Consider the following 143,887-nt stretch of genomic DNA (forward strand, 5'->3'; position numbering starts at 1 on the left):
TGGGGTCAGCTGATCTCAGGGAGGATTACTGACCTGAGCTGTCCTTCCTTCTACCTCATGGGGAAAAGAGTCCCCCTCTCACGGACTGCAAGGAGGACTCAGTGACTTGCATATAAAATGCCCTAAACATCCCATAGCTTTCTTCCTTTGGTGGGAAAGAAGGTATCTAACGAACCAGAGCCACAGCCAGGTGCCCAAGGGGATTGCTTTATAAAAGAGCCTGGTCCCTTAGCAGAGCCCAAGAAAGGACTCTCTTAATGGTGGCATTTCAGGAAGGAGGGTAAGATCTGGAGGCAGAGACCCTGTGGCCATCATCTGACTCCAAATGGACAGACTGCTCATGGCAGAAGGAATATGACTTGCTCTCTGAGGTCATGCCATAGCAGCCAGGCCAGGGTCGTGTCAGTGAACAGGACAAACTGGGTTTATTCAACCACCCGCCACTGGGGAGGAAGTAACTTCAGATGGGTATAAACTAGGAGCCTTAAAAAGCACAGCAAGCCTCTTCAGGGATCATCAAATGCCTTTCCAGTGCCCCTGAAAACTCACCTGTCTCTGGGGTGTCCTTATAGTCTGAACTGACTTGCCCTGTCACAGTGGGGAGGTTGCCCCTGAAAACTCACCTGTCACTGGGGTGTCCTTACAGTCTGAACTGACTTGCCCTGTCACAGTGGAGAGGTTCGCTGTCCTTTATACCCCACCATCTTCTGATGAGACCCCCAGGCATCTTACTAAGGAGGAATGATGGACCTAATGCCAAGCTTGTGCCCTCCTGCCCATCTCTCAGGGCCACTGAAATCAAAAGCGGATAAATGAATGGTTATAAGAATGAAAGAACGACGCTGCCTGTAAGATGCTGACCGCTCCGCCCGACGGCTGATCTGCAGCAAGAGCCACGCTCTTCGTTCTTAGCAGAAGTCCTTTGTAAAATTGTCTTAAAGCTGGTCTATCACTCAGCCCTTGTTCATGCATAATTCTCATAAAGATAGGGTGCATCTAAGGTCTGCATGCCCATGATCCTTTTATATCTCCAATATGACAACAAAAAGCCGCTCAACAAACAACCTTGAAGCATGCGCCAACCAAGACCATGGCTGGCAGTATGGGGTGTCCTCTAGACAAGAGCTACGGAGAGGACAGGACGGGAGAGGAAAGGCAGCGGAGAGAGAAAGCGGAGAGAGTAGAGGGACTGAGAAAAAGGGAGCGAGGACAAGAACACGAAGGTAAGACTCAAGATAAGCCGAGAAGACTACAGAGGAAAGTTAAAACCAAGAAAAGCACTATGGGTCTGGAAGCGCCTCTCCAAATATTTGGTTCATGCTAAAAAATAGAACACATTTGTAAAAAATATATATTTATAAACCTTGATATGAACACATACACACATCAAGCCAATGAAAAAGGGGGAAAAAATAAGTTATCTCCCGGTATCAAATTGCTGGACACTGGATGAAGAAGATGCCGCCAGCAGCTGGCCCCAGCTCATCTCGTGAAGCGCTGGTCCTGGGAGACTCGGCTGAGCTCCGCCCGCTCCGCTCATCCTTCCCCATAGGGAGCATCGTCAGCGCTCTGGAAGGAGGAATTTCTGCACCCATCGGCTCCCCGCTGGTCAGATGGTGGGTCTCCTCGGTGGTCATCCGGGTTCCCTGCCAGACACGCTGGGTTCCTTGTGGCCTGAATGAGTGTGGTGTGTAGTCATTGTGCTTTAGAGCGTCTGCTCCTGACAGCAGGACGGGTTTTTATTTGGTGGCCTGTTGGGAAGTTCGGAGGTGCATTGATGGGGTGGGGTGTAGCACTTGAGCCTACTGGTCCTTGCGGCGATGCCACTGATGTATGGACACGCAGGACCCCTGTCTGCTGACCATCGTGAGGGCGCCAAGGCTGCCCGGGCCTGTCACAGAGTGGTGTATATGTAGACGAAGATGATGACGATGAGGTTCAGGATGGTCCCGATGATGCCCAGCATTGCCAGCACGCTCTCCTCTTTACTCTCTTTCTCTTGGCCTCCTCGGTCTTCATCATTTCCACTCGTGATGACCATCTTGGTTGCAAATGATTTTATCTTCCTCGCCAGGCTAACCTGTAAGAGACAGAAGCAGCACAAAAGATTATCACCACTTCCTAGCAGCCAGGTAGAAGTGTGTGTGTGTGTGTGTGTGTGTGTGTGTGTACGCATGTGTGTGCACATGTGTAAGGGGTCTTGGACCACAGTCAGGGGTAGTATCCACATCATGTGACCTAATCTTGCATAGCTCTCAGCACTGAGAACATGCTTATGGAATATCCTTTTCTTTTAAAGAAAGCCAGGTGTGGTGGCACACACCTTTATTTTTTATTTATTTATTTGAGAGCGATAGACGGGGGGAGGGAGAATGGGTGCGCCAGGGGCTCCAGCCACTGCAAACAAACTCCAGATGCATGTGCCCCCTTGTGCATCTGGCTTATGTGGATCCTGGGGAATTGAGCCTCAAACCAAAGTCCTTAGGATTCACAGGCAAGCGCTTAACCACTAAGCCATCTCTCCAACCCTGAAATATTGTTTTAAAATATATTTTAATCTTTATTTATTTATTTGAGAAAGAGAGATAAAAAGAAAGGGAATGGGCACACCAGAGCCTCCAGCCACTGCAAACGAACTCCGGACACACGTGCCACCTTGTGCATCTGGCTTACGTGGGCTCTGGGGAATTGAACCGAGGTCTTTTGGCTTTGCAGGCAAACGCCTTAACTACTAAGCCATCTCTCCAGCCCTTATGGGATGTCTTAATGAAAATATAAGACATAAGCCCTAGGGTCACCAACTCCAGGATGCTTATTGTCCCCTTTCTCATGAAGCGGAAATGCAGGCAGCTTCTGGCAGTCACGACACTCAAAATCTGATGAGCTTGTGCACGCCAGAGGGAAGGCCCCACACTTTCACATTGTGGGTCACATTCAAGAGCTGGCTGGCTGCGCCCTGTGTTCAAGAAGACTGCGGGGCACGCCAATCCTGCCTGTCCTGACCAAGCTGTGATATGTGCAGGAGCGGGCAGGACCCAGGGAAGGGGTCCCTGTACCCACAGCCCCTGCACATGTGGCACAGCCTGTACCCCGAGAGCCTCTCTCCGCTTCCGGTGGGAGTACACGCTAGCAGACTGTTCCGGAATGCTTCGGGCACTGGCTGGCAACGCGGGGATGCACGCTCTCTGGCTGGGCACCTGCTCGAGAGAACGCCCTGCCCTGCGCAGCTGGAGGAGGGCAGGACGCCCCTCCAGCCACAGCTGCTGCAGCTGAGGGCTGGAAGCTGCCCAGCTGTGCGCCAGGAGGCAGCAAGGAGCACGGGGCACCGGAGCCACCCGATGGAATATTCCACAGCGCCGAGCTCTGCATGGCTGCAAGCTGCCCCTGTGCCTGCACGGGCCAAGCCTCACCTGGGAGGCAGAAATCACCTCGCGGCTGAGCAGGTTCGGCCAGATTCCACTTGTGAGGTTCAACATAGGCAAAAGCAAACCACGTACTGCCTGGAGATGTCCACTTTGATTTCTGTGGCAAGCAAGTGAGAATGAAGGTGATTTCTGTGGCACACGAAGTCCAGGACAGCCCTGTCCTCCAGCCACAGGAGGGTGGAACGCCTCGGGGAAGGACCCCGGTGGCCTTCAAACAAGCCTGTTACTTTCCACCTGTTTAGTTGGGCTGAGGGCCAGTACGAACGGTAGATGTATTTCAGCTGTTGTACATCCAATGTGTTTTTCAATACACAAAATGAATGTTTGCTTTAAGTTAGTTCACATGGCCACTGCGGGCATGCTAGGCAGCTGAACCCTTTTCCATCTAGTCATGGTCCCATCATAATGTAAAATATACCAACGTGTGTGGACTTGACGGGATGCTACGGAACAGGCTGCGTTACACTTCCTCGACGAGGAAACTACATCTTTCCAGCCAGAGGCCTTTCATGCTGTGGGCAGTATTATTTTTGTTGTTGTTGTTGTTTTATTTGAGAGAAAGAGAGGGAGAGAGCATGCCAGGGACCCCAGCCACTGCAAACGAATTCCAGATGCATGCACCCCCTTGTGCATCTGGCTTATGTGGGTCCTGGGGAATCAAAGTGAGGTCCTTTGACTTTGCAGGCAGATGCCATAATCGCTAAGCCATCTCTACAGCCCCTGGGCAATGGTATTGATATAAGATTATTGTTTGGAGAATCCTGACTGGTGTAGAGGTCAAATGAGGTCTGAAGGAATATATGCAATGAAGATCACCAGTGAGAATTCAGAAAGGTGGTTGGGTAGAGAATCGTGAGTGTCTGCACACCCTACTGTGCTTGTGAACCCCTCAAAAAGCAGGGTCACACCTTCCAGATAGAGCCTTGCAGGACTCAAGCCCAGTACATGTGAACAGATGCCTGGGAGAAGGAGGGAGCGCACATCCACGCAGACTGGAGGACAAAGCCACATGCACACGTGAGAAGTGAGCGGTCGCCTGTCTCCATGGGGAGTCCCTGGGCTATGGCTTGCTTCTGGGAGATCTGCTCCCGTAGCTCAGCTAGGAAAAGCCTCTCTTTGGTCTTTTATTTCCTCCCCATGTTCTTTTTAAATTTTGTTTATTTTATTTATTTATTTATTTGAGAGCAACAGACAGAGAAAGAGAAAGAGAGAATGGGCACACCAGGGCCTCCAGCTGCTGCAAACGAACTCCAGACGCATGTGCCCCCTTGTGCATCTGGCTAACATAGGTCCTGGGGAATCGAGCCTCGAACCGGGGTCCTTAGTCTTCACAGGCCAGTGCTTAACCACTAAGCCATCTCTCCAGCCCTTTCCTTCCCATTTTAATAACATGAAGTGAGCATACAGAAAAGGTCACAACTTTAAGCATGCAGCTTGATACATCTGTTTAATCAGCTCTCGTACCGAGAAACAGCCTTCCACACCCAGGGGACTTCCACAGTGTCCCACACTCACCATCCCTTCTCCCCTCCCGTGACAGCCCTTACGTGACTTCTGACACCATAGGTTATTTTGCCTGTTCTGAATCTTTCCAAATGGAATTGTGTGGTCTTCCCTGTCCGGAATTGGACTTCTTTCCCCAGCTTTCTCTTGTGAGGCGGCCCATATGCTGTTGGGCATGGCTGTGGCTCACCCACTCACATCAGAACGGGGTTCAGTTCTACCTACACACCTGCCGTGCACGGGCCTATTCTTTGGTTGATGGGTGTTTGAGGTGCTTCTGGTTTGGGGTTACCACGCCACTGTGCACGTTTGTGCGTGTGACAGCTGGTGAATGCATGTAGGTATTTCGCCAAGAGTCTAGGGAGGTGATCAACGTTCAGCAGAGACAGGAGGATCCCACCACGAGCGTCGGCCCACCTGCCTGGCACGTGCTGCTCCACCCTCTCCACCACCCCTCCTCATCCACCCTCTGCGGCTCGCTTTAAGTGACCTGCACACGAGGTGACTCTCAAGCAAGCATGCCTTAACTAGAGGCAGACCTCTCTTTGTAGTTCTCTCTGATATGAAACTGAAATGTGTGCGATTTCCCAGTGGCCACGTGGACTCAGTAAAGGAAAGGCAGTATGTGGGCAGGCATGCGTGTGGCTCTAGTGGACACAATGCCGTGATGTTTGTTGCCAAGTGAGACTGACTCCCTTCCACTTTCTTCAGTGACTTCGTGACCCATACTTCGTATAAGACCACGAGAAGGCGTGCTCCTTAAAAACCTGCTTCCTTTTCTGCCATGGATAGAATTTTCTCTGAACACTAGTCAAGTCTTGACTGGAGTCTATTTCCCTAGAGTCTGTGAGTCCTGAGAGGGGAGCTTTCTAGCCCCTGCCTCTGAGCACAGTGCCCATCACGGAGCAGGCACCCAGGAAGGCCGTGCCGCACCAATGAACAGGTCCTGTGAGGGACCCACCACGTCCCCATCCCCGCAGCGTGGGGAAGAGATGGTCCAGGCAGGTCTGAAGAGACACGATTAGTGCTGCCCTCATGGCCGGAGACCCATCATCACAATCACTCAAGCACAACAAAGTGCCTGTCGCGGAGGCTGCCGGGTTCCAAGGCTTAATTTAGCTCTTTCCCCGAGTTAACCCCAGACAGCTCTGACTCAGGAGGAACTGGAGGGATGATCATACTGAACGCTCTGCTGCAGACCAGGGAAGCCTTCTGTGGCGGCCAGAAAGTGGCATGGCAGTCTGTCTCTGAGTTTGTGCTCCAAGCATCGGCCTGACTTTCCCCGCAGATCCTACCTTGAGTGGGGGCTGTGGCCTCACGGGAGCCTCTGAAAACAGCTTACTAGGGAGGGTACAGAGAAACTGTGTGGACAGGGGACATGAAAGGGCTGAGAGAGACAAAGAAAGAGAGAGAGAGAGATCGGCCTGGAAGCCAGATCAGTAACAGAGATGGAGCAGAAAACAAGAAAATAAACAAGCAAAGGCCAGAGCCAGAGAATGAATGACATAAAGTTTGCTGCAAAAGCAGACTCTCATTCATTCACGCTCTCATTCACTATTTCTTCCTGCCAGGGGCTAGGTAGAAGGGTAGCGACTAACAATGAGAAGCTGATTTGGGGGATGAACGGCAATGTTCTAAAGATGATTTTTCTTTTTGGTAATAGCTGCAAACTATAAAAATCACACCTTCAAAGGGGAGTGGGTGGGCTGGGGACAGCTGGATCCCTAGGGCTTGCTGGCTAGCCAGGATAGCTTATTTGTCAAGCTCCAGGCCAATGAGACATCCTGTCTCAGAGAAAGGAGGGCAGCTGGTAAGGTATGAGGGCACACATCTTTAATCCAGCACTCAAGGGGCAGTGGCAGGAGGAGCCTAGTGAGTTCAAGACCAGCCTGAGGATAGAGTGAGTCCTAGGTCAGCCTGGGCTAAAGTGAGACCCTACCTCAGGAGCATAAGAAAGGAAGGAGGCACCAGAGGACCACCCCCTGGAGTTGTCCTCTGGCCTCCTCATTCATGTGCTCCCATGGACACACACAAGTGCCCACACGCAGAGTAAGGTAGGGAGGGCTGCTCTACGAGACAGCGCGAGTGACTACACAGGCCCTAGTCAAGGGCACGGGAGCAAAGCTGCACCTACTTGACGTTACTGCCACGAGGGCACTGCACACAGCCCCGGGTAACTGCGTAGACAAGTGTGCCCACTAATCTTATTCGCCAAGCTGACTGGATTTGGAATCACTACGCGGGCACACTTCTGGGCATCTGTGTGGTAGGGTTTCCAGAGAGGACTAATGGAGGTGGGATGACCCACTCTGAAGGTGGGCAGCACCATCCATGAACTGAAATTCTTGAGTGAAGAAGAGGAAGCCAACGGAGCACCAGCTCTCATCTCTGCTTCCTGACCGAGGACAAGATGCGAGCGGTCGCCTCACGTTCCTGCCGCCACCCTTCCCTGCAGGCTGGGCAGACGCCTCAAACCCTGAGCCAAAAGAAACTCTTCTGCCTGTAAGATGCATTTCATCCTGTATGTGGTCACAACAGTGAGAAAAGCAAGCACTGCACCATATCAAAAATATAAAAATTCAGCAAGTATCTCATCACTTCCAGATGGACTCTAGAATATTGCAGGAAAAGAAAACTCATTTTGTAAGACAATGAAAATGAATTATGTTAAGACTCTGGGATAGAGAAGACTATTTTAAGCCACAAAAGCTCAAACTAGAGCATGAACTATCAATGAGTTCAGCAACATTATACACCTAACATTCCTGTTTATCAAACACTATCATAAAAAAACCATTTAAACCACAAACTGGGATATGTAAATATAGAAATGTATAGCATATGAATAATATCCAGTGATACATATGATATGCAAGATACCATACATCTTATATACACATCATATCAGAATCAAATTAGCAAGAAAGCTAGGGCCAGGGAGATGGCTCAGAGGTAAAGTGCTTGCTGCACAAGCACGGAGGGCCTGCGCTTCCGTCCTCAGCACCGACATACAGAGCCAGGCAGGACGGCATGCGCCTGTCACCCCAGCACTGGGAAAGTGGAGACAGGAGGATCCCTGGGACTTGCTGGCCAGTCAGTCTAGCAGCATCAGTGGGCTCCAGGTTCAGTGAGAAACCTTGTCTCAAAAAGATAAAGAGAGCAAATGAGGAAGATGTCAATCTGTAGCCTCTACACACATATGCACATGTGACCTGCACACGCGCGCACGCACACACACACACGTACATGAAGGAAAGAAAAGCAAGATAATAAATGAAAAAAATCCAGGGCAGTGGGTAGGATGGGGCAATAGTAAGGGAAGCTCCAAGCCCTGGAGCTACTTCCCAAGCTGGCGGTCAATGGGTACTTGGTGCTTGATCTTTGCAACCTTCCTAAATATGCTCCCTTTATCTATGTAGTAATTAATAAACCAATGAATAAATTAGTGATTATGGCTAAAAGCTGATTAGCAATCAATACTACCAATCAAACAACTACTTAATAGAATTGACTTTGCAATTAACAACAGGGTTCTAAGACTGGGCATATTTAATGTCATGTTAACAGCTAAAAAAATAAAATAAAATAAAAACGTCATTCCTCCTGCAAAAACAGACACCCCTCACAGCACACCTAAAGTGCCAAGGTGAAGGCCACTCGGTTTGGGGCACAGAGCTCATTGCTGGTCCTCTGCTGGGCTGCTCCTGATAAACACACAGGGCTTTAATCATAAACCTAACTGGAAAACGGGTCATAGGAAATAAATCACGTGAGTCCACAGCGATAAGAGTGAACCTGTGGTCTGGGCACAGAGACTGTGGGAAGGCTGAAGCAGGGAGAGCCAAGGAGTATCACGGGCTCCATGTAGCTCCTGGCATCTCAGCCAGGTCAGAGGTACTGAGGATGCTGCTAACCGGCCTGCCAAGCACCCATGCCTTCCTCTGGGTATCAGAGTCTCAATTTTCTTCTGGAAAATCACCAGTCTCAGTGGACACTGTCAATCACCTCGCCAAGGGGAGACATGGATTGGCCTAGGCTTACCAGCGCACTCTCTACATTCAGCTTGAGGTAGGGAGACAGGACGAGGTAAGGTAGATGTGCATGGGGATTTTGCAGCACCAATACACACAGGAGAGTCCATTGCTATTGCCTCCTGGGGCCAGACTGTCTTTTGCCCCTTTTAAATATTTTATTTTTATTTATTTGACAGAGAGAGAGGTGGGGGGGGGGAGAATGGGCACACCAGGACCTCCAGCCACTGCAGAGGAGCTCCAGACGCATGCGCCCCCTTATGCATCTGGCTTGCATGGGTCCTTGACCCTGTTAGCCTTCTCCTCCTGAGCATCTTTCTCCATCTTTTCTCCAAGGACATTAAAGACTCCCAGTGAGACCTACAGACCTACTATGCTAGTGAGTGTGCGGAGGCATGGCTGAGAAAGATCCAGCCTTAGCAGCCCATGTTAGCCACCTACTGAGAACTGGAGATCATCATCCCTTATCAAGTCACTCAGGATCAACAGTAAATAGGAGACTATGGACATCATGAGATTATAACTTGCTGATAGTAACAAGAGCCATGTGTCCAAAAGGAAGTTGCCCCAGGCTGTGATAAGGGGGAAAACACAGGATATTAAAGTTCAGGTCCATTGATAATTGCAAGTCATAATTTTGAAACTTTTCTTGTGTAGGAAAAAAAATATGCCTTGGGGGGTGGGAATTCAGAAATTTGCTGCAATGTGGTTGGTAATGTTAGTTTATTTTTATCACATTCAAAGCCATGGATCTATAAGTAAATTAAAACATAAAGACAGCGTTGGAGGGATGGCTGCGAGGTTAAGGCACACTTTCCTGTGAAGCCCAAGGACCCAGGTTTGATTCCTCTGTAAGATGGATAAGTGGCACATGAGTCTTAAGTTTGTTTGCAGTGGCCAGAGGCCCTGGTGCACCCATTCTCTTTCTCTGTGTATCTCTCTTTTTCTCTCTCTAGCTGCCTCTCTCAAATAAATAAATCAGATATTAAATAAAAATAAACATAAAGACTTGGAGTGGGTCTGCTTCCCGACATTCCAGGAAGAACCTCAGCGTTCAACCATCAAGAGCAAGACGTTCAAGCCAGTATGCGAGAACTGACTGACCTTTGCGTCTCCCAGTCTATGCTGCAGAGGCTGGGAGAGAACAGAAAGGGTTTGGAGCCATGTGTGAAAAGGACAAATGACAGAGATCCTGACATTCTTTCACTGGAAGTGGGAGTTAGCCTGTGTGTCATTAATTCTAGCAGAAACATCTTTTAAAAATTCCATGTCAACTGGCTGGGTGTGGTGGTGCACGCCTTTAATCCCAGCACTCGGGAGGCAGAGGCAGGATGATCACTACGAATTTGAGGCCACCCTGAGACTACATAGTGAATTCCAGGTCAGCCTGGGCTAGAGTGAAACTCTATCTTGAAAAACCAAAAAAAAAAAAAAAAAAGTCCCTGTCAGAGCCCAGTTTTGCTCCTCCCTGCGTAATAAGCAGCACGCTCCAGGAAAGCAGGGAGGAGACCCTGCAGCGCTCCTTCTGCCCCTGCCGCTCCACTGGAATCCCCTGCGCTCTCACTCCTAAGAACATTCTGGTCCTAAATACAGGAGCATCAATTTCCTGTCTGGAAATTTAGAACCTCGGGTTGACAAAACTAGCAGGTATCAAGACAGCACCAACTTTTCCCCCAAGAAGAGACCTCAGTGGTCACCCAAAACTCAGCAGCTCCCGGAGAAACTGAAGCTTGGTTTCCTAGGAATATTCTCCAAGTAATACAACGGGCCACGTCCCATAGTAAGCAATGGGCATGCACCAAAGGCAGACAGAGCCTGGGACTCAAGGAGCCCGCGGATGGGGGAGGGGGGGTCAAAACACAAACAGGTCACGATGACCACATGAACTCAGGACCCTGCAGGCAGACAGGAGGGCGTATCTGGCCACCTTGGAGGGCATGTGAGAACCTGTCCCTGAAGACGGGAGGTCTGACATGCGATGGGAAAGGAGGGTAGGACTAGCTCAGCCAGCGGAGGAGGAGGAGAAGAGCACCTCGGTGGCAGGGGAGGATGGAAAGAAAAGTTGAGGTCATTCCGCTTCCGGGGGAGGTGGCCCTGGGAGGAACGGGGCTGGAAGGGGAAGCAGGGATCAGAGCTGGGGCCCTATAAACTAAGCCACAAAAAACGCAATTTTGGAATGTCTTCAGTAGATCCGATGGGGACACCTGGGCTCACATCATGTTTCTTATTTTCTCAGTCACACACACTTTAAGTACAGAGTGCTTCATAATAAATCTTTAAAGCTCAATTAGTTCCTCCAACTGAGCCACAGGAAGCCCATGCTGCTATCTCGCTCAGTGGACGAGGCGGTGCCCGGGGCCTCTGGCTCCACCAGCCGCCCACACAGACCCCGCGTGTGGTGCTCAGGAAAGGAGCTTGGGGCCTCCGTGCAAAGTCTTCAGCAGGGGTTGGGCAAGAAGTTCCCCCAGGGACAGACTCCTCTACACAGGTCCATGCCCAGCTCATGTGGCCACAGAATGGCCTGGTGTCATTACACAGCTAACCCAAGAGAGATGGTAGCCAGGCCATCCTGTGATTGGAATCTGCTTCCCAACAGTTCCCAAGAGCCGCTGAAGAGAGAAAACATTTACGAAGTGTTTAGCCTGCTCAGCAAGCACCACAATTATTAGCATTCATTAGAATACTGTTGCTCTCTAATTGCTACCCATGGATGGATGTGGCTAGATCCCCCCTGGAGAGCTCACAGGTGAGTGGGGAAGGACTCGGGCAGGCAAAGCGATGACTGTGGGCCACAGCAGGAGATGCTCAGACACATCCCGGACGAGCTGCCTCTCGGGGTGAGCAGCAGTTATGTAAGCCAAGAAGAGTCGGGCGGACTCAGCGACGTGAGGGGTGTAGGACTGAATGCGGCTGCTTGGAGCCGTGGCAGGCAGCAGACGGGTAAGGCTGGGGAGTAATATTAGCTACTGGATTCGATTCCTGACTCAGTTTCGAAGACAAATTTTGTTTGAGTCACAGTTATATTCTTAGTACCTACCAGCAGTGCCTGGCAGGTTGTAGGTGTTTGGCACTTGTTTTCAGTCCGAATTCCTTGTTTCTAAAGTGGAAATAATATTTATTTGTCTCTATGCTTCTGCTGGTATATCCTAATGCACTGGAATAGGGCCTGGCATATAACAGTTGCTAAATAAATATTACTGAAATTGGCTTGTGGTACAATAGACAGTGTACTGGACTTCTAGTGACAAAAATTACTGGTGTAAAGTTGCACACACTATTGCTTTAAGGTTTAAAAATCTGTCCATTTCTGTGATTTATCTCTTTTCTTGTTTCTAATTCTGAAGTAATTTGAGGGACGACGGATGGATGGACAGGCACACAGAATCTGGCCCATACTCTATGCTGACTAATGAACAGCCATACTTATCACCTTATGAAATGGGAAAGCAGTTACTAGCTGCGTCATGAGTGGTACCAAGTGATGGATGGAAGGATTAAGTGGATGGTTGGCTGGCTAGATGGATGGATGAAGAATGATGAATGGGTGGGTAGATGGATGGACGGGTGGGTGGGTGGACAGACAGGTGAACGGATTATGGATTGATGGAACATGCATGGATGGATGGGCAGAAATCAAGTCAATCTGTAAGGTGAGCTTCCAGGTGATTGAGAGAGAGCACAGGAAACAGATGAAATGAGTGACAGGGACAAGTGAGCCCAGACCACACAGCCGGATGCCCTTATGCAGAGACGCCTAAGGAGGACAGCCCACGTCCAAGGAGTGGGCCCACTTCCCGAGTCACCAAGCAGGGGTCAGCCAGAGACAGTGTGTGTGAACATGAGTGTCTACATGCATGTGCGTGTGCACCCACTGCGGGTCGGCAATAAGTCCTTGGTCCCAAGGGCAACCTGAAGACACTGTCTCTTCCTGCTCCAGCACCTTTCGGTGTCTTCTTTTTCTCACTGTCTACAAACGGGGACATCTGTGAATGTCACAGTCCAAGTAAGAAACCCGGAGTTCACAACAGAGTCCTGGCTTCTTACCCTGCTGGCTCCTGGGGGAAGAGTCTGGTTAGGTCCCAGGCTGAGATCACCCATGCACAAGGAGAGCATTGAGGGCTCTTCTTAAGACCCACACGTCTTCTTTCTTACCTTGAAATCTGACTGCAAGGGAGGCCACTTTATTGTGTGGTGGGGAAGAAGAAAAGTTTACACACCGCTGTCAAGAGAGAAAGCAGCTCCCTGCACTACCACTAGTGAAGGATAAATTAATCAGCACTTCCCTTGATCAAACAAAGCACATATTTTCAGTTGTGGGGGAAAAATTAATTTGACGAAACCTCCTTAAGGAATGTAAGCTCTCAGGTATCTCTAAGGAAAGGAGATGGAAACTAAGTGGGGGAACGAGACCCAGGCCCGTGGAACCCCCCTTCTCCAGCAGCAATACCATCTACCTACCTGCCACCTCCTCGGGGACACAGGGTCCCCCTGACCAACCATCAGGAAGGAGGGGAAAGGCTGGGGACTTGTGTCCCAGGTTGACCCCAAGGCATTATGCACACCAGCCCTCTTTTTGGCACTCTAGACACCATTAACTCTTGATGAAGTCAGGCCACATAGGGGTCAAAGGCTCTCCCAGCGCCCACCATGCAACGAACGGAAAGAGGAAAAGCTCATGATCCAAGAGAAGTGAGTCCGCGGCTCTTGTGATCCTGACTATGTGGGTCAGACAGATCCCTTAACTCCTCACTTATGCAGTGAAGCCAATAGCAGACCTACGTGGCTTTTCTCTGGCTGGTAAACGGCCTAGAGAGGCAGAGCAGAGGGGCGTCAGGGAACCCAGCGCCTGTCCTCTGTGAGGCAAAAGTGGATGGGGACAAAATGCGTGGCCTGGCACATGGCTATCTGATGGGCGTGCAATGAGACTGTCAGAGCGGTAGATCACCAACTAACTGTGCCTACAGCTGACTTTCAGCAATGAACAAGCATCTCCCAGCGTCTGGGCAGGAGCTCAGTGGCACAGCACTTGCCCCAAATATCCGAGGTTTTATCCCCAGCACCACAACAAAGACAAAAGCAAAGCTGAACACGAAACCATTATTTTCCATCAACTGCAGGTAGGAAAGCTCTCTGAGGGAAACGAGCAACACCGGAAAGAACGAGAGGCGCTGACCTGCCACTCTGACGCATTAAGTGCTCAGCGAAGCACACTTCAAAATGCAGGAATGGGAGGAGCAGCCTCAGTGCCAGACAGGGAGGAGCTACGTCCACCTACGTGGGGGAGCACTCTGCGGCTGTGACAAAGGGGAGCAGGGGAGCGGGCAGTATGTATGCCCTGACACCGCTGCCTTAGAAAAGGGTGTGTGCGTGCGTTTGCGGTGCCCCGTACTTCACGTACGGAAGGAGTCAGAGGCGGAGCTTAGTGGAAGGAAGCCCTAGCTCCCATCCTCAGCACGACATAGAGAAAACCAACAAAAAGGAGGGGCTATGGGGCCATAAGAATGTGTGTATCTACTCATTAATGCCAAAGAGACATAGAAGTCGCTGTGGTGGTGTGCCTCTATGATTCCCGCACGAAGGCAGTCAGGACTGAGTTCGAGGCCAGCGTGGGCTACACAGTAAGACTCTGTCTCCCTGAAAATCAAGAAACAAGGAGCCTGGGGAGATGGCTGGGTGGGAAAAGCTCTTGTCACACAAGCGTGAGTCCCTGAGTTTGGGTCTAAGAACCCTTGTCAAGCCAGATGGTGCAGCGAGCATCGGTAATTCCAGCAAGCCCATGGCAAGAAAGGAAGCTGAGGTGGGAGAATCTCCTGGAAGCTCTCCGGGGAACACAGTGGTGAGCACAAGCAGACCCTGCCTCCAGCAAGGTGGAGGGTGAGCACTGGCAGCCAGAGTTGTCCTCTGACCTCCACATGCGCGATGTGGCATGCGTGACACACACACAACATACATACACATACATACATGCACATACATACACGTACCAGGAAAAATATAAACAATTAAACACGAGAAAAAGAAATACAGGAAGCATCAGCTAGAAACCCAAGAGGAGAAGTGAGAAAAGGTGTAAAGAGAAGAGAATGGGACAGGAGAAGCCAGGAGGAAGGAGTGAGGAGGGTGAGCCTTGTCTGAGCTTACTTTGGGATCTGGGTCTGTCTTTTGGAAGGACAGCAGTATTTGGACATCTGCCCGCCCACAAACTACGAAGAGACGTGAGCAAGTCAACCCAACAATCACCAAGAGGGAAAAGGGGTGCAGAAGGAACCAGTATCCCGGCAGGGTAGTTTAAACAGCTGCACACAGACATGTAACCAGTGGAAGTGTTTGCTGGGGTATGGCTTAATAGACCAAAAGCAACTCTTGTGTATTCCGTAATGACATGGATGCATCCCCTAGCAAGAGATGCCTCCCCCGCACCCCGCCTGCCCTTTATTTTTTTTAATTTTATTTATTTGTTTGACAGAGAAAAGAGGGAGAAAGAGAGAATGGGCACACCAGGGCCTCCAGTTACTGCAGACAAACTCCAGACATGTGCACCTCCTTGTGCATCTGGCTAACGTGGGTCCTAGGGAATCGAACCTGGGTCCTTTGGCTTTGCAGGCAAACACCCTAACCACTAAGCAATCCCTCCATCCCATCCCCCCCCTTTTTATTTTTATTTTAGAGGGAGAGAGAGAGAGGGACAGACTTTGTGCGCCTGAGCCTCAGCCACTGCAACCACAGTCCAGATGCTTGCGCCACCTAGTGGTCATATGCCGACCTTGTGCTTGCCTCACCTTTGCAAGTCTGGCCATTGTGGGATCTGGAGGGTCGAACATGGGTCCTTAGGCTTCACAGGCAAACTCCTTAACTGCTAACCATCTCTCCAGCCCCTCCCTGTTTTGAGAAGGAAGGCAGGAAAAGTTATGAGCCTGGTGCTGGCAGGCTGCAGGGAGGCACACCAATGGCAATCGTGGCCATTACTATGCATCCATGCTGGTGGGCGGATGTGGAAATACAGAGCAGAGTGAGTGCCCACCTCAGGGGCTTTGAGGAGGTGATAGCTTCTCCAGACATGTGATAAACAGGCAGGCAGAGCCTTCTGGGGAGCAGCAAAGAACAACAATTTTCTCATCTGTGAAGTAGGGAGAATAATTCCATGAGGAAGCAAATAAGACTGGCAAGCTGAAGTGCTACATTTGTGACTGTATGCAAAGTTGTTTGTCAGGGTGTGTGTGTGTGTATGTGTGTGTGTGCGCACATGCGCGCACACACGCGTGCACACACATGAGGTGACCTGAGCGGCTCATTCTGGAGCCCTTGTGCTTCATTCATGTCTGAGTTCTCACTGATCTAGAAGGTCTTAGAGGGTCTCTGGGTAAAGAGTTAGATTTTCCCTCACAAGGACAATCCCACTCTGCTATGTGACATTATCATCTGTTAACTTCCTGCTAGCCCAGAGACCTGGGACACACTTAGCACTCTTCAGAGCCCTTCCACCTGCCACCTGAATGCTTCCTGGGGACTTGGGAACATTCGAAGCACTTCCTATCCACGACAGTTTTGAGGCCAGCAGCGAGGGGGTTCACAAATGGGGAGGTGAGCCTGCCAGGAGGAAGATGGAGAAGGACTGCTCCCTGCAAGCCTCACAGCTGGTGCCACAGCTGGTGGGGCGTGCAGAGAGCCAGATCTGTACCCACGCAGTCTGAGGCAAAGCCCATAGTCTGAAATGTGTCATTTCAATGCATCTGAGCCTTAGTTTCCCTGCTACAAAATGAGATGGCACTTTCTGCCCGAAAGCTGCTGTCTTCATTAAACGAGGACACAGTTCACCATTCCACCTGTCTCCTTCCCCTTTCACTGCCACGTTGTGTGGCTCAAAGTCACAACTACATATACTTACTCAGGAAAAAAAAAATGTGTATCCTCATCCCCATCCTCCAACTCTAACAAAAGAAAGGCTAAGGCTCTTCAAGGAGGGTTGCTTGGGGTAGCTATTCTGGTCAGAAACAGTAGAAGTGGGGGCTGGGGAGATGGCTCAGTGGTTAAAGACGCTTGCTTGCAAGCCTGGTACCCAGAGTTCAATTCCCCAGCACCCATGCAAAGCCAGTGCATGCATCTGTAATCCTAACTCCCTACAGCAATGGCAGGCAGAGCCAGGGGGACCCTGAAGGGCAGACTGAAACACCCAGCGCTGAAAAACAAGGAAAACGTTGTCTCACTCAAGCAAGGTGGAAGGAGAGGACACATGCCTCAAGGTTGTCCTCAGACCTTCTCCCCATGTGTGCCATGGTGCATGTCCACCCCCCCCCCATACACACAACAGAAAGAGGAAAGAAAGAGATGGGAGAGGCTGGATGAGTGCAAAGGCACAGAGACCCCTGGCTCTTGGCAATATGGACATGCCAGACTCTGTTATTTGGGCCAGGCCCATGCCGAGAGTAACCAACAGAAGAGGAAAGGGGTGTGGACACACAGTGCTATTAAGAAGTTAGCACCTGGGCTGGAGAGATGGCTTAGCAGTTAAGCGCTTGCTCATGAAGCCTAAGAACTCTGGTTTGAGGCTCGATTCCCCAGGACCCACGTTAGCCAGATGCACAAGGGGGCGCATACATCTGGAGTTCGTTTGCAGTGGCTGGAGGCTCCGGCATGCCCATTCTCTCTCTCTGTCTGCCTCTTTCTCTCTCTGTCTGTCGCTCTCAGATAAAAAAAACAAAAAAAAATTTTAAAAAGAAGTTATCACCCCACCCCATCTCATGATCACCCAGCATGTGAGTGTCCCCGTTTCCAAATGCCCCCAGGAGACAGAGGATCTGCGAAGGGCGCAGCTCACAACAGCTCTGGAGACAGAGAGTTCCCGGTGCCTACTCTTGCCAAGCAAATGGCCAGGCCGTGCTGGCGGTGGGCTGACAGCCCACGCTTCATGAATAGTTTTCTTTGGCGAGCTGTCCCCATCAACATTTCACTTACTCAGGAGCATTTGCATTCTAATGTGATCTCTTTCGACAGGACCAGACAGCTGGGTGGGTTTCACCATCTCCCGAGATATGGATTCGTGCAATGATTTTTGTGTCCAGGCTGGGAACAGCGGCTTCTCAACTTCTGAAGAGTAACTTCTTGAAGGAACTGCTACTGACATGCTGAGAAGAGTCAGGCTTCCAGTTCTGATGCAATACTTGTCCAGAACGAGGGGAGGGATCTCTTATAAGCTGCTATCACTGGAGAAAATACACACAATGCCACTCCTGCCTACCTGTTTGGAACCCCCGCACACGCTTCTTCTGGGAAATTGTTATAATACCTCCATCTTTTGGGGAAGTAGGATGCAGGACCCTTACACTCGGCTGTTTTCTCTTCTGGTACACACTTGGCCCAGACGTTTACACTGGCTTACTCTACCATGGCATTCAGACACCACCTCCTGGGCAAACCCTCCATCCCAGGTCCCCTTACGGCTCTCACTCTCCACTGATGCCCCTCTGTTTTCCTCAAATCACCGATCCTCACTTTGGAGCAAGTTACACTTTAACTTTGTACCCCTACCTCGGAGACAAGGAGCTGTAGCCTCAGTATCCAGTCCTGTCCAAGCACAAGGAGTAGACTTGGGATCAACAGTGCACATTTTCCAGATGAGGAAGTTGTTGCTCCAGGGGGTGGTGTGACTTTCTTAGGATGGTACTGTAGTGTGCCAAGGTCCTAAATCCTGGGATTGTCAGGATCTTGGGCCCAGTGGGTTAATTCCTGTGGGCTACATTTGCAAAATTTACATGTCTCTCCTCTCTCTCTCTCAGCATCTTTATTTCCAGCATCTATTTAGAGCCTGCCTAGGGAGGGCATCAGGGTAAGAGCAGAGCCCCCTGAATCCCAGGGAAGGAACAGATATCAACCCTTTCTGGTCTGATCCCTCATGGAACCTCTCACCCTTCTTTAACAATTACCCCGTGGTGACCCAGAATTACTCTTGGAGCTACATGAGGACCTCTGTGGCTATGACTTCCTGAAGCCGTGTGGAAGCAATTGCTATCAGTCCTGGTGGCTGGAAAGCCTCCACATCCAGCCAGACAAGACCGCTTACTTGCTCCTATCTCTCTGAACGCTTATTTCCTTAGGCAAATCCCAGAATTATCTCCTATCAGCTTCAGAAATAAAGGAGGGAATCAATAAACAATTACTGGAAAGAAAAAGCAAAGAAAATACACTGCTAAAATATAGATAAAGGGCTGGAGGCATGGCTTAGCAGTTAAGACCCTTGCCTGCAAAGTCTAAAAACTCATGTTCGCATCTCCAGGTCCTATGTAAGCCCGACATACAGTGACGCAAGCGTGCAATGTTGCACATATGCCAAAAGGGGGCGCATGCATCAAGACTTCATTTGCAGCAGCAAAAGGCCCATTTTCTCTCTCTGCCTCTTTCTCTCTTTCAAAATATATAATTTTTTGGCGGGGAGAAGTGTCAAGGTAGGGTCTCACTCTAGCCCAGGCTGACCTAGAATTCACTCTGTAGTCTCAGGGTGGCCTTGAACTCATGGGGATCCTCCTACCTCTGCCTCCCGAGCGCTGGAATTAAAGGCGTGCACCACCACGCCTGGCTCAAAATAAATAAATTTTCAAAAATTAAAAAATATATAGGTAAGGAAGCTGAGAAAGGGAGAAGCAAATGGCATACATCGATTCGATGCCCTCAGACATGTCTCACCATGTACATGAATGGACTATGCTTTCCCTGTCCATCAGATGAGGGCTCACACTGGGTGGCTTTGCCCACTCATACTGATGGTATTGTGAAGTACAGTATAACTTACTAGGACGGTTCATCCCAATTGTTAACTTTACAGGCTCTAGAATCTCGTAGGAGACAAATCCCTGGGCATGTATCTGTGAGGTAGTTTCTAGATCGAGTTAGTTAAGGTGGGAGGATGCACCCTAACTGTGGGAAACACCATCCCAGGGCCCAGAGTCCCAGACTGAATAATAAGAAGAAAGCAAGCTGGTGGGGTGGAGTAATGGCTTAGTGGTTAAAGCTCTTGCCTGCAAAGCCAAAGGACCCAGGTTCAATTCCCCAAGACCCATGTAAGCCAGATGCAAGCGTCTGCATCTGGAGTTCATGTGCAGTGGCTAGAGGCCCTGGAGTGCCCATTCTTTCTCTCTCTCTCCCCCTACTCTCTTTACCTGTTTCTCTGTCTCAAATAAATAAATAATATATTTTTGTTTATTTTTATTTATTTATTTGAGAGCGACAGACAGAGAAAAAGAGGCAGATAGAGAGAGAAAGAGAGAATAGGTGCACCAGGGCCTCCAGCCACTGCAAACGAACTCCAGACGCATGCGCCCCCTTGTGCATCTGGCTAACATGGGTCCTGGGGAATTGAGCCTCGAACCGGGGTCCTTAGGCTTCACAGGCAAGCGCTTAACCACTAAGCCATCTCTCCAGTCCACTAAATAATATATTTTTTAAAAGAAAGAAAGCTGAGCACCAGCCTGTATCTCTCTCTGCTTCCTGACTGTGGAATGAATGTGGCCCATGTCTTCCCCACCACGATGGACTATATCCCCTTGACCTGTAGGCCAAAACAAACCTTTCCTCTCCTAAGTTGCTTCTTGCCAGGGACCTGTCATAGCAACACGTAAAATATCTAATGTACCTGCCCTCCAAAACTGGTCCCTCTGAGGCTGCCTGGGCTTAACAGCTACCTGGTAGCCAGGGCCAGAAGCTGCCCTACATTACGACTTCCCTGCGCCCAGCATGGAGCCCACCACCTGGCGCCAGACCAGTTCATGTGCAGTCCAGCACAGCCCTGGGCCTAAGGTAGGTACAGTGCCCTTCCCTGTCAAGAGGCCCAAACGCTAAGAGCCCAGCCTCCCACAGTGCCCTCGCTGATCCAGTCCCACTCCATTCTGGACAAGACAGTTCACTGTTCCTCCCTCTGCAACAGAACTGCCCTTCGGTGATACGTCCTGCCGGGGCTGCATTCTGCTCTGTGCACCGTCCACCTCTGCCTTGCTCCCAGCCAGGCCCCGGGGTGGGGACGGAGTCTCACTTACTTGCTGCCGCATTCCCCACCCTCCTGGGATTCGTGCACGTCCTTCTGCTTACAGGAAGATTTCGTATGCAGCTGCTGAATACATGGGAAGAGATGGAATAAATCACAGTCCCAGGAAATGGTTCCATCTCGGCTCTTTTGTTTTGCATGTACATTGGTTGCACATGCATTGCTCTCTCTTCCAGTCAGAACATTCTAGAGAATGTTACCTCAGCAGAAGGTAAACATAAAATGAGCTAAAGTGCCTGGTTGGTGCCACGTTTTCCCAATTTTGCACAGCCAGGTATTTGTGCACTTTTCATGTCTTCTAATCGTCACCCCAAGACCATGGCACTAGAAGGAGGGGGCAATGATGCCAGGAGGGTGGAACCCTCATGGATGCAGTGCCCTTCAGAAGAGGCCCCTCCTCAGTTCCATGAGGGACTATAAAGACAAAAGGTAAAAACTAAAAGCAAAATGCTCACACTTTAACAGTCTAGCCTCGATCACTTGGAGTTTGACACCCAGGTGACTTGTGATGTCTTTCATAGACATCTGGAGCCTAACTCCCAATGCTCCGTGGCACCCTGGCCACAGGACCAGTCCTGGGAGGACAGCTGGTGCTGGCACTTACTACCCAGTGAGCTAACACGATGTCGGCCTGCCCCTCAGATGTGAACCCTGCCCAAGCAGTCCACACGATAAGACCTAGTGATGTCCCCTCACTATGAGAAACAGCTTCCTCTGCTCTCAGCAGCACTTCTCCCTCCCTGGGAGCTCATCCACTTCCCTTGCAGAGGACTTCAACAACTTCTGTCTGTTCATGCCTTACTAAACTATTTTCCTGCCCATGCCACCGGCCTTCCATACACAGTTTTACTGGGCAGACACAACTAGAAGGTATACCTATGGGCCAGGAAGTGGACCTTCACTAGATACTGAATCTGTTAAAGGCTTGACCTCAACAGATCTGAAGCTGTCCGGCCTCCAGAACTGGGCTCATACATTTCCAGGAGAGCCTCCCAGTATGGTCTTTATTTTTTGGTAGCCCACAAAGACAAGGACATGACTCACCCAGAACCTCCTCCAATGCTTCCCAGTGTGGTCTAAACAAGCCCTGGGTCTCAGGCAGCCTTCCAGCTGCCCAACAGAAGCCAGAAGTCACCCTGGCACCCCCATGTGGCACACCAGAGCAGAAGGGTTCTGATATGAAAGGAAGAAGTCTGAGGTTTTAGCCTGCTATAGCTGTGGGACCCCTTGGTTGGATTCTGAGACCTTGTCTTTGGGAAAGGCGGTTGGATCAATGCAAAGAAAGCACCATGGCGTGGGGTCTGCAGACATGGCTCAGTGGGCAAAGTGCTGGCCCTGCAAGCATGAGGTCTTGAGCTTGGTTCCCAGCATCCATGTGAAACTGCTAAGTGTGGTGGCATGTGCCTGTAATCCCAGGGCTGGAGAGGCAGAGCTAGGAGGATCTCTGGTGCTCACTGGCCAGCCAGTCTAGCCAACAAGAGACCCTGTCTCAAAAAGAAAAGCTGGAGTGATGGTTTAGTGGTTAAGGCACTTGCCTGCAAAGCTTAATGACCGGAGTTCAATTCCCCAGCACCCATGTAAAGCCAGATGCAAAAAGTGGCACATGCATCTGGAGTTCTTCTGCAGTGGCTGGAGGCCCTGGTGTGCCCATTCTCTCTGTCTCTGTCTCTTCTCTTTATCTGTCCCTGCTTGCAAATAAATAAATAAAAGTATTTTTTTTTAAATTAAAAGGTGAAATTATGTTCCACAGGATATCCTCTGGCTTCCACATGCACCCCTACACACACACACACACACACACACACACGCATGCACACCCACACACACATCCACGCACTTAAAAAAAAAATAAACCAAGGGCTGGAGAGATGGCTTAGCAGTTAAGGCTCTTGCCTGTGAAGCCTGAGGACTCATGTTTGACTCTTCTGATCCCACATAAGCCAGACACACAAGGTGACCCAGGCGAGCAAGGTTGCACATGTGCACAAGGTGGCTCATGTGTCTGAAGTTCTATTATAGTGGCTAGAGGCCCTGGCACGCCAATTCTCATTCCCTCTCTCCCTTGCATTACACAAAAAAAGGCCAATGTGTTGACTTGCCTAGAAAAAAGAAAGAAGGAAGGAAAAAGAAAGAAGCACGGCAGGACGGGGCTGGACCTCCTGCTGGGCAGCAAAGAGGAAGGACTGGGAACGCCAGGCTTCCTCACAAGACCATTAGCAAATAAGACCAGCCTTCAAAGCTGGTCTGCAAAGACAGACAGAAACAACTCCAGCCTCAAGTCTACTGGACACCAATGAAGTCCTTAGAGCGAGTGGAAGCAGAGTAGGAACCTGGCCCGACTACAAGGCCCCCATTTATTTCCACCTGTGACCTTGATCAATGATTCAGTTTTTCTGAGCCTGCAGACAGGAGTCGCTGCGTAGACATGGGAGATTAGTTCTAAGGCCTCCACGGATACCAAGATCCAAGGATATTTCTCTCTCATATAACAAGGTATAATATTTGCTTATGACCTACACATATCTTCCTACATATTTTAAACCATCTCTACATTCTTTATGCTGCCTAATATGATAAGAATGCCACATAAATCACTGCATACTATATTGCTCGGTGAATAACGACAAGAAAAAAGCAAGGCAGTGCAGACACAGCCCTTTACCCAATGACACGGTGCCCTGTCTGTAGCTGGTTGACCCTGCCACGCGAAATCCTTGGGAGTCAGAAACCAACCGTTCTTATTGGTCAAAGAAGAACTTTGTTAAAAGATGGCAGGGGGCTGGAGAGATGGCTTAGCGGTTAAGGCATTTGCCTGCCAAGCCAAAGAATCTCGGTTCAATTCTCCACCCACGTAAGCCAGATGCACAGGGGGCGCATGCATCTGGAGTTTGCAGTAGCTGGAGGCTCTGGCGCACCCATTCTCTCTCTCAAATGAATAAATAAATATTAAAAAGATGGCTAGACCTTTCTCAAAGGAGGATGTCAACCTTTGAAGAGAGACAAATGTTTCCTAGACTAAGACAAAGAAACGGAGCTCTGGCTAATATCCAGAGTCCCCATCAGACAAGTACAGGAGAGTCAGGAAGATGACTCAGGGAGTCACGTTCTTGCCCCACGGGCCCGAGGACCTGTGTCCAGAGCCCCGGCCCCCACGTGAACGCAGAGCACGGTGCTACAGGACTATAAGCCTGGTGCTGCGGAGACGGAGTCGGGAGGGTCCCTGGCACTTGATAACTAGCTAGCCTCACCAGATTGAGACCATCTCAAAAAAAACCAAGAACTGATAAAGAACAACCAAGGAAGACACCTGATGTCAACTTCTGGCCTTCACATGCCTGTGCACAGCACCCACAAGCGCACAAAAGAACACGTATACACACACGCCCACCACACACAAAGAAAATGCATCCTAGGAACAGAGGGAATCAGAGCAGAAGACAAAGCTCTCAGAAAATAAAAACACCAGTGCCAACAATGTGCTAAAAAGAAAAAAAATCTGGAAAGGGACGCCAATAAAATCTAAAAGAAAAGAAAAGGTAAAAAGATTTTTTAAAAAGGGGGCAGGAGCCAGGCGTGGTGGCACACGCCTTTAATCCCAGCACTTAGGAGGCAGGGGTAGGAGGAGCGCAGTGAGTTCAAGGCCACCCTGAGAATGCAGAGTGAATTCCAGGTCAGCCTGGGCTAGAGTGAGACCCTACCTCGAAAAAAAAAAAAAAGAAAAGAAAAGAAAAGAAAAATAAAATAGTGAAGGAAACGAAAGGAAAAAGCACACAGAATAATACAGATCCATTCTGGAAGGTTTTAGAGCTGGCAAATACTTCAGAATGAAGAATAGAAAACAAGAGGTTTTTAAAAAGTCAAGTGCATGAGAGCCCCCAAAGGAAAGGAAAGAGGGGTGTGGATTACAGCAGTGAATGAGCCGAGACCCGCCGGAGGCCAGTCTCAGGTGATGTATTCATATAAGCAATGAAGAAGGATCCTTAAAACCTGCCAGGAAAGGAAAACAGAAAGCACACTGGGTACAAGTAACAAGAATCAGATTTTTCATCACCAGCAAAGACAGCTCCATGTTTTCAGAATGATTTTTGGACCTGGAAGTCTACCATCGGTGTGAGTACATAATACAGACACGCTCTCACTCCAGCTTCCTAAAACGAAGCTATAAAAGGGCAGGAGCTCACGGAGGAAGCAGAGCCCCTTGGAAGAGGAAGAGAAAGAGTCCCAAGAAGAAGAGAGAGTTCTCAAGGATTAAAAACAAACAAACAAACATGGGATGGGGCTGGGCAGAAGAGACAAGTGAGGCAAAAGGAGGAGTGTGGAAAAGACAGGTAACTAGAAGAAAACAAACAGGACAGTTAGAAATCCCAGGAAAAGGGCTGAAGAGATGGCTCGGTGGTTAAGGTGCTTGCCTCCAAAGCCTAATGACCGAGGTTCAATTCTCCAGTCCCCACATAAAGTCAGATGCACAAAGTGGTATCTTTGAAGTGGCTGGTGGCCCTAACACACCCATTCTCTCTGCCTCTCTTCTATTTCTCTCTGCTTGCAAATACATATTTTATTTTTATTTATTTAGTTAGCTGAAAGAGAGGCAGATAGAGAAAGAGAGAGTGAGAAAGAATGGGCAGGCCACGGCCTCCAGCCACTGCAAACGAACTCCAGATGCATGCATCATCATGTGCATCTGGCTTATGCGGGTACTGGGGAACCAAACTTAGGTCCTTAGGTTTCCCAGGCAAGTGCCTTAACTGCTAAGACGTTTCTACAGTTCATATATATTTTAAATATTTTTATTTATTTATTTATTTGTAAGCAGAGGGCTGGAGAGATGGCTTAGTAGTTAAGGCACTTGCCTGCAAAGCCAAAGGATCCAGGTTCAGTTTCCCCAGGTCCCATGCAAGCCAGATGCACAAGGTGGTGCATATGTCTAGAGTTTGTTTGCAGTGGCTTGAGGCCCTGGTGCGCCCATTCTCTCTATATATAATAAATATGTAAATAAAAATTAAATAGATATATACAAGTATATAAATATTTTTCTGTACACACACACAATACATGTGTATGTGCTCCAGGAAAATAACGATCCCACCCACTAACATCATAATGCAACATCGACGCAAGCTAAAATATGACAGGACGCTAAGCCCAAGAGAATGTTCCAGGCCATCCTGCTCTGAGCGGCCCAGGGATTCTGATGCTGGTTTGTCCAGAAGGACATGTCGTCCCAACGTCTGACATTCTGTTATGGCACTAACAATACCAGCGCTGATGCCAGTGCCACCCGCTACTATCAGGTTTTGAGTCAAGCTATGAACCACGCACGCGTATGGCAGAAAACAGGATGAGACGTGTCAACACTAATGCAGGTGAATCCAGAAGCAGAGAAGGCAGGCAAGAGAAAGAGCAAGACACCAGTGGTCTCATCTTGGCGAGCGAGTAGACAGAAGTCCTTGGAGAGGAAGATGGCAGAGGAAGATGTGCAACTCAAGACTAGAGTACCAGGTCTGCAGGGATGGCTTAGCGGTTAAGCCAGCAAAGCCAGAGGGTCCCGGTTCTATTCCCCAGGACCCACGTTAGCCCAATGCACAAGGGGGCGCATGCAACCGGAGTTCATTGGCAGTGGGTGGGGGCCCTGGCACGTCCATTCTCTCTCTCTCTCTCAAATAAATAAATGATAATAAAGACAGACTTGAGTAATGGTAGAAGCGCTTTTCTTTTTTTTTTTAATTTTTTTTGTTTATTTTTATTTATTTATTTGAGAGCAACAGAAAGAGGGAGAGAGAGAGTGAATGGGCACGCCAGGGCCTCCTGCCACTGCAAACGAGCTCCAGATGCGTACACCCCCTTGTGCATCTGGCTAACATGGGTCTTGGGGAATTGAGCCTCGAACTGGGGTCCTTAGGCTTCACAGGCAAGCGCTTAACCGCAAAACACAGGTAAGGCTGGCCAGCAGAGAGGCACTGCTACTGGAAAGAGAGAGGTAAATCTCCCTTTCTCCCATGCGGAAGCCTCCAGCTGGAGTGCGAAGGAGACCATCTACGATGTGGACAGGCCTCAGTGCCTGCAGAATGAGGGCAGAGCTGTGCGGAGGATAAACGCGTGTCTCTGAGAAGCAACCCCAGGACAGGGCAAGCTTCCACATATATCGGGAATGTCATTATACAGCTCCCTGTACATTTTATTTGTTTCTATGTGAATGTGTTAATTAAAAAATAATTTTTGTTTTCATGGTAGGGTCTCACTCTAGCTTGGGCTGACCTGGAATTCATTATGTAGCCTCAGGGTGGCCTTGAACTCACGGCGATCTTCCTACCTCTGCCTCCCAAGTGCTGGGAATAAAGGTGTGCGCCACCACGCCCAGCTTAAAAATAATTTTAATATTATTATTTTATTTTTTAAAAAACATGTGGGCTGGGGAGGTGGCTTACCAGTTAAGTGCTTGCCTATGAAGCCTGAGGACCCTGGTTTAAGGCTCAATTCCCCAGGACCCATGTTAGCCAGATGCACAAGGGGCCACACGTGTCTGGAGTTCGTTTGCAGTGGCTGGAGGCCCTGGGGTGCCCATTCTCTCTCACTGCCTCTTTCTCCCTCTATCTGTCACTCTCAAATAAATAAATAAAAATGAGGAAAATTAAAAAAAAAAAAAAAGCCAGGCAGAAGCTATTTGGAGAAAAAAAATGCAGTGGGAGTGTGTGTTTGTGGTCCCAGCTACTCAGGAGGTGGGTGGGAGGATCTTTTGAGCCCAAGAGTTCAAGGTCAGGCTGGACAACATAGTGAGCCTCTGTCTCAAAACAATGGCAAAACCACTGGGCCCCCATCGAGTCATAAACTACAAAACGGTCTTAGAGACAGGTGAGTGGGGCAAGGCACGTTACTGGTGAGCTGAAGAGCAGCGTGGAAAAGGCGGGAGGTTGAGGGCAGGAAGTGTCTCAGGGGGCCTGCGGGGGGGCAGTGACCCCGCACTGCTGGCCACCTGCAGCGAGCTCTGTGGGGGCATGGTCTCAGCGTAGCAAATGTCTTAGCGTTTGTGCAAACGGAAAATGATAGCACCTGACTTTGAGGGAGCCTATGAGCTATGAACTGTGTCCAAATGCGATCCACGAAGCTGGGTGCTCTACCGCTGGCAGGCAACACTGCAGGGCTGTCCACCCCTGCCGGGTGAGGGGACCTCCGAGGGCCTCTGAGGCGCGGGAAGGCCTGCCGCAGCTCCTGGGAAGCCCCAGCTCCACCCCGAGCTATCCCCAAGAAGCATGCCGTTTTCACAGATGAAGCCTCTGATGGGCAAGGACTCGGGCCTGCCCCACGCCTGACTTAGCCAGTCCCTATGACTGGACTGCTGCCTTGGTTTCCCTAGAGAGTCTGAGTTTGTGCTGCCTGGCTGAGTCTGTGCCCTCCTGCTGTTAAACACTTCTGGGCCTTGCTTTTCTTGTCACTGGCTCCGGAATTCTTCAGGTTGGCCCGAAAGACCCTGAGAGTCACAACAGCAAAGTCAACGCATCGCTGAACTTGGATTTCTGAATGATCCAATAAATTTTCTTTTATGTGTGCACACGCCTGTGTGTGCATATACACACACGGGCATGTGCGAGGAGGGCCAGATGGCCACCTCCGATGTTCTCCTCAGGAACTCTGTCCACTTCCTTTGAGACAGAGTCTCTCATCGGTGCACAGCTCACCAATTAGGCCACAGTGGCTACCCAGCGAGCCTCCGGACCCTCCTGCCTCTGCAGAGCTGGGATCCCACGCACAGCCACTACAGCCCTCTTCACGTGCAAGCTCTCTTGCCATTTCCTCCCTTCTGATGGGAAGACGGGACACTCGGCTCTCTGCTCCTGCCATGCCTTCCCCACCATGACGACACTTCCCCTTGAAATGATAAGCCAGGGGCTGGAAAGACTGCTCGGTGCTTAAGGCACTTGTCCGCAAAGCCTAAGGACCCAAGTTCAATTCCCCAGTACCCACATAAAACCGGATGTGCAACGTGGTGCATATGTTTGGAGTTCATGTGCAGTAGTTAAAGGGCCTGGCATGACCGTGTTTGCTCTCGCTGTCTACCCCTTTCTCTCTCAGAAATGAATAATTGGAACAAAAAAACCTATAAGCAGTTTCCATAAGCTGCTTCTGGTCAGGGGTTTTGTCCCAGCAACAAGAAAGATTTTCCAGGGAAGGAAACAGCACATGCCACATATCAGTGGAAGGAGGCCTCAGGCCTGAAAGAGTTCTAAACTCCAGGGCTTGGACGCTAAGAGTGAGGATGTCAGAAAACCAGAGGATCAGAGGCACACCAGGCTCCTGGTGGCATCAGAAAGGGCCTGAGAACACCTGAAAAAGTTCTACAGTAGAAAGTTGGGCAGTTTAATAATCCACAACATGCAGAGCCGCCTGAGGACCCGGTGCTGCTACAGATGGGAGCCACCTCGTAAGACTCAGGTCGGTGCGACTGGGCCACGTCTCCAACTGCGCCTCCCCTCACACCCTTGGACTCGGTATGCAGCCAGACCCAAGTCCTGACACTTCTGCCACCAAATCCAGCCTTCATGCAAATCTGTGCATCTGCCTCCAGACCTGGCCTCCAGCCTTCCCCCCAGCCTGTGCCAAGCCCAGCAGGGCTGGCCTGGTACTGTCCTCGCAGACTCAGCCAGAGGCCCTGCCCTGCTGCTGGGAACACCCTCCCTCCCCTAACTGGCTCTAGTCCCCCCTTCAGCAGCAGGGCAGGGGCTCCTCCCCAGGACGCAGGCAGATTCTGCACCACTGAGCACCGCTCCCTGTTAGTTGCCATTCTCAGGATGCCGCCTGCCTGGTCTGAGTCCTCTCTGTGCCCTGAGCGGCAGCCCAGCACTACTGCGTGCAGCAGGATGGACCCTCGTCAAGCACATTGCTCCTATGTGTCTGAGCTGGGGTAGCCCTGCCGTGGCCAAGGTTTTGGTGGCCACCCTCTGTAGCCTGTACACCCCACCCCACGCCACCGTAGCGCATCTGGCTGGCTGCCTCACGCTGCGCACAAGGAAGCAGGTCAGCCCGCGGCGTGGCTCGTTCTGCAGCTGGGCCCTGGGGACATTTTCTGTCTTATGTAGAACCTAACAATCTTTGGACCCACAGCGAGCAGCTGCAGGTCACAAGCCGGGTTCCAAGCCCCCTTTCTCAGCCGACTGCAAACAGCTTACACTAAAGGGGGGGGATGTTTTGATGAGCGCGAAGCTGCTCCTGGATCTGCATGGCCTGTCTCTCTCCTGGACCCGGAGCCGGGGTCCTCAGGGACGAGTGTGGCCTCGCCTGCCCTCCCGCTACAAGCCAGACTGCCTGGGTCAAAGCGCTAGGCAGGGGGTACGAGGTTCCTTCTCATGGCTGGGACAAAACAGCTCACAAAAACCAGTTTAAGGGGAGAAGGGTTTTTTTTCTCAGCTTAGCATTCCGGAGAAGGCATGGCAGGAGCTTGAAGCAGAGCTGCTTACCGTCCACGCACAAGTGCCCACCTTCAGCCCCCTGTCTCCTTTTATACAGCCGGGGCCCCGGTCCTTGGAGCGGTGCTGCCCACAGCTAAGAAGGGTCCACCCATCTCCACTAACCTAATGAAGATAACCTCTCAAGGGGCGTGCTCCAAGGCTAGCGAAATCTACGTGATTCCTCACAGATGGTTCTAGGTCCTGTCGAGTTGCCAGTATAAGCCAGCAGGGAGAGAGAGGACCCAGACACACGGGATTCCAACAGGGCATGACTTTGTCTAAGTGGTCGAACTCACTTAGGGTCCCGAAGCCCAGGCACGGGCAGAGAGTGTTCCATGAGAGCTCCTTACTATCAACAGCACCGCCCCTGCCCCCAAGGAGGGGAAGTGCCAGCAAAATGACACTTGCCGCTCAAGCCAGACCCAGACCAAGAAGCAGGGCTCCTTGCCCTCAGCCACTCTGATGAGCTGTTAACCTGAGCACACTGCTGTGCTTGCCGACTCAGCTGGGATGGCTTGTCTTGCCTCACTGCTCAGCTGCCCCAAGCACTGCCACCTCTCCAAGAGTCACCGCCAGCCAGGGGGTTAGGGAGACGGCTCAGTGGGGAAAGTGCTTGGCACGCAAGCTTGATGGCCTGAGCTCCAATTCTCAGCACCCAAGTGAAAGCTGGGCATGGCAACGTGTGCCCGGAATCCCAGCACTGGGGAGGTGGGAACGGTAGGATCCTGGACTTTGCTAGCTTGGGGAGCTCCGGATTCAGTAAAGGACCTTGTCTCAAAAAAATAAGATGGAAGCCGGCATGGTGGCACACACCTTCAATCCCAGCGCTCGGGAGGTTGAGGTAGGAGGATCACTGTGAGTTCAAGGCCAGTCTGAGACTACATAGTGAACTCCAGGTCAGCCTGGGCTAGAGAGTGAGACCCTACCTCAAAAAACAAATAGGGCTGGAGAGATGACTTAGCAGTTAAGTGCTTGCCTATGAAGCCTAAGGACCTTGGTTCGAGGCTTCATTCCCCAGGTCCCACATAAGCCAGATGCACAAGGAGGCACATGTGTCTGGAGCTCGTTTGCAGTGGCTGGAGTCCCTGGCACGCCCATTCTCTCTCTCTATCTGTCTCTTTCTCTCTGTCTGTCGCTCTCAAATAAATTAAAAAAATGAACAAAATCTTTAAAAAGAACAAACAAATAAATCAATAAGGTGGAGAGTGATTAAAGAATATACCCAACACAGACCACTTGTTTCTAATGCATGCACACACATCACATGTACCTGCACCCACACACGTGAATGTGAGTATGCACATTCACAGCACCCCAACACACAGGAGGAGGGGTCACTACTGAAACGAGCACCAGCACCACGCTCAGACCCGCAGCGCAGGTTTCCCTGGACCCCCTGGAGTCGCCCCCCCACCCATTCCCCCCCCCCCCCGTCATGCCATGTGCCAGTGAGGAAACGGGCCCCAGAGCGGCGCACCCATGCCCTAGACGTGGTAATGAACTTTAGCCTCGGATGCAGCGCCCGTGGGGCCAGACACCAGCACTTTCCACGGGTCTCCTGGGAGAGGCGCAGTAGGCAGCTGGGCTGAGATCTCCAGTGCCTATGCAAGCCACCTGGGCACGGAGACACCCCCTGGCACTCTGCTGGCTGCTGGGGCGAGGAGGAGGAAGAGGAGGAGGAGTCCTGCAGGCTTTCCAAAGCAGCCTCTGCCCCCAGCAGGCGTGCATAAGAGGCAAGGATAGACCAACACCTTAAGGTGCAAGCTAGCTGGGGATAGCCCCTTCTCGGCTGACCAGGGCCCTTTCAGATCCCATGCGGAACAATCCTCTCCTTGAAGGGCCAGGCAGTCAGTACTCAAAGCCAAGCGGCTCCAGGCTCCTGTCTACTACACTGAGTCCCCATCCTCCACTCCTGACTGCCCGGGCTGCCTTCTGCTCTACCTACGGGACAACTGTCGCCCAGGTCCTGTGTGCCTTCCCATCCCTTCCACCATCCCCTCTCCACTGCCCACCTCTCCTCCAGGCCTTGGCAGAAGAGCCCATAAGAAACTCTAAGAAGGTCCCTGTTCCCTGTCTCCAGTATACCCTAGTGACAAAAACCTCTCCTGCCCAAGATCCATGCACTGCAGGCAGGCTGTTTGGAGAACAGTGTCCCCCGGGCATTTACCCGTAACTATAACAAATGGTCACAATGCCGTCTCCTCCAAACCCCACATCTTTTCCTAGGGGCAATTCCCACCAAAGCTTCATGGCCACCCTTCCCTGGGGCAGACAGACGGGAGCGCCGTGTCCACTGTTTCCTAGCCGCCCCCACAGATTCTAAGGCAAGCATGGACATTGATTTTGTTGTGGTGGTTTTTGTTTTGCCTGTGCATGTATGTGTGGTATACATGTGTGCAGGCATGTTCACACGTGTGGGGGTGCACTGCATGCATGTAGGCATGTTCGTGTGTGTTGCACATGTGTGTGGTGTGCATGTGTACAGGCATGCTCACATGTGCGAGTGCACATGTGTGTGGACGTTCATGTGTCAGCGTTCTCCTCTATCATGCACCACCTTACTGACTGAGACAAATGAATCTCTCATTTGAACTGAGGCTTGCTTTTTTGGCTGGTCTAGCTAGCCAGCCTGCCCCAGGATCCTGTCTCAACCTCCCGAGCGCAGGGCTCACAAGCTGGCCCCCATGCCAGCCCGTTTACACAGGTGCTTAGGATCTGAGCTCTGCTCTCCACTCTTGTGTGGCAACGGCCTTGCACACTGGGCCATCTCCCAGCCCCTCTGGCATAGTTCTGACACGTGTTTTCTCACTGAGTGCCACAGCAAACCAGTAGAGTGCTCAGAGGGCAAAGAACCTGCCCAGGGGAGTCTCACCTGGCCCTCAGGTTGCAGCCAGGTGGCAACGAAGCTGCAGACATGTGGCAAACCTCATGTGCCTGAAACTGAGCTGAGAGAAGTACTTGTCATCTCGTGGGGAAAAGAATCTGACAAGGTCATGTCTAAGCCCCTGCCACTTCCCCAGACACAGCTGTCCCTTGGCCACACTGAGGTCCAATGACACCCTGATTAGTAATTGCCAAGGCCTGCCAGAGCCCTGAGGAAAAGGACACATGCATCTTGAGGCGGTCCTGCAGACTCACACTGTGCCCAAGCTGCCACCCACTCACTGTGCCCAGGAGCTGGCAGTGCCCCAAACAGATACCAAAGCAGAACAACCTGTCCCTACCACGGCAAGCTGGCCGCAGCAGGCTCTATACCCACCCTGACAAAGGAACCAGAGGACACGGAGTGTCGGTGGCCCAGTCACCAAGCCATCCTGAGTTGGAGACGTAAACTGCCATGGGTGGTAAAACACTGAACTCACACAACCTTCTAAGCTAGGGTTTCCCTGGCATTTTATCTGACTCAGCCTCCCCAGCACCGGGGCTACAGGAAGGCATCCCCTCTGACTAGCCTACCACATCTTTGGACTCAGGTGGGTGATGGACAGAGAGTCCCACACAGGCCCACAAAGGGCCCCAGGGGCGGGCGACATCGGCCGAGGCTTCCATACAGAATCGTGTCTTTAGAAGTCAGTTGACTGGAGTCGGCCTGCACGGGCCAGATCTTTGCTGCTTAGCAATCTCAGGGCGCAGATCCCTAACTTGCAAAGGTCAGTTCAGCTCCACATTGCCAGAGAGCTCTCTCTGTCACAGGCTAGAGGGTGGCTTGGAGCCATGAGCCCGTTCTGAGGCAGAGGGCAGGCAGTGCCACCTCAACTCCTCACCCTGCCACATGTCCTGCCTGGGGAACTTGTCCCACTTAAAGCTCCCCAAGCAAGCGGTCCCACCACCAGACCCGCCGCAGCCGCGGGGACCAGGAGCGCCTCACACACTCAACTTCTCTCCAGGGAACCCAGAGAGAATTACAAAGAGATGTACGGTGGAGGCTGTGTTCCGAGGAGAAGAAAGAGAAGACCAAAGTTGACAGAGTGACTGGCCAGGTACCAGAGCACCCTAGGCTCCCTGCTGACCTTCTGGTTCCCATTCCTTCTTCCCCTGTGCAGACACACGCACAACATACTGATTCTGGCCGGGCGTGGTGGCACACGCCTTTGATCCCAGCACTTGGGAGGCAGAGGTACGAGGATCGCCGTGAGTTCAAGGCACCCTGAGACTACACAGTGAATTCCAGGTCAGCCTGAGCTAGAGTGAGGCCCTACCTCGAAAACAAACAAACAAAGAAAACTGGCTCCCTATCAAAAACCCTCCTGCTACTGTTAAACATTTGTCTCCTGGCTGTTCTCCCAGGACAGGGAGGAGGCAGCCCTCCTAAGGCCCGCCAAGCACCGCACGGAGCAGCTCCTCAGGAAAGCTCTCTCCCTGATGGAAGAGTCAGGAATGAAACCTGGCTGGGGGGCACAGCTCTGTCCACCCCGTGCTGTTGCTGTTGTCTCTGTGCCTCTCCTGGAGCCCAGAGGGCCCCGGGTCCTGGCCCTGTGCAGGCCACATGGTCTCATCCCTGTCACCTTCACCTCCCTTCCATTCTCTGCAGCCACGGCTGTGCTTTCTTAAGTCCAGAGTACTTTTGCCTTCATGGGCACTTTTTTCTCCATCAAAAAAAAAATTATTATGTCTTGTGACACTGGAGTCGATATGAAGAGAAATATTCTAATGCAGTATATTAAAACCGTTCTTCTACCCCTACATCTCCCTTTCCTTTTGGTTTTTAAAGAAATAGTACCGTTTCCATGGGCGCTGGCCCTGGGCTGCATCAGTGGAGAAGTCGGACCAGCTTCCCTGCGTCGGCTCCTCCCCACCTCCATGCCCTCCCGGTTCTTGCAGCCGCCCAGGCTCCGCTCCTGGCCTCGAGCTCGCAGGTCTTGCTCTGCATCCAAGCCCCCGACTGCTCCGCTCCCCAAAGCCCCTGTCCTCTGGTCCTCGCTGAGGCCAGGCCTGCCGTGTAAGAAAGGACACCGTCCCTGGGGGCTCACGGGGGCCTCGCAGCCCCTCCCTCCAGCCTGGCTTCTGGCTTGTTTCTGAAAGCAAAGCCGGGCAGGCACTCTCCTGCCTGCCTGAAGGTAGTGGAGTGTGGCAGCGGAGGGAGCGGGGCTTTGCTCGCGGCCTCGGCCTGAGCTCTCCACCTTGGGAGGTTCAAGCACGGCGTTTTAGGCCGAGTATCCGTCACCCAAGTGAAGGGGAATCTGACGAGTAAAAAGAGCTAAGGAGAGACGTTCAAAATGCCTTTGTCTTTAAGATTTTATTTCATTTTTTGTTTGTTTTTGAGACAAGGTCTCACGTAGCCTAGGCTGGCCTATAATTCACTATGTAGCCAAGGAGATTTTGAACTCCTCACCTTCCTGTCTCTGCCTCCCAAAGTGCTGAGATTACAAGCCTGCAGCCCCAGACCAAGTCACAATGTCTATGCTGTGTGGCAGCCACACATCTTTCAAAACCGTCTTTTCACCCATAATTCCATTGGGTCCCCAACCCAGGAGAGAGTAGTTTTAATAGCTGTACTCTCTTTTATTTAAAATATGAATGAAGGTGCTTACTTGAAAGCCTTCCAGACTGAGTTCAAGTCCCCAGCACCCACATAAAGAAAGACACAAAGTAATATATGCATCTGTAATTCCTTAAAACATTTTTAAAATTTATTTTATTTATTTGATAGAGAGGAGGAGAAGCAGGCAGGCAGAGAGAGAATTGGCACAGCAGGGCCTCCAGCCACTGCAAATGAACTCCAGACACATCTGCCCCCTTGTGCATCTGGCTTACGCGGGTCCTGGGGAATTGAACCTGGGTCCTTTGGCTTTGCAGGTTAAGTGCCTTTACCACCCAGCCATCCCTCTAGCCCTGCATCTGTAATTCTAACACACCTATGACAATGGGAAGCAGCACTAGGAGAATCTGGAAGCTCATGGGCAGGACAGACTGGCCCATGTAGCAGCAAAACAGTGAGAGACCCTGTCTCAAAGAAAGAAGAAGAAAAACCACCACAAGGTTGTCCACAAACCAACCCGTGCACACTTATGTGCCCTGGAATGTGTGTGTCCACACACACATATGCACATACATAAAATAAGCTTTTTAAAACATGAGTAGGTAGTGGTGAAACCTATGGCATTGGGCAGCAGGCAGGTTACTTCTGTCCTGAACAGAGGTGACGGACCTACCAAGACAATGTGCCCACTGCGCCGACTGGCCACATTTGGGTGATAACCTGGGATGGTTTACAAATGCGTCTTTCATGACCCATGGCACTGGGATGGCTGGACCTGATGAGCGGGAGCCATATGAACACATGTGCCTGGCAAAAGGTCTTACAGTTTGGCTCAGCCATCAGGACTGACATCTGCTGCCCACACATTCAAGAAGGACCCGCTGGACAAAGTGCCCAACAATCTGGGGCGAGGTCACCATGACAGCCTGGCTACTCTAACCATGTAGTGTAGTACCCCCAAATCAGTCCCTATTGGGTGGGCTATAGTTACCAGGGACAAAGCAAACCTACCTCAGGTGGTGGGGGGATCCAGAGGACAGAGCTGAGAGAGGTCAGCCACTGTATGCGATGGTGAGAGGTGATCTGGGTTGACCTCGGCATGCGCGGAGGCCGAGAGCCGAGGCGCAAGGCTTTCCTGGGACCTGATATATCCACGACCTCCAGTGTCAGCACAGACTGCAAACCCATCTCTGCCCAGGCACACCCACATCCTGGCAATTACTTGGCTCTGCTTTGATAACCTGCTACCGAACTCTTCTGTCTACTTGCGGTCAACTTCCACACAAGCTTCCAAAACGAGGAGCAAAGCAAAAGGTCACAGAGCCACGAGGCTGGCATAACTCCCACAAGAGAAGAAAGATCCAGAGCCACATCCTCCGTGTCTGTTGGCAGCAGGGCCACATGAGCACCGCCGCCCATTTGCTGGTGGACACAGGCCAGCTCTGGGACCTGGCCAGCCTCAGTGATCACTGCGACTCCACAGTGACTGGATACCCCACTCGCCGCAATCCTCCTTTGTGACCTTTGGCTGGCTGCTTCTTGTGCCCGAGCCTTGGTTTGCTGACTGAATCAGCATTCCCAACCCAGCCTTACAGCTGGGGCAAGGATCCTTCAGAAGGTGGTGGCTCTCACTCTTGCCATGGTGAGACTGTCAGCCCATCTTGAAGAAGCCTCTTTGGCCAAGGCCGTACTTCCCAGAAAACAGCTAGAAATTTGCCCGATGACTTGTGAAACAAGCTCCTGTTTTTTTTTTTATTTTGTCCACCCCTTAGCATGAGATGATGGAGGTGGGTGACAAGAGACCACCCTCCTGCCCCATCCCTCCAGCTGGCTCTGCAGAAGTCACCCGCTCTGCCAAGCATGTTGCATTTCAAAGCCAGTGTTCGCCAAGTAGCGCCCAACACTGCCCCTCGTTCCCACCCATCCGGTCACTGCTGAGGGAGGCACAGGTGACGGTGGCAACAGTGCGTCCCCCCGATTGGCTCAGTTGTAGACGCGGGTCTGGGCTGCATTTTCCAGGCCAGGAGCAGCCTGAGCATGTTTACAGAGGCGCAGGGAGCCCCGTGGCTCTGTGAATCAGGCTGGGACACTGCCCGCTCCATTTCCTGTTGGCTGGCATCCACAAGGGCTGGGCAGCCAAGGCTGCAGCCAGCAGCTACCTCCTCTCTATGCAAGCTCCAGCCAGGCTGGCAGAGCCAGGGTCTGGGCGCCAGGACCTCACTGGAGGATGAGCCAGGGGCAGCACAACGCCATCAGAGGGATGACGCTGGACGTCACTGACTGGACATTTCTGTTGACTCCCTCTGCAGTATTTTTTCTTGAACATTTCACACATCTTTGCTGTTCCGTTTGATGACGGTTAAAGGGACACCAGCAATTATCTTGAAACCTATATTCTCACCTGAACACTGCCTGTAGCTGCCAGTCACCTGAAAGATGGATCACACCTTAAGCCGGCATTCGAGACCCACCGCCAGCGGAGCAGAACTGACACGGGCTCACACAACCTGGCCTGCCGGCTCGTCCCCCACCCCAGCCCTGCGCCTTTTCTCATACTTCCCCTCCAACCAGAAATGCCTTTCCCTTTCATCTCCCAAGACTCAGGCTGGACACCCTTCGTCCCCAACCCACCACCTCTGCCCTCGTTTGGCATGGCAGTCACTCTCATTAGCCACAAGTACTTATATATCAGGTTTCCCCAAAGTGCCTGAGTCTGTGAAGACAGGGGCCACCTCACACCTCATTTATCGCCCCCCCCCCACAGCACCCTACCTACAGGCATAGACAATGAGTAGCCCAGAGCAGACCAGTGTTAAAAGGCAAACAGCATCTGGCCCAGCTCTGCCCCTCACGGGTGTATCCACAAAGGAATATATGATGGCATGCCAGGGACGCCTGAGCGTCCATGCTTACAGCGGCGGTATTCACAGCAGCCAAGGTCTGGAACCAGCCTAGATGCCACCACCTAAGAAGACAAAAGCAAGTGTGGTGCCTATACATGTACAATAGAGGGCTACTCAACCACAGAGAGTGCAATGATGTGATCTGCGGGAAAAGGGGTGGAAACGGAAGCCATCGCGCAAAGTGAAATAAGCCAGGTTTGGGAAGACAAAAGATTGCGCACTTTCTATCATGTGTAGACACTAGAAATTTACATATTATTCATATATTGCATATATATGTCATGAAAGTAGAAGGGAGGTCATTTGGGGAGAACCAGGAGGCTGGTGGGAGGGAACGTAAAGAGAGATGAGGGACAATAATGGAGGTGAACACGAGCAGATAAAATGACAGCAATGTATGAAAATGTCATAATGAAACCCAGTAGTGTGTATAATGAATACATATGAATTAAAACTTCAGAAAAAGAGTCAAGGAAGAGCATCTGCAATGGGCAGAACCAAAAGGGACTGGGGTGACTTTGGCCTTTTCCAGGCTGCTGTACTGCTAGACAGTTTGTCCTTCTGACCCAAAATACTAGCTTCACGTGCTAGCCACACATCCCACCCCAGAGCCCTCACATCTTCCTGGTCGTGAAGCTTGCCCTCAGATTTCAGTCTCTAAGATGGTCACCAAGAGAGGTCAGGATTTGAATGCGGTTTGCTTCACCTGGGTCCTGACAGGGTGCCTGCTAATGAACAGGCCAGGCACCTCTTCCAGAGACGCACTTCAGCCTTGCACGAAAGCTAGAGTGAGTGCAGATTTAAACGGCAGAGCACATGGCTTGCTATGATTGTGTAGTGTACTCTGCACTGTGAGAATCGACTTCAAACCTCCCATCGAGGGTCTACAGTGGTCCCCAGATGCAGTAGGTATCTGGTGGTGGGTGCAAGGAATGGGAACAAAGGCAAGACAACTGGGGTCCGCGGCAGCTGAAGAAACAGTGTAGCCCAAGACAGGCTCAGTCCAGTTCTAGAAACCCCCTCTGAAAGACATCTCCAGGGCCATGTTGACAATCCAGCCATTGCAGCAATGACTCACCCTGTGCCATCATGCTGGGGAAGCGGGGAGTTGCTTCGAAGTCACTTCAGCGGTGACAGTGAGCCCGGAAGCTGAGGCATGTCCCGGGGGATGGATGAAAATCGGCTCTACGGATTTTCAAACTGTGGGACAGAACACACAGCTCCATGGGGACAGCGCACCCTCCCAGCAGCCCGCCCCCGCCGACGCGCAGGCCCATGGCTTACATACAGGGCCACAGCTGGCAGCTCCGGAAGGCTTTGGGCTGGCTCGGAGGCCACTGTGGCTAGAGGTGGGTAGGAGGGAAGGTGAGGCCCTGGGCCGGATGCACAGTGCAGAGGCCTCCTACAGTCCCTGGGTAGAGTGCTGAGGGACACAGGGAACATGGGTGCTCCCTGAACCAAGTGAACCTTTAAGAGGCTCCCTGGGTGCCTAGTGACAAGCTGTAGCGGGCAGAGGGGTACGTGAGGACTGCCAGGGAAGGAGCCAGAGCTTGGAGGGCAGCAGAGGGTGGCGGCGATCCCCCGCACGGGAGTGCCCTCAAAGGAGGACTTCAGAGTAGGAATGGCCATTAGCGTCACACCTGTGACAACTGGCAGTCTTGAACTCCACGGCGCCTGAGGTGAGCTGACCTGGACCATGTAAAGGGTGACACGTTTTAATTAGGGTTGCTTGCACAAGCGTGGGCGGGACGTTAGGTACTGGACTGGCAACCTTCCAGCGGCTATGCCACTGTAGAAAACGTCGCCCCTACCTAGCAGCCAGCAACTACCATTACCAAACTGAGGAAGAGCTAAATAAATCATTTTTTTTTTTTTTTGCTTGCTTTCTCTCCACTCCCTACCCCAGAGACAAACAGAGATACAGGGGGCCTGATTTGAGCTCTCCACTCTCAGAGGTTCTGACCCAACAAGGCCAGGAACCTGCACTTTAATAAGCTCCTCAGAAGTCTTTACAGACGGCCCCTGAACCCCACTTGAAAAACACCCTGCAGTGCCACCAACCCTGCCTGGATAACCAGCCAACCAATGGAAGACAAGAGCACAGCGCTGGCTGATGTGCGGGGGTCCACGTGAGGTAAGAGGCGTTGGGATATCAAACAGACCCTGGACACCCTCCTATTCCATTTCCCTGCCCCAGCCTGCCTCTAGATCCCACTGTGACAGCTAACTTGTCCAGGCTCTGAATGGACCCCTGATGAAGGGGCAGGGGTGATGTCCCAGGCCTACAGGGGCAGCAGCTATATAGGACACATCACAGATGACCCTATCCACCACAGTAGCCTCCAGGCCTAGCGGTGCCTTGCTAAGCCAGTGCGCAGAAAGTTTGCTGACAGCCAGCAGCTGTCAAAGAGGAGAATGATGTGGCAGCCCAGTCATCAGACAGGGCTGGGGAGGCGCACTGCTGACGGGGGAGGGTGGGGAGGTCTGCTCAGACGGACAGAGTAACTTGAGGTGGAGGGCGGGGGATGCTACCGAGCCGCCCTCCAGCAGGCCCAAGGGCATCTGGCCCCGGTGGAGAAGGTGGGTGTCCACAGGGACTTTTGGGATAAAGGCAACACAGACATTTTCAGCACGTGATGAGGAACAGTCTCCAGGGTTCCATTTTAGGAAGCAGGTGGATTCGTTGCACTCCCGCTTTTTGGATGGAAGACGCTGGGATGTCAGCGGTCAACTACCTCTGGATCTGAACTCTGCAGCACGTTGGGATGTCAGCGGTTAACTACCTCTGGATCTGAACTCTGCAGCGCCGAGCTTTCTGCCTTAGAAGTATCAATAAAGCTCTCTCGGCAACTTAAAGGAGACTCTGTGCATTCAATGAATCAAGTTAAGCTTGCCCATGACGCTCTCTGAGCATGCTTACTTTACTTAAAAATCTGAGCACTGTCATTTTACATCGTTAAAAGATGATGATTGTCATTACCATCCATTTTCTGAATTGAAGAGTCAAGAATCTCGGGTGGGCGGGGATGTGTCACGGCAGATGTGAACCTGGCGGTTCGCCTTGGCAGGCTAAAGCGGACGACACTGGTGAGTCCCCAGATTACACCAGCAGCAGACACTGGCTGAAGACCCGGCGATGATGGGCAAACAGCCGGGGCATTCCCCATTTGCTCTTTAGCCTCGTGATGCTAAATGAGGCGCACACAGCAGCTCATGGAAGATTATTAAAGATCAGAACCCCCAGGGATGCATGGACTCTAGTAAGCCCCCCCGCCGCCGCCCTTGTGACGCAGGTTCCCACATGCCAGCCCATCACAGCGCCACACCGAGCAAATACTGACACATGCTTCTCTTCATCCACCAGGAGGGCAGACTGTAACCCCAAAAAGCCACCTGCATTCGTCGAAAGCCATGTGCAAAGACAACATGATACACTACGTGGCTGAGGTGAGCGAATGCTGCCAGCAAGCCCCTTACATCATGCGCGCTCCCTGGGCTCCAATGACTCCACAGCAACGGCACCTCAGAGCGGGCTCGGCTGCCGTCCTGCCTCTCATCTCCGGTGCCTCGGCTTGACTGCCTTTGTCATTACCACTTTTGTGCATATGTGTTTGAGTGTTCATGGCTGGGGGGGGGCGCAGAGGACAACGTGGGGTGCCATTCCTCATGTGTCATATGCCTCCACTGAGGCAGTGACTCTCAGTGGGCCTGGAACTCAGCACGCAGGCCAGGCAGCCTACCGCAGCAATCCCCAAGCAAGCTCCTGTCTCCACGTCCCCAGCCCTGGGGTTACAAGCGCACACTACCACCATGCCTGGCTCTTTTCTTTCCTTTTTTTTTTTTTTTAATAAGATGTATTTTTAAAGGGCTGAAGAGATGGCTTAGCATTTAAGTCACTTGCCTGTGAAGCCAAAGGACCCAGGTTCAATTCCCCAGGACCCACATAAGCCAGATGCACAAGGTGGCTCATGCATCTGGAGTTCGTTTGCAGCAGCTGAAGGCTCCATCACACCCATTCTCTCCTATCTTGATCAAATGAATAAAATAAGCAAAAAAAAAAAAAAAGAAAGAAAGAAAGAAAGAACAAACAAACAAAATATATGTATTTTTTATTTGAGATGGGGAGGAATTCTAGGGCCTCCAGCTGCTGCAAACTCCAGACACATGCACCACTTTTTGCATGTGGCTTACATGGGTCCTAGGGAATCAAAGCTGGGTTCTTTGCCTTTGCAAGCAAGCGCCTTAATCGCTAAGCCATCTCTCCAACTTTTTTTTCCCCTCTCTTTACATGGGTTCTTGGATTAAACTCGGGTCCTTGTGCTTGTGAGGCAAGCATTTTACCTATTGAACATCTCCCCCACACCATTTTCCACTTTTTAATAACTACATGTATTAGAGATCTGGCCCATATCTGAAGCTACTAGGTGCCTGTCTGTTCTCTCAATGTCTGAGAGCAAAAGACACAGCCTCGGGCTGGAGAGCTGCTCGTCGGTTAAGGCGCTTGCCTGCAAAACCCAAGGACCTGAGTTTGATTCCCTAGTTCCCATGTAAAGCTAAATGCACATGGAGTTCATTCTCAGTGGCAGGAGGTCCTGGGTGCCCATTCTCTCTCTCTCTTTGCAAATAAATTTTTAAGAAAAGAAAAAAGATGTAGCCTCTCTAGGTCTCACTGGGGGCATGAATGGCGGGTATTCCTCATTTACCAGATAAGAAAATATATGCTGACTGCCCGGAGGCTGCTGGTATTCTGCAGATCACAGACAAGTCATAGTCAAGTTTTCCAACTCATTCTGTTGGCTTTTTCCCATGAATCATGAAACCTGAGATTTTTAGCATGGGAGAAGCTTAGCAGTCCAAGGGAGGCGAAGGGAGGGCTCTGTTTGTTAAGACATCCCTAGGAAGACACACGGGCAAGGCTGGCATCAGCAGCGGACGTATTTCAGCTGCTGTGAGAGTGGCCAGGCCGCCTCATTCCTAGAGTGGAAAGCCAAGCAGCGGGCTGGTGTGCGTGTCAGTGACCTCCGCCCCCCTTCTCTGACAATTGTGGTGGCAGATAGGACCCGTCTAGGGCGACCGAAGTCAAGCAGCCCCACAGATGCGACAGGAGGGGAGAAAAGCAGCTGCAAGACCTGGCTAGGCTTCGAGGGCCACCCTTGAGATCTCTCTCTCCTGGGTGGCTGGGCAAATTCTTCAAAACCCACACTTGCCAAATGTTCAGGGTCATTTGCCCCGCAGGTAGACAGGACAGGCCTTCACACATGCCTCCCTGGTCCTTCTCTGGCTTGCTGCTTGGGAGGGTTAACTCACCGACCTCCTGCACAGGAGGAAAAGCAGTCCTTTGAAGGTCTCTGTTATGTAACTTTTCTTCCATGTCCCCTGTCAGTATGTGCCGATGAGCAGCGCTTTCTAAAGGGACCAGGGCGTCAGCCTGAGATCCCTTCCCACAGAAGCACAGTCAACCTAACAGAATTATTTTAGCTTTTCCCAAAGAATGGCCAATGCCAATCCTGATAAGGTAACACTTGTCTTAGTTCCGATCCTCTTTGGAAACAAATATATTTGACATCATGTATCCAAATGAAATATATGTCAAAAAAAATTTTTTTAAACCTTAGTGAATTCAGAAGTCTGTCAATAGCCAAATCACCCCATGTGCTCCCTGCTACGTCAAATCTTCCGCATGCTATTTTTAGTGCTATAGTGTTATTTAAAAGTTCAGGGGGAAGGGCACAATTTGGTCAGTGGATACTTTGCAGTAGCAGCGGATATGGGCTACAACATGGGCGATTAATTTAACCCAGTCGTGCTGGGTCGTGACACTCAGTAATGCTGTGAGTTTGAGCAAGGCACACAGTGCCGTGAGCCCAGCTTCCCCACCCAGCACAGGAGGTGAGCAATGGCTGCTTGGCAGAGTTGCAAGGGCTGCATGGTTTTAAGGACAGCAGTTGCTGCCTCCCTGTCTGTCTGTCGATGTGACAATGACTGCACCCGGACACCTGGGCCCCAGGCAACAGGCCTACGCCGTACGAAGAAGCCTGCAGCAGACTCGCTCTGGCAGAAACACTGCGTGGCCAAATCCACGAACTTCTTACCATTTTTCAACTTCAGCTGAGTTCCAGGCTCCAATTAAAGTTCTTTCCATTTTCAAAACAAATACAAACAGTAATTACATACTTCCATTCTTCCCTTTCCAGGAAAAGCCAGAGAATGATGACATGGAATGCCTAGGTCCCTGACTTTGAAGCTGTGCAGATAGAAAGACATAGTCTTCCTACCCCACTGACCCAAATTACATAACAGGCCCCCCGCCCGCCCGCCTTTGTCTTCTGTCACATGGATCCCCAAGAGGCTCGGGGCTCATTGTAGTGCCATCTGATGTGTGTCAAGATCCCACTGTGTGAGGGAGCTCTGTGAGGGGAGCTGCATGTGGTCTTAGACATGGAAGCACCATCCTCAGGGCGCTGAGTCTTCACCTGGGCTAAGCAAATGCATCTTTTAAAGTGACCCGGTCTTTATTGCTTGTATGTGTGTCTAATTGAGAACGTTATGTAACCTCACAGCGTAGAGCATGCCGGAGCTATTAATACCCAGCTGCACCCAAATTCTAAAGAGTCTCTGAGCTTAGAGGGGACCATTCGTTCCTAACATAAACACAGATAGGATGCGTCCACCCAGGCACCTTCAGTGATGAGCACACAGCGGCACAGAGCCCACAGTGCCAAGCACAACCCACAAGCAAAGAGGCCCATGGCCAAATGCCCGAGTTGGCCATGGTCAAGCACACAAAGGGATTACCTCCCACTGGTGTTCTGTATGCGTGATGTACACTCTCCTGCTCTCCCCACAGAGATCTAGACACGTCACGCACCTTTAACAGGAGGCCACTATACGTAGGTATGGAAGGGCCTGGCTTTTGAGACTTTCCAGAAAAGAACTGGGTTTAACCAAGCAAAAGTGGAAATGAAGGATTTATTCTTAATTGCATTTTCATGCTAGGCAGGGGGAGAGGACAAAAGATGTGAGAAAACTGATGGATTAAAAATTAAATATCAGGAATGGGATGAATGGTTTATTGTGCGATCCAGCTTTCGTTACCAGCGAATGATATACGGACCTAAAATCGTTGTTTCATAATTACATTGCCATTTTCAGAAGTAACTTAATGGAGACTGTCTCTCTGCATTCATTTTTATTCAAAACCTTCCCCATTAATCACGTGAGGCTAAAACACACAATGTTGAGAGATTAATACCCCTATATAACACACTTAATTTTCCTTCACAGACCCTACCAGCTTATCAAAATCCAAAGCTTTGCTCTGGTTTCGTGTATTGCAAATAGCCACCAGATCCACTAGGAGATCAGTTTCTGGGGAAAAGGTGGCATATGCCCATTTCATTTGGTATTCAGTAACACTTTAAAAGGTTCATTAATCCACCACATCTTTAAAAGACTGAGGACAGGCCCATTAATAATGGCCCACAGGTCAACTTGATGGGTCTAGCTGTAATTAACAGCCAAAATGACAAAGTCAGGGTCTGAACATCTTCGTCACCCACCTGTCTAGTCACAGCCCTTCTCATCCTAAACTCAGATGGCTCCACCTGTCACTTAGCATGATCAGATAATAGAGGTAGGAGACCAAACCACTGCTTGATTGGCTGGCTCACCACTTAGGCTGAGTTTTGTTCTGCCTATGCAAATGCCACTGATGGCTTTTCAGAGAGACAGCAAGACTTGTCCTGCTTCTGCCCGCCCCCCTGAGCATCTAGGGGAGACACCGGAATTCATCAGCTCATCGAGCCAACCGGAAGCTTTCTCCCCAGCTGAGATGTCTAGCCCATCCCATGACCCCAACGTGGCACCTTGGAACATTTTATAGCCTCCAGGCCTTCATCCAATAAATGACCCACTGAAACATGGCACGGGCTCCACTTCCTTTGGCCGGGGCTGAATCGTGCAGCTGCTCCAGCGCCGAGCCCTCTTTTTGGAACTCAGCACCCTGTTCAGCACAGAGCTCTTTGTCCACATGGCTGGGCCTGACCAGCACCCACGCCCCAGCACAGGCCTGTAACCCACTCGTTCTCAGTCTCACGGAGCCGTGCAGCTAGGGGGATCTCGGATTTCATCCACCCCTGCCCAACACTAGGAACTTGCCCTGCACCCACATCCCCTCCGAGCCGGTGGTGGTGTAGACAACTGAACTCTGCAGTCTGTAACTCAACAACCTAAAGGGCCAGGTGACTCCACCTACATGCAGTTAGGCGCACAGGGACAAGCTGCAAAGGAGCAGGCAGGCAGAAGGCCTCTCCTATCTCCCTCTGGGTTGAGAAGTGTGAAGTCCTGCCGACACACACAGACGGTAAACACAAGCCAACAACGTGGGCAGGCCCTGCTCCATGCCCACCTGAGATCAGCCCCCAGATCCTGATAAGGTAGCCATCTCCAAGTCTTCCACAACCAGGCCGGGGGGGGTCTTGATTGGTCCGGCCCACAGGAAGACCGGGGAGGCAATTATGAGGTTAAGCATGCTGGGGGGGGGGGGGCACAGCACAGAAGGGGCACGTGTCAGGAAAGGCAGCACTAGGAATGGCGTTGTCCTCCCACGTTAACAACCAGAACTAGCGTCGCTCTTGCAGCACAGGCTGGGGTGGCAGCATGAGGTGGCGGAGTGGACCAAAACTACATGCTACCAGGCAGAGATGCCCACCGAACACTCACTGAAGGGAGTATTTTCACACTCGCGCAGTGACTCGAGATGAAGCAGCCACGAGAGAGGAAACGGGGCAGGGGTGTTTATGACGAAAGGAGCAGCCTGGTGGGTAAGGGGTTTCCAAGCCTGGTCTCCCACGCTAGCCTTATGACCTTGATGAAGTCACTCAATCTCTCTGGGCCTCAGTTTCCTGATCTGAACCATGAATTCTACTTCCTGGAGAGGTTTGGGGCGCACAACACAGCACAGCCTGAAACAACATCAGCTGTCCGGGCAACTGATGAGTCTGAACCCATGTTGCACTCGTAGATGGCTCTCTAACCCAAACAGGTCTCCTCCTGCCTGTGCGCCAAGCCAGCGGCTTCTCCCAGAGAGCTGAGCAACACACCAGCTCTTGAAAGACCCTGGGCAGTTCAACCCCCAGGTGGGGCTTGAGGACAGGTTTGAAGGGACGCCCCAAAGGTTTCCGGGCTTTGGGTGAGCGGCGTGAGGGAAGTGGGCTCAGAAGCAGCCTTCAAGCCCTGGGAAGGGGCTTTGTTCCTGGGGCGAAGGGCCTGGCTTACCGAGAAGAGCATCCGGAGGCAGGTGGGGGGCGCGCAGGGCCAGAGGAAGGCGAAGAGGAAGAGGAAGAGAAACAGGAGGGTGCCGCCGGCTCCTGCCTCATTCTCCCGGGCAGCGAGGACTCGCTGGTGGCCGCCGGTTGGGGCTGGCCGCCGGACGCTGGACCCCGAGCGCGCCGCTCATGTCCCCGTCAGCCGCCGGCGAGGTGTGCGCGCAGCCGGGTCGTCTCCAGGAGAACCCCCGGGGACTCGTCATGCCCCGCGCCGGGGCTGGGCAGGAGGACCTGGGTTGGGGGGTGGTGGTGGGGCGGGGGAGAGCGCGGAGGAAAGACGGAGAAAGGAGCGTGAGAGCGCGCCGGGCTGCGCCCCGCGGGGCCGGGGGCGGGCTGGAGCGCGCCGCCCCACCCACCGCGCCCCGCGCCCTCCCGCCGGGGTGCCGAGCCCCAGAAACTTTAGCACACAGCCGGCCCAGCAGCCGCGGTGAGCAGAGTAGCCCCGAGGGTCGCGTCCACACACACCCCACCCCCCACCCCCACCCTGCCCCACGCCTTCCCCGCCCAGGCTGGCTGGCGCCCCAGAGATCCGCTTACCAGCGGCCACCGCGGCGGATCGCCCACCTGGCCGCGCGCACTGATGCGCACCCGCTGGGCTGGAGGAAGGAAGGGGGCCGGCGGCGTCGGGGTCCCCCACCGGGGAGGGGCGGTGGGTCGGCGCCCTTAAGGCATCCTGGGAAGGGGGACCGCGAGCCGAGCGGGGTGTCTGCGGGCCCCGATGGGGGAGGGTCCGTGCAACCCCCCCTCCTCCCCTCCACGACCCCGCGGCGCGGCTGCTGGCGCTGCGCGCGGGCTTCCCTCGCGCGGGTCTGCGGAGCCAGCCGTGTTACCTAGCGACTCGCTCCGGGGAGCCCACGCGGACGCGCGCCACGAGCCGGGCTGCGGCAGCCGGAGGGAGGGGCGGACGGGGCAGGGAGGGGAGCTCCGGTGGGGGCCGGCGAGAGGAAGGCCGGGCGTCCGCGGGCCGCAGCTCCTCCCTCCCTCCGCCTCCGCCTCCGCCTCGCTGCTGGCCAGGGGACCCGGGAACGACGTGGCCTTAGCCTGGCCCTGGAGGACGAAGGACCCGCGCCTGGCAGGGTGGAGAGGGAGGCCACGCCGTGTCCCCCTCACTGAGGAATACAGCAGCAGGTGGCGGCGACGTGGCCCGTGGAGGCCTGACTCCCCCGGGCGCACCGAGATGAGCCAGGCCCCTGCGGGAGCGCCGGCGAATGTGGCTGTGGGTGGGTGTGACACGCTCCCACCCACGTGCCGTACTTTGGGACCTGGGGATGGGCGAGAGGGGTGCCTCTGCTCTCCTGGTCTCCCTCCCTTCTTCCTGGGCATATTGCTGCTGTTGCTCTGGTCTCATCTTGGAAACGCAGGTCGCTGAGCTCCCGCCTCTGAGCTCCTCCTACCTCGGAAAACCAAGGTTGGCCATGGGGTTAGCAGCAGCTGCTGTGGGGCTACAAACCGCATATTCCTAGCCCGGTGGTGCCTCGTCCAACCCACCGCACAGCCAGGTAGTTACCTGCCTTGGGGTCCCTGTGACCTGCCTGCAAGCGCTCTTCTCTTTCTCGATTCGAGGCCTATCAGGCCGCCTCTGGTTATTTGCAGTTCATTGTGCATTGTAAAATAACACTTTCCATAAAATCCTTGTCCCCAAAGGTCATAGCTAGGTACTGGTCCTTACGACACTCCATGAATATGAACGTGTATATTCTGTAAGGTGTGCAGCTGTCGCCTGACGCCCTGGAACTTCTCCAAATACACCCCAATACCCAGAAAACAGGGGCAAGGGATTGAGCCCTTGTCAGAGCATGCAGGGGACACTGCCTCTGTGGACAAGGGGGGGTGGCACCTTCCAGAGCCCATCGAGTGCTTCAGAAGCACAGCCGAGTGGAAATTCCAGCTCTCCTGCTCCAAAGATTCTCAGGGCAAGAGCTGTGTGCAAGGACTCTTCTCCACTTCTCAAACGATCCACCCAGCGCGGGGGTACTGCCCCCTCCCTCGTCCACTCCCTCCCTTCCTCCCTACCTCCCAATTTGCAACAGAGCTGGAACACCTGTTCCCCACCACCACCCCCGCCTGGCCCCAGCCCTTCCCCAAGCTCATGGTCTCTTCCTGTCTGCTGGGGGTTGTGGGAACCAGGCAGAAGACAGAGCTTGAGAATCCCGTGTGCTCAGGGATGCCTGCACCCCAGCCCTGGTTCTCAGATGGGTTTCCCCTTCCCCGAGGGCTTCTGGAAGTGGGGGGAAGGTTGAGAAGTTGTGGTTGGTCCAGAGACAGGGCATCTCCTCCATTCATTTATTCATCCACTTCTGTATGCGTGTGCGTGTGTCGGGTGTGCATGTGCGTGTGAGCTCGCGGAAGCCAGGGCTCGACGGCTGCGCGCCTACTCTGCACTCTACTGCCTGCTCTCTCACTTGAACCCAGAGCTCACCAGTGCATCGGGCCTAGCCAGTCCCCTTGCTCCAGGGATTCCCCCGTTTCTGCCCCCTAATAATGGAATTACAGGTGGGCCCAGCATTTATGTGGGTACTGGGGATCTGAACTCAGATCCTCATGTTTGCTCAGCAAAATGCTTGATCTCCTGAGTCATCTTCCCAGCCCCTGTCCACGTATGTTCGAGCCTCTAGTTACCCCTGTGGATACCCCTTCCAAACAGAAACTGTTATCTCAAGAAACCAAGGCTACGGCTGGGGAGATGCCCAGCGGTTAAAGGCACTTGCTTGCCAAGCTAGGTGGCTCTGGTTTGATTCCCCAGTACTCATGTAAAGCCAGATGCACCAAATAGCGAGTGCATCTGAAGTTCATTTGCAGTGGCAGGAGGCCCTGGTGTGTCTGTTCTCATATTCTCTTATTCTCTCTTTCCCTCTCCCCTCCCTCCCTCCCTCCCTCCTCCATCTCTCTGCATGCAAATAAGTAAAAATAAAAAATATTTTTTTAAAAAGGAAGCCAAGGCTGAGAGCAGCAGTTTTCTAGAGAACACTTCTCTGCATCCTAGCCCCTGGGCAACAGTTGTGTTCTGACATTTACCAGGAAAATTTGGAGCAATGCCTCTGTGTTTGCCACTTTTTATGAGCGGTGGCTGTCAGTGGCAGCCGGCCCACAGAAACTTACCAAGGACCATTTGCTGGTGTTGATTTGGCCACTGGCTTTCTCCAGCATGAACTTCTCACTTGGAGGTACAGTTTGATCTCCCATTTGGTCAGGAATCCCAGTGGGCACACACAGCCGTTTTGGGCTCCACTATTCCAGGTGACCAAGGATCCGGGGGGTGGGGGGAAGTAACATGATGGTACAAGCCTGCCGGTTTGCAGAGGTTTGTGTCATAGCATTCAGATAGCACGTCCATCCATCCGGTGTACACATGCGCTGAGCAAAAACACAGCAGGGACTTTCACTGTCCACCTTGCACTGTCTTCTGACCATCCCCATCAACAGGGACAGGAGTGTGCCAGCAGCCAGGGTCGGGGAAGGCCACGAAGCCTTGTGGCCACTGGAGGACTGACCATCGCAGTGCAAGGAGTTTGCACTGGTCAGGCACATGGCTGAGCAGTGGTGTGTAAGTATGTTTTAGGTGAGCCGCCTGTCTTCTGAGGCTCAACGGGGGCATTTGTGGCAGAACTAACCCAGGCCAGGCAGTCCAGGGACTGAGCCCTTTATGTAGGAGAGCTTGGTTTAGTCTCACCAAAACCCCTGAAAAGGCAGTTCCCCTGTCTTTAGAGGGGAAGCACTAAAGTGTCACGTGTCCTAACGTTGCAGAGCTGTTACAGGACGCACTGGGGTAGCTGCAGGCCGTCTTCAGACCTGAACCCCAGGTTCCTAACCTCTATCCTTTAGGCTTGTGGGGCTCAACAATGATACCATAGATGGTACCTACTTGACACCCAGGGTTACCGTGAGATACATGCATACAGTCTCCAGCATTGACTGTTCCTGGAACAGAATAAGCTTTCAATGTAATAGTTACAATCACCATCATTAGACCCTCCATGCTGTTTTGTTGTTGGTTGGTTGGTTGTTTTTTGATGTAAGGTTTCACTCTAGCTCAGGCTGACCTGGAATTCACTATGTAGTCTCAGGGTGGCCTTGAACTCACAGCAATCCTCCTACCTCTGCCTCCCAAGTGCTGGGATTAAAGGCATGCACCACCACGCCCAGCTTCCATATTGTTTTGAATTGAAACGTTGTCTTATAGAAGTTAGCAAGCACTAGGAGGCATGGAGGCCGTGGGTGGCGCGTGAGTTGGATGTCCAGCCATGAGAAGGTGTCGGATTGGTGGAGACAACTCTAGCAATAACAGCTAGCCAGGAGGAGTGTGTGCCAGAAACACAGGGCTGTGAATCAGGAGCCCAGAGAGCCGTGAGAAGAAAAGAGGTTTTGCAGGCAGGGCAAGTCCAGTGGCTGCTGAAGACCGCAGAGGAAGCTATGGAGGAACCACTCTTCTCTGAGATCTCAGGGATCAGGGAGGGAGGGATCTGGGAGAGACCACAGCTGGCTCCCTTCCAGAAAGAGAGAGGAAGGCTCTCTATGGAGCCTCTCCTATGGGATGAGGCATGGGAAGAGAAGGAGGAGCAGATAGCTAGGAAGAAGGTTAGCCTCTTGGCAGGAAAAAACTTCACTGCTGTGCTTGACTGGGCCATCTCCTGTCACTCACAGGCTCAGCACTGTTGGGGACATTGTAAGGCACACAGTATATACACCTCGCCGGTCTGTGTGCGAGACGGGGCTTGGTGTCCTGTAACGAGTGCATTGCCAAAGCGACAGGTATAAATAGTGCACACTGTCCTCCGTGTGGGACAGGTACTAGTCTGACATTGGCACAACCCCTTCATTCACTGGTGCACTCCGTGCTTTCAAAACGTGTGTTGGGCTGGGGAAATGGCCCAGCGAATAAGGTGTTTGCTGTACAAGCGGAAGCACCTGAGTCTGGACCCCAGAACCCTTGTGAGGCTGCAGCAGGAGGCCCTGTCGTCCCCACACACTGAGGGCAAGAAGGAGAGGCAGAGGGAAGACTCTCCCAGAATCTGTGGGCCAGCTGGCCTGGTGCGTGCAGCAGCGAACAAGAGACCCTGCTTCAGAGAGGTGACAGGTGAGGGTGACACCCCAGATAGTCCTCTGGCCTCTATGTATGTGCCATAACCTGCAGACACCCACACTTACATATACACACCAACCCTCCCCCCCAAAAAAAATAAAAATAAATTAATAACAGTGTTTGTTGAATACTCACTCTGTGCCAGCACTTCATGGAGGTCAGGCACTCAACAGTGAGCAGGCCGTGGATGCTGCCCTTGGGTATTCAGTATATAGGGGGGAGAAACGAGCCAGCAAGATGGTGTGGCCCAATCTGGGATCAGATCTGTGGCGTCTAGGTCGTATGGCTATACAAAGGAGAGCCCTCCTTTGGATCTAGGTGTGGGGAATGTCTAAGGGGCTTCCTGAGAATTGATGGCAGTGGCCTATGGAGAAGGACACGGTTCTGGCCAAAAGAAGCCCTTCACTTGCAGGCTTAAAGGGAACCGTGGGAGGACTTCCATTACGAAAAAATCAAACCTTTGGAGGGATGGGAAACCTAGTTGTACCTTTTGCACAAGAAGCAGGTGAAGTTGAGCCAGATGAGTGTATGACGTGGAAGTGAAGATAGTGGGTTCAAGGACGAGGATCAAATTCCTCAGAAATGACCATTCCTGCGTCTTTTAGGAAATCAAGTATCATATATTTTGCCAACTAAAAATAGAACTACCATATGGCCCAACAATCCCACTCCTGGGTGCATGTCCAAAGGAAATGAAGTCGTTTCCCAGGTTCATAGCAACATATATCACAATAGCCAAGTAATAGAATCCATCTAAGTGTTCATAAGCAAGTGGCTGGATAGAGAAAATGTGCTGCATAAGCCAGGTGCACAGGGTGGCACATGCATCTGGAGTTCATCTGCAGTGGTTGGAGGCCCTGGCATGCCCATTCTCTCTTTCTCTCCTTTCCTCTCTCTCTCTCTCTCTCTCTCCTTCTCTCTCTTTCTCTCTCTCTACCACTCTTCCTCCCTCCCTCAAATAAATAAATATTTTTAAATGGTGTATTGAGGACCAGATGGATGTTCAGCAGTTAAGGTACTTACCTATAAAGCCTAATGACCCATGTTTGATTCCCCAGTACCCAGTAAAGCCAGATTCATAAGGTGGTGTATGCATCTGGAGTTCATCTGCAGTGGCTACAGGCTCTGGTGCACACATTCTCTCCCCTCCCCTATCTCTATCTACCTTTTTCTCTCACAATGCTTTCAAATAAGTAAATATATTTTAAATTATGTATTGACTATTTCAAAATACCTGGACGAGAAGACTTGCATGCATGTGTGTAGGTGTGTTCAAGTGTGTGGTGAGGTACATGTACATAGACATGGAAGACAGGGGAGCCCCAGTGCAGCTCCTCACGTGCTGTCCACTTTGTCTGGACAAGGTCTGTCACTGGGCCAAAGCTCACAAATTAGGTTAGACTGGCTGGGCAGCAAGCCCTAGGAATTTGGATGTCTCCACCTGCCCAATGCTGGGATTGCAGACACGTTCCACTACACCTGGCATTTCACATGACTATTGGGGCTCAAACTCAGGTCCTCATGCTTGCAAGGCCATCACTTTACTAATTAAACTATCTTCCCAGCTCAGATTTTTTTTTTTTTTTTGAGACAGGGTATCTCTATGCTTGCCAAAACTTCTAATATTCCTGTCTCAGCCTCCTGTAGTAACTCTTTAGTAGGTAAGAGACACCCCCAAAAAATGTATGAAGTGGTGTGGATAGTTTGAATGTATGAAATGTATGAATGGCCTCATAGACCCTGAGGTATCTTATTAAAATTGAGTTTGCAACTTCAGCCCCTACCAGGCAGATTCCTGGTAAAAGGGAACCTGTCACTGGGTGGATCTGAATTCCAGCCCAAAGGTGTGTGGTGAGAGTTTTGGGTTTTTGTTTTCCCTGCAGTTTTTTCTCTCTGCTTGGATCCGTGACAGGGAGCCGGTTTCTCCTGCCATTCATGGAACCTCCCCTGGATCTATAAGCTTGAATTAAGCCCATTCCTCCCATAAAGGGAAGTTCCTGCCAGCAACGTGGAACTGACTACAACATGGTGTGCACGCTAAATGCCCTGATGAGATCATCGCACCACGTCTACATTTACCAAATCCCACCCGTACCCCGTACACGCATGCACTGGAGATCTGTCCATTAAAAACAAAAAAACACAACTTGAATAACTTTCCGTTCTTCCACACTACTCTCAGCTCTCCAAACCTTCCACGTCCCCGTTGAGCTGGCTTCTGTCACGTGGTAGAGTTGGGGGAGGCAACCCTTTAGTCTCATAGGCAATCCCTGGCAAAGCCTGTGACTTGAACCTGGGTGTCCTCTTTGGTGGTCTTGCACAGGAAAAGCCTGGTCATCATACATGACCCTCCCTGACCTACCAGACCTTGCCCACAGCTCCAGTTTTTGGGGGAAAAGTATGAGCCCGGGGAGGAAGCCGAGCCCATGTTAGGCAGAAGTGTGGTGTGACCAGGGACACTGGCCTACGTTGGCTGCAGGATGCTGATTCATTGTTCTCATGTTAACAAGACAGCTAATGAGTACGGGGGGACGTGACACACAATGGCTCAATCAGGAAAGTGCTTGCCTTGCAAGCACGAGAACCTGAGTTCAATCCCAGGTACCCATGTAAGTGCTGGCTGTGGTGACCCATGCCTCTGATACCAGTGCTGGGCAGGTAGAGACAAGAAGATCCCTGGGGCGTGAGAGGCCCTGTCTCATGGCATTCCTGAGGATGAGGGCACCCAAAGTTGTCTTGTGGCTTCCATGCTCACTCACACACATGAAATCACGTAACACACACATGCATACCACAGACACACATGTCCCACCCCTCCCCAAAGGCACAGAAGTTGAAGCAAAGAAGACTCACGTGCGTAGGAAAGATGCTGGCTCTGGTGCTTCTTTCATACACCGAAGAGGTCACCGAGTGAAGGAATCTCGACCTCGCTGAGGAGGTGGGACAGACTTGGAGTTGGGACAACTGAGGCCAGCCAAGACAGTGGGGAAAAGGAAAGAGAAACTTGAAAGAGGCGCCACCAACCTCAGTCAGCTGGGGATTTCTTTCAAAGGGTTTCACTAGCTCTTCTGTGTGTCCCCTAAAAGGTCTCCTCAGCCCCCGGGGTTATAGCTGTGTTTTCAGAACAGGGACGAGCACTGCGGCACTGGATCAGTGGTGGGCAGATCACAGCACACAGCCCAAATGCAGCCCAGTGGCAACTTGGTAACGCCTGTGTGGGGCACATCCTCCTGTGCACTTGTGTGACGTTGCTGGGAACTGGGCACACCTGATGTAGAACAACCCAATGCCATGGCTGCCTTGGTAAGGAATTCCCCTCCACCTGTAATATGTAAGCAAAAACTGAAGGCCTGAAAAGCTGCGATTTGGACTGGAGAGATGGCTCGGTTGTTAAGATGCTTGCTTGCAAAGCCTAATGACCCAAGTTCATTTCCCCAGTACTCATGTACAGCCAGACACACACAATGGTGTGTCCCTCTGGAATTTAATTGCCTTGGCCAGAGGCCTTGGTGCTCCCATTCTCTCTCTCTCTCTCTCTCTCTCTCTGTTTCTCTCTTTCTGATTGTAAAAAAAAAAAAAAAAAGTTATTTTTCCATGATTATTAAAAAAAAGTTATTTTTAAGGCTGGAGAAATGGCTTAGCAATTAAGGTGCTTGCCTGTAAAGCCTAAGGTCATGTGTTTGACTCTCCAGGACCCACATAAGCCAGACGCACAAAGTGACACAAGTGTGCAAAGTCACACACGCACACAAGGTGGTGCACACATCTGGAGTATGATTTCAGTGGCTGGAGGCCCTACCATGCCAATTCTCTCTCTCTCTGTTGCTGTCACATAAAAAAAAGCCAATCTCTTGAGCCTGCCTCAAAAAGAAAAAAGTTCTTATTTTTAAAAGCTGTGATTTTATTGAAAAGTCCTCAAGAGAATTCTAAAGTCCCTTTGAGATTATAAGAGGCCAGTAGATAATGACAATTATTCAAATCCCCTTTGCTGTCTGACAGTCCCAGTTGTCACAGCAATAGACACATAATCCACCCACAGAACACCGTCAGTATCGTAGGATCTCAAGTCTATAGTTTCCCATACCAGCATTCGATGCTCTCCAGTGAACATACTGGCTTTCTCTGCCCATTTAATATGGCAAGATAGATGATGTGTGAATCCAGGCAATCTCAAAGGAAGACATCTGCTGACATCTTTCACACCGAATCCTCTCCCAGTGGGGAGAAAGCACTGACGTATAAACTCGCTGATGAAACAAGTGAACAGATCGTTTCTGGACTCCCATCATAACCCAGGTGGCTCACGTGACGCTCTTGCTCGCAAGGCATTAGATTCGGTGGCAGGGACATTAATTGACTGGGCTTCTGTTGGGATCTCTAGGGACATCATTCAGTCAACTATCTGCCAGACTCTGCAACGGACACCTGACCTTGAAGGTCTGGCCATTTGGGTCCCAGCTGGCTTGACACCACCGTGATGAGGACGTGAGTTAAGACACGCAGCTGCAAAGCCCAGGATCCAGCGAGCAGCGCACAGAAGCATGCTTGCTTCCCAAGTGGGATCACCAAGAAAACCAAGACTGTCTCTGAAGAAAACAAAACCTGTGGCCATTTTATTCTCCTTTTCTTAGCTAGATTGAATAAAAACAGACTCAATTTCTCTAGCTCATGCCATCTGTTTCTGAAACAAGAGACAAGTGTCTCCTGTTGTAAACCACAGTAGACGTAAAGACGTAAAGGGAGAAAGTCCCTTTGTGAACAACATGGGCAAACACCAGATGGATAAGACTCCTTTGGGGTGTCGTGGTTGGGGGGGGGATGCTTCCCTGACCCTAAATAGCCCCATCTCATCCATACCAGGGTGAGTTCTAGGTATTGATTTTTCTGAAGCCCTTATTGCTTTGAGATCTGTATTCTTTTCACCCGTCCAAGTAAAAAGACAGCCAGAGAAAACTCATTGTACATCTTTTCCGTTTGCATTTTTCTTGTCTTTCCTTTTGTATCCAGGTCCCCGCATGGTGTTTAGAGGCACGGATCACCATGGGTGACATTCCCTTGCAAGAGGACAGTGTTCCTAGGACTTTTCCTCCTAGAGGCACTCAGCTGCTATTCCAGACCTAACACATCCGTTCTCTGGCAATTAACCACATGCAAAATCTATTTCAACTGAAGCTCACTTGCTGTCCTGCTAAGAGAAGTCTTAGTGTCATCCTGAGATTATTTCAAATCTTCTGAAACCACAAAAAAAAAAAAAAAAAAAAAAGCAGGGACTTCCACCTGACAAGATTCACACTAGACATCACCAACAAAAGCTAAAACAGGGCTGGAGAGATGGCTTCAGGTGTTTGCCTGCAGAGCCAAAGGATCCCTGGTTAACTCTCCAGGATCCAGCCAGATGCACAAGGGGAGGGGGGTGTCACTCATCTGGAGTTTGTTTGCAGTGGCTGGAGACCTGGCACACCCATTCCCCCCACTCTTTCTCTCAAATAAATAAATAAGCTCAGAACACCTTTGCAGAAGTACTTTTACTAGTGAGGGATTATCTACATGAGGTCAGCCTGGGGAGGAGTGCTGTGACGGACAGCTTTGATTAGGTTAATTGAGGTGAGAAGAGCCGCCTTAACTCTGGACAGCACTTTACTTCATGGGCCGTGGTCCTGAGCTATGGAAACAGAGCGAACCAGTTAAGCAGCAGCATTCGTGGCTCTCTGCCTCACGGTGCTGAGTGTGACAGCTCCCTTGAGCTCCTGCCATCAGGCCTTCCTTGCCCTGATGGACTGTGACCTGTATGCCAAAATAAAGCCTTCCTCCCCTAAACTGACTTTTGTTAGGTATTTTGTCCCGGCAACATGACAGTAACTGATACAGCCAGTCACTTCTCTGTCGTCTATTCCTGTCTTTGTTGGTGACACTGATGGACTGCTCTCAAGGCTGGGGCACTGTCTAGCTGCTCCCTGATGGCCTCTCCACAGGACCACGGGACACACAGGCCTGAAGCTCCCCTGGGGCTCCCACAGCAAGGACTCAAACAGTGTTGCAATACTCGGCTGAGAAGCAATTTCTGTTATTCTTTAAATGACAATGTGCAGTGTAAAGGCCAGAATGAAAATAGCCTTGTCTCCACTTAATTACAAATAACGTGATTCCTTTGTGCTCTATAGTTACCCTGGCTTTCAAGGTAAGCATGGAAAACGCTGTTGAGTTAACTGCTCTGTGTCCACACTAGCGCTCACTACTCTCGTCCAAGGATTCATATTAATGCAGCGAGTTCAGTTCTGCCGAGGAGATGGTCCCATAGTACTATCATTTTAGTAAAATTACTAAAAATGTGAAGACTGTCAACGCTCCTCATTTTCCTCTTGGCTTCAACGACCCATAATGTTAATTGCTCCGGTAGCAGAGACCGTGCTGCAGATACGTGATCAGGAGCCATTTCTTAGCCCACTCCTCCACCACGCGCATCTCACTAACCACGCTGCCCTGCTGAAGGGAGCTTCCTGCTGCGGCCTCAGTCACAGCGAAGGAGAGAGTCTCCGGAGTGCCAGGAAGGCAATGCTTCCTCACCTTGTCTTTCCAATCAAGATCTTTGCTAAGACATTTATTTATTTATTTATTTCAATGCAGCAGCAGGACGCCTGCTGGTCCTGTTAGAGGCTCTGCGTAAAGCTGATCTACTTTAAGACCCCAGCATTAGAATCCTGTAAAGGGAACAAGGAGGGTGGGGCTCTGGATTACTCACAAAAAAGGAGGAATTTGGGGGTGGGGGAGGTGACTCAGTGTTTAAAGGTGCTTGCTTACAAAAGGGGATGATCTCATAAAACCGAGGAATGTTGAATGACGAGCATGCAGATATTAATAACCCCTCTTGGCAAATTTCCAAAGGCATTTCACTGAGAAAAGAAAGCTGATGGTTAGCAGGGAGTGGTGGCTCACACCTTTGATCCCAGCACTCCAGAGGTAGAGGTAGGAGGCTTGCCATGAGTTCAAGGCCACACTGAGACTACATAGTGAATTCCAGGTCAGCCTGGGCTAGAGTGAGACCCTACCTCGAAAGAAACAAAAAAGAAAAAAAAGAAAGAAGAAGAAAGAAAGGAAGGAAGGAAGGAAGCAAGCAAGCTGGTGTTTGCAATTGAGCTGGAGAGATGGCTTAGCAGTTAAGGTGTTTGCCTGCAAAGTCAAAGGACCTGGGTTTAATTTCCCAAGATCCATGTAAGCCAGATGCACAAGGTGGCGCATGTGTCTGGAGTTTGTTTGCAGTGGCTGGAGGCCCTGGTGTGCCCATTTTCTCTCTCCCTTTCTCTCTCTGAAATAAATAAATAAATAAAAATATTTTATAAAAGACATGCAGATCGGGCTGGAGAGATGGCTTAGTGGTTAAGCGTTTGCCTGTGAAGCCTAAGGACCCCGGTTTGAGGCTCGATTCCCCAGGACCCACGTTAGCCAGATGCACAAGGGGCGCACGTGTCTGGAGCTTGTTTGCAGTGGCTGGAAGCCCTGGTGCACCCATTCTCTCTCTCTCTGCCTCTTTCTCTCTGTCTGTCGCTCTAAAATAAATAAAATAACAACAATTTTTTTTAAAAAAAGACATGCGGCCCATCATGCACTGTCACCATCGGTGTCCCCATCATCAACATCGCCAGCTGTACTTGATCCTGTTCTGCGCTGGGCACTGTCACATGTGGTACCAACCTGCTGACCACAAGCTCACTTCTAGCACAGCGCATGGTCCCCACTTTAGAGCCGAGACAGCGATTCCCAGAGACAATGTGATCTGTAATCTTCAAAATTCCAGAATTCTAGACTGAAGAGATGGACCTTTCAAACTGTGAGAGGTTACAGATTTAATGGTAACCAGAAACTATTTCTATCTGACCAGCAGGGGCTCTTGCTAATAAAATGCAACATCTTAGGTCATGAACATAAATGAAGAACTTTCTAGAAATAAATTCTCTGTTTTCAGAGTACTAAACGCACAATAGCCCTCAGAAGGAGGTGTCACTACCTTACTTTTTACAGAAAGAAAAATGGTTTTCCATCTCTTGCCTGTTTATTTTTTTTTCTCAACCACAAAGTTTTTAGCTGCCAGGAACCTTGTTAGCATGTCATTGTTCTCCACTCCATTTTCAGAGCTCATTGAAAATGCACATCAGAAGGATAAGTCTCTAAAAGCTTCCAGCCCCTGCTGGTCTTCGCAAGGATGACTCACCGACTGCATGCCATAGCGGCTTGCATGTGCCAAGAGCCAAGTCCCGCTCCTGGCATGAACAGAATAGGAAAGGTAGATGAAGGTGACATCAGGGAGAAGTGAAAGTGCAGGTGTAGTTTCTCTGTTTTCTTGTCAATGTTTCACCAATCTAGAAGTGCATGGCATTACTGGTGTGTGTGCGTGCGTGTGTGCGTGTGTGTGCGTGTGTGTGTGTGTGTGTGTGCGTGTGCTCGCATGCACGTGCGCGTGTGCCTGCATGTGTGCTAAATCAGATGGCTTGAGAAGTTACGCGAGGGGAGATGCCAATACTCACACAGAGACGGCAGGCAGCAAGAGTTTGAATTGATAATCCCCAGGGGAAGGCAGAAAGAAAGAGAGGAAGAGAAAAGGGGAAAGGGGAAAGAAGGAAGAGGGGAGACTGGAAAATGGCTCGGCAGTTAAAGGTACTTGTTTGAAAAGCCTGATGGCAGGGTTGACTTCTCCAGTACCCACCTAAAGCCAAGCACAGAAAGTGGTGCATGTGTCCGGAGTTACTATTTGCAGCAGCAGGAGGCCCTGTCATGCCCATCTTCTCTCTCTCTCTCTGTCTGCTTAGTAAATATTTTAAGAAAGAAAGGTGGGAGGAAAGAAAGAAACACAACTAAAAAAAAAATCTGTCCCACAGACTTAAAATCTGTTGGCTCAGCCAAGCTTTGCTGGCATCACAGTGATGTGTATATGTCTACTGTGCTCCTCTTGAGTTTTATGACTGCAAAGTGACTAGTCTCCATCTGTTCTGAGCTAAGTGTGGTGGAAGAGTGATAAAGAAAATATGATTTTTCTTTGAGTCAACAGACTGGCCTTTTTTATGTGAGAGAGCAAGGAAAAGAGAGAGAGAGAGAATTGAGACACCAGGGCCTCCAGCCACTGTAATCAAACTCCAGGCACATGTGCCACCTTGTGTGCATGTGACACCCTCCATGCTTGCCTCACCTTTGTGCATCTGGCTTATGTGGGACCTAGAGGGTCAAACATGGGTCCTTAGGCTTTGCAGACAAGTGCCTTAACTGCTAAGCCATCTCTCCAGCTCCACCTCCCCTTTATTCTGAAGGAAAATGTAACTAAAAATATCTGTGTCTGGCAGGGTATGGTGGCACACGCCCTTAATCCCAGCACCTGGGAGGCAGAGGTAGGGAGGACCACCATGAGTTTGAGGCCACCCTGAAACTACATAACGAATTCCAAGTCAACCTGGGCTAGAGTGAAAGCCTACCTCAAAAAGCAAAGTGGAAGTCAGAAGTTGGGGTGTCAGCTCTCCCCTTCTTTGAGACGATGTCTCTCTTATTGTTTTGCCATTTGATGTGCACCAGTCTAGCTGGCCTGTGAGCTTCTGGATTCTCTTGGATCTGCTTCCTATCATCATAGGCACCTTGAGATTACAGATGCATGTGCCACCTTGCATCTGGATTTACATGGATGCTAGGGGAGTTGAACTTGAGTTTGGCATGTCTGCATATCAGCCACTAAGTCATCTTCCCACCTCCATGAAAATATAACTTAAAAATATGACTTGGGAATACTGACCTAAAATTTAGCCCAATGCTGCCATTCTCTTCCATGAATAAAAGACAAACTAATCAATATGCATCACAAATCCAGCCCCAGGCCTGGGCCCAGGATATCTTTGGTGCCCTGGGATAAGACCATACAGTGTGAGAAATCAGAGCCCATAGAGAGAGGTGTGGTAGCTTGAAGGAAATGTCCCTCGTGAGCTCATGTGTTTTGAACAGTTGGTTCCCTGCTGAAGACTATTTGAGAAAGTTATTGGGCCATTGGGAGGTGGAGCCTTGCTGGAGAAAGTCAATCTCCAGTAGTGGGTTTTGGGGTGATCTAGGCCAGCTCCAAGCCCAGTGCTTAGACTACTTCCTCCCTGCTGCTGTGGAGATGGGATGCCTGCCTGGCCATCTGCTCCTGCCATGACACAACTGTGAGCTGGAAATGAACCCCTTTCTTCTATCCCTGCTTCTGATTAAGAGTTTAGTTCCAGCAATAAGAAGATAACTGTTAGAGAAAGGGTTATTACACCTGTCAACACCTTGCTTGTTTGCTGCCCTTGGTCCTCAAGTGTGTTGTCCGGGAGAAGTTCACAGGAACTAAAGGTCCCTCTGCTTAAGTAGCAAACAACACACAGCCTGTAAAAATTCTGCTGGGGTCATCACTGAAGCAGACCAAAAATGAACCCAACATGGCTCAGGGAAATTTTGCCGAAGAGGGAGCGGAAAGAATGTCAGAGCCACATGTTGGGTCATGATATGCAGAAACATTTATCCTACCCATAACTGTGGGCTAACTCCACAATGTGTGACCCATATACCTCAACAAGGAAGGGCCAAGGGGAGGGGTTAGGTCATGGATGAGCCTAATAATGGTACCAAATTGACTGTTAATTCGCTGAGTACAAAACTAATTAATAAAAAAAAATTCTGCTGGGGGTTATTTCTCTTTTACACAGGGCTGGTAGGGACAAAAGCAGTAACAGTCATTGACTGGACACCTGTGATGAGCCCTGCAAAATGTTGGCATCTCACATCCTGTTTATTTAATCCTTTGACCAAACCCAAGAGAGGTTGGCTGTGCACACCCTCTCAGAGACGAGAGCTCAGGGTCAGAGGTGGCCAGACAGTGAAAGCCCCCATTCCACTTATCTTTTTCTGGGTAACAAACAGCCACAATACGTAGGGATCCACAACACACTTATCTCACCATTATTACTGTGCATCAAAAACAGGAGCCCAGTTTCACTGGGTCTTCTGTTCCCAAGGCTGACTCTGGCATGCCAGCCGGGTCCCCTATCAAGGCTCAGTGGGAACATGTCTATCTCCGGCTGCTCCTCATGACGTTGTTGGCACAGTGAAGTGCCTTGAGGGAAGCTGGACCTGGCATAGACTTCCCAGATGACTTTTGGCCACAGCCATCCTTCACTCCCTGCCACATGGGCCACTTCTTCAGCTTGCAGGCTGTGCCAGTCAGGAAGGCATCGAAGGGCATGTTAGAAGGATAGACCCACAGTCTTATGTAGCCGAATCGCCAAAGTGATGCCCTCTCACCTTGCTGCATTTTATTTTGAATTTTTTTTTAATTTTTTATTTATTTATTTGAGAGTGACAGACACAGAGAGAAAGACAGATAGAGGGAGAGAGAGAGAATGGGCACGCCAGGGCTTCCAGCCTCTGCAAACGAACTACAGACGCGTGCGCCCCCTTGTGCATCTGGCTAACGTGGGACCTGGGGAACCGAGCCTTGAACCGGGGTCCTTAGGCTTCACAGGCAAGCGCTTAACCGCTAAGCCATCTCTCCAGCCCTGCATTTTACTGATTAAAAGAAAGTTGCCTCTAATCAAGAAAAAGAGATTTTTCATATCTTCCATGGCTCAGGGTCCATTGCGGAAGAGGTGGAGGAAAGAATGTAAGAGCCAAAGGAAGGGTAGGACTCCTTACAATGTGCTCCTCCAGATACAAAATGGCCTGGATATCCATGACCTCACAGTGCCTGACACTACCTACACAAGACCATCATAATAGGAGGAAAAGATGATGACCTCAAAATAAAAGAGAGACTGGGAGGGAATATGGTGGAGAGTGGAGTTTCATAGGGGAGAGTGGGGGGAGGGAGGGCATTACCATGGGATATTGTCAACAATCATGGAAGTTGTAAATAAATAAGTAAAAAGAAAAAGAGATATTTTACAAAATGTGAATGCCAGGAGGCTGTAAGTATGGAGATCTCAGAGTGCACCAGCACCTCCCCTGCTGAGTTCCAGTTGTGCCTCTCCAGGATCCTGTCTCCCAGCTTTCTCCATTGGCTTCCTTCTCCTCACCAGGTCCTCATGTCCCTGGAGGCCCAGTCCCAGCCACCCCTTGTTTGTCCACCCAGCCTTCCTCCTTTGGGCTTTCTCGTGGACCCGCAGACTTCATAGCAGCAGACACATCAACTATGAGACATTGCTGTTGCCAATCGTTTTTTAAAGTTTTTAAAAAATACTTTTATTCATTTATTTGAGAAGGAGAGAGAGGGGCAGATAGACAGAATGGGCATACCAGCGTCTCTAGCCACTGCAAACGAACTCCAAACACATGTGCCACCCTGTGTATCTAGCTTTATGTGGGTACTGGGGGATCAAACCTGGGTCCTTTTTGGCTTTGCAGGCAAGCATGTTAACCTCTAAGCCATCTTTCTTTTTCTTTTTCGTTTTCTTTTTCTTTTTACGTAAGCTTGTTTTGTGGATGCAAGACTGCCTTTAAGCAGCATACCTCACACCATGTGCTATGCTGCCCCAGGCACCTACAGCATTTCTTTAGGGTCATATACAGGAAGAAAGAGAGCACAAAGTTATGAACTGGAGCCGGCGTGGCGGCGCACGCTTTACTCCCAGCACTCGGGGGGCAGAGGTAGGAGGATTGCAGTGGGTTCAAGGCCACCCTGAGACTACATAGTGAATTTCAGGTCAGCCTGGGCTAGAGTGAGACCCTACCTTGAAAACACAAGAAAAAAAACTTAGGAACTAAAGACCCCCCCCGCCTGCCATGTCACCAAACACACATGTCCATCCATGTCAGCTTGACGTTGGAGATTTGAAGAAAGTGTTCAAGCTCAACAGAAGGTCGGAAGCCATGATGGGGAGGCAACCTTAAGCATGATAATTAGGTGTTCTGTGCGACCCATCACTGTGTCTGGAAAAATCTACATAAAAATTCAAATTCAGTCCTTTGTACCGAAGAGGACTCTCAGGCACTGCGGAGATGGCGGGGGCGTGGGGACAGTGAGTAGTCAGGGAAGGGAGAGGAGAATTTTCTACTTTGTGTGTCCTCTTGTGTTCCTTCAGAAGTGTCCTTCCTCCCAACTTCACTGTTCTCTCTTTATTTTAGACCCTCAGATTTCCTCACACAAAGGCCTCAATGGGCTCCTCCTGGCTCCTGACCTTCTGTCTCTGACCGCCACTTCATGGGTCAAGAGAGTTTCCCAGAATATGGTGGTAACTGTGTCATTCCTTTCCCTAAGTTCCCTCAGTTATGCCCATTCCCCGAAAGGCAAAGGTCAAATCCTCAGTTGGTTCATGAGGCCTGTCACTGACAGTGGTCACCCGGGGACGTCTTACACCTTTTGGACAACCTCTCCACATGTTGACAGTTTCCACACACAGTCCCCACATTCCCGTGGTGGGCTGCAAAGTGGCACCAGCAGCGCTTCCTGTGGGCAGGACGTGGGCATGCAGCCCAGGTTCTCCCAGCCAGCTCTGCCCTGTGAGAAATGGAGTGGCAGGCGAGGAAGCAGGCCCCGGCGTACCCTGAGAGGTGATCTTCCACCAGGCATGCAGCAGAAACAGCTGATCTCTGGGGTAGCTTCTGGTGTCCTGTCTGGGATTACTGGCACCCAGCGGTGGGCACTGGCAACGATGATGTTGTGGTGGGTGGGTGGGTGGGTGGCTTAGCTGCAGCTTATGACTACACGTGTCTGTCAATGGAGTCTGTAATTGGCCACCAGGAATTCTGATTAATGCATGGTCTTTTATGCCCCTGCTCTGACAAATGTCTTCAGCCTCCCCCTCCCTCCTGGAACTTTCCTACATATTCCATGCTGTAATCTCACTGTTTTACAAATATATTCTTCCTGTCTCTCCTGGGCTTCCCCATAGCATGCACCTGGTGTCTGAGGCATTCTTAGCTGTTCCTTGTTTTACCTGAGTTTCTCCTATCCAGTTTTGAGTGTTGACTCCTCTCTCTCTCTCTCTCTGTGTGTGTGTGTGTGTGTGTGTGTGTGTGTGTGTGTTCAGGTACACATGCATGTGTGCATGTGGAGGCCACAAGTTAGTTAATAGTTAATGTTGAGCATCTTCCCCAATCACTCCCTACTTTAGTTATCTATTTATTTTTGAGCTACAGTATCTCACTGAATCTAATCACTGATTAGCTAGCCAGTTACCAGGGTTGCTCCTATTTTTCTTTTTCTTTTTCTTTCTTTCTTTCTTTCTTTTTTTTTTTGCCTCCACTATGCTGGAATTACAGGCACATGCCACCCTGCCTGGCTGTGACTAGGGATCTGAACTCCAGTCCCCAGGCTTGTGTGGTAAGCACTCTGCCTGCTGAAACACCTCCCTACCCCCTGGATCCTGACTCCACGTCTGTAATAAAGGTTTTCCTTTGACCCACACTTTCTTACTGCAGCTTATCCGTGATTGCATTTTAATCGACAATTCAAGTGTGTACATCTGCCCCTGAACTCTGGGCTCTGGGTAGGGAGCGTGCTGACTCTGTCCACTGCTCGCAGTGGGTGGCTCCTGCTCTGCCTGTCCTTTAGTCTCGGAAATGTGCTACAACGAGAACTGCTACCTTCTGCTGAGTCCCACCCACCTGCCTCAGTGGTGGGGAGGGGGTGGCACCTGACACAAGCAGAGTCCAAAGTGCCAAAGCATGAGACGTTTACTATTTCTTCCTGTCACTTCTTTCTCCTCTAATAAGTCACCACAAAGTCAGTGTCTTACAACACGCTACCTCACAGTTTCTGAGAGTCAGGATGTGGCCGTCACTTTCCTGGGACTTTGCCTCCAGGCCTTATCTAAAAGCTCAAATGGGGCAAGGTCTTCTTTCAAGTCCACGTGAGCACTCAGGCTCTTGCTGCCTATAATGGTCAGCTTCACGTTGCTGGGATGAACTTCCAAGCCAGGCACCATTTATGGGAGGAACAGACTTATTGAAGCTTACAGATTCAAGGGAAGTTCCCTAATGGCGGAAGAAGCTGGCCCCTTTTCACAGGCCCACAAAAGAAGAGAAGCCACCACCAGCACCACAAGCAAGCATGCTCCAGAAAGCCAGGCAGAGCTCCGGCTGCTTTCCATGCGCCTTAGGCTGGGGTTCCAGATCCACTACCAGTAACACCTTAGCACTGGACCCTAGGATCTGTCCACCGTGACACCTCCTCCAGCCAGGCAGCTGGAAATCTAAGAAATGTTGTTTGTTCATTTTGTTTTTCGAGGTAGGGTCTCACTAGCTCAGGCTGACCTGGAATTTGCTATGTGGTCTCAGGTTGGCCTTGAACTCACAGCGATCCTCCTACCTCTGCCTCCCAAGTGCTGAGATTAAAGGCATGCGCCACCACGCCCAGCCAACAAGCTTTAATAATACTGAATCTAGGGCTAGAGAGATGACTTAGTGGTCAAGGTGCTATCTACAAAGCTAAAGGACCCAGGTTCAATTCCCCAGGACCCACATAAGCCAGATGCACAAGGTAGCTCATGTGCCTGGAGTTTGTTTTCGGTGGCTAGAGACCCAAACATGCCTAGTCTCTCTCTCTCTCTCTCTCTCTCTCTCTCTCTCTCTCTCTCTCTTCCTCTCTCTTTCTCTCAAATGAATAAATAAAAACAAAATATTTTTTAAAAAACTGAATCTACTGGGGTCATCCATTCAAACTACCACATTGCTCAGAGGACCAAATGTCTCCACGTGTTGTTGACTGCTATTAGCAACAGGCTACCTTTAGCGGAAGGCTGCCCTTGGTTCCTCACTACCTGGGCACCTTCAACTTGTCTGCTGGCTTCATTCTAGCCTGCAAAGGAAAATACATTGACAAGAATGTGCTGTTATGGTCTTATGTAACATGATCACAGAGGGGATGTCTGCTCATTTTTTCCAGACCCTGTTAGAAGCAAATCTCAGGTCCTACCCACACTCACAGGTAAGAGATCACATAATGTTTAGAAGTAAAGGAAGTTGGGGTAGTTGAGGGGTCATCTAAAACCCTGTTTTCTACAGACATGGCTGGAAGAAGTCATTTGGATTAAAGGAACAAAGCAGGAAGAGTGAAGAATGAATACCCAGGGACTTACAGATTCTCACTGCAGAGTACTCAAGTCTCAGCCAGAATATTAGAAATTCAGTTAGTTGGTCCAATGAATTAGCTCATCACTTTCCCTTTCCCCACAGAAGCCAGTGTGTTTTGTATTCATTTTTGTCATAGTTCATATGCCATTTTTGTAGTTACCTTCTTTTGTGGGGAAAAAGGGTTATTTTGGCTTACAGACTCTAGGGGAGGCTCCATGATGGCAGGGGAAGATGGTGGCCTGAGAAGAGGTGGACATCTCCTCCTGGCCACCATCAAATGGACCACAGGAGGAGGAGAGTGCCCTGTAGTTACCTTCCTGTTGCTGGTAGAAAGCAGTAAATCCAAAGTAGTTTGGGGGAGGAAAGGATTTATTTTGGCTTGTAGACTTGAGGGGATCTTTCATAGTGGCCGGGGAAAACGTGGCATGAGTTTTCACCTCCTGGCCAACAACAGATGGACAATGGCAGCAGGACAGTGTGCCAAACACTGGCAAGGGGTAGCTGGATACAACACCCATAAGCCCACCCCCAACAATACGTCCTCTTCTGGAGGCTCCAGTTCCCAAAATGCCACCAGTTGGGGACCTAGCATTCAGAGCACATGAGTTTATGGGGGACAACCTGAATCAAACCACCACAGCCACTGTATTGCTAGTGCCCAACATGGCGTGTGGATAGTGAGAGGTGTCCCTGATAGTCTATTACATCAAATTGAGACTACTCAGATAGCTGAGCCATGTTTAGGTAGTTGGTTGTAAGTCGCCAAATCACTAGATGTTGGAGGTTTTCACCTTGCTCGTGTCATATTCCGAAGAAGCCAACAGTGCAGAGAAATAACTGAGTAATTTATTCTCATCTCCAACTAGTCACTTAAACCAGTCACGTCAACAGAGCTAAAATAAGGCTCTAAACTCTGACGGTGAATTTGGCCAGCTCGGATTGAAACAAGACTCTGAGGCTGGCAGAAGGCTGGCTCAGCACCACGGACAGCAGCCCGCGGTGGTCAGCACCTCTGCATTTCAGCCGTGACCTCCCCAAGTGCTTCTTGGGACCACAAATTAAAGATTGAAATAAAAATATCTGGTGTACCAAGTAAAAACTTGGAGGGTGCAATCATTAGTTTTGACATGATTCACCCTCTCAATGTATATGAGGACTATGTAGCATATTCTTCTTGTGGCTGTGACGGATACCATTCTCCTTAATGCTTGCCAGACAAGGAATTTAGTTTAGTTGCTGTTTTTTAACAGGCCCTCAGTAATTCTTGATAATCAATTTGTTTCAGAAAGAAATCAGCATTCTTGCAGTTCAATGATCTAAAAATATGCTCTGGGAAAAATGATTTTATAGCCTTATGCAGAATGTATGTCTCTTTCTTTCCTTCTTTCTTTTTTCTTTTTTGCTGAATAATGTTCTTTGTTTCTGCAGAGTCGTGTACATTGCACCTCTGGTTTGGTTCACATAGTCAAAATGCTAGAAATGTTTGGCTTGCTGTTTTTACTACTTGAAGGCTGTCAGCATGCATCTTGGCATGGCTGGAAGTGGCCCTCAAGGGGTTCTCCTGACCGTATTTGTAAAAGGTGATCTCCCCAATTTGCTAGTTGCAGAAATTTGAACATAAATACTTCCAGCTGAAAGATAAATTTGACCTGTTTAAAAGCTCTCTGATTCTGGGGTTTTAAGACACGGGGAGGCAGCCGATTATAAACATTAAATGAGAATCGCCCCTGTTCATAGTAACAGTGTCATTGCTGCTACTGAGGGATGAGAAGAGCAGACATGTACTCTCCCCGTGGCACACAAAGAAAGGCAGGGGCAAGGTGGGTAAAACGCTCAGATCCTAGGGCTGGGGAGACGGCTCAGTGGATGAAGCGCTTGCTGCACAAGTGCGGAGACCTGGGTTTGGATCCCCAGAGCCGCACAAAAGCAAGGTTGGCGGTGCAGGCCTGCCATCCCAGCTCTGGGGAGAAGGAGACAGGGGAATCCCTTAGGGCTTGTTGACCAACTAATCTAGACAAACCAGTGAGTTCTGGGTTCACCGAAAGACGCTGACTCAAAAAGTAAGGTGAAGAAGTGATCGAGGATGACACCTGGCGTGCGCCTCTGGCCTCCACACATGCATATGCATTCGCCCATATACAGAGTACACATGCACAGAGATAGCCCACATATATGCATAGCATGTGCACGCGCGCGCGCACACACACACACACACACACACACACACACACACACACACACACACTCATAAAGAACTGGGTCCCAAGGGAGCTGGGAGGGACTGTTGGAGACTCATGCACTGAGGCTCAGATTCCAGTTAGCGGCAGCTGGCTCCATCTTCTCCAGCGTGCATTGTGTGAGCTCCTCAAAGCCACGATCTGTGCTTTCCTCTGGACATCAGTCCTTTCCCTATACCAGGCACTAGGGTCACACCAAGGCTCCTTGCTTGGGAAGGAGCGACTCTGTAAGGCACACCATTCAGACGCAGCTCTGTGCCGTACAGAGACAGCTTGCTTTCTCCGCTGAATTACATCTTAGAACTTTCTCTTTCTTTGGGTTTTCTGTGGAACATAAGAAGTTGTAAGATTCCAAAAAAAAAAAAAAAGATGCCAATTTTTCTATACCTTATAGAAAAAAGTCTTTAAGATGGCAGGAATGATGATAAAGTATGATGAAGGACTATGCACAGAGATAGTTGCTTTATTACTCCTGGTAGCATTTAATTAAAAATTTAATATAGGAATCTCAGGAAATCACTCTTGAAGGCCCCTATATGAAGCCCCATTTCTCAAAAGCTGAGAGCCACTGCTAGCTTTCACCAGTGTATCTCAGTAAAGTGACAATTCACCCAGAAGGGTGCTGCCTGGGCCAGTGGCACCTCGCTTTGTGATGAACTGAGAAGGTATCTGCCTGTGACCAGGGCCAGTTTGGTTCTTTCTGTAGAATGGGATCTCTAGAAGACGGTGGGATTTCTTATCTCTACCAGTTACTAACCTTGAGGAGGAAGTTTGTCCCACGCTCAGTTTCTCTGTCAAATGTGGACCATCGGCTCATCTCAGAGGCTCTTTATGAGAGTTGGTTAATGTACATAAAAACTCTTTGTGATTCTGAGTTGAATTTCACCACTTCCTTCTCTTCTTCTTTCTTCCTTTTCCCACCTTCTTTCCTTCTTCTTCTCACTTGAAGTTATTTCCATGCATTGGAAGAATATCACCTGCTTTTTTTGTTTATTTTTATTTATGAGTGACAGACAGAGAAAGAGGCAGATAGAGAGAGGGGGAGAGAATGGGCACACCAGGGCCTCTGGCCACTGCAAATGAATTCCAGACATGTGCACTCCCTTGTGCATCTGGCTTATGTGGGTCCTGGGGAGTCGAGCCTCAAACTGGGGTCCTTAGGCTTCATAGGCAAGCACTTAACTGCTAAACCATCTCTCCAGCCCTCACCTGATTTTTAAGGAAAAAGAAACAGAACATAAGACTTCAGTAAGTGCATGAAGTCACAGCCCCTCCGGTTTGCCTCCGCTGCTCGCACTGGGGCAGAAGGAAGGGGAGCCTGAGACAGGCACATGGAGGACTCTTCTCGGCGGTGTTGAGGGGACAGCCCCAAGTTCCAGGCCTGGCCCAGCGTTGGTGACATTCTGAGTAGCTTGTTTCCATTCTCAGGGCCTCATCTTCCTTACCAGCACAGTGGACCAAGGACAAAGGCTTCTCAGCATGTGTGAACACGGATGTGACAGCCTTGTGTCACAAGAACCTGTGATAGTTTTGTCACCAATTAATGATGGAATTGAAAGCTCGAGGAAGGTTAAACTCTGAACAGCAGAGTGGCATGGCGGCATAGAGCTGTAATGCAAACACTGAGGCAGCTGAGGCAGGAGGATGGAGTGTGAGGCTCGCCTATGATACAGGGTGGGACTCTGTTTCCAGAGAGAGAGAAAGAGAGAGAGGGAGGAAGAAAGCAAACAAAAAAGTAGTTATTTTACTTCAAAGGTGTGGCCCCATGGAGTTCCGATAGTGTGTTTCACATGCAGGTAATTGAGCTAACTGCAGCTGAATTCCATCACTCGTGGAATGGGAACGGGAATGTGAATGTCGTTTTCTTCCTGTACCATTGCCGTCTACTCCTGCCCCCATTTGGAGCTGCTCCTTAGAGGGAGAGTGAGGCAGGCCCTGAGCCCAACTCCCAAGGGCAACAAAAAAGTTGTAGGGTGTTGTCAATCAAAGAAGGGACGGGGCAAGAGGAAGGGTCTTCTAGGATGTGTTGGTGATGGGGTGGGTCATGATTGGGCATCTCCTGCAAGTGTATCACTTCGACATTGAACTAATGGTATTTCTAGGAGCCTTCTCCAAATTTTACCTTTCTCATTATGTCTTGTTCCACTTGCCTTTGATGACTGGATACTCGGAGACATAAGCCCTCCACTTCACAGACTGCTTCACCATCGCCCTGTGAGCTATCTGCATCTCTCCCAATGAGCTCTACGGACAGAAACACCTGGAGCTGAAGAACAGGGAGGTGGCTTAGGGGACGTGGATTCTGGCTCATCTTGCAGAAATGTGAACTGAAACCCCAAGAGGCCATGAGATTCACAGGAGAGTTAGACGTATAACCCCTAGTCCTGCCTCGGGCCCTTCCCACTTCCTCAAACTGCTCCCAGCTCTGAAATCTGAGGCTTCCATACTTCCTACAGCATGGCTCCAGGCACGTGCTCCGCTCACCCAGGAAAGGAGGTTAGACTCCCAATGCACTAGACGCTGTCCTTGTGGGAAAGAACCCACTGGTGAGGGGCCGGGTGGGCAGCCAAAGTTCCAATTTGGTTATTTGGTGGCAGATTCCACCTGCTGGATATATTTTATAGCAACTCCAGAGATTGAGGGAAAAAAATCCTAAAACTAGCTTGGTGCCACACTATGAGCTACACGGGATATGTGCCAAGGCAAGAGGGTCACCTGAGCCCAGGTGTTTTGGAACAGCCTGAGGAATACAAGAAAATCCTCCAAACCAATGAAAGTCAAGCTCTGCATTGAACCAGGAAATGCTAAAGAGACCAGAGAGCCAGAAACTGATCCTCAAGGACCTGACCCTAACTCTTTGCCTAACTTCGTGTGACCCTCATGTCACCTGGGCTTTGCATCCATTCACTGGGTCAGATGGACTTTCAGTTCATTCTGTTAAAGCAGAGGGCCACATGGAGGTCAGGAAGGCCAAACAGACATGAGCAGACAGGCCTCCATCCCGTTGTCTCCCTGCTTTCCCGAGCCCCGATGGCGACCTTCTGCTCTGGCTGCTTTATAAATCCCAGGTCTTGCCCAAGCCATGTGCAGGCGCTCAGCCTCTCCATGACTCTTGTGCACATCTGTGATGGAGGCGGACACAGGGCCAGCATGTAGGGGCTGTGGAGGCCACGCGAAGCCAGGATGCGTGCAGGGCCCCAGGATGCGGTCAATGTTCACTAAAGGTTGGATGTTGAGCCTGTTTTGGAGGCTCAGTAAGTCTTTGGTTTCCTGGCCTGGCTGGTATGTTTCATGCTGAATAGGTTAGTGCTGAGGGCCCCCCCAAACCCAGAGCTCCCCACCAACAGGCAATGGCATTCTTTTCTGCTGACAGGCTCTTGTCAGTTCCATGCATTTTGCATGGCCCCCTCCTTTGGAAAGTGGGTTTTCAAAATCAGTGCAATTTAGAGTGACAGACTTTCTCCATGGCCCACTGCATTTCCATGAGCCCTGAACGGCTGGAGGAAAACCAGCCCATGCTTCTCAGTGAGTATGTTGGGCTGTGGAAATCCTTGGGCTATAAATAGCATGCGTGTGTTTTTTTAATATGATGGACTCATTTTCTCTGATCATAAAAATCCATGGCTTCTATTTTTAGCCACCGTGTTGCTCCCTAGCACTGAGGGATTTTAAAAATAGGCTCCGGGAAACAAGATTGCTCGGCTAACTCTCTCAGCTCGGAAGCAGCAGAAGGGGCTCGCAGATGGGGTCTGGAACTCGGGGTCTTTGCATTAACCCCAGGCTGCCTGGAAGTCCTCCTTGTTCCAGTCCCCTCGGGTCTCGAGCCTTCCACTTGCATTACATTTGCTCGGGTGAAGAGCTGTGTTCATTCACTCACCGAGCCTGCTCTGGGCCAGCCATGCTGCTGGGCTGTCAGGGAAATAAACAGTGTTTGTACACCAGGACGCCCACAGACAGCCTCAAGGGGAGAAGCTGACGCACACTGTAGCCCAGGTATGGTGTAAGTGAAAGCCCAGGAAACATCCAGAAGGTGCACTCAGTGCTGCCCAGAGTGGCCTCCAAATCACTTGTGCTAAGCGGAACAGGGGACCCAGAGACATTCAGGTCCCAAGCACACCAGAACCATGGTGTTAGGTGGGAGATGATCTCACTGTGGCTGCACTAGGGTCTTGAGATGAGATGAGCCCGTGGTGGCCTGAAAGGTTAAAGAAGGGGTCATGAGCCAAGGAGCACTGTTCTAGAAGCTAGAAAAGGACAGGAAATGTACATTTGCCCAGGGTCTCCACAGGCAGGTCAAGCATGAACATGACTTTGGACCTCTGGCCTCCAGAACCATTGAGTGAAGGCTTTATCATGGCTTCACACATACTAAACCAAGATTTGGGCACTGAGCTGCACCCCACGTCTGTCTTTGTTTGCTTTACTTTTTTATTTTTAATTTTTAGATAAGGTTTTTCTAAGTTGCCCAGGTAGGCTTCAAACCGTAGCCCAGGTCAGTCTTGTATGTGTGGTCCTCCTGCCTCAGCCTCCCAAACACCAGGGGTTACAGGTATGTGTCACCCTGCCTAGCGAATTTGTGTTGTTTTTAGCCAACTGGGTTTCAGCAGCCATGGAAATAGAGCTAGCATCCCAGGTGCTATTTTAGCTGGGCTGCTGTCACATACTCTCCCTGTGAGGGCTCTCACCACATCTCCCCTCTTCTGTGGAAAGGTGCACCCTAGTTCTTGTTGAGCTAGTCCCCTCCTCTGCTCAGGCTGTGCCTCAGTGAGCTGCTCCACCCAACTTATTGTTGCCAGGGGGTTGTTTTATTTATCCAGCATCTCCAAGGATCCAGAAGACGCTGAGGGAAGAGATGCTGAATGGGAAGACCAATAACATCCCCCAACCAGACAGCGCCACCCCATGGAAATGCAGACCTGCAAAATCAACCCCATAGTTAGAGACAGAAACCCAGAGAAAGGAGTGGCCAGACCAAGCTACCTGGAAAAGGAAACAGACATTCCAGTTCTGGGGTCACCCACTGGCCCGGAGTCTGTCTCGGCGGCTGGTTTAGTCCTGTGTGCAACCACCATGGGGAGATGGCACAGTGGGCTTGCTGTCCAGACAGGAGGACTTGAGTTCGGCTCCACCATGCTGGCTAGGCGTGGAAGTCTGCCTGTAATCCCAGTATTGGGGAGGCAGAAACGGGATTGTCCAGGGAAAGCTGGCTAGACAGCCTAACTGACCTGGCAGACTTAGGTAAAATAGGCAGGCACCCTATTTCAATATGCAGTGGACAGTGACTGAGGGCAACAGTTGACATTAACCTCAGGCCTCCATGTGTGTCCACACGAGCAAACATGCATATGAACACATGGCACATTTGAATCAATTACCTTTCTCGTCAAACTCGAGGCTGTGTGAACATTCCCTCCCCTATCACAGAGCTCAGGACTGGAAGTCCAGCGCTGGGGAGGCTAATTGACTTGTGTCTTTGTCTCCGAGCAACTCTGAGTGGTCCAGAGCTGGGGGAGGGTGACTGCACCACCTGTGGATAGCAAGGAGGACTCTTCCTTCCACGTATCCCCTGAGTAAGTGCATGGGGTGAGAAGAGACGCTGTGGTGTCACAGGAGAGTTCAGGTCCCCACTGGGCTCACTGTTGGCTGCTGACTTCTTATATTTAAAAAAGAAGCCTGGTTTAGGGGCTGAGGAGATGGCTCTTCAGTTAAAGGCTTTTGCCTGTAAAGCCTGCCAGACTGAGTTCAATTCCCAGGACACCCATGTAAAGTCAGATGCAAAAACTGTATGCCAAGTCCAGCCCCTCAGTCAGTCACATAAAACTGGACACAAAAAGTGGTGATCATTTGCAATAGAAAGAGACCCTGGTCTATAAATAATACATACTTTAAAAATCTGATTTATGAAAGATAAAAGGAATCTAGCCTTACTATATCGTTGCATTTCCCAGTCCCTCTTTCTTATACTTCTAGCCAATCCGACATGAACAGTAGTTCAGGTTTCGGGAACGCTCCTCGCAGGGAGCGCCTTTTCCTGTGTGACTTTTCTGTTCTGTCCTTCCGTGCTCCGGCATGGAGTGCAAACGCCTCACCTGGAGCTGTGGCCCTCCTCCTGCCCCCCTGTAGCGAGGGTGCAGAACAGCACAGGAGCTGGTCCTGAGCTTTTCCAAGCCGCGCTCTATCTCTGAAGCTATCAGTCTATGAAAACGATAACAAATCATGTTGCTTTTGTCACCGTTATCAGCCCTTTTGCTGCATATCATAAATATTCCCCAAGTGGTAAACACTCACACACAAAAAAAAAAACCCGTGTAACCAGATATGGACTGCGACACAGGACACTGTCTGACAAGGTCACCTACAGTGAGCACTGAAGTAATACAGAAGAGGGTCTGCCCAGGCCCAGAGACCCTCTGCCACAACCCACACCTCCCCACGTGGGAGGAGCTAGGCTCACAAATATCACCAGTCATTTCCTCCAGTTGATCTTGTTTTCCGCAGCTTTATTGAGGCGTGTTGCCAACACTGAAGTGCACATATGCAATCAGACAACTGACGAGCTTGCCTCCTACAGAGTCCCGGGACCTCCCTCCTCGCCAAGGCACTAAACACAGCACCACGCAGAGGTGCCCTCGGCCCCCTTGTTGGTTTCTAATGGCAAGAATGCTCAGCAAGAGAGCTGCCCTTTCAGACTTGTCAAAGTGTGCCAAGGTACCATTGCCCCCAGACAGGATAGCAGATGCCCAGAACTTACTCATCTTGTGGAGTAGAATTGCAACTTTACAGCCATTGCCCAACCCACCCTCATTTTCAGAACCTCCAGGTTTTCTGTCTATGAGTGTGACCACTCCAAGTCCTTCATCTAGGTGAAATCACCCAGCATTCGTCTCTCTGTGACTGGCTGACTCTCCTTAGCATAATGTCCTCCAGGTCCACCTATAAGGTTGTGGATGGCAGTACTTTCTTCTTTTCTTTTCCTTTTTAAAATTATTTTTAATTTTTAGAGGGACAAACACAGAGAGAGAGAAAGGGGCAGAAAGAGAACGGGCGTGCCAGGGCCTTTCAGCCACTGTGAATGAACTCCAGATGCGTGTGCCCCCTTCTGGGCAGATGTGGCATTGCATGGATGGCTCTACACGGGATCTACCGCTAAGCCATCTCCAACCCTTCTTTTCTTTTTGATTCTTTTGTATTTGTGTGTGTATGGACATGCACGCGGAGGTCAGAGGACCACCTCAGGGTTCAGTCCTCATTTTCCACCTTGTTTGAGACAGGCTTTCTCAAGCTCTTTGCCACTGCAAACACCAGACTAGCTAGCCCAGAGGCTTTGGGCTTCTCCTGACCCACCTCCCATTCCTGCAGGCACATTGGGACTACAGACATAGGCACTGCATGTGGCTCTACATGGGTTCTGGGGATCTGAACTGTTGGGCTTGTGCACGAGTGTTTAACCACTGAGCCACCTCCCCAGCACATTTTTTTCTTTTTGAAGGCAAAACAATACATCATTATCTGTATGCACATTTTCTTTTTAAATGTTCACGTACTTGTTTATTTGTGCATGTGTGTAGGCTTGCCAGAGCCACTGCAAATAAATGTAAGACACATAGGCCACTTTTTGTCTCTGGCTTTACATGGGTACTGGGGACTTGAACCCAGGCCAGCAGGTTTTGTAAGTATGTCGCTTTAACGACTGAACCATATCCCCAGCCCACATCACATTTTTTAATCCATTTACCACTGACAGACATTAAAACCATACTCACTTTGTCATTTTTGTGAATAATGCTTCAAGGGACGTGGGAAATCCTGTAAGATCCTGACTTAAATCCTTTAGGATCTGTATACTCACGCACACCACGTCAGAAATGGGACCACTGGCATTTCAATTATAAAAATCCACAGATTCAGTAACTTTGTGTTAGAAGAAAAGTTCTGGTATGTCATGTGTGCATAAAAGCAAAACACTGATTCTCATTTGTGCCAACTTCTTCCCTGCTTTCACAAACCCTCCTCCGACATGAGGCACAGCCTGGGGCCTCGTTCTCCGGCCCGGGTACTGACACAGAGCCCAGTGAAGCCCCGCTGTCTTCTGTGACTCTGCTCATCACCCTCCCTCTTGCTTTATTTATTATATTTACCTATTTGATAGAGAGAGAGACTGAGTATGAGTGCATCGGGGCTTCTTGACATCACAAGCAAGCTCAGACACATGCACCACATTGTGCGTCTGGCTTTCCACGTGTTCTGGGGCATTGAGCCCAGAACATCAGGCTTTGCAAGCAAGTATCTTTAACCACTAGCCATCCCTCCAGCCCAGCACCTTCACTCAGGCATGATGTCTGACTTTCCTCTCTACTAAGCTCGGCATGTTGTTCTTTTCCTCACATGTTCCTGTTGCTGCTCTGGAAGTCAGCAGGAGCATGACCATGACTACTAAGCCTCCATCATTAGGATGGAGTCACAGCTCTCCCTGGGCCTCTGTGTTCTAGCATGTTCTAACAGAGCATCCACTTCTCTTGCCTCAGTTCCCTGCATTGCTTGACCTGCGCCGTCCTCAGGCGTGTGCGGTGCCGGCATGAGACGACGACCTGGCCTCCTACACGGAGGAGCAGCCCACTTGTCGCTGCCCAGACATCGTTGCTTCGACAAGGGCCACAGCCACCCCAGCCACACAGACTTGTTTCATTCTCAGCAAACTTGACCCCTGAAGAATGTGTCCAGGCCCAATTCCTTTAACAGCTTTTGTTTCAACATTACCTGGGAAAGTAATCTCTCTGAAGACATTACAAGTGACAATTAGGGATTCAATTTAAGATAAAACCCAACTCTAGGTGGTGCTGCCAAGTCAAATAATGCAAAAGGGTGACAAGGCCTGACAGGCAGGGACAATGCTGGCAGAAGAAAGTCTTTCTTCAAACCTATTTCAGGACCACGGACATTGGAGGAGACAGGATCTTATAGTCGGAGCAAACATTGTACTAACTGTCAGATGGCATTGGTAAACTGCATGAGGTCTAGCTCAAACCCTTAGTTGTTTATGGCCCCTCTATAAAACTCTTTAGATTTCATTTCACTCCACTCAGGCTTGCTGGCAAAGATGGTAGGCAAGCTAGGTCCCTGTGGTACCTAGAACCAAGATGATCATGCAAGCAAGCTCAGTGACCCCGGACTCAATGTTGCAGTATCTCCTCTGACTGGAGGTGACCGGGTTCCACGGTCATCACTGGTTGGAACAGCTGTACCCTTGAAAGCATTTCAGCCTGACCAGCCTTGACAGATGAGTGAGATGCAGACTGGTCAGTGGTCAGGAGGGAGGGCCAGTGTTGGGAGGGGGTGACTGGGCAGGCAAAGGAGCAACAGTGAGAATAACTGACACAGAGAGGGAGTGCGTCCCTCAAGGCCAAGGAAGGAGGTATTCTTACTGTGGTAGAATATTTGAGATGAAGAGCTGTGACTCAGGAAGTTGGCCAAGCGGAGGCGGCAGCCAGAGCTCACGGGGCCTCATTGCCACGTGCGGGAAGTACACATTTTTCTAACACGACTTGTCAGAAGTTCCAGAGTTATATGGCATTTGACCTTTATCTCATGCCATTAAAAATGCTTTTATACAATCAGGTCAGCAAAGCTCTTGAGCCAAGATGAACTTTTCTTTCTTTCTTTTTTTTAATTTCAAACTAGCCAGCTAGATATCACTTCTAACCTTAAGTACCAATATGACATTTTCTGCTAAACAAACTCCAAATCAAACTCTAATTGCCACAGGATGTCCTGCCAGGAGCCATGCTTCCCTGTGACAGCGCACACCTCCGCAGCCCCACACTTAGACTGTTGAAATGTCTTGTGCTCTGATTCTGACATTCCCTAAGCATAGCTGTGGTCTTCGGAGCTGTAGCATAAGGGTGTCATGGCCGGGCCACCTAGCCGCATAGAACCTGTCTTTCACAGAATTCCTCCCAGGCTCCCTGCTGTGGTCTACGATACTGCTGGAACAGGGCACTACAGCCTGGGCAATGTTTAAGAACGGAATTCACTTCTCACTCATCTGGAGGTTGGGAAGTCCAGTGCTAAGGTGTTGGCATTGGGGAAAAGTCTATGCGCGTGCCCACCTAGACAAGAGATGGAAAGGCAAGAGAGGGGCAGAGGGGTCCTCCTCTCTGGTGATAGTTAACCCACAAGCCATGAGGACTTCATCACCTGCTAGGGCCCCACCTCCTGACAGGGTTGCCTTGGGGATGAAGCTTCTAACACCTGAACTTTTTTTGGGCCACATCCAAGCCAAAGCACCCTCCAGTTCAGAACAGTTGAGGACGGCTGCGGAGATGCCTCAACCTGAAAAATGCTTGCCTTGTGTTGCAGGCAGGTTCACATTGCTGGTAAATCACCCAACCAAGAACAGCTTGTGGGGAGAAAAATGGTTTATTTTGGCTTACAGACTCGAGCGGAAGCTCCATGATGGCAGGGAAAACGATGGCATGAACAGTAGATGGGCATCACCCCCTGCCCAACATGTGGTGCACAACAGGAACAGGAACATGTGCCAAACACTGGCATGGGGAAGCTGACTGAAACAGCCATAAGCCAGCCCCCAACCACACACTGCCGACAGGAGGCGTTAATGCCCAATCTCCATCAGCTGGGGAGCTAGCATTCAGAACACCTGAGTTAATGGGGGCCACCTGAATCACATCACCACACCTTGTAAGCGCAAGGGTTTCAGTGCACATGCCCAGAGCCCATGTGAAAACCTAGCTGTGGTGCCACCGCTGGCAGTCCAGTGCGTGGAAGGGGGCAGCAGGCGGGTCCCTGGGCTTCCCTGGCCGGCCGGCCTAGCCTGAGTGGTGAGCTCCAGACCCCTGGCAGACTGCCTCAGGAAGGCTGATGGCACCTGAGGAATGACGCTGAGGTTGTCCTCTAGCCTACACACGTGCACACGCACATGCATGCACACCCCACATGCATGTGCACCTGTCCACACAAACACCACGTGTGTTGAATTGAGACCCACTGAGAGTTATGTTAGGTTCTAATTCTTAGAACCTATGAATGTGACCTTATCTGAAAATAGGGTCTTTGTTGGTGTAATCAACTGAATTTAGGGCATACTGGATTAGGGCAGGGCCGAGTTCTATGTCTGTTCTCCTTATAAGAAGAGAAAACTCTGGAGGTGGAGACCAAGGCATGGAAACATAGACAGAGGTCATGAGACAATGAAGAAAGGGACTGGAGTGGTGTGCCCTAAAGCCGAGGATAGCCAGCCACTGTGAGAGAGACAGGGACAAATCCCCCTTCCGACCATGGGAAAGACCCTGTCCCATGACACCTTGACCTCAGACATCGGCCCTACAGAACTGTGAGAGGACACATTTCTGTTGCCTCAACACATGTGAGGCATGTGCGTGTGTGTGTATGTGTGTGAATTGTTACTGAGGCCCTAGGAGGCTAACATAGTGTAGACACTCTGAGAAAGGATGGCTGGCCCAATACCCGGGAGCCAGTGCGTCACACATGCAGTCATGGACCCATTCTCTGGTCATACACGCAGCTCACATGATAGCATGTGTTCGCCTCACACCAACTTTCACAAAGCCTGATGCTAAAGGAAGGACAGGAGGCATCAGTGGGTGATGCTGGCTGGTGCCCATCCTCCAGGCCAGCAGAGCACTCTTCCTTCCGTCCTCCAGGCCAGCAGAGCACTCTTCCTTCCGTCCTCCAGGCCTGCAGAGCACTCTTCCTTCCGTCCTCCAGGCCAGCAGAGCACTCTTCCTTCCGTCCTCCAGGCCTGCAGAGCACTCTTCCTTCCGTCCTCCAGGCCAGCAGAGCACTCTTCCTTCCGTCCTCCAGGCCTGCAGAGCACTCTTCCTTCCGTCCTCCAGGCCTGCAGAGCACTCTTCCTTCCGTCCTCCAGGCCAGCAGAGCACTCTTCCTTCCGTCCTCCAGGCCAGCAGAGCACTCTTCCTTCCGTCCTCCAGGCCTGCAGAGCACTCTTCCTTCCGTCCTCCAGGCCTGCAGAGCACTCTTCCTTCCGTCCTCCAGGCCAGCAGAGCACTCTTCCTTCCGTCCTCCAGGCCTGCAGAGCACTCTTCCTTCCGTCCTCCAGGCCTGCAGAGCACTCTTCCTTCCGTCCTCCAGGCCAGCAGAGCACTCTTCCTTCCGTCCTCCAGGCCTGCAGAGCACTCTTCCTTCCGTCCTCCAGGCCAGCAGAGCACTCTTCCTTCCGTCCTCCAGGCCTGCAGAGCACTCTTCCTTCCGTCCTCCAGGCCAGCAGAGCACTCTTCCTTCCGTCCTCCAGGCCTGCAGAGCACTCTTCCTTCCGTCCTCCAGGCCTGCAGAGCACTCTTCCTTCCGTCCTCCAGGCCAGCAGAGCACTCTTCCTTCCGTCCTCCAGGCCAGCAGAGCACTCTTCCTTCCGTCCTCCAGGCCTGCAGAGCACTCTTCCTTCCGTCCTCCAGGCCTGCAGAGCACTCTTCCTTCCGTCCTCCAGGCCAGCAGAGCACTCTTCCTTCCGTCCTCCAGGCCTGCAGAGCACTCTTCCTTCCGTCCTCCAGGCCTGCAGAGCACTCTTCCTTCCGTCCTCCAGGCCAGCAGAGCACTCTTCCTTCCGTCCTCCAGGCCTGCAGAGCACTCTTCCTTCCGTCCTCCAGGCCAGCAGAGCACTCTTCCTTCCGTCCTCCAGGCCAGCAGAGCACTCTTCCTTCCGTCCTCCAGGCCAGCAGAGCACTCTTCCTTCCGTCCTCCAGGCCTGCAGAGCACTCTTCCTTCCGTCCTCCAGGCCAGCAGAGCACTCTTCCTTCCGTCCTCCAGGCCTGCAGAGCACTCTTCCTTCCGTCCTCCAGGCCTGCAGAGCACTCTTCCTTCCGTCCTCCAGGCCTGCAGAGCACTCTTCCTTCCGTCCTCCAGGCCAGCAGAGCACTCTTCCTTCCGTCCTCCAGGCCAGCAGAGCACTCTTCCTTCCGTCCTCCAGGCCTGCAGAGCACTCTTCCTTCCGTCCTCCAGGCCTGCAGAGCACTCTTCCTTCCGTCCTCCAGGCCAGCAGAGCACTCTTCCTTCCGTCCTCCAGGCCAGCAGAGCACTCTTCCTTCCGTCCTCCAGGCCTGCAGAGCACTCTTCCTTCCGTCCTCCAGGCCAGCAGAGCACTCTTCCTTCCGTCCTCCAGGCCAGCAGAGCACTCTTCCTTCCGTCCTCCAGGCCTGCAGAGCACTCTTCCTTCCGTCCTCCAGGCCTGCAGAGCACTCTTCCTTCCGTCCTCCAGGCCGGCAGAGCACTCTTCCTTCCGTCCTCCAGGCCGGCAGAGCACTCTTCCTTCCCTCACCATGGAGCGCATCAGCTACTTTCTTCATTGTTGTAACGAGATACCTGGCAAAGGCGACGTAAGCTAGGAAGGGGTTACTTTGGCTTACAGTTTGAGGGTACAATCCATCATGGCCAGGGAGGCATGGCAGCACACACATGAAAACAAGGGGGGACAGTGAGCGGAAAAGCATACAGTCCACTCTGCAGGACAAGAGCGGGCTGAAGTGAGCATGTGACTCAACAGCCCCCACTTTTGGGGGGGTTGTTTTGTGAGCTTATGTGGCTGGAGGAGCTTATCCCCAGGGACGGCATTGGGTAGGTCCGTGCCCTGCTTCACAAGGGCTGTTAAATAACTCTGGATGGTCTATGTGTGGGTCCCCCCAGTCATGCGCACACATGAGATGGTAAGTGGGGTTCTTCCCTGGCAGGTTGCTTCAAGGACAGACTGGTCCTCACTGAAAAATTCTGGCTTAAGCTGGCCTGGCTTATTCCCCTTTCTTCCTGCGAAGTTTCCCGAATACAAGTTAGCGAGGCAGCTGGGGGGAGAAGACGCTGGGTGTTGTCCTGTTGGAAAGGGGTGGACACCTTCCACAGGGACTCACTCCAGGCCACTGGCTGTCCCCTGAGCCAGCCTTCCTCCATCTTACTGGCCAGTGTGAGTTTGTTGTGGCTGTGAGCAATTCCAGGGGCTCATGGCCACAGTTAGTGCTCTGCCCCTTTCTGTAAACAGGAGAGGTTGACGCAACCGGAAGGAGGCAGATGGGAAAATGAAGTCACAGGTAGACTGCAGCCTGCTCGGCGCAGGTTCTCAGGGATGTCAGCTGTGCTCCCGGAGATGGACGCACGGAATGCTCAGACCCTCTGCACCAGGAACACGGAAATGATAGGCTGTCTGTTCCCAACACCAGGGAAGACTGTGTCATTGCTCTGCTCCGACGGTGATCAGAGGCTAGAGGTGGGGAGAGGCTGGAGGTGACAATGACAAGGCACAGTGCCACGCAGGAGGAGCAATCTTTCAAGCGCCGTACAGGCCTGGGGCTAGAGATCAGTGGGAGAATGCTCGCCCCGTAGGCGCGAGACCCTGGGTTCCGTCCCCAGTACCAGGAAAAGAAACAGCCCACACAGCAGTGGCCACAGCTAATAAACGTGCTGTGGATCTCAAAATTGCAGAGTCAACTTCATTAAAAGCTGGTAGTATAGGAAGCGAGGAATACGTTAATTAGCCTGACTTAATCATTCCACATGTACATATAGAATAAAATATCACATTGCACCCAATAAGTACATACGATTAGTCAGGGAAACTTTACTGGCAACCAGTGGTGGGTAGAAAAGCCGGCCGGCACAGGTAGGACACAAGGACTCGGTGCAGCTGGGAGCCTGTGAGGGTAGGAGCATCTGGTGTCACCCTCCACCCCTCCAGGCGGAGTCAAGGCCAGGGAGTACCAGCCGCTGCCACTGTACTTACGCGTTCCTCTTCAACTGGCCTTGAACTTCAGGAAAGCCTCCTGAATCCATCACCCTTTAGCACTGGCTTGTGGTAATTGTGGTCCATATTTTACCAGGACGTTGAAGATGCAGATCCCCTGAGGAACAGTTTAAAGCCAATCAGAGGTGATGGGAGAAGATTAGCACAGAAGCAAAAGAAAGAGGTGACAAATTACAAGTAAGACAGCTGCTGTCTCCTGACGCCAGGGACCAGCTGCTTGTTTCCTCTTATGCTAAAGGTCTCGGTCTAAGGAAATAGAGCATCACAGAGGAGTAACTTGCCTGAAGAGCAGGACTTGAGACATTCAGATGGCCCCAGACTTAGGGTTCACCGCGGGACTAACCACAGGGAACGTGCTGAAGGATTGGGAAGAAAGTGACAGCTCCTGTGTCCCCTGTCTGCTTCCAGCCCCGGATCCCCTTAGGTCTGCCATGGATGCCCACAACCACGTGCTGGATGCAGGCGATGTCCCATGAGCAAGGCGTTCCCCAGCCCAGCCCTAATACACATTTTCTTACTTGGTGACTTTTCCATCTCTAGAGAGCCGATAGGGCTCACTTTGCAGCACTCACAGGATGGGGTGCTCGGCCTGGAGCTTGCAGAGCTGGGAGGGGGTGGCCTGCAGCCGGGAGAGCAGGCTGGAGCAGAGTAGGCTGGGAGGGAAGGTGCGGGGCGATGTCTAAATCTCCCTGTGCCTCCCAGGGACAGGTCCAAACAGGGCAAGAGGAACTGGCAGCCTTGTTTGAGAGGAGCAGGAGCGGCGGGGAGCAGGGGGTTCACCCTCCCATCGGTGCCATGTAGCAAGTCCCTGCGAGACCGGGAACGCACCTCCTTGGAGGGAGGCGGGGGGCTCAGGAGACTCAGGTAGCTCACAGACGTTGGGACACTCCTGAAACGGACAGTCATGAGGGCCCTTCCCGAGGTAAATAATGGCTGGACAGGAGACTCAACCACCCAAGCCGTCTGCAAGTTGCGCAGAGATCCCCATGGACATATCCTTGGAAAGTCATCCCCTGTGCTGTGCTGGGGAGGGGGTTCTGGTGACACAGCTGCCTTTGAGTCACCCATGCTCCTGTAAGCAGCCCCTCACCCTGCTCTGTAAGTCACCCTTGTAATCTCAGTTCACAAGTTGGCTGATGAGGTCGGCTGTCATCTGTGCCCTGTCTGTGGTGAATAGACATCTGTTCGTGTCTTCCCAGAAAGTTTCAAGCAACAACTGTCTAGAGCACCTCTTCTGGTTTTTGTCTTCCTAACCACGAAGTGAGGTCCATGCAGAGACCCTCCTTTTGAGATAAAAGGTTAGATTCCAGAGCGGTTAAGTAATTTGTCAGAAGCCACACCGTTGACCTGGAATAAGAACACCTACCCTTCTGGAAATGTAGTCATGGCCTGCCTGCCTATCCTCTCCATCAGCAAGCTGGTGGATGAGGGTCTGCTCTCTTCAGTTCATGCACTCACTTGCATTTCAACCCAGGGGCTGAACCACAGCATTTCAAGACACCCTGTGTCCTACAAAGGTAGCAAGCTGGGACTTGTCTCCTCCCATCCAGTGCCCAATGCGCAGAACCTATCACTGGAACCCTGGAGCGGAAGGTGGGTAGCTGAGACGGATTGAGCAGTCAGTCCCATCCTGCACCTCTCATAGCAGGTGCCCTTGTGTCCCCATGTGGACGCAGAGTCAGCTGCAGCTGCAGCATTTGGAACTGTCCCCAGCTCAAAGACAAGCCTAGCCCATTTGATGAATGACAACAAATGCATGGGTGATGCCCTAGTGACCCATGACCTCCTGGGACAGGGACAGATTCATTACGTGTGTGTCCATGGTTGCCTCACAGACAGAGGTAGTCAGTAATGAGGCTGGAAGAATCAAGAGGCTGCATGGTTTCAAAGGGTAACACTGTGCTGAAGCATATGGCTTTATTTTTTCTGCTACTTCCCCTCTCTAGCTGCAGGGAGGTGTGGCTTGGCTGCTTACCCCATGAAGTTGAGACTAGAACCACCAAGGCCAGGAAGCCCCCGGCTTTATGTAGTGCCTCTGAATGCATGCTTGCTATGGCCTGCATGTGGAAGTCAGAGGACGACTTCATAGTATCTGTGTTCGTCCTCCACCTTCTTTGTGACAGGGTCTCTTCACATTACATGAGACACCAGTGTAGCTGCCCACTCCACTTCAAATTTTCTGGGCTCAGCCTCTCATTGTCATTTGTGCACTGAGATCAGACACATGTACCACTTTGCATTCAGCCTGGCCACCTGATTTTTTCTGTAGCTAATAGAATTAGGTGGGAAGAGACAGGGTGCCAGCTCAGAACCTACCACCTACTTTCCTGCACTTTGGCCATCACTGTAAGAAGTGCAGGGCTTCCTAGGCTCAGTAAAAGGGGTCAACCACAGAGATCAGAGCCAGGGACACACAGATGAGAGGCGAAGAACAACCTGGATGAGCCCAGCCTTGATCATCATCAACATCGTGAGAAACAATCAATGGCTGTATGAAGCCATTAGCTTTGGGGCTGCTTTGCTGTGTAGGAGTAGCTAAGTGACACTGGTGGCTTTGGACAACCTACTTAATCTCTCTCATTTTCCTATGCGTAAAAATGGGAACTTAATAACGTCTACTTCATGCTATTTCCATGAGGACCCACTGTATTAACATTTGTAACACACTTGCAAAGGCACCTGTCCATAGCAAACACATGTAAGCACTTGTTTAAGAAAGTACTTGTCCTTTCCAGGTCCTTTCAAAAAAGCATCTGAAATGAAGTTATGAAATTTTCAGAGAAATGGATGGACCTGGAAAGGATTATACTAAGTGAAGTAACCCAGGCCCAGAAAGCCAAGCGCCACATGTTCTCTCTCATACGTGGATCCTAGCTACAGATGACTGGGCTTCTGCATGAGAATGAAAATACTTAGTAGCAGAGGCCAGTAAGTTAAAAAGGAGACATAAAGGGAAGAGAAAGGAAGGAAGGAGGGTACTTAATAGGTTGATATTGTATATATGAAAGTACAATGATTGTGATGGAGAGGTAATGTGATGGAGATTGGAATTTCAAAGGGGAAAGTCGGGGGGGGGAGGGAATTAACATGGGATATTTTTTATAATCATGGAAAATGCTAATAGAAATTTAAAAAAAGAAAACAAATGAAAAAAAAAAGCATCTGTCTTTTCTATTTGACACCATGAGGCTACTGTCCCCCAATGACTACTACGATGCTTGATCCATAGAAGGCATTCAGTAAATACTTATTAAATAGATACGGATTTTCTCCTATCTAACTCATTTACAGATTATAAGGTCAAATCTAGGACTTGAAAAAAAATCATTTAGTGAGCTCACACAAGATCCAGGAATGAGGTATTTCCACATCTAAAGTAGGAGGAATTACTCTATCACAAAGATAAGGAAATCGAGGCTCAAGAACACATCTAGTAGGAAACAGCAGAGCTAAGATGTGGACTCAGGCCTAGGGCTCAAGTCCCCATGTTCCTCCCTCGGTGTCAGAAGGCCTTCCTGACTGCAGGTGGTCAGTCGGAGCCAGGATAATGAGGACACGGGTACTAAGGTGTAGGTACTAAGAAGTCAACACCCTGAAACTGCTGCTGGGTAGCATGCCCTCAGGAGGGCATCTCATTAGAAAAGCTCAGCTCCCGCTCCCAGGAGTGGCTGGCTGGTGCTGTCACGGCAGTGGGAAGCCCCATGGCAGCATGTTCTTAAGAGGCTGAGCCGGGCCTCTCCCCTCACCACCATCTTGTGTGCACTTTCTGTGGGTGGTTCATCGAAGTTCTCTACTTCCTGAGCAGAACATGAAGCCGCAGTGAGATGTCTAGGTGAAAACTTTCCTTCTCGAGTATTGGAGTGACAGGAAGCCCATCTGAGTAAAAAGTGCAGCCTGGAACTCCCGGACCAAGCTGTTCCAAGCCTTGGTGGGTGTCCGGGGAGAGGAGAGCCTGCCCTGCCTCCTCTGCAGCCCTCTTGCACCCACTGATAACATCACACTCTCCCTCGGGACTCTTGCCAGGAGGAGCTGGAATACACGGTTCACAGTGCCGGGAGTCTTGGGTTTGAGGATCGAGTGTCAGATATGCAGACTGTGGACAGTTACTCGATATTTATGAACCTCCATTTCCCCATGAAGAAATTTAAAACTTTATCTGCTGGGGAACTGTATTTGGTAAATACACAGATTCATTTAGCAATTGCCTTCTGTATCCCAGGCTCAGAGCAAAGCAGTTTTTATATATCAATAGTGAAAACAAACGCTGAAGGTTGAGGAGATGGTTCAGTAGTAAGGTACTTCCTACACAAGCATGAGGGCCTGACTTCATGTCACCAGAACCCGTCCCCCAGCCTGTTTTGCAGCCTCTTGTCTTACATTTCCTGGCAGGGTGTTTCAGAGGATAAAGACTACAGTGCATGTATTTTCATTATATATTTAACAATTAGGAGGTCACATAGGGTAGTCACCAAATTTACACAACATCTGAAATGCATACATATTCTAAGCCAACCACTCGAGAAATTTTTATGCTAAAATTTCAGTGCAGCATGATTTTACCATTCATAAACACGTAATTTATTCAAAGTTTATCACTCAGTCTCTCCATTCACGGTGTCATTTAAAGTTGTCTTCATTATGAGTGTAGAACAGGGATGGAAGGGTAAATCAATGTTGCAAAAATGGGCCAAAGCACACACTGGAATTTAGCGTAAGACTTCCTCCTAATTTATAATATTTTTCTCTTAAACATCTCTCTTACCTGCACTTGAAACCACGCCATACAATGCTATAGAGTCTGCTTGAAATGTCAAGAACAACATAGAAAACCAAAGAGAAAGAAAGCCCATTGCATTGGCTCCCTGTTCGTCTTCCTCCTAGAGGCTCTGTGGTCTCTTCGATAGCTTCCTTTCTGATTAGACAACAACAGGTCTGCTGACGAAAATTTCTTTCATTTGAAATATCTTGTTTCCCCCTTCATTCCTGGCAGACATTTTCACTGGGTTGATAGTCTCCTTTTTCAGTTCCTGAAAACATTGTGTCACTTCCCCTTGGCCTCCATAGTTGGGATTGAGAAAACCACAGTCATTCTATAAGCCCTATCTCTCTCTCTGAAGTCAGATGTTGTTTATTGCTAACTACTTTAAGATATTTTCTTTATTTATTTTTTAATTTATGAAATCTAACTATGATGGGCATCATGGTGTAGAGTTCTCTGTTTATCCTGTTTGAAATTTGCTCAACCTTTTGACTCTCTAGGCTTGTTTGTCTTACCAAATGTGGAGGTTAGGCTGTTATTCTTTTTCCTTTGACTACTTTTGCAATGCCATCTGCTTTTTGTCTTTTGGAGAAAGGACTTCAGGGACACAAATATTGACTCACTTGTAATTATGTTGATCCACGAGCTTTTACTTATGCTTTTTATTCAATTTTTAAAATATTTTTTAAGTTGTATAATTAATATTATTATATATTTTATATATTGCATTATTTTTTTTAAATATTTTATTTCTTTATTTGAGAGAGAGGGGAAGAGGCAGAGAGGAAGAGAGAATGGATGTGCCAGGGCCTCCAGCTACTGCAAACGAACTCAGACATGGGCACCCCCTTGTGCATCTGGCTAATGTGGATCCTGGGGAATTGAGCCTCGAATCGGGGTCCTTAAGCTTCACAGGCAAGTGCTTAACTGTTAACCCATCTCTCCAGCCCTGATAGACATGTGCCCCCTGTGCATCTGGCTTATATGGGTCCTGGGGAATCGAACCAGGGTCCTTAGGCTTTGCAGGCTAACGCCTTAACTGCTGAGCCATTTCCCCAGCCCATATATTGCATTATTATATTTTCCAACTTATTGATTCTTCCTTCTAGACCCTCCATTGTTTTCCAGCCCCAGCCACTAAGATCTTTATTTTGCCTATATTTATTTTTAGATTTTCTGTTTGAGTCATATTTATATCTTTACTTTCTAAAAAAAAGTTATTATCCCTTTCTTATTTGTTTTCAGAATAGTCACCCTTGTTGCTAAAGCATTTTATCATAATGTCTTGAAGTTTTTGACATAATTATAATTCTTTCATCACAGTTTTGTCAGATCTTGATTGTGATCTGGCTTATGTTATAACAAGTACTTTTTCATTGAGATATGGACTTTATTTATTTATTTATTCATTCATTCATTCATTCATTCATTCATTTATGAGAGAGAGACAAATAGAGAGAGAGAGGAAGAGAATGCTCCAGGGCCTCCAGTCACTGCAAACGAACTCCAGATGCATGTGTCCCCTTGTGCATCTGGCTTATGTGGGTACTGGGGAATTGAACCTGGGTTCTTGGGCTTTGCAGGCAATTGCCTTAACCACTAAGCAATCTCTCCAGCCCAGATCTGGACATTTTTGTATCATACACTGAAACTATAAATTTTGTTTGAACCTGGAGTTCTGACTGGTGTGTGTGTACACATGAACATGTATGTGTGTGTGTGTGTGTGTGTCTCATTGGCCTAGCAGGGCAAACGGAGACAGCTACTGTCAGGCAGAGCTAGAAGCACAGATTCCACATTTGGCTGGTACACTTGGGCAGGGCTCTTCTCCATGCTGGGGGAAGTGGGAGTTCAGGGTCCTCACATGGACACTGGCTACTGGCCACTGCTGGAAAGACAACCTCGTCATTGGCTGTCAGGGACATAGTTCCTGGCTTTTTTTTTTTTAAATTTTATTTATTTATTTATTTGAGAGCAACAGACACAGAGAGACAGGAGAGACAGACAGATAGAGGGAGAGAGAGAGAATGGGCGCGCCAGGGCTTCCAGCCTCTGCAAACGAACTCCAGACGCGTGCGCCCCCTTGTGCATCTGGCTAACGTGGGACCTGGGGAACCGAGCCTCGAACCGGGATCCTTAGGCTTCACAGGCAAGCGCTTAACCGCTAAGCCATCTCTCCAGCCCAGTTCCTGGCTTTTGACTCGTTCCCCTTTCATACCAGTAAAAGCACTGGAGTTCCTTGTATTAACATCACGAGGGTGAAAATTTTGACTCTTTACTCAGCCTTTACTGGTCAAAGTGAGGAGGAGTGTTTTTGTGTGGTGTTCAACTATAATACTGTAGTCATTTTAATGGTCTGTCTTACTAAGCTATCTCTTCCAAGGTCCTTTGACTAGAAGGAAAAAGGTCTGTGCGTGTACATGGGTGTATGTACATGTGTGTACATGCATATGTGTGTGCTGTATTCATGTATGCAAAGGTGTGCATGCATATGTATGTGCACATGCCGACTTGCATGTCCTTTGGCGAGGAGGAGCTGGCTTCCTTGTGTCCAGTTCTGGGATATGTGAGGTCGAAAACAAAACAGAGCTCACCACCATGGAACTCCCTAGGTCACGAGGTCTCTAGCCGGTTGGCCTTATCTCTGCCTTGCAGGCTCTTCTGTTTGTCTTGCGTGTCGTGTGTAGGGTTTGAGACGCACTTGACGGGAGGAGCGTGTCTGCTTCTCAGCAGGGCGAGTCTTCGCAGACACAGGCCTCCCTGCGCTGAAGACGGCTGCAGGCGCAGGGCAGGGACGGGAGAAAGAAGAGAGCTAAACATACCGGCAGCTTCCTGTGGACTCTAGGCTCAGGGAAGAAGGGAAATTAGGTTTCTTTGTTCTTTTGTAGCATTCCAAATGTGTGCCAAGTGAATCTGTCACACATTCAAGAGAATGAATAAATTCAGTTTGGAAGCACTCTAGCACAGACTCCTTCCCTGTCTCCAGGAGTCTCTGGGGCTGCCAAGCTGCCCAGTGCTGCGTTACGGGCGGGGCTGTGTGTGTTGATGGAAGTCCTAACCCTAGTCACTCAGAATGTGGCCATGCTTGCAAACAGGGTCCTTGAAGAGGCACTTAAGTTAGAATGAGGCCCTAATTCAATCAGATTGTGTCAAGAGACTAGAACACAGACACACGGTGCGGGCGGACCAGGGGAATCTGAGAACCAAGGAGAGATCTTGGAGGACACCAGTCCTGCTGACTCCATGACCTTAGCTTCCAGCCTCTGGTTTAAGCCACGTAGAATGGATCCTTGTAACAGCAGTCCTCACAGACCAATATACCTCATATGGAAACAGCAGTGAAGGCTTGAATTTGGTGATCCTGGTGTGTGTGAAGCCCAAGGCAGATGAACCCCAACTCTTGTGACCCAAGCCTTGCCCTGGGGGTAGCGATGAGGCTGTGAGGTCAGCCTGCTTCTCTGGAATGACCCCCACACCTGTGCTCCCTGAGTGGGAGCCAGACTTCCTTAGACTGGGTCAGGAGGAGCCCTTTCCAAGCCAGCGACATTAGTATTAACACTGACTCCCGCTGGATCCTTGGGCGGGTTCTTAGCCACTGGGTGACAGTGGGGTTAATTAGGTTCCATCATACTTCCAGCAAGCGCAGCCCCACGAGGTTTTGACACAAATGCTTTGAAGATCAGCACCCCAAATTATATAGGCTAAAATGTTCCCAGGGACTCACCCCATTCTAATCATCAAATACACTCCAATCGCTCAGCCTTTGGAGCCTCAGGGGCTGGCTGGCTCTCTGCCTGACATCTTCCTGCTGTCAGGAAGATGCGCTACCTGGAGGTCAGCTGAGTCAAAGCTTTACAGTATTTTTTCTTCTCGCTTCCCACCGTTTTGCAGTGATGTGTGTATGTCTACCTGTCCCTTTTCTTTTTCTTGTTTTCAATTATTTTTATTAATATTTCTGCTGAAATTCCCTGAGTTACGGAGGTGTGTGCTTCTGAACTGAGGCGCACATGCCCAGGTGGAAGGAGGTGATAACTCGGGTATGCATTACCCGGACTTAGTAACAGTGACACTCGCTGGAAGGGGCTGAATGTCCACTCAATATGCTTCGGCTGCTGACGACTCTGGGGCACATTTGTCATGCGTCATTCATATGTTCGTGGGAAGACGTCATGTTTCTCACGGCAGAGAGACTTGATGGGTAAAGGCACGTCATCAGAGCTCCCCTAGCTTGTGAGTAGTGGAGGGTGGATTTGGAAGCTGGCTGTTGGTTCCATGGCAGCTCCTCACCACCGAAAAGGGATGGGGTGCAGCAGCCACCTCCACACACCCACGCTCATCACAGTGAGCGAGCTATTTTCAGACGAGATCGGATACATTCAGGGTGATCCAGCCATAGACTGAAATATTTTCAGCACTAAGTGGGAGTACATTAAATAGGTGTGATGGTGTGGTTAGATAGTCTGTGCATGAATAACTGAATGCATATGAGCTCTGGGGACACTGGGGAGGTAGACATATCTGCCCGATCAGAGCAGGTGAGAGGAGAGAGAGGGATCTCCGACAGCTGCCTCTACCTTGACGGTGGCCGAGCTGACTCTCCCGAGAGGTGCTGGTGCTTGTTCTGTGGGCTGGCTGTGTTGGGGGGGGGAGGGTGTAGAAGTCATAAAGCCCTGAGCCCACCCCCCAGATGGGACTGCCGGAGAGTTGGGAGTGTTCGCCGCGAGAGAGAGGGTCTTGAGGACACACCATCTTCTTATAACTCCTGACCTCAGAGGCAGGGACTAGAAAGAGGTTCTTCCTGGATAAACTGGCCTTGGACCCTAACTTCTCTGTGTTTGGACAGTTTGACACTCCTTCCTAGAAACTGGGGATCCTTAATTTTGCCCACTTGCCTCTTAGGGTTACTCGAAATGGGGGAGCAAATGGTTGAGGGTTGGCTGAGTGCACAGGAAGAGGCTGTGAGGCTCCAGAGCCTTACCTGTACTCACCCAGTTCTTGGCTGCTGCCTTTTTGCTGGGATGAGAAAGCCTACAGACCTCCGTTACTACTGGGGATTGAAGGGTTGGCAATGTGGACCCGGGGCACTGAGCACTCGCCCAGCATAATGACACCCTCGGCGCCATCCTCGGCACTGAAAAAAGAAGCCACGATACATTAAGGGTGATTCCGTAAGGCTTTGACAAAGGACCTTCCTGAGATTATGCCATTCAGACAATCTGGTGGATGTTATGACCTCCATCCCCGATTCATACAAAATCTATCCACTAGAGTGTCATACAATTGCAAATATTTTCTATTTTGATTTTCCACAGCCAATCATGAGCCAGGTTAGTAGCACTTGACTTTGCTTTTTTTTTTAAAGCAGTTGTCTACTTTTATTTATGAAAGAGAGAGAGAGAAAATGGGCAAGAGAGGGCCTTCAGTTGCTGCAAACAAACTCCAGACACATGAGCCACCTTGTGCATCTGGCTTTTGTGGGTCCTGGGGAATAGAACCTGGGTCCTTTGGCTTTGCAGACAAATGCCTTAACTAATAAGTCATCTCTCCAGCCCCACACTTGACTTTAAAAGGGAATAAAATCACCCTTGAACTGGGCATGGGAGTACACGCCTTTAATCTCAGCACTCAGGAGGCAGAGGTAGGATTGCTATGAGTTCGAGGCCATCCTGAGACTACATAGTGAATTCCAGGTCAGCCTGGGCTGGAGTGAGACCTTACCCCAAAAAACTAAAAACAAAAAACAAAAAACAACAAAAATAACAGACAAACAAGCAATAAATAAATAAACAAAAGCACCCTTGAATGGTTCCTGAGAATACTGGTAACATTGCTCCAAAGCTGGCTTGTTACAACTTCAGCTGTCATGCTGCAGGCTAGTCAAACCAAGAGATTCTAAAACAGAAAAGAAATGAAGAGAAACAGATGCCGATGACGAAGGGTGAGGGAGAAGAAAGGGAGGAGAAGGGCTAAAGAAAGAGGCACTGGCACTGGCTGACAAGGGCTGGGAAGTATGGCTTAGTGGTGAGCGGGGCCTTTGGGCTGCCGTGAGAGGCAGAGACCGCGTGGCAGTCACCATGACTCCTTTACCCCGCTCTTGAGGACACCTCTATCTGCCGGCCTAGAACAGCTGTGGGCTGCTCTTGCCGCATGACTGGCCTCCAGGGAGGCTCCAGAAAGGCTTTGACGGAGGAACAGACCTCACTAAGAATGAGAAGGACTGCTGCCTGGTTGCTAGCTGCATGACCTTGGCAAATCTTTTCTGAGTCTCGGTTTCCTCTTGTGAAGAACAGGAGTAAATGCCCCGGCCTGGCTTACTTCTCAGCGACACAGGACAGAACAGGCACCTTACAAATGGACAACGCTAAGGTGGTGAGGAAGGTCACTGGCCAGAGGGGTGATGCTCACAGAACACAACAGATGTAGTGCCTAGCAGCGTGACAGCGCCATTCAGGTCCAGGTCTCCTCCAGGGCAGCAAGCAATCAAGCCCAGGGGTCTGGAGTGGTCTGTCAACATTTTCTGAATCATTCCAAAGTATAATTGATTCCGTCTGTCCACTTCCAACCACCCTGGAGCTGAGTGATGGCCTTCTTGCCTTCCATCATCTTGCTGGGTTCCAGCAGCCTTCCAGAAACTTGGCAGAGACCGAGTGAGCCTGATGGGATGCTAGTGTCCGTGGGCTGCATTTCCAGATGAGGTTTCTGGGGATGGGAGCACTGTGTTCTCCCAGCAGACAGAGCTGGGCAGTCATCTCAGGAGCACTTCCTATGAGCTGGGCTCTGAGCAGGGACATCAAAGGAGAGAAAAGGAGCCCACAGATGCAGAGTGGGACACTGCATGGAGTCTTCTCTATTTTTCAAAGTAGTCTGTCATGGTCACTTCCTCCTCCCCATGTACACACGGGGAACCCAGGCCTTAAAAATGTAGGCAGCTTGTTCCAGGCGTGTGGTAGCAGGAATGGAGCTGGCTTTCGCCTCTCTGAACGCAAACCTGTGTGTTTTCCTCTGTGCAGGTGAGCTCACGGTGTGAGGAGGAGCCTGAGGTTTGGCGTAGCATCTAGGCTGATGACTCACATTGCTGACCACGTGTTATGTGCTAAGAGCTTTGCTCCCAATACTACAACCTACTTTCTATGGACAGCTCTGTTTTTCCGGTGTGATGATTTAAACGCAGAAGGTCAGCCCAAGTGCCCGAGTTCGCATAGAAGGAAAGTGATCAATCCAGGGCACAAGGGCTGCCAGCTGGGCTCCAGAGCCCATACAGTTAACCACTCTGCTACGCTTGCCCAGCCAACGGTTCACCATTTTGCAGGTGGTGAGAATCAACCCATGGTGTGATGGCTAATCTCTGGTTGCCAACTTGAAAGGATTTGGAATCACCGTGGAAACAAATCCCTGGTTGTGTTTGTGAGGGATTTTCTAGATTAGCTGGGAGGACTCACCCTAACTGTGGGTGGCACCATCTTATGGGCTGGAATCCTGAACTGTAGGAAAAGGAGAGGGGCTGAAGAAATGGGCTAGGAGTTAAGGCACATGCCTGTGAAGCCTAAGGACCAAGGTTCAATTGCCCAGGACACACCTAAGCCAGCTACATATGGTGACATGTGTGTCTGGAGTTTGTTTGCAGTGGCTGGAGGCCCGTTCTCTCATTTTCTCTCTCTCTCTCTCTCTCTCTCTTTCTCTCTCTCTCTCTCATAAATAGATAAAACCTTAAAAAGGAGAGTGCTAGATGAGTATTCAATATTCATTGCTCCCCTGTTTCTCCCTGCCAATTTGATGATATAACACCAGGATTTTTTCTCCGGCCATGATTCTCCTACCATCATGGTCTGCACACCCTGGAACTGGAAGCTGACATGAACCCTTTCCTACCACAAGCTGCTTCTGGTTAGGTTTTTTGGCCAACTAATGAGAAAGTCACAAATACACATGGAAATCAGCGAATCATTCTCCCCGGTTTGGTCCGTTTGCCGTGTCAGCTTACTGGTTCCTGGAGAGTCTTGGTCAGACATTACTGTAGATGTTTCTGTGAAGGTGTTTTTGGATGAGATCAGCATTTGAATCAGTAGACTGAGTTGAGAGGACAACCCTTGGTGATGTGGGTGGCTCTCGTCCAGTCGGCTGAAGGCATGGGTAGAATAAAGAGGCTAAAGACAAGGGATTCCTGCCTGGTGTCCTCTGTGTCTGGCTGGGACATTGAACTTTTTTTTTTTTTTGCTTTCAGACTTAGAACATCTGTTCTTCCTGGTTTCATGTCTGCCAGCTTTAGGATTAGAATATCACACTGACTCCCTTGGGCCTTTAACTGGCTGGCTACAGATCTTGGGACTTGTCTGTCTTTGTAATCATGTGAGCCAGTTTCTTATAATAGATCTTCCTTCCTTTAGTCATTCCCTTTCTTTCTCTTTCTCTCTCTCTCTTTCTCTCTCTCTCTCTCTCACACACAATCCATTGGTTCTAGTTCTCTGACAAACACACTTTCCACCTCCCACATCACAGGTAGCAACATCAGGCTACCCAGCCTATCTCTGGCTCACGGTCAGTTCCTTGACAGTAAGGGCAAATTCCAGCCCCAGTTGGTTAGGAAAATTGAGGAACTTTCCATAATATTTCTGATTTGCCCCTCCCCTTACTCTCCTGACTTCAACCAGTCTATCAGCTTTTATCATAAAACCCTTGTGAGCTACTAAGGCCAGAGACTGACTCGCTCCTGCTAGGTCCTTGTCCACTGGTTGGGACTCCCTTTAGAAGGAAGGAAAGAGAAGAAGATGCAGTCCTGCTCTTGAGGAATGAATGACATAAAGGAGGAGGCAGGAATTTAGGTGAAGTGTTGAGCATGAATTCCTGCTTCCAGAGTCTAACTGGGGGCTAGGGAGATGGCTCAGTGGGTAAGAGCACTTGCTGTGTGTGGTGATTTGAATGTCAATGCCCCCCTTAGACTCATGTTTTTGAATATTTGATCCCTAACTGGTGGCACTATTTGAGCACTGAGGGGAAGCCTTTGCAAGATGGAGCCTTGTTGGAGGAAGTGTGTCACAGAAGGTGGGTCTTGAGGTGCTGTAAAACAAACTCTACCTTGTGCTTCTCATCATGGGACAAAACATCTGACAAGAAGCATCTTATGGGAGGAAAGTTCTAGGGGAAGTAACATCATGGTGAGGGAAAATTATGGAAGGAGAGGAAGATGGCTCACATCATCACATATCATCATGGAAAAACCTCCTCCACAAGGTTCCCTCAAGTACCCAGAGCCTGTGAGGGACATTTGACCTTCCACCCTCTGCAGAGCTCTTGAGCTTTCCCACTTCCTCCCTGCTGATGTGAAGACACGATGTTTCCTGACTGCTGCTGCCACAATTTCCTGACCACAGTGATGTCCCTTGAAACTGGAAGCTGAAATAAACCTTTTCCTTCTTTAAGCTGGTTCTGATTGGGTGTTTTGTCCCAGCAATGAGAAAGTAACTGAAACACTGTGCAACCATCAGAACCTGAGTTTGATCTCCAATATCCATATAAAAAAGACAGTGGGAGGGCTGGAGAGATGGCTTAGCGGTTAAGCACTTGCCTGTGAAGCCTAAGGACCCTGGTTCGAGGCTTGGTTCCCCAGGTCCCACGTTAGCCAGATGTACAAGGGGGCACACGTGTCTGGAGTTCATTTGTAGAGGCTGGAAGCCCTGGCGCGCCCATCCTCTCTCTCCCTCTATCTGTCTTTCTCTCTGTGTCTGTCGCTCTCAAATAAATAAATAAAATTTTTAAAAAAAGACAGTGGGAGGGCTGGAGGGATTGCTTAGAGGTTAAGGCATTTGCCTGCAAAGCCAAAGGGCCTAGGTTCAATTCCCCAGGACCCACTTTAGCCAGATACACAAGGGGGCACATGCATCTGGAATTTGTTTGCAGTGTCTGGAGGCCCTGGCATGCCCATTCTCTCTCTCTCTCTCTCTTTTTCTCTGTCAAATAAATAAAAATAAGAATAAAAGACCGTGGGGCCACACACGCCTGTAACTCCAGCACCATTGGGGGAGGAGACAAAAGGATCTCTGGGGCTTCCTGGTCAGCCAGTCTAGCTGAAAAACAGTGAGCTACAGGTTCCATGCGAGACTCTTATCTCAGGGAAATAAAGCTGAAGAGTGACAGGGGAGGGGACACTCCAGTCTCATCAGTGCCTGGAGTAGTTTATGACAAGGAAGGGCAATTCACACAGGGCAAAGGCCTACAGCATGGATTTTGAGTGGCTCAGAGGAAGAGAGGCAGTACCATGGAAGAGCTGAGGTTTCACCATGAATGGGGACCCCAGCTAAAGTTGTAGGGTCCACAGTGGCAGCAAACATGGACTCACAGTTGACAGGCAGACAGGGAATGGTGGGGAGTGGATAAGCTCAAGGTGAAAAGTGACTCCAACTATAGTTGAGCATGAGGTTCTTTTCAAAGACACGCCATGTATAGAACAAATGTCCCGCAAGCCTGGCTCTCCCACCAGGATGCTGAACTGTTTCCAGCCACTGCCCGTGTCAGCCAGAGCCTCAGCAGAGCAAGGGCCAGGTAGGAGCTATAAGGACTGCTGCTCTGTGGAGAGAACACAGCCTATCCCAGCCAGGCAGCTCCAACATGTCTCTTCGAGTCTTGGGAAGGTCTCTACTTGGGCAATACAGGCTTATTTCAGGCCTCTGTCTGTCTTTAAATTCCATGAAATCCTAGAAATGGACTATCTCTAAACAACTTCAGACATAAAGACAGTGAGGTCCAGGTAGCAGAAGTGACTCAGTTTCTCAAAGATAAACTTCAGAAGGTCTCCTCAAATGCCATGCGTTTGTTTGTAAAGCAGGGCTTCTGCGTGAAATTCTCCCATGGCTGCCAGGCTGAGAAATGAAGCTGGGGACTCTAAGAGCTGGGCTCCAATCAGGGCTCCGCCATTATTGGCTCTGTGCTCTGAGAAATACCGCTTAGCTTCTCTGATCCCCCATTTGTTCAGGGACAGGAAGCCTGGTAGAGCTTTAATGAAGAAAGTTGGCCACTTGATCAATGTCAGTTGCTTCCTAATCCTGCCCAGAGGAGGTAAACTGCATGCTATTAAATTGGACCTCAATGCCTCCCCTCTCACCCCTCTCATTGTAAGTCCAATAACCCAGGAGTCAGTCCTACGTCTTCAAGCCCCTGCTAACATTCTACCAAGCCTTAAATGCTGCTCACACAGTGGTGTCCAAAGGGGGGTGGGGAATAACCACCGACCAACATCAACAATGACGACAAACAACGGTGAGTGACACATGGACAATGGTTGGCTGGGTCACTAAGTGGGCCGGTTCTTCCACCAAAGCAAATGTGAAGCTGAAAGAGCAGCTGAACTCAACATTTTAGGGACTCTGGAACCCAGTGAACATTTCTTTTCATTTATATTCTCCCATGGGATTGCTTAATGAGGGGAATGGCTGCAGATCACCCACAAAGGAGCAGACGGAGTGGGGTAATGAGAAATGCCCACCCTTGGGGCAACGTCTTGTATACTTGGCATGGGTGGCTGGTGAGAGGATGGGCACGGGGACCTTTTCCTCTAAAAGTTGGAGGTGGTGCATTTTGTTTGGTCTCACAGCACCTTAAGGAGCTGCCTGCTTCAAACTCATTTCAAAAGTGACTTTCCATGATGTCTATTGAAAGTGGGGGAAACAGTAGAATACTTCACCTCCTCTTTTTCTGGAGCCATGTATTTAGGAAGATCTTTGTTGGGTCACTAGCTAGCTGCATAGGTCATAGAAGCTTCCATGACGACACACAATAAGGAGTAAACGATTCGCAATAGTAACCTGGGAAAACCACACACAGATGCCACCAGCCGGCAACACTACCGCTCTCGGAAGCTCCTGAGGGGTAAGGCTCTGACTTCCAGAGCGGCCGCACTGCCGTACTCAGAATGTCTACTGGCCAGCAAAGCTTTCAAAACTTACAAAGAAGCACGAAGGTGTGGCTCATTCACAGGAAAAGGGCCTTGATAAAAACCATCTTTGAGGAAGACCGGATTTGAATGACCAGTCAATGAAATTAATTCAACTATATTAAAATGTCTGGTGAGGGTCAAGCATGGTGGCGCATGCCGTTAATTCCAGCACTCAGGAGGCAGAGGTAGGAGGATCACCGTGATTTCGAGGCCACCCTGAGACTACATAGTGAATTCCAGGTCAGCCTGGGCCAGAGTGAGACCCTACCTCTAAAAACCAAAATAAATAAATAAATAAATAAATAAAATTTTTTTTAAAAGTCTGATGAGGGCAGGAGAGCTGGTGTAGCAGTTAAGGCACTTGCCAGCAGCAAAGCCAAAGGACCCACATGCACATGGTGGTACATGCATCTGGTGTTTGTTTGCAGAGGCTAGAGGCCCTGGAGTGCTCTCTCAGTCTCTGTCTCTCTCTCCTTCATATAAGTAAATAAAAAAAATTTTTTAATGTCTTATGATCTAAGGGAACCGTGGATGAGCAATTAACAGAAAATATAAAAGTGACATTTGAGTAAAATGAGTAAAGAAATAGTGACTAATGATGGAAAGGAATAACACACATTGTGGAGCTAAGATGTACAGTGGCTGAAATGCACAGCTCGGCAGAGGTCCCCGTAGATTTTAGCGGGCAGAATAAAGGATACGAGAAGTTGAAGATAACACAGGTGATGGCTCCAGTCTCAGGAATAGAAAAACAACAAAAAATACAAAAAATTCACAGAGCCTAGGGGAGCTATGTGACACTATCAATTGTATCAACATATGTATTATGAGGATCCCAGAAGTAAAAGAGACAGAGAAAGAAATATTTTAGGAAATTTCCCAAACCTGATAAAAGGTATGCATCTACCCACCTACAAACTTCAAAGAATGCCAGTCAAAATGAATTTAGAGATCCACATTGAGACATGCCATAATCAAGTTGTCAAGCCTCAAAGATGAAGAAGGAACGCTGAAAACAGAAAAAGAGAATGAACTCATCATGTACAAAGGATTCTAAATAAGATTGACAACTGATTTCTTCCCAGAAACTAAGGAAGTCAGGTGTGGTGGTGCATGCCTGTGATCCCAGCACTGAATAGACTTGAGACACGAGAAACGATATTTTCAGATGAAAGAAAGCTGAAGGGTGGCTCAGGAGAGGAACATTTGTTCCTTGTGACTGGGGTCTGTGGTCATAGTGTTTTTCAAGGCTACTCTTCAATCACCTGAAATTAAAGGGACAAGGGAAGGTATGTCAGCACAGGGCTGCTGGTCTCTAAAACCGCCTGAAAATGGCATCTGGAGCTACGAAAACTGGTGTCATGTTGGTGAAAATGTGAGCGCGAAGCCCAAGTTATCAGCATGTTCCCTAGGGCTCCATGAAAGGCTCAGGCTGTGTTACTAAGGGATATAGTGCATTTGACCAACAAACACCCCATAAGAGGAGGAAAGACCTGAGTACCGTGCGGAGTCACGCAGCAGCTGGACTCACCTCCCTCACTGACCAAAAGTAAATACATATTCCTTGTGCTTGCATGGCCTTCCCACCTCACTCCACTCTCCAAACTTCCATCTGGTGATCTCTGCCAGCCGGGCCTATCCTTCCTTGATCGAAGCTCTCAGTGCCTCCCATCACCCAAAAGTTAAGAATAGCACTTGACCTGTCATTGGATCTGGCCACCTAGGTCCAGTCCCTGCCCTGTCTCTCACTTCATTGTCCATCAGTGATGAAGGACTTGAACTCCTAGCAATATTCAGGATGTCCTTTCGTCTCTTGTACTTGGCCCACCACCCCCTCCTCTGCCTATTTCTCAAGTTTGACCTTTCTTTGAACCCCTAACTGAGCAAGGAGACCTTTTCCATGTTAAGTCCTCCCTAGAAGATGGCCTATCTGCTTTTAATGGCCAAAGAGAGGGCATTGTCTCCAACGCAGCATCCCTAAGTTTCTAGACATTAACATCAAGGAGTTCTATAGCTTGACCTTGAAAGGGCGTGTGTTTCATGGTGAATGAAAAAAGATGAACAAGGAGTAAGTAAATGAATGTCTAGATGTGTAGTAGACAGCCTCATGTCGCTGAGATGAACTTCCAGACCAGGCACAGTTATGGAGGAAGGGATTTATTGAAGCTTACAGATCTGGGGGACATTTCATAATGGCAGAAGAATCTGGCCCCCTTTTACAGGTAGAGAAAGAGAGCGAGAGAGAGAGCCACACCACAAACAAGCACACCTCAGCAGCTGTAGGCGGAACTCAGGCACTCTGCCTATCTTTGGACTGGAATTACAAATCCACCCCCACGCCTTAGGGCCGGACCTTCAGATCTGACCAGAGATACCTCCTCCACCCAGGTGGCTGCAGATCTAAATGACAAACTTTAATGAAATCCTGAATCTATTGGGGGCTATCCATTCAAACTACCACAGTATGCTAGGGGAATGGGTGCCCTGGGCCTGTACTGATGAAGAAGTCTAATGAAGAAGCCAGGCCATTTGAAAACCATTAGGTTATTAACGCTGGCTTGGAATTGGCAGAATAAATAAACTCCTGGCTCAGCCCACAGCACTGTGCTGCCTTCTGAACTGCCCAGGCGTGAACAGCTCAGACGTCAGGCCTCCGGGTAGTTATCGTGGTTGCCTTTCCTGTGCTCACTGGAAACGTGGCCCCTCAAGCTGTGCTGCGCTCACAAAAGCCCTCCGGGTGCTCTTGCTTCAAATGTCCTCCAGTGCTCCAGCTGCCTCCTGGATACCAGCATGGAGCTGGCCACCACAAGCACTCGAGCGCTGGTTTTGGAAGGGATTTGGAATCCTGCCAGCCTCTTTGCAAATGGGCTCAGACACCTTCCACACAGCAGGCATTCAGAGAGGGATGGTCAGACGCTCGGCGGCACGCAGAGTACTAAGGATTCAAGGGTCTTGGTCCAGCCCAGAAGGGGCCCACTGCCCCTTGAGGAAGGTAGATAACTACCCTGTGGTGGAAGATGTCTGGCATGGTGGGCAGGGATTTTTGGGGGTGTGCAGACCCAGATGAAGTACAGCTGTCCAAGCCTGGGGACATGAGAGGATATGTCCAAAGAAGACCCTTCAAGAGCAAATAGATGCTGTCTGACAGATGCAGATGTGGAAGGCATCATGGCCACAGGGATTAGCATGGTTGAGGCCGGCAGTCATGAGAGGATGTCTCCCAGGAGCTTCGTGCATCAGTTGGGATGTGAACAGGGAAGACAATAAAAGACTTGGCAAGGACAGGAGCTGGGAGTCTACAATGTTGTGTGAGTGAAGGGTTGAGTCTCTAGTCTGTCTATTCTAAAACATTCTTGAAGGGTTTTAATCAGAGATACGATGAAGTCAGAATTTTGAGGTAGGAGGATGGTCCTGCCTGTGACATCCTCTGAGCTCAGGGTAGGGTCTCATGTGTGGCAGAGTCTCAGAAGATCGGCTCCTCTTCATCTTTCTGGCCTTCCCATTTATCTTGGTACTAGACATACCCTTCTCCCCCACCTGCCCACTACCCGTGGCATTTCAGATTTATTCCCAGTGTCTACTGTGATTTTTCCTGTTTGGGCTGCCCCAGGCTCTCTGAGTCTTTCCAAATGAGCGACAGGTGAAGGAGAGGCCACTAGAGGCCATGTCTAGCAAGAGCTAAGAGAGCAGCAGTCCAGATAAGCAGGGGATAAGCTACTTGAGAGCCAGGGACCCTCATGCACAGGGGCTCGTGCTTAGCCTTTTCCTTGAGTCCATCCTGAATGAACCACTAACATGGAAGATCAGGGTTCTCCAGAGGGCTGGCCTGGCGGGACCATGCATACAGAAGCGTGATACTAGGGAAGGAGCAATTGCTCAAATCTGCTCAAATGAAACAGAAAATCCCTTAGTAAAGGGAGGAGAAAAATCAAGAACAGGCTTTGGCTTTGTGCTAAATCCACAGTCAAAACTCCTCTCAGAATGAAGACAGAGAACCACTGAGTCTGTGGGGAGAGGGCTCCAAGTTGCCTGAAAAGCAGAAACCTGGGGAAGGCTTAGCGGGGACTGGGACGGCACGGCAAGCTCAGATATCCTGCCCCATGCCAGACATGCAGATGGCATGCGGTGCTCTGGCCCATGGGTGGCTCTGGGCCCCTACCAGGTGGAAGACTGCCCTCTATTCACTCAGCGGGGTTTGGGATGACTGCCTGGAGCTCCCCACATGACAAAATGTCTTGCTCTTGTGGAGCTGACTCCGGTAGCTGGCCATGGGCCATCCCATCCGTCTGTCAAGCCACACGGTGACATATGCAGGGTCCCTGTGCTTAGCAGGTCTCTAATAAATGGAAGAGATGGGTGTCCATAGGTGTTCTGAAGCTGAGGGGCTTATGAAGCTCATTGTCCACCTCTGCTAGGAAGAGTCTGTGCTGAAAAGAGCGGTCCTCCAACTCAACAGCTGTGCTGGACATGAGCCTTTTCTGCTACTGTTCACAGGCTTGACAAGCATACCGGTTCCAAACACTCCCTTTGGCTCGCTGAGGCCCTCAAGACTCCCTCTGGGGGCAAGATGCCTCCCCTCAATCTCTGGAGGCTGGTCGTGCAGCTCCTAAGAATGCAGGAGGCCAGCCCAGTATCCAGGCTCCTCTGATTGGGTGAGTGGCGCGTGTTGATGCCAGAGGGTGGACGGGACGGGGTCAGCCAGCCCTGGGCAGATGGTCCATCTGGACAGGCAATCTGGTCCTCTGAAAATTGCTGCAGAGGTTGAGTGGGGTAAAACAGGAGACAAGGAGGTTGGATTTACAGCCCTCTACTGGTTTGTTTATGGGCATGTCGCTACCCATTCTAAGCCTGTTTGCACACCTACAAGTTAGGGGTTATTGAGACATAATTCATATACTGTGTAAATCCATAATGGGTTTCATGTATTTACAATCATGCAATCCTTTCCATAGTCAACTTCAAAATACATCCAAGAAGGAAGTTTATACTTGCTAATAGTCACTTTTCTCCCCAAACCCCACCTGGCCTTAGGGAACTCCTGAGCAATTATTGTCTATCTCTATGAATTAACCTGTCCTGCACATTTCACATAAATGAACATGTCCATATGTGGTCGGCAGCGGTGTTTGGTTTCTTTCACTCAGCATACTGGTTTTGAGGGTTACCTATCTTTTGTCATTGAATTAGTTTTATTTTCTGTCACTGTAACCAAACAGAAGATAAGGAAGACATGACTTCTCTTGCCTTGTGTTTTTAGATAGGTCACTTGGGCAAAATAGCATGGTGCAGAGGAGGCTGCCCACCTCCTAGAAGACAGAAAACAGAGACACGGGCACAGAGACTCGGGTATGAGCCAACGGGGACAGCATACTCCCAAGGACCTACCTGCCAGTGATCTTCTTCCTCTAGCTAGGTTCCATCTCTTAAGGTTTCTAGAAATTCTCAAAATAGTGCCATTATTTGGGGACCAAGCCCTCACAATAAACACACTTCCTTTTGAGGAGTTATATCACAATCAGACCATAACAATCATATGTCAGTGCTTCATTCCTTTTAATGGTCAAATGACATTCTCTTGTACAAAGAGACCACATGTTATTTATGTAGTCAGCGGTGGACAGACATTTCACTTGCTTCCACTTTGTGGCTCTTATGAAGAGTGCTACCATGAACACAGACGTGCATGTTTTTGAGAGGACACTTCCTCGCTGCACATATAGAAGTGGGTTTTGCCTCTTCTGTGAGAAAATAAGATGGAAGCAACAAGAAAAATAAAATGGGTTTCTCCACCTCTAAATCAACAGAGTTTAATTGCGTTCATCCTATTATAACAGAAAAATTGCTCCTGGCCATTTTAATCCAGTTCTGCTGCTGTAACAATATATCCAAGACTGGTTAATTGCCGAGGAACAAAGATTTACTCTTGATATCTCTGGAGGCTGGAAGACCAAGATCAAGGTAGCCCCTTCGCTGTCTGGAGGTGGGTCGTGCATGCTTCTGAGCGCCATCTCAAGTGCTGCTTTCTCTAGAAATGAATGTCATGTCTTCATACTGTAAGATACATGAGAGAATCTTATCATACCGTATCTTATTTTTGTCTGCTTATTAATGTAGCAGTCCATCTCTCTCCCTAGGATAAAGGCCCAGGAAGCAAAGTCTTTTTTTTTTTTTTTGAGACAAGCCTAACAGAATGCTTTTTCCATGCGAGAATGAGAGAGAGAGAGAGAGAGAGAGAGAGAGAGAAGAACGAATTGGCACACCAGGGCCTCTGGCCACTGCAGTTGGACTCCGGATATGTGTGCCCCTTGTGCGCACGTGCAACCTTGCACGCTTGCCCCACTGTGCATCCGGCTTACGTGGGACTTGAGTCGAACACGAGTCCTGAGGCTTCGCAGGCAAGCGCCTTAACTGCTAAGCCTTCTCTCCAGTCCAGGAAGCAAAGTCCTTATCTTGTTTGCCACTTGCTGCCAATGCTGAAGGCAGCATTCCTTATAAGAGGCCATCAAAGCACCTGCTGAAAGGAGGAACGTGTGCCTGTCCCGTCCACCGCAGCGCCTGGCACCCAATCAGTCTTTGTTCCACTGGGAAAGCTATGTAGCACGGCAAAGTCAGAGCCGGAAGCTTCCGGGCCTGTTGTTCTGGCTCCATCTCCCGCTGTGTGGCCACAGAAGGAGACATATCCTGGAGTGAGCCTCTGTTCTCTCATTTGCACAAAGAAGGTGCTAATCTAGATATGCTCTCAGACCATCTCCAGCTTGGATGGCAGCAAAGGCAATGGAAGGGAGACACTCTAAGGGATTTCAGAAGCAGCAGGACAGGCCCAAAGAAAGCATTCAGCAACGCCCTTCCAATGACCCCACCTCCTCCTAGAGTCTAGACCCTCCAGAGGTGCCTCTGCTAATAAGAACGGCACCTGGGGTGGGTGGCCTGTGGCAACATGGCAGTAAATACAAATACGAATTGGGGAATAAGAATGACGCCACCCCTGTAAGAGGAGAGGAACCCTGTGCACCAGCCTCCCCTGCTAGTTTATCTGGAGTCTTGAAGATCATGGATCAATTCACGTGTCTGCCAAGGAGGCCTTTGTCCTATAAATAACCCTGTAAACACAGGCCAGTCTGCCGGATGTCACATCTTCAGGAAAAAAGAAAAATATGCATGTAGCGCTCAGCTAGGGCTTAAAGTGTGCGATTATACTCCACGGGCCACTTAAATTCATTTGCTATGACGTCACCACCAGGCTGCTGCTCAAGTGGGAAGAAGGATCGTCAGGCAGGGATCACCTTCAAGAAAAGCCACGGAGCCGGGCGTGGCAGTGCACACCTTTAATCCCAGCACTCGGGAGGCAGAGATAGGAGGATCGCCATGAGTTCGAGGCCACCCTGAGAATACATAGTTAATTCCAGGTCAGCCTGGGCTAGAGTGAAACCCTTACCTAGAAATAAAAACCAAAAGAAGAAAATAAAGGAAGGAAGGAAGGCTGGCCAGCTACAGCAAACCACCCCAGTTCTCCTCTCTCAAGGTCTGAGTCCTGAGCCTGACCATGTTCCTGGTGGTGTCCCAGTCCCGCTGCTTGTCGGGGCGATCTTTGAAAACGACGTCCTCATGGGAGCTAACCCATATATCTTGCAACACAGCTTTTCACGCATTATCTCAGCAGCTCTCACGTTTCATGTGAGTATTACTGAGTCCCATGCTGTATTAGTCAGGGTTCTCTAAAGGAACAGAACTGATAGAATGAATTGTATGAAAAGAGAATTTATTGGATTAGTTTACAGCAGTCCAACAATAGTAGTTTGCAGGCCTGAGAGACAAGGGAGCTGGTAGCTGCTCAGTCCATGAGGCTGTCCCAATCCGACACTGAAGGCCTGGAGGCGTCCTGGAGAGACGCTGCTCTTCAGTCCACAGCACAGCCAGGTGGGAGGAGGGGACATGTTCCTCCCCAGAGCTCCCTTAGATAAAGCCCCCTCTGAAAGGGGCCGCCCACTCTGGGGAAAGGGCTCCCCTGGGGGAAATATTCCCCCTTTAGTTAACCCTTCCTGGAAGCAACCTCAGAGACCCACTTATGAGGAATGTCTGTGGATCCCTAAACAGATCAAGTTGACACAGACTTAACTATTACACACGGAAATGTCTGGCCTTGAGTTTCAGGTCTGTGTCCTCTTCATTGTGTGGCCATGGGAAAAATCACTTCCCACTTTCCTCCTCAGCTTCCCAACTACATCTGAAACCATTTATGGAGTTCCCAGACACAGAGGAATTGGAAGGCTGATCCTGAGATCCAAGGCTGAATGTCGTGGCCAACACCTCATTGAATCATGGCACTCAGAAGGGTGAAGCAAGATTGTCATGAACTTAAAGCCAACCTGGGCTATACAGTGAGTTCCAGACCACCCAGGACTTTCTGAGAGAGAGAGAGAGAGAGAGAGAGAGAGAGAGAGAGAGAGAGAGGAGAAGAAGGAGAAGGAGGAGGAGGAAGAGGAAGAGGAGGAGGAGGAATGGAAGGAAGGAAGGAAGGAAGGAAGGAGGGAAGGAAGGGGGAAAGAAAGAGAAACCCAAGAACTGTCCCATGTTCCAAAGCTCTCCTGGGAATCCTGCATTTGTTACCCTCATTAATTAAAATGCCAACCTTCTTTGCTTCGGGTTGAAACGTTATCACTTTGGATGACAGCTCAGACTCTCTCACACACTGCTCAGAAGTCCCGGGAGGCTGTCGGTGACATCACAGGAAATCCTGGATATTATTTTATTGCCCACTCTGCTGTGTGTCTGATTGATCAAATGCAGGGGGTGGAAATGATGACTTATCCTTGCAGACTTGCAGTCACAACCTGCCAAAGGAAAAGATGAGTGAGAAGCGGGTGCTGAGCCTGGAGTGGCGGTGCTTGCCTATAACCTCTGCCCCTGAGCGGTGAGGATAGTACGATTGGCTCCAGACTAGTCTGAGCTACTTATTCAGAATCTGTCTCCACCCCCAACACACACATATGTATATCTACATGTACATGAACATTCACCCCCTGATCTCTGCTTGACCCCTGAGGTTCTCTTGTACAAGTTCTAAATTCAGTTATTTCATCTATGGCCATAGCACCTGAACATGCCCTATCTTGTCTAAATTCAATGATTTCAATATTTGTATTCATGAAAGAGTGCATTTTGCCCATTAGGGAAACATACTGAGGTGGATACTGCTGTCTCTTTGCTTTTAAAAACAGCCCCTTTCGCAATGAAGTCACCCCAGGCACAAGCAGCAAGCAAAGCACTTCATTACAGCACGTAAGACAGCGAGAGCAGTGACAAGCTTCTCAAAGCACCAACATGGCACCGGCTCTAAAGGGACGCCTCGCACCATGCCCTCGAGTTCAGCAGGGCTTGGCTCCATTGCACCAGGACAGAAAACAGATTGCAGCAGGAGGTGCCCCGTGGCCTGAAGATCCGTAGAGAGATGTGGAATGGGCTGGAAGTAAAGAGGAAAGAAAATCGGGTGCTAAGCTCAGGGTCTGAGCAATGTGGCCTTTGGCAAGTCATTTGCTTTCTTGGATCTCAGGGTCTCCTCTGTGGTACAAGAGCCCCAGGTCCCGGTGAAGTGTACGTGTGCTCTATTACACCCTGGATCACCCGCCCCTCTTCCCTGGAGTTGGCTGTCCCCGCTCATGCAGTTCCCACTCCCGAGAGCGCCCTCCACTTCAGATAGTCGCCTCATGGGGAAGGCTGTATCCCGCCCCACTGCCCTGGAAGGAACAGACATAGGTATGTGCCACAGTCCAGCCCTTACCTCAGGGTGGAAGGGCTCCGGTGATGAGCTTCCTGTGGGATCAGGAGGAAACTGGACATCCGGAGTCAGCGTCAGTATGGCTATCATCCTTCAGGCTCCCCTGAATTCATTTCACTTCCTGGGTTTATCTCATTAAACTTCCATGTCAACTCTCCACAGAGTTCAACATGTTCCCTGTCTTTCCAAAGCCTGTTCCTCTCAGGGAGCCAAAAGGACTTAGGCCCATGGCTCAGCACCAGCTTCCTTGCCATTGTGAAACAAGGAAGAGCTGAGGACCACTTCATGGGAGGACATTCCCATCAGCTAACCAAAAGCCTATAGCCGGGAAGGTCACAAGCCCCAGGTAGGGGACTACAACTGTTGTCTGGCTAAATGGACATAGTATGCCCATCAAACTACCCTGTAAATATTTATGTTTATGTCCATGTACTAATGCTATTCTCACTTGTGGTCAGAGAAGCTTCTCTTAGCAGAAGGTGGTAACCACTGGGGTAACTCAAAGCACATCAAAGTACCGAGAAGAAGTCACAGTTTAGCATGAAGTGCGGCGTCTTGTTCACACCCTCCAAGGCTCAGAGACCATGTGAAGGAGGTTGCAGAAAGGATGAAAGATCCAAAGGAAGGGAAGGAGTGCTTATAATATTGTCTTCCAGACACAAAGTGGCTGTGGTATTCCTGATCTTGAAGTGCTGATGCCAGGCCTGCGTACTAGGGGGAGAAAGATGACACCAAAATAGAAGAGAGCCTAGTTGGAGAGAAGAAGGGATTCAGTGGAGGGAATTATGATCATGACATATTGTTTATATGTATGGAGTTTGTCAACAAAAAATAAAAGAATAAAAGAGTCATCTATGTCTAGTACCCAATATATGTTGGATCAATATCAATCAAAATATGACCTGAGGCTCACATGCATTCAGATCATCTGAGGAGCCTCTTGTAAATGTAGAATCTTGAGCTCCATTTGAGGAGTTTTAATGCCTGTATGGAGGTGGGCGGTGTCTGACAAACCTCTGCGTGACTTTCATGAGTACTGATTGATGCCTGAGACACCCAAACTGCAGGACTTCCACAGTCTGTGCCCTGCAACACTATCTCCGTCGTTTCTCGGGTGGGCACAGCAGATGGTAGTTTCATCAAAAGTCTTCCCTTGAGATGTCCCACAGAAACATTGTTACCCACAGGGTCTCTGACCCTCATATCTACCTTCTAATGTCTCCCTTACAAACATTTTTACCAACAGCACTATCCCCTAAAGGGCAGCCCCAGATCTGCTCTGTTTTTGTTAAGTCTAGTCATTCTCCACGGAGGCATTGGGGACAGCAGACAACCCATTTTGATACAAGTAACTCAGTTGTACCCAATCTGAGGACCCATGGCAGGCTATCTTAACAAACTTGAACTATTATTTTCTCCCCCTGTGAGATGGTTAATCTTGATTGTCAACTTGGGATGGGATATAGAATCACCATAGAAACAAACTTCTGTTTGTTAGATCATATTTCAGTAGATATTGATACTAATAGATATGGGATAGCGGACACAGATCTCTCTTTTTTATGAGAGAGAAAGAGAATTGACACACCATGGCCTCCAGCCACTGAAATTGAACTCCAGAAGTGAGTTGCCACCTTGTGTGCATGTGTGACCTTGCGCACTTGCATCACCTTGTGTGTCTGGCATATATGGGACCTGAAGAGTTGAACCTGGGTCCTTAGGCTTCACAGACAAGTGCCTTAAAGCCATCTCTCCAGCCCTGATTATTAATGATGATGAGGACCACCCACCTAGTCCCCAGTACAGAGCCACGGGTTAACACCATGGCATTTTTGTGAGGGGGTTTCTAGATTGGGTGGAGATGGGAAGATCCCCTCTGACAGTGGTGGCATCATTCCCCAGCCCAGGGTCCTAAACTGAATAAAAAGGAAAAGCAAGTCTACTGTCAACACTCATGGCTGTCTGCTTCCTGACTCTGGGGTGAGCATGGTCAGCGGTTTCATGCTTCTGCCGCCATGCCTCCCGGGCCATGATGCGCTGTAAACTCAAGCCACAAGCAAGAACACATCCTTCCTCCTCTAAGTTGCTAGGTACTTTGTCATAGCGACACAAAAATAACTAGTGCACCCTGGTCCAACAGATCCAACCCCTGGCCTTGAGTGCTAAGCAAGTGCTCTACCACTGGTCTCTACCTCCAGCACTTGGATTTCATTCCTTTTCCTTTTCCCACGCTGTATTCCATGCGTTCTCACTTGCACAAATTGGTTAATAGCTTCTCCCCGCAAGTTAGGGAAGGCCACTCTCTCCTCTTCTGGAAGTTTCCCTCTGAGAAGGGGAATTGTGCGCAAGCACATCTGGGTTTTCCTCTGCTGGCATTCCCCATATGACTTGGGCACAGAAGCTTCTTCTAAGAAACGCTGTCGCTACCCTGTGGGAAGGAGTGCCTCTCAGAGCTGCGGTGGGGAGCTGTGAGGGGCACATTTGGAGGTCTGCAAGCCCTGTGGAGAAGACCAGAAAGATGTGACACGAGAACCTAGTGGAAAGCTGTTGAAGACAAGCTTGCAGATCCGAAGCTGCAGGCTACACCCAGCCATGGAGCTGTCATCACACACACATGGACCAGTGGTGAGGCAGGAGTCCCTCGGAGGTTGTCTCTGGAAGATGCAGGCGCAAGCCACCGTGGAGGGGTGAGGGGTGGAATAGCCAAGACCAGGGAACCCTGTGATCCCACCCTTTGGCCTGCAGATCCTTCTGGATGCTGATTCTGAACTCTTCACGGCTTGACTCTGCTTACCATTTGGTGGGGCAGAGATAGCAGCTACTCTGTCCTGGGATCTGCTCCTCTTGTTGCGCCTTCAGCCTCTGATCTCTCTTTCCATCCTCCCTTCCAACTCCCTTGTCTGTATTCAGAGCTGATCAAGACTTCTAGGGGCTGGGAAGTGGTTCAGCAGTTAAAGGCACTTACTCGCAGAGCCTGCCAGCCTGGTTTCAATCCACGTAATACATGATGCACAAAGTGGTACATGTATCTGGAGTTTATTTGAAGTGGAAAGAAGCCCTGGTGCACTCTCCCCCCAACCAAATATGGTATCCTAAATTCCACCAACCATGCTGACATCCAGTTGCCCCCTCAACTGCTTCTTGGCATTCAGGACTTTCTGTCTATCTAGCATCTTCCTTTACCTAACTCACCCTCATAGTAACTTGAGAGGAACTTCTTGTTTCATAAACTGGGGAAGGAGTCACTCTCCTCGGGGTTACACAAACAGTGAGCAGTAGGGGCAAAATCCAAGCCTTGCTTCAGTTCTAGATCCCACACCCTCTACTGAAATCCAAGACATGGTTAAGTAACTTTCTCTCTCTCTTTCTCTCCCTCCCTTCCTACATCCGCCCCTCTTATCCCAAAGAGCTGCATAGTCCCTTTGTTTCCCTTGACAACCTTGAAGGCACACAGGTGTGAAAGGAGCCACAAACTTCTTCCCTGGAACTCCCAGAGAGGCATTGAGGTCACCTGCTCACTAAGCAAGAGTCCACCAGACTCCTGCCAAGTGAATTAGAGTAAATGCTGACTGTCCCAAAGCGCTCACCACTCACTTCTCCAGAGACTCTGCTCCCTCACTGAGACAGGAAGGGGAACTACTGCAGATGCTGTGGAGCAGGCAGGCCTGGCTCCATGCCAGAGCCTGGCCCCAGCAGGTGCCCACTGCCCTGCAGCAGGCTGAAAATGCTCCCTGACCCCACAGGCTTGCACAGCCCTCACGGGGGGGGGGAGGGGGGGGACGGGAGGGAGGGAGTGGCTGGGCACCGAATTCCTCATGCAGGAGAGTGTTTCCTCCGCTGGGAGGATGTATATTGGACTGCATCAAGAGTGTGAGGCCACTGGACCTTATAGCAATGACTTTCTCATTGCTGGGGAAAAAAGAAACCACACGCACACACACACACACACACACACACACACACACACACACACAACCAGAGTAACATATGGAAGAAATGGGTTTATTTCAGCTTACAGTCTTGAGGGGAAGTTTCCTCATGATGGGGAAAGCAGGGCAGGAGCAGACAGCTCATGCCACGTCTTCATGTCAGCAGGGGAGAAGTTAGAGAAAATAAATGTGTTGTGTGCAGCAAGCAGGGCTAGACTATAAAACCAGTAACCCCTCCCTTCATGTGACACACTTCCTCCAGCAAGACTCCACCTCCCCAAACCTCCACAACCTTCCTTAACAGTGTCACCCACTGAGGAGTAAGATTCAGACGTGCGAAGCTGTGGCGGGCATTTTATATTCAAACCACCACAGGGCAGAGCACATGGAGAGCTGGGTGGGAATGAGGCAGGCTGTAGGCAGCTGTGTGTCTGGTGCAGGGCAAGGGTGAGCTGGGGATGTAGGAGTGCCAGAGTGGAGTACTAATGCCAGCACAGCAGCCCACGTTGTCACCGGCCTGTGGTCTAATGTCAAACCCAGATCAGCTGGCTCTCGTGGACTGCCGCACAGGCAGGTATCTGTCACAAGCCAGTGTGGTCCCCACATGAGGGTCCTTTAGTGAGTACCGAGTGGCCCGGGCTGCCATGGGTGCCTTGTCACCTACGACTGTGATTGCACCACCTGGTGACAGTAGACCTGACACGTTACCCTGTGTGGGCGTCTTGATGCCCAGTTAAATGTTATTTACAGAGTTTGATGCTGCCTGCCATGTCAAAGATCTCCAAACCTGGCTAAATAGTCCAAATTGAGTTGCTCTGCCTGCCCAGGGTCTCTAGTAAGAGAGCAAAATCTCTGTGAAGACGGAGCATGCATTCCCATTTTACAGGATGCCACTGTGCCTGCCAGCCCCTCAACCATCATCATCCTCTCAGCTTCCCTCTCACCCATTGTATGCGGTGTGCGCCCCCCAAAGTCCACATGTTGGAATCGTATTCCCCAGAGGAACAGTGTAGGGAGGTGGCACCTAACAAGAGGCAATCAGGCTGGCAGGGCTATGACCTCACGAATAAAGCTTGCTGTTTTCCTGGGAGTGGAGGAGCTATTGCAAGAGTGAGGCGTGGAGCCTGGCAGGATGGCTCAGTGGGTCCAGCTAGAGCCCGGATCCCAGCATCCATGTAGGTGCAGGCTAGGCATGGGGATCCCTGTAATCCCAGTGCCCTGGAGGCGAACACCGGATCCTTGAGCCAACTCATGGACTAGATGAGCTGAGTCAGCGAGCCTTCGGTTTATGAGGGAGGCCCTGCCTCAGCAAATAAGGCGGAGAGCCATCAAAGTCACCTGATGTCAACCTCTGGCTTCCACGTGTACACATACATGCAAAAAGAAAAAAGAGAGAGTTCTAATAAAAGCAAGGTCATCCCATTTACTTTCTCCTCAGTTTGCTCTTCTGCCATGGGAAAGGCCCACACCAGATCCCAGCACCTTTACATCCGACTTCTCAGCTTCCAGAACCATGAGCAAAACAGATTCCTGTTCACTATGAGCTACCCAATCTCAAGCATTCGGTTACAGCTGCAGAATGTGGACTGAGATACCCGATACTGGGATTCATGATGACGCCCCTTCACCACCTGCTTTCAGAATGCTGATTCCCAGTGCAAAGCAGCCTGTCTTCACAGCCTATGGGGACAGACAGGACTGTCCTCCTTGGATTTCAGATCAACTGGACAACGGACCCCCCCAACAACACACACAGGTATGGAGCCCTAAGTTTCTCCTGGATCACCATCAGCCCATCTTGAAAGCCAACACTGAGTGGGCTGATGTAATAAACGGACGCCAGAGGCAGGCCAACACAATGGCCTGCCGTGTGTGCCTAGTGGGCTTTGCATTGGGACACGGGGAACACACGGGCATTGAAACTTCAGGCACAATATGACAACATTGATGACAGAAAAGGAGCTCTGAGCACTTTGAGAATCCAGAGAAAGAGAAAACGCGTCTGGTCTAGAGAGGGCATTGCACTGATCTGGTCAAAATTGCTGGTGTCTTCACCAGTCAGTCTCTGGTGTTGTTAAGTGTTAAGTGGGATGATGCGGAAACTAGAGCATTGTTGGAATTTTATCCTGAAGCAATGCAAAGACACACTGCATATGAAGGTCAAGGGATGTGGGTGACCTGAGGTTGAGGGGCAATGATAGCCCCTGGGGCAGAAAATCCAAAAAGAGAGAAGATTGAATGCAGCAAGAAAACCTTGTGGGTCTGGAGAGACATCTCAGTAGCTAAAGTTCTTGCTGTGAAAACATGAGAACTTGAGTTCAATCCCCAGAAACTGTATGAAATCCCAGTACTGGGGAGTCAGAGACAGGCAGATCCCAGGGGTTCCCTGGCCAGCCAATCTAAGCCACTTAGCAAGTTCCAGACCCATGTGAGACCCTGTCTCAAAACAGGTGATGGCGCCTGAGGAAGGAGCGAGGCGGTCCTCTGGCTCCACACTCCGCGCACATATGTTGGGTTATTATAATCCAATACCACTTTATTTACTTTGCTGCACAGACAAGAACATAACTCATACATATGCGTACACACACACACACATATGAAAGCCTGTGTCTCTGGCTTCATGAGGTCCACCATCCGACCACAGTGTGTTTGACTCATTTCTTTAAAGTCCACGGTTCTGTTTGCAATGACCTTAATCCTCCCTTCCCAGCCTGCCGAAACCTCACCCATTCCTAGCGCAGCTCAGAACTCACCTTCCCTCAAAGGCTTGCTCCGTCACCATAGGACCTGTCACCCGCTGTCTGTGGTCAGCGCTGTTCATCAGTGACAGCAGGTGGCCTCGCCGACCTGGGGAAAAGCAGGCTGCACATACTCTGACTCCCCATCTAGGGCCTCGGGTCTGTTTTTCTCATCTCTTATAAGTCCCAATGCCCAGCGCCACACCCAGCACCTAACAGAATGTTCAAATGAGGGTTACATTAAACCACATGTCAAGGTTTCTGCTTAACTAGGGCAAGGAGTGGTGGAAGTTTCTGGAGCCCTCACCTGAAGCTTCAGGAGGAAACCAGCCTGGGAATGCAGAGCTGGGCCACAGCTCCACTCTCTTGATGCTCAAGTGAAATCAAGCTGGAGGAAGGAGTCTGGCACCCTGTCTACCTCTCCAAGCCATCTGCCTTCTAGGCCTTTAACTCTGAAGGAGGCTGGCTCCTAAGTGGAGGTGACAGGCGGCTGGCTCAGGCCACTCATGTACACAGTCTTGGCCCTATTTCTCTGGCAGGCAGAATTTACAGTCTGCATCCAGGCACAGGGGTAGCCCTAGGCCATTCTGGAGCAATGAGGCTTGTCTTTCTGTACCCCCAGCCCAGCTTTCCTTGCCTGGCAGTGTGCCCCCTGAACCTCCCCCTCCCCAACCCTGCCACCCTGTCTCTGAGCACCCATCTGTCACCATCGGCTTGCCTGATTCCATTGTTGCCATGGCAGAAGCTGTCCTCAGACCTCGTGCTGGATTCAGCTTCTCACCTGATGTTACCCACCATGCCATTCAGCAAGGACCCTCCAAGCTTCCTTTCCGAAGCTGAACCTTGAGCTGGGCATACTGAATCAATGGGAGCCACACTGCACCTAGGAACTTCAGAGTCCATCACTGGGCAAACATGTGATGAGTCCTCAGGGAATGCTTACAGATGAACACTGGGGGAAGGACTAAGGTAGCCCCTTGGTTGGGGGCAGCAGAAGATCTGGACAGGATCTGACCTGCCAGTCAGCCCGCATGATCTAAATTCTGTCATGCTTGAGCCAGGCAGCTGGTCTCTCCGTGCCTCGGTTTGTCCATGCCTGCCTCACAGGGCTGCTGACAGGATTCAATGAGGTGACATGTGACAGTGTCCAGCACACGGCTGGTGCTTGGGGGAGTTCTTGGGAGAGTGAAGAAAGTGCAGAGGGAGTGAGCGGGTATGTGAAGTGGCCCAGCTACAGGAAGCGCACTGGAGCTTAGAGAAGAGAGGACCCTAAGGTGGGCGGGGGGGAGGGGAGCCAGGGCCTCAGTGTGGCTGCCACAGATGGTAGGAAGGAGAGGTGTTGAGGGGGATAGGCACTGACACACAGGGTACAGCATGGGAACTCAGCAAAAGAGATCTTTGCCGTGGGGGTAGGGGTCACAGCACAGGAAGCAGGTGAGGCCAGAGGGCCACAGAGGGAGCCCAATGCCAGCTTAGCCTCCTTCACCCTGCATCCAGGCCTGGCACAGCAATGCTCTCATGGGGTAAAACCAGGACTGAGTGGACAAAACTGCAACCTGTTTCTTTTCAACCCATATCCTGCTAAGTTGCATGCATTTGAGGATGCTCAGAACAGAGGGTTCCGGGCCGTCTCGTCTGACTCTCCTGCTGTGTGTACGAGGAATTGGAAACGCACAGCAGGAGGACTTGGATCTCTGCCCCCCGGAACATGATTTTCCCTCTAATTTAAAATGAGCATGTGAAGCAAAAGAGTGAAAAATCCTTACCTGTCATTCCAACTCCAGCCATAAAGAACTGATATTCTCCTTTTGAAAGGGGCACTGAGTAAAATTCCATTGTGGGGATGGAGCAGCAGCTCAGTGGTTAATGGTGCCTGCCAGCCTGGATTTGATTTCTCAGTACTCACATAAAGCCTGATATACAAAGTGGCACATGCATCTGGAGTTTGTTTTTGGTGGCAAGAGGGCCTACTGTGTTCATTCTCTCTCTCTCTTTCTGTCTCTCTCTCTTCCTCACCCCCCTTTCTCCCTTCCTCACATAATGTTTTTTTAAAAATGCCATTGTAAAGCTGGGCATGGTGGCACCCACCTTTAATCCCAGCACTCAGGAGGCAGAGGTAGGAGGATCACTGTGAGTTCAAGGCCATCCTGAGATCACATAGTGAATTCCAGGTCAGCCTGGGCTAAAGTGAGACCCTTCCTCAAAAAAAAAAAAAAAAAAAAAAAAGCCACTGTGTGTTTGTGGACCACATCCCCTCTGCCAGTCACCCCTTGATGGGAATCTATGCTGGCTCCTCTCCCTGGCTATTTTGAATGACTGTGCAAATGACGCTACAGTAGGACTTACAGTCTTTGATGTGCATGGCCAGGTTTTATTTAGTCATAAAAAAATAAAACCATGACATTTACAGAAAAATGGAGGGAATCAGAAGTTATTATGTTAAGCAAAATAAAACAGACTCTAAAAGATAAGTATGGCTTTTTTATTTTTATTTATTTATTTGAGAGCAACAGACAGAGAGTGAAAGAGGTAGAGAGAGAGAGAGAGAGAGAGAGGATGGGTGCACTAGGGCCTCCAGCCACTGCAAAGGAACTCCAGATTCGTGAGCCCCCTTGTGCATCTGGCTAACGTGGGTCCTGGGGAATCGAGCCTCGAACTGGGGTCCTTAGGCTTCACAGGCAAGTGCTCAACCACTAAGTCATCTCTTCAGCTCAATAATATGTTTTTTTAATCATACACGGATTGTGTGTGTGTGAGTAGAGAAAGAAAAAGAATGTACTAGAATACAGTGACGTGAAAGCAGAAGGGGGCTTTTCAGAGAAGGGAGGGGCCTGGCAGGAGAGGCAAAGAGGGTGAATGAGAACAAAGCACTATGAAAAGACCAAAACGAAACCTTGTACTTTGTCTGCTCATTTAAAACTCACTGCCAAGGGGCGGGGTCCGTTGTGCTCATCACTGGTGGGGCCCATCTACCATGACAACTTGGGTGAGACACACATTCACTTACTGATCCGTTCATTCATGCATCCAACAAATGTTTATTGTGCCTTCTTTTCACTGGGCACGTTGTGGGGGCCAGAAGCTGCCTACCTTTGGCTAGGCCACAGTTGGCATTCAATGGCAGAACAATTCTGCCATTCTTTCCCACCTGAGATGCGTCATCTCTGAGCCTCAGCTGTCACCTGTCTTGTAAGAATTTGATCCAGAGCTCTTGGCCCTGGCTGTGCAGGGTGCCTTCCATCCCATCAGGAGAGGTTGTGGTGCACGCCACCAGCCTGGGGTGCGTAAAATACCTCACTCACATGCATTTGGACCATCGTCCCCTGAGTTCCAAGGAGGACCCCATGTTCTGGGAGAACTTAATTATTTCCTTCTGATAAACATCACACGCCATAAAAACTGACAGAGGCAACTGGCATGTCTGACATTTGGAGACACTGGGTCTCCTTGTGGCAGCATTATTCGCTGCTCTCTGAGTCAGGGAGCCGGGAGCCCAGCCCACACTGCCGGTGGAGAGGAGAGGACAGGAGCGAGCAATGACAGCAGTGAGGTGATGCCTGTGACTGATAAGGCGTTGTCACTCCCCAGCCACCTCCGTGCTCAGGTATCAGAGTGCTTGGTTGAAAATGCCAAACTATTTCCTCCCCAAATTCATCAAAGGCCACAGAAGCTCAGTGAATAAATAGAAAGATGCTCAAAATAGTGGCAAGCATATTCCTGAAATGAGGGAGTGGGGCCTCCTGTGCACTGTTATTCCACCTTCCTGCCTTTCTGTCTTTCAGGGATCTTGGGTGAGATCCACGGGGAGACTGGACTGCCCTGCGAGAGCCACTCAGCCCGCTGGGAAAACAATGGCTTCACCCGGAAATAAGATACTCCTTCTGAGCTTATCATGAAGTTTAAGTGAGCTTTAAGTTTTTACATCTGGAGAACCTTGTAGTGCGGGTTCTTAACCCTCACCAAATGCCAACGTTATTAACAACTACCAGTGCTAGTCCACACTTGTGGGAAGCTTTGCCAGGTGGGCTGGGCTGGGCCTGGATATTGTGTGTTTGTTGAAGATGACGAGTCTATAGCCAGAGGTAAAATCTTGGTGCTAAAGCTGCTGCTTATTAAAAGCTTTAAGAGGGCTGGAGAGATGGCTAAATGGTTAGGGCACTTGTCTGCAAGGCCAAAGGTCACAGTTCGATTTCTCAGTGCCCACATAAGCCAGTCACATGCAGTGGCATATGCATCTAGAGGTTGTTTGCAGTAGTTAAAGGTCCTCACATGCCCATTCTTTCCTCTCTCTCTCTCCTTCTTTCTCTCTTAAGTAATTTTTTTTTTTAAGTTTTAAGTACGGGAGCAACTTGGTCATATTTATGCCTTAGGAAGATTGCTCTGAGGACAGTGTGGAGAATGGATGTGCTGAGTAGGAGTGAGACTAGATTTTACGGACACTGACTGGTGTCCTCCATTGGATGCATGGCCACAGATCAACAGTGTCTGCCTGCACCTCCTTGTTGGAAAGGGGTCACCCGAGGACATACCCTGACTGGCAGTGTGCACTTGCATGTTGAAGGTGATACATACGCAACCAAAACTTGGCGCCCTGGACTAGAGGGCTTGGCACTACAAGCACCCTAGCTGGAAATGCCAAGGACCCATGCAAAGTAGAAGAGGATTCAGAGGAAACAACAGCTAGAGGGCGGTAGACCGGGATGCTGGGGGAGGACAGCCGCTTGATGTGCAGGCTCGCGGAGGAAGCTGGGATCAACTTATGTCCTTTCACCCCACACCAAAACGTATTTTTCAGTAGCTTACTCTGCATCACGTACACAAACAGCCTCACTCTGGTGTCATTAGAAAAGGGGTTATTTTAATGTTCCACCTTTGGAAACAAGCTGGGGGGAGTGATGTGCTTGCTCCCGGCCCCATACTTAGGACCTGTCAGAATGAAGCCCACATGGCATGTCTCTTGTTCGGTTGTCCTGTGTCCCAGTGATATTGTTGTGATGGTCCACATACTGTTTGAGTACCCCTCTGAGTCAACCTCCTCCACAGGCTCTCTTTTGTGAACCACTGGCCCTTGAAAGGACAGAAGACCACATTGTGACCTCAAAACACTATGACATCAAAACTCCCCACTGTGACATCACAATATCCCACTTTGACATAACAGGACCAATTCCAACAGATAACAAGCCCACATTAAACACAGAACAATTCTGGTCATCAGAATGTGTGGCTTTTCTTACCATGTCAAGCAATTCTCAGACACCAGTTATAAGTCCTAAAATTTAATTGAACTATGAATTTTTTAACCTAGAGTTAGAATCAGTTGCCACAGTGAAAGGCTTAGTCCCACAAGACTGCCCCTAATTGGTGGTTCCCACCACCCCACCTCAGTATTGATTGTCTGCTCGCAGATCTCACGGTAATATTTCATTTGTGCATATCCATGCATTATAAAGGATATGACTTGCGAACCGTTGTGTGGGAAGGGGTGTGCAGAAAGGGATAAGGGAAGGACGCACCTGAGAGCCCCACGCCCTCCTGGAGAGCGTTGCCCTTCCACAGTGCAGAAGCTCAGGAGCTGCACCACACAACTAATCTACAGGTCCTCTCCCTCTAGAAAGCAGTCTGGGGACAGTGCTTGCACTTCAGATCTGCTCTTTCTTGTCACTATCCTCACCCAAAGCCTACCAAATGATGTTTCTATCACCAACGAAGTCCCAAGGAATCAGGAGCTCTTTCTAGGAAACCAAGTATATAAAAGCAAAGATTCTCCTAGCAAGCCTGCTGCTCAGAAAGATACAGGACGCCCAGGACCCAGCCCAGAAGCCCAGGTGAAGAGATCCAATGCATGCATGTAGCTAATCTTATCGTCAACTTGACTAGCTTTGGAATCACCTAGGAAACATATCTCCAGGAAATGCTGTGAGAGTGTTCCCAGAGAGGGTTAACTGAGAAGGGAAGACCCAACCTGTATGTGGATGGCACTCTGACTGACTCAAGGGAGAGGGGTAGGAAATGCTGACTGACTCAAGGGAGAGGGGTAGGAAATGCTGACTGAATCAAGGGAGAGGGGTAGGAAATGCTGACTGAATCAAGGGAGAGGGGTAGGAAATGCTGACTGAATCAAGGGAGAGGGGTAGGAAATGCTGATTGAATCAAGGGAGAGGGGTAGGAAATGCTGACTGAATCAAGGGAGAGGGGTAGGAAATGCTGACTGAATCAAGGGAGAGGGGTAGGAAATGCTGACTGAATCAAGGGAGAGGGGTAGGAAATGCTGACTGAATCAAGGGAGAGGGGTAGGAAATGCTGACTGAATCAAGGGAGAGGGGTAGGAAATGCTGACTGAATCAAGGGAGAGGGGTAGGAAATGCTGACTGAATCAAGGGAGAGGGGTAGGAAATGCTGACTGAATCAAGGGAGAGGGGTAGGAAATGCTGACTGAATCAAGGGAGAGGGGTAGGAAATGCTGACTGAATCAAGGGAGAGGGGTAGGAAATGCTGAGTGAATCAAGGGAGAGGAGTAGGAAATGCTGACTGAATCAAGGGAGAGGAGTAGGAAATGCTGACTGAATCAAGGGAGAGGGGGTAGGAAATGCTGAGTGAATCAAGGGAGAGGGGTAGGAAATGCTGACTGAATCAAGGGAGAGGAGTAGGAAATGCTGACTGAATCAAGGGAGAGGGGTAGGAAATGCTGACTGAATCAAGGGAGAGGGGTAGGAAATGCTGAGTGAATCAAGGGAGAGGAGTAGGAAATGCTGACTGAATCAAGGGAGAGGAGTAGGAAATGCTGACTGAATCAAGGGAGAGGGGTAGGAAATGCTGAGTGAATCAAGGGAGAGGGGTAGGAAATGCTGACTGAATCAAGGGAGAGAGGGTAGGAAATGCTGACTGAATCAAGGGAGAGGGGGTAGGAAATGCTGAGTGAATCAAGGGAGAGGGGTAGGAAATGCTGAGTGAATCAAGGGAGAGGGGTAGGAAATGCTGACTGAATCAAGGGAGAGGGGTAGGAAATGCTGACTGAATCAAGGGAGAGGGGTAGGAAATGCTGACTGAATCAAGGGAGAGGGGTAGGAAACGCTGACTGAATCAAGGGAGAGGGGTAGGAAACGCTGACTGAATCAAGGGAGAGGGGTAGGAAATGCTGACTGAATCAAGGGAGAGGGGTAGGAAATGCTGAGTGAATCAAGGGAGAGGGGTAGGAAATGCTGAGTGAATCAAGGGAGAGGGGTAGGAAATGCTGACTGAATCAAGGGAGAGAGGGTAGGAAATGCTGACTGAATCAAGGGAGAGGGGTAGGAAATGCTGACTGAATCAAGGGAGAGGGGTAGGAAATGCTGACTGAATCAAGGGAGAGGGGTAGGAAATGCTGACTGAATCAAGGGAGAGAGGGTAGGAAATGCTGACTGAATCAAGGGAGAGGGGTAGGAAATGCCAGTGAGCAGCAGATTCTCCTTGCTCTGCTCCCTGACTGCAGATGCAATGTGACCCCCACCCCATCACACTGCTATCAGCAGGCCTTCCCTGCCATGGACTATATATCAGTTAAATTATAATAAAATAATTTTAGGGCCAGAGAGATGCCTCAGCAGTTAAGGCACTTGCCTGCAAAGCCTACTGACCCGGGTTTAATTCCCTAGTACCTACATAAAGCCAGATGCATAAAGTGGTGCATGCATCTGGAGGCCACAAAATACCCATTCATTCACTCTCTCTCTCTCTCTCTCTCTCTCTCTCTCTCTCTCTCTCTCTCTCTCTCTCCTCTCTCTTTCTCTATCTCTCTCCCCTTACAAATAAATAAATAGATAATATTTGAAAAAAAATAATTTTCAAATGAAGGAGAGGTACCAGTTCTGTGTTTTGCAATCCTGGAAGTCAATTGTGATCCTGGAGAAAGAACCCCTGTGTCCTAACCCTGACTCAGCCACTACTACTATGTGACTTGGAAGTACCCTGGTCCTCTCCAGCTTTCTACTTCTTCTCTTGTGAAACGAGAGCATCGCAGCTCTAAATCACTAGGTTTCTAGTAGACATTGGTCATAAGTGCCTTTCTTCCTTTCTTCACACATATTTACAAAGAACATTATATTAAGAAATACATGCGATAAATAGATGACTAGGAGAGGAGCCAGCATACAACCCCAGGCCCTTTCATTCTGAGATAGTGGGGGAAGCCACATGGCATGCTGGGGACAAGGTAGGGAGGGAGCAGGGGAAGAGGTGAGACTGTTCATCCATGCATTGGCTGGTATTGAATACCTACCCTGTGCTGTGAACGCAAAAAGGAATACACTGTCACCTTTGGCCTTCAAAGACTTTCTAGTCTTTCAGAGTGAGAGTCAGGACTGTGAAAACTAGTGTCATTACCGAAATGTTACCATGCATGAGAGGGGGTAAAGATACAGGATAAATTCTGGTTGTTTAAAAATATATTTTATTTATTTATTTACTTGAGAGAGAAAGAGGTAGAGAGAGAGTGTGTGTGTGCGTGTGTTTGTGTAAGAGAGAGAGAAATACGAGAGAGAGAGAGAGAGAGAATAGGCTTGCGAGGGCCTCTAGCCACTGCGAATGAACTCCAGATGCCTGTGCCCCCTTGTGCATCTGGCTTACATGGGCCCTGAAGAGTCAAACCTAGGTCCTTAAGCTCTGCAGGCAAATGCCTTGACCACTAAAAGCCATCTCTCCAACCTTTTTTTTTTTTTCTTTTGGATTTTTAGGTTGGGCCTCACTCTAGCCCAGGCTGACCTGGAATTCACTATGCAGTGTCAGACTGGTGTCTAACTCACAGCGATCCTCCTACCTCTGCCTCCCCAGGGCTCGGATTGAAGGGTTGTGCCATCACATCCAGCTGAAATCACGCTTTTGAGGGTGTGGAGAACAGGAGCCAAAGAAAAGGTTGGATTTGAGGTGACGTTTGAGGATTAGTTGGAGACTGCAGCCTGAAGAAGTGGGGCAATATTCTGAGCAGAGAGAACAGTGTGAAACGAGACGTGGAAACAGCAGAGGACAGGACCCAGAAAATGAGTGGTGAAGGGTTTGGGTGTTTCTGAGCATAGACTCATGGAGGGGATGTAGGAGAGGGGAGGAGAGCAGCAGAGGGGTCTCCTATGTCATGCCAGGAGATTGATCCTATTAAGGACATGCTTATTAACCTTTAAATTTTCATGCAAGCAGCAGGATGGAGGACTAATTATGTTAGGGTTGGTAAAACATGAGGAAATTTGGCTGAGAAAAAGTCCATGAGAGAAATGATGATAGTCCAAACAGGGCCCTTGGTACCACGTGGCAGGAATGGCAGCAATCAACCCTTCAGAACCACGGACAGCTCCCCTCTCAGCATAGCATGCAAATATTTTACATGCAAATTACTTTAAAGTAGTTATCATTTGTGGAGTATCAGGAGCTTTGCATAAATTGTGTCTTTTAATTACAAATAACATCTCTGAAAGACTTGATTTTCCTGAAGGGAATAATTCATTTCCCCATTTTGGGTTTTTTCTTTCATTTTACCATTTTTTTGTGTGTGTGTTTCAAGGAAGAGTCTCACTGTAGCCCAGGCTGATCTGGAATTCACTATGTAGTCTCAGGGTGGCCTCAAACTCACAGTGATCCTCCCATTTCTGACTCCCTAGTGCTGGGATTAAAGGCATGTGCCACCACACCCAGCTTCATTTTACCATTTTTGTTCATTGGAAGCATGTAAGGCCAAACCACACATGGTGGTGCACACCTATGGATCATAAGTTTGAGGCCACCATTGGCTACTTAGTGAATTCAAGACCATCCTGAGCTAAGTAGTAAAACTCTGCATCAAAAATATAAAGATTAGGATGTAGCTCAGTGGTAGGGTGCTTGTGAGAGGCCCCGGGCATTCAATTATTGGTACTATATTCAAAAGGTATGTAGTTCCAGGGGGCTGAAGAGATGGCCTAGCAGTTAAGGCATTTGTCTGCAAAGCCAAAGGACCCAAGTTCGATTCCCAGCACCCATTTAGTCAGATACACAGGGGGCGCATGTGTCTGGAGCTCATTTGCAGTGGCTAGAGCCCTGTGGTGCGTCTATTCTTCCCCCCCCCCTCTCCCTCTCTTTCTCCCTCTGTCAAATAAATAAATATAAATAAAATATTTTTTTAAAGTATGTCATTCCAGGAAGGAGTTCTGATTGGTCATCCAGAATGGCCACACCACTTTTTCTATTTCCAGACCAAGTTCATCATTCTTGTCAACGTGGGTGGTTCATGGCAAGTGACTGCAAGGACAGCTATGTGGCTTGGTGGGATTTTTTGTGTGTGTTTGTGTGGTGGCTTTGTTTTTTATACATTGGGATGGCTTTGAACACTCTCCAGTCCTCCTTCAAGAACCATGAGGACCTTGGGTCCTGAAGTGGAACCTGGGACATTAGAAGGTTCACAAGGAGCTGGGGGGGGGGGGGAGTCATTGGGTAAAGGAGCTTGCAGCGTAGCTGTGAGTACCTCTATGCTGCTTCCTGGAAGCATGTAAAGCAGGATGCTGTAGTGTGAGCATCTGTAATCCCAGAGGGCCTAGAATGAGAAGGGACGAGGCAGAGACAGGGGAATCTCCCTGAAGCTCACGGGCCAGCTAGCCTGGGCTTCACAGTAGAGGACAACCAGAGATCCTGCCACACACAAGGTGGGAGGTGAGGGCTGGCACACGGAGTTGTCCTCTGCCCTCCACATGCATGCCCACACTCACCCACATGACCGCACATGCACACACAAATGCACACCGACAGTGGACACGGCATGGCACGGGAGCTCTGAGGCTCTATAAATGATTCTCCAGGAGGCTAAGAAAACACTCATTCTCATCCCCTTCTTCCTTAATCCTGGGGACATTTCCTCCTATTGCCACAGAGTCAAACCTGTGGTTATGTTTTTTTTTTTTTAATTTTTATTTATTTATTTGAGAGCGACAGACACAGAGAGAAGGACAGAGAGAGGGAGAGAGAGAGAATGGGCGCGCCAGGGCTTCCAGCCTCTGCAAACGAACTCCAGACGCGTGCGCCCCCTTGTGCATCTGGCTAACGTGGGACCTGGGGCACCGAGCCTCGAACCGGGGTCCTTAGGCTTCACAGGCAAGCGCTTAACCGCTAAGCCATCTCTCCAGCCCTGTGGTTATGTTTTATGCCAATATGAGGCTGTTTGTGGAGTGGAAATGGGGTTATTGTCAAATAAATACCTGATGGAGTTTCTGCCTCACAGACGTAGGTGTGTTCCGAGAACTTTCAACTCAAAATGAGATTTCTATTGTAGTATGTCCTGGTACTTTTTCTTAGGTCATAGTTCAGGCCTTCATCACCTCCTCCAGGACTTTTATCTGTCTTGAATTTCTCCCCTTTGGCGTGTCCTGCATTCAGTGTCAAGATAATCATCAGAAAGGCAACTGTAATAAAGTTACTCCCCTGTTTTAAGACTCTCAATGACTCCCCATTGCCTGCCATTATTGTTTATGATCTTTAGCTGGGTATTAAGGGATCTTTGCAATTTAGCCCCAGCCTGTCCTTCTAACCTCATCCTGTTCCTTTCTTTCTTTCTTTCTTTCTTTCTTTCTTTCTTTCTTTCTTTCTTTCTTTCTTTCTTTCTTTCTTTCTTTTTTTCCACAAGCATTATAGTCCAGCCATGTCTGGATGCCACAAATCCATGCTCAAAATATGCAAACTACCTTATCAGTTTCTTGTCACACAGGCCTCCCATTAATAGAAAGACACTCCATCAAAATCACCAGTGTTGAGACTGGGAAGATGGCCGAAGCCTGACAATATGAGAGTTTGGATCCACAGAACCCATGCGTAACAGCAGCTCACGAATCTATAATCCCTCCGAGACTACAGCAATGGGAGGCAGAGTCAGAAGAATCTTGTTAGCTGCTGCACACGCCAAGCTCTGTCTCAAACAAGGTAGACGGTGGGGGCCAGGGTTGTGCTCTGACCTCCATACATGCATCATGGCACGTGTGCTCCCATGCAGACACTCACACACACACACACACACACACACACACACACACACACACACAGTCACCAGTGAAGGGAGTCTACCAGCAGGACAAAGGTCAAACTGATTTGCAGTTTTATTCAGTAAGTGGCATGTCCTTTGCCTGTTAGAAGTAAGTCCTTCTGGAGGAAGGAGGCAGAAAGTTGAAAAGACCAGAATACAGGGGTGTGGACACTATCTTAGAAGCTGCCTACTGTACTCCTTGATAAAGACTTACTGTCCCTTTAAGAGAGACACCAGTCCTACTTTTCAAAGCCATCCGATCCACACCCGCACAGAATATCCCTCACACTGTGGTGCTTTGGATGTAGATAAGCCTCATATTTAATCTCTAGCTGGTGAGTCTGGGGGAGGCAGAGCCTTGCTGGAGGACATGTGTCCCTGGAGGTGGACCTTGAGGTGTTAATGCCCACGCCAGCTTACTGCGCTCAGCTCACTCTGTCTACTTCCCGGGTGTCTGGCTGTCCACTCCGGCCATGCTTTTCCCACCATGATGGAACTTTCCCTCGAAACTATAGGCCAGAAATAAACCATTTCCTTCCATGTGCTGCTTTGGTTGTGTGTTTAGCTCCAGCAATGAAAAGACAACTGCTGTGGCTCCGTGGCACCCTCCTCCTGCCCCCACCCCCTCGCCACCCTGCCTGCCCTTTTGGAGGAACATGTGTCAGGAATGCATCAAAGAAGGTTACTTTCACACCGCCTGGGGAGGGGCAGGCAACCACTGCTTCTCTCTCCGTCTCACACAGCCTAACAGCACAGAGAAGAAGCTCGGCCAACTCTTCTGTTCCTTTTGGGAAACAACTCACCATGTGGGTGTTGATTCTAAGAGATGAGGGACTAGACCCTTCTCAGATTTTTACCAGCATTTGACAAGTTAAGATACAAGAATTTGTCGTAAGGGCTGGAGAGATGGCTTAGCAGTTAAGATGCTTACCTGCAAAGCCAAAGGTGCCAGGTTAGATTCCCCAGGACCCACGTAAGCCAGATGAGCAAGGGGGCTCACACCTCTGGAGTTTGATTGCAGTGGCTAGAGGCCCTGGCACACCCATTCTCTCCCTCCCTCCCCCTCTTGCTCTCCCCCCTATTTCTCTCTTTCTCAAATAAATAAATAAAATAAAATACAGAAAGAAAGAATTTGCCATAAATCAGAGCAGAGAGAGGCAAGTTTCTCTGAAAATGTTCACAGAGACGATCGGTAACAGTTGACATGAGGGAGCAATGACACATGACAAATGCCAGGCCAAGAGCGCTGCGCTTTATCTGCCTTGCACCCCTTACTCTCACGGTCATTCCAGCACTGTGGGCACCCTCATCATCTCATTGCACAGGTAAGAACCGTCAGGTGTAAGGAGGGAGGCTCCCCACCCACGTCTATAGAGCTGGAGTCTACAGCCTGGCACTTGTCACTCCCCTGCTTCCCCCCTTACAGAAAGAACGCTCATTTCCTGTTAGCGTTTAACAGACTGCGCTCTTCCCACAGTGAGCTTGGAATTGCGCTGGGCCCATTCGGAAGTGCAACCCACAGACAGCAAGCACATGGCCCTGCCCATCAGGAGCTGGATTTGCATCTGTTCTCCCCTGAATTTAGAGGATGGCTTCAGGAAAGGTCACTTCTCAACTTTCTCTTCTGAAGAAGATGAATACTAGGTCGCCCCTACGTCTCAACACAATTCTACAGTATATAATTTAAATATAAGCCATAATAGATAATCTAAATGGTATTGCTAAAATCACTTTGTCAAAAATCCTTTTGCTTAAAAACGTTTTAAGGGGGTATCACTTAAAGTTACATTTCAAGACATCATTATGGAATAAAGGGGGAAAGCTTGAGTTGCGCCATTTGGAACAATTTTAATGAGCCTTTTTTAGAAAAGGATTTTAGAAAAATCTTGTCCATAAGTCATAACAGACTGCGTTCCCTATTACAGACCCAGAGGGTCCATTATGGACTACTTAGAAAGATTAAAGAACACCCTCTCTGGGGAACTTGGTTCTCAGAGTGTCTAGAATATCACATTAAACATCTGAAGTACTCATTTTCAGTTCCTAACAGTGGATTAATGAATCTACAAAAACACACTTATTAATACTGACAGATGCTGTGGGACAATGGGCTTCGTCCACATTTTCGTCTGTCTCTTTCTGCCTGTGAGCAGAGAGAGGAGGATGGGGAAGAGGAGCTGTACTCCACCCAGCACCCTCCTCTTCCATGAGGGTCAAGAGGAGGCTGTGCAGCACATCAGCATGGCCTTTGGGATCTAGCAGGCCAGGCCAAGCCCTCACTCTGCCACTCTCCTTGCACAAATTACATCTGGCCCTGTTGGCTTTTTTGTTTTTCAAAGGAACTGGACCAGAGAATTTCAGAACATGATCTGAAGAGCTCCTGCAGCCTCTCACGCTGGCCTGTGGGAACACTGTTGGTGCTAAGTTGATGAAAGTCTTTCTCAGTGTTTAACTTCTAGTCTTTTTCCAGCAATTTAAGTTTGGGAAAGAGACTAGAAAAAAGTCGGTTGCTTTTACTTTTGTCTTAAAATTAGTGTGTGTGTGTGTGTGTGTGTGTGTGTGTGTGTGTGTGTGTGCCTATATGCCTATGAACATGTGTGTGCATGCATGTGGAAGCCAGAGGACAACCTTGGGTATCATTCCTCTGGAAAGGTGTTCACTGATTTTTTTTAAATATTTTTTATTTACTACCAGGCATGGTGGCACACGCCTTTAATCCCAGCACTCGGGAGGCAGAGGTAGGAGGATCTCCGTGAGTTCAAGGCCACCCTGAGACTACATTGTGAATTCCAAGTCAGCCTGGGCTAGAGCAAGACCCTACCTCGAAAAGCCTATATATATAGACAGAATAGGCACGCAAGGGCCTTTCAGCTGCTGCAAACAAATTCCAGATGTGTGTGACCCTTGTGGTCATGCGTGGCATAGCATGCTTGCGTCACAGTTGTATCTGGCTATAGATGGGATCTGGAGGACTTGAAGGAGAGTTCTCAGGCTTCACAGGCAAGTGCCTTAACCACTAAGCCATCACTCTGGCCCTAAAAAAATCTTTATGTTCATGTGTGTATATGTGTATATACATAGGTTTCTCACCATTGTGAATGAATGCCACATGCTTGTACTTGGGTGGGTGCTGGGGAATCAAATCTGAGCTGACAGGCCTTTCTAGCAAGCACCCTTAACTACTGAGCCATCTCCTTAGTCCTCTGTTCACCATTTTATGAGGCAGGGCCTCTCACTGACCTGGAACTCACCAGTTAGTTTAGACTGGCTGGCCAATGAGTCCCGAGGATCTACCTGTCTCCAGCTACCCAGCACCAGAATCCCAAGCAAGCCACTACTCACAGCACATTGTGTCGGTGGTGGGAATCGAACTCAGGTCTTTATGCTTGCAAATGCTAGCATCACTGGGGCATCCTACCCTCTTAAGCTGTAGGACGGGGTGTCAGGTGTGACCTGCCATAGCCACATGCAGTGTGTGTCACCTGTCAAGTTCTGGTGACAGAGCTGCAGACATTCATCATCGTCAGGCACAGAAAGGGAAGCTTAGGAAGATAAACCACCATTGTCTCTCCTTAAACAGGAGCCCATCTCGGCAAATTAAGGAGCGCACATCGCATGTGTCATCTCCTGCAGAAAACAATGATTCATCCAGTTTCCTGACGAGCCACTTAAATTGGACCATCCAACCACCTTCTGCCAATCACGTCTCCCATGCAGGACCGGACACAGAACCAAGGCATCTTCTCACCCAGTCAAGTTGGCCAGGTTCTGTCACATGAGCTTTCTTGGTCAGCAAACACATAGCGAGTGTCTACTCTGAGCCAGGGGCCCTATGGGGTGGGACTGTGAAGACATGAGCCTTCCTGAAGCTACTTGCCACCACTGTGATCACAAATTTGGTGGCTTCAACTAATGTGAACTTCTTTTTTTTTTTAATTTTTATTTATTTATTTATTTGAGAGCGACAGACATAGAGAGAAAGACAGATAGAGGGAAAGAGAGAGAATGGGCGCACCAGGGCTTCCAGCCTCTGCAAACGAACTCCAGACGCGTGCGCCCCTTGTGCATCTGGCTAACATGGGACCTGGGGAATCAAGCCTCAAACCGAGGTCCTTAGGTTTCACAGGCAAGCGCTTAACAGCTAAGCCATCTCTCCAGCCCTAATGTGAACTTCTTATCAGAGAGTTTATCTTCTTATCACACAGTGTCAGGCAGGAATCGAACACCAGGCTGAGACCAAATCCCACAGGGGATGTGCTTGTTACTGGAGCTGGGGGTGGGGGAAACATTTGACTTTGCATGCATTCAGACTGCTGGTCTAACCTGCAAATTTTGCACTTGCAACAGAGTCCTGTGCCCCAAGACCATGGGTGGGGCTTCCCTAGGTTTCCATGGGCCCCTCTCTGTGCCTTGTACTTGACCACAAAGTGTCAGAGCTCACCAGGTGAGCCAGATCCTTTCTGATCCATGGATACTCCATAACTCTCTCTCTCTCTCTCTCTGTCCCACCTCTCTGGCTCCAATGAGGGAAGGTCTTGTGCCTCAAAGGGCTCATTGATTAGCATGGACACACTACTTCAAATGCCTAGTCAGACACCCCAAAGTCTACCTTTACAACAACACTTTGATTCCTACAATCAGCACTCTGGTTAGCAAGCAGGAGACGGGAGTCTTGGGGGATGTGACGGTTGCTTTTCTATGTCAACTTGACTGGGTCACAGGGCACATAGACATCTGGCCAACGAATATTCTGAGTGTGAGTGAGGACGTCCCTGGGTGAGATGAACATGGGAATGTGGAGACTGAGCAGGTTGCCCTTTTGGTCTCGGTGGGACTCATCCAATCCCTTGAAGGCAAGATGAGGACAGATAAGATGCCCACCAGTAACATGGAATTCCTTGGGCTGGAGAGATGGCCTAGCAGTTAAGGTGCTTGCCTGTGAAGCTTAAGGACCAAGATTTGACTCCCCAGAACCCACATAAGCCAGATGCACAAGGTGACACATGCATCTGGAGTTCTATTGCAGTGGCTAGAGGCCCTGGCATGCCAATTCTCTCTTTCTTTCCTCCCATAAACTTTAAAAACAAATTAAGCCGGGTGTGGTGGTGCATGCCTTTAATACCAGCACTCAGGAGGCAGAGGTGGGAGGATTTCTGTGAGTTCAAGGCCACCCTGAGACTACAGAGTGAATTCCAGGTCAGCCTGGACTAGAGTGAGACCCTACCTCGAAAAAGAAAATTTTTTTAAAGATTGAATTCCTGCTATCTGTTTGCCTTTGAGCTGGGACATAAGTTTTGTCTGCTTTTGGTCTCAAACTGGAACTCTGGAATTTCCAAGATCTCCTGGCCTTTGGACTCACCAGTTCTCCTGGTCTCAACCTAAGCCACTTACTCTCCTGGGCCTCTGATATAAAGTTCAAAACTTGGGATTTTGTAGCCTCTATAATCATGGAGTGTGTGTGTGCATGTGTGTGTGTGTGTGTGTGTGTGTGTGTGTGTGTGTGTGTATACAGGTGGTGATGGTAGTGGTTCTATTCCTCTTGAAATTTCTAATATGCACAGGGACATCTTGGAACATCCCCTTCAAAACTCAGCACCGACTGGAGCTAGACCCTCCATGAGAGGTTGAAGACCCAAATGACTTAATGACCAGGGCAAGAAAACAAAATGCACAGTAGGACAGGACGTGCTACCACATGGCTGAGGCAGACTTGTGGCAAACTAGAGTGGACAGCTCACCCCAAAGAGATCCAAGCTCAAGATTTCCAAAATTAAAATTGTCCAAATTAAAATATATAGATACTTGTAAAGCCAAGCATGGTGGCGCATGCCTTTAAGCACTTGGTAGGCAGAGGTAGGAGGATCGCTGTGAATTCAAGGCCACCCTAAGACTACATAGTGAATTCCAGGTCAGCCTGGGCTAGAGTGAGACCCTACCTCAAATATATATATATTTGTAGGCAGATAGAGTCAAGAGGCTTAGAGCTTTCAACTCAATGAAAGCCGTGGTAGTATACACATGCTACAAAAACACCAAGAAAGGAAGGCTACATGGGCTTTCGTGGAAAAGACGTTATTAGCACCCGGCTTTGATGGTAACCTAAGGCCAAGGAGGAGCAGAGTGTGCGGTGAGACAGCACAACATAAACAAGGAGAACAGCCGTGCCCCCGCACGCTCCCCCAGTCTCACATCAGGAGCAGGGCAGGCTCAGGCAGCCTTAGATCACCCAGAGATCCATTTCAGTTTCTATAAAGGGATTTTCCAGTGAGAGACTGAGAGGTACACGGCTGGAATAGCAATGAAGCCCTTGCCTCCTTCTGCTCAGCAGGCGGCTGGGCTGGGCAGCTACAGCGGCCAGGCTGGCTGAGCTGCCCCCTGGGGAGCCAGGCACCCGTCTTCTCCTACTTACTCACTCTCACTACTCCCACCACTTGTCAGGAAGGTCCCAATTCCATTGTTTGAATTCCTGGCACCCAGGAAACCTGAAACCCACTCCAGAGGCTGGAGCAGCACTCCGGGAGACAACAACCAGCTGGTGGACAGGCTCTCGGGGTTGGTGTCACTTCCCTGGGCAGATGAGAGACTTGGGCTGTCATCCCCCAGGCCCATTCCTGATCTCAGTTCTAGCCTAAGTCCAGACTTCTGGGGATCTGCAGGCAGAAAGGGGCTTCCTCCTTCTGCTAACCCCAAAAGGCCTAAAGCCTTGACAGACAGTCAGTGCAGAAGGAGAAACTGCAGGCTAAGGACTGGATTTCAGAAGCAAGGGTGGGGAAGGCGCAGGTGCGGGGCAAGGGCCATCAAACCTCAGGCGACAGGAGCCAAACCAGGACCAGCAGCTCACTTGCGTGGCATCTAAACTTTTCCTATGGCCGGGCATGGTGGAGCACACTTTTTAATCCCAGCAATCTGGAAGCTGAGATAAGGGGATCACCATGACTTCAAAGTCAGCCTGGTCTACAGAGTGAGGCCCTGCTTCAAAAATCACATGAAAATAAAACGTTTACCTGTGAGTTGGACATTGGTGCCTACCTGGTAACTGGCTTTCAATGTGGGCCCAGAAGGGGCTGAGCCCATCTCCTTCACCCAGACTCACGAGCCCGAGCGTCTTGAATTTCCACCTAGAAGAGCATAAATTACTCTTGAAATAGGCCATTAAACACTCTCTTTTTCTATCAAATTGTTGACGCCATTAGTGCTGTGCTGTGATTTCCTTGTTCCCCACTTACCCCTGCCCTTGACAGAGTGCTGGGAGTGTGAGACTCACTCAGTGGCTGTCTGTGTGGATGAAGGATAAAACAAACAGGTGCAGGAAAGGATGACCGGACCACTGCTCCATCTTGGACCAAGTCTGAGTGAACCTTGGCCCCCATGCAATTCCAGGAATGACCAATAAAGGGGCTCTGCCTTAAGGTTCACAAAGATAATGAATGGAGTTTCTGGCAATGCCCCATTGGGCTGTCTGATTTGAAGCTGCTCACCCACTGTGATGAGCCCATCACATGGCTAGGACAGCTTGACAGGCCCTGCTCAGCCTGAAAAATCATTTCTGCCATCTCAAGATACAGGAGCAATCCCAAGAAGACATTCACTGAAATGATTGTATTAGCCGAGGCATCAAATCCTTTAATCAGGCATTAAGTGGGATACTCACACTTGCCTGGAAATCTTGGCTCTGTGCTCACTGGACAAGAGGCTCAACTCATTAATTCATTCACTCATTTATTGAGCATTTTCTGTGCCAAAGGTGCAAAGAATATTAGAGAGGCAAAATCAAGTCCTTGCCCTTGGATAGCTTGGCGTCATTAACCACCAGTGCCATCCCAGGGAACTATGTGGGGTAATGCGGGAGCACAGACAAAGATCACCTGATCCATGCCCAGGGCTGCTGAGGTGAGGAAACACTCCCCAGAAGAGGTAGCTTCAAGCTTCACCCAGAAGGACAAATGAATGGGCGGGTGAGGGGATGGCTCCCAGCGGAGGACCAGCACGAGCAAACACAAGGAAGCCTGGGGTACGCGCCCCACTGTTAGGGGTAGGCCCAGTGGAAAGTCTTCACAGAGGGCCAGACATCAAAGGGCTTCATGTACCAGAGAGGAGTCCCGCTTCATGCTGGTGACAAGCAGCTCTTGAAGCGTTTTCAGCACGGGCCTGACAGGTTTGCATTTTGATCCCCCACCAAACATCTGTGGGGCTGTGGACACCTCTCTCCTCTGACATGTGTGAGGGAGGAAATGGTCTCTGAGGCCCCTTTGGACCGGGATCTAACTTTCTGCAGACAGACCTAGTCCTTCAGAGTGAACGGAGGTTATGGGAAACTCGCTGCACAGAGCAGGAAACGGGCACCCGGCAAGCTGGGGTCTAAAAATGCCAGGATGTAACTGCCTGCCACTCTCTTCTTCAGGGTGTCTGATGTGTCAAGATGCTGGCGTCTCTGTCATTCATCAGCTGCTGCTCAGAAACGACTGTAGGAGGTGATCCTGAAGGGAAAGTGTCACTCACTCTGACAAGCAGCCTGCCGGGACAACTCTCACACACCTGGTGGGCAGGATGACTCCAGGGCAGACACCTTCCTTCCCACAGCCGCCAGGGTTTTCCCAGGAGGCATTGGCTTTGACTAGTGCTGGCCATGGGGAAGCTGCCTTGTCTCGGCGATGCTGAGGAAGGAATTCAGGAAGATGTATGCTCCTGCCCTGTTCATTCGTTTGGAGCCCTGACACTTGAGCCATGCACCAAGAGGGATGGACAACCTTCTTGACTCAGGATCCTTTTTCAAAAGTTAATCTCAGGGGCTAGAGGGATGGCTTTGTGGTTAAGGCATTTGCCTGCAAAGCCAAAGGACCCAGGTTTGATTTCCCCAGGACCCACGTTAGCCAGATGCACAAGGGAGCGCACGTGTCTGGAGTTTGTTTGCAGTGGCTGGATGCCCTGGCACGCCCATTCTCTCCCTCTCTCTCCCTCTCTCTCCCTCTCTTTCCCTCTCTTTCCCTCTCTCTCTCTCTCTCTCTTTCTCTCTTCCTCTTTTCCTTCCTCCCTCTCCCTCTTTCTATGTCAAATAAATAAGTAAAATATTTTTTAAAAAGTTAAATCTCAGGGCTGGGAAAGTTCCATCAGTAAAGTGCTTGGCATACAATCATGGGGATCTGAGTTCAAATCCCCAGCATGATGAAAAATTCAGTCAAGCTGGTGTGTACCTGTAATTCCAGCACACGAGGGAGGCAGAGACAGGGGTATCCCTGGGGTTTGCTGGCTAACTAATCCAGTCAAACTGGTAAGCTTCAGGTTCAATGAGAGACGTCTGTCTCAAAATATAAGGTGGAGAGTAATTGAGGGAAATACCCACTATCAACCTCTGGCTTCCACATGCAGGTGCACACACACACACGTGCACTCACACATACGAGCATGTACACATACCGAACGTGTACATGTACCACACATATATGTACATATAAAAAGAAGTTAATCTCATCTAGAGACACCCAGGGTAATATTACTAAACTGACACAAAATGACTCTTCACAACAGAGGACACCAGTGTTCAAATCCCAGAGTTCTTTTTCCTGTTGTCCTCACAGCTGGGAAGCCGGGGTATGTACACTGCCCCACAGGGTTTGACAGTGTGTTGAATTTTGTCTGTGACCCAGAATGGCAGAACCAGGGGAGCCAAGACAGTAAAGGAAGAGGCTTAGAGGTGGAACTCTCCACAGTCAGGTGGCGGGGTGTTAGTATCGTGGTTCAAATGGACTCAGATAAATCATTATTTGTGGAGAGCCACGTGGACAAAGCCCTGGACCTGGCCCAACAAAAGCTTAGTGGAAGAGTAATGAAAGTCTCAGGGTCCCTTAGAACATCCCAGGTCCATGTGACTTTGGCCTCTCCTTGGGCCGTGCCACCCTCTTTTGAGCCAAGAAGTACCCACCAAAACAAGGTCAGTATGTGCAGAACCACTGTAAACTGAAGCCCCACAAAGCCAGTCCCCTAAGTCCCGAGCCCTGCTTTGCCGGTGGTGAGTGAGGTGGCAAGCGTCGGCGCTCTCAGAGCTGTGAGCACTCATGCGCCAGGGTCAGAAGCTGCTCCGTGCCAGTGACAGGCGCCCGTGGGACCCCGCAGGGTAACGTGCCCGTGAGCCCATTCACACACTGAGCATGCGCTTTCTGGTAGCTCTCACGTAACAGGATTGGCTTCGGGGCTGGAGAAACAACAGTGTGGAAAGCAGAAATCAGGGTCAATCCCCCAAGAGAAACAAAGTGGAACCAGCCACCATGATCCTCAACAGCACTGTGTGGCTAACCATACAGCAGGTAAGATAGGCCATGGGGCTAGAAGGACAGGTGCCAACCCCAGGTAGTGGCTGGGGGACAGGACAGGCCTTCCCAGTAGGAAAAAGGGCTCTGGATGGGACTCTTACTGAGTGAGTAGATTCAGGATCTCATGGCAACACGTTGGCTGCCTGTCTCATTCCTCTCCACTGGTACCGAGAGAGCTGAGGCTTCTTTTCCTAATGCTGGGCACTTGGCATTCCTATTCCATCGCAGGACCCTCTCAGGCTCACACCGTACCTAGGCAGGTCCAGTGTTAGCCTATTCTCTTGTAGGTCTCCGGCTACATGGAGAGCGAAGAGGCTGGAGCCACAAGGGAAGCTTTTCACAGCAGCACACATCCCAGAGGATTTGCAGAGGTACAGAAATGTGAGAAAATCAATGCCGGCCTGGAAGAAGTGGAAATGAATAGTTATCAAATATCTGAGGGGAGAAAGGGCTTGCTGGATTTAGTAATAGTAGTAGGAAAAAGCCCAATAGGGACCAGTAGGCAGGGAACTGCCCGAACTGAAAGCTGCTACAGTCTACGGTCCTACCACCCTGAACATGCCCTATCTGGAAGCTTCTCTACCCAGGGGTAAAGTGGGGAAGGGAAAAATGAATAGGAAAATATTTATAGTCAGGCCCTGAGGTGCACACCTGTAATTGCTGTACATAGGAGGCTGAGCAGGAGGATCCTTCAAGGAAGCCAGGAGTTCAAGGCCAGCCTAGTCAATAATGAGACCTCATCACAGAAACGACAGAAAACCTTGTGCGAAAAAGGTAATATCTTTATTCTATAAAGAATTCATGTCGCCGGGCATGGTGGTGGCGCATGCCTTTAATCCCAGCACTCGGGAGGCAGAGGTAGGGGGATCACTGTGAGTTTGAGGCCACCCTGAGACTACATAGTGAATTCCAGGTCTGCCAGGGACAGAATGAGACCCTACCTTTGAAACCCCGCAGAAACGAATTCATATCAATTAATAAAGCAATAACAACACTGAGCTTTCTATGGCTAAATGTGTACGGTCATGTTCCCCAAAAGAAAAAGAGGCCCAATTATTAGGGAGTTGTATGGGAAAATATGCCTCCCTGCCTCAAAAGGCGCGGAGGTGTGAGCTGTAATAACGAGGCACTGCTCATTGCACCAGGGCCACAAACGATGGCGCAAAATGCTTTCTGCTGTTTGCTCCTTTGCTGGCCTATTGTTGGGGAGGGCATTGTCTTTAATGCGTTTTTAAAATTTATTTTGAGAGAGAGAGAACAGGCACTCCAGAGCCTTTAGCCATTGCAAACAAACTCCAGACGTGTGCACCCCTTGTGCATATGCATGACATTGCGTGCTTGCGTCACTGTGCGTCTGGCTTATGTGGGCCTGGAGATTCAATCATGAGTTCTTAGGCTTCACAGGCAAGCGCCTAAACTACTAAGCCATCTCTCCAGCCCATTAATGACTTTTGGCAACACACCCTGTGCTGAGGGTTTTTTTAGATGGTTAGTGAATTACTTTCTCATTGCTATAACAAAACACCTGACCAGAAGCAACTTAAGGAAGGAAAGGATTTGCTTTTGGCTTACAGTGTTGAGGGGAAGTTTTATCAGGGCCAGGATGGCATGGTAAGTGAGCATGGCAGGAAAGATTAGAAGTCAGGATCACATTGTCACATCAACAGGACAGAGAATAGGAAGGCGGATTGGACTATAGAACCTTGAGGCCCATGGCCAATGACATACTTCCACAGCAAGGCTCCAACCCCGCCCCCTCCCCAAAGGCTTCATGACTTTCTGGAACAGTGCCTCCAATGCAGATTAAGTATTCAAATACTTGAGTCTACGGGGGACACTCAGACCACCACAGTGAACGAGAAGCCCTGCTGTTTCTCTAGAGCTCAAAGAGCAGGCTAAGAGGGAAGCAGCGACCTGCCAAGGTGATTCACAGATTTTTTTTTTAATGGCTGGTGTATACATGTGTGTGGTATGCACATATGTGTGTCTAAGTGCTTTAAGAGTGTGTGTGAGGGAGATGAGGTTTATTTAGGTGTCTTCTTTGACCACTTCTACCTTAGTTTTTGAAACAGGATCTCTCACTGAACCTGGAACTCACCAATTTGGCTAGACAAGATAGTCAGCAAGTACCAGGGATCCTGTTGTCT

General features: G+C 49.9%; 1 protein-coding gene across 1 annotated transcript; it reads right to left on the reverse strand.

The window, feature by feature from the left end:
- Nucleotides 1–39,915: 39,915 nt before the first annotated feature.
- LOC123462352 (proline-rich protein HaeIII subfamily 1-like) lies at nucleotides 39,916–97,201 on the reverse strand. Its single transcript, XM_045155600.1, has 7 exons — nucleotides 97,140–97,201; nucleotides 96,089–96,183; nucleotides 49,249–49,400; nucleotides 49,010–49,144; nucleotides 48,676–48,968; nucleotides 48,089–48,369; nucleotides 39,916–40,012 (listed from the first exon to the last, which is right to left on the reverse strand). Exons 1-6 carry the CDS (start codon nucleotides 97,199–97,201, stop codon nucleotides 48,186–48,188), a joined length of 921 nt encoding a protein of 306 aa, XP_045011535.1. The 3' UTR covers nucleotides 39,916–40,012; nucleotides 48,089–48,185.
- Between the last annotated feature and the right edge of the window lie 46,686 nt (nucleotides 97,202–143,887).

The sequence above is a fragment of the Jaculus jaculus genome, chromosome 7 (genome assembly GCF_020740685.1).
Source record: "Jaculus jaculus isolate mJacJac1 chromosome 7, mJacJac1.mat.Y.cur, whole genome shotgun sequence".
In the NCBI taxonomy this organism is placed as follows: domain Eukaryota; kingdom Metazoa; phylum Chordata; class Mammalia; order Rodentia; family Dipodidae; genus Jaculus; species Jaculus jaculus.

Coding starts and splice junctions, on each gene's coding strand:
- LOC123462352 (XM_045155600.1), bottom strand. CDS start 97,201: ATGCGGCAAGAGCAGCCCACAGCTGTTCTAGGCCGGCAGATAGAGGTG. Junction 49,401..96,088: donor AATCCCCAGTAGTAACGGAG/GTCTGTAGGCTT, acceptor GCCCATCCCCAG/GTCCCAAAGTACGGCACGTG. Junction 48,969..49,009: donor CGGCTGCCGCAGCCCGGCTC/GTGGCGCGCGTC, acceptor GCGAGTCGCTAG/GTAACACGGCTGGCTCCGCA.